The sequence below is a fragment of the Salvia hispanica genome, chromosome 5, assembly GCF_029641045.1.
Source record: "Salvia hispanica isolate PSC_SH4W2 chromosome 5, Shi_PSC_v1, whole genome shotgun sequence".
NCBI classification, from domain to species: Eukaryota; Viridiplantae; Streptophyta; class Magnoliopsida; order Lamiales; family Lamiaceae; genus Salvia; species Salvia hispanica.
The window spans coordinates 30028706-30172884 of record NC_142696.1 but is presented as its reverse complement, the minus strand read 5'-3'; the positions used below and the strand labels follow the sequence as shown (position 1 = coordinate 30172884).

At 36.4% G+C, this 144179-nt stretch overlaps 10 protein-coding genes, 1 long non-coding RNA gene and 2 pseudogenes across 18 annotated transcripts; 4 read left to right on the top strand and 9 right to left on the bottom strand.

Annotated features, from left to right (window-relative positions):
• Positions 1-17977: 17977 nt before the first annotated feature.
• Positions 17978-19834, top strand: PLA-I{BETA]2 (alpha/beta-Hydrolases superfamily protein). Its single transcript, XM_048088924.2, has one exon. It carries the CDS (start codon positions 18039-18041, stop codon positions 19632-19634), a length of 1596 nt encoding a protein of 531 aa, XP_047944881.1. The 5' UTR covers positions 17978-18038; the 3' UTR covers positions 19635-19834.
• Positions 19835-22088: 2254 nt separating this feature from the next.
• Positions 22089-25958, bottom strand: RAB1C (RAB GTPase homolog 1C). The gene is made up of 8 exons (XM_048088843.2): positions 25762-25958; positions 25042-25114; positions 23287-23334; positions 23151-23198; positions 22964-23035; positions 22706-22861; positions 22485-22588; positions 22089-22375 (listed from the first exon to the last, which is right to left on the bottom strand). The coding sequence occupies exons 1-8, from the start codon at positions 25773-25775 to the stop codon at positions 22279-22281; spliced, it is 612 nt and encodes a 203-aa protein (XP_047944800.1). The 5' UTR covers positions 25776-25958; the 3' UTR covers positions 22089-22278.
• Positions 25959-36184: 10226 nt separating this feature from the next.
• On the top strand, positions 36185-37959 carry LOC148926622 (uncharacterized). Its single transcript, XM_089059469.1, has 2 exons — positions 36185-36537; positions 37739-37959. Exons 1-2 carry the CDS (start codon positions 36303-36305, stop codon positions 37786-37788), a joined length of 285 nt encoding a protein of 94 aa, XP_088915595.1. The 5' UTR covers positions 36185-36302; the 3' UTR covers positions 37789-37959.
• On the bottom strand, positions 37886-39850 carry CTF2A (FAD/NAD(P)-binding oxidoreductase family protein). Of its 2 annotated transcripts, none has more exons than XM_048088097.2 (6): positions 39564-39850; positions 39349-39464; positions 39212-39277; positions 38979-39141; positions 38677-38905; positions 37886-38566 (listed from the first exon to the last, which is right to left on the bottom strand). In XM_048088097.2, the coding sequence occupies exons 1-6, from the start codon at positions 39696-39698 to the stop codon at positions 38055-38057; spliced, it is 1221 nt and encodes a 406-aa protein (XP_047944054.1). In that variant the 5' UTR covers positions 39699-39850; the 3' UTR covers positions 37886-38054. The 2 variants fall into 2 exon arrangements, with proteins under 2 accessions (XP_047944054.1, XP_047953181.1); XM_048097224.1 differs by having other exon boundaries at positions 39349-39495; positions 39564-39849.
• A 15996-nt stretch (positions 39851-55846) lies between these two features.
• On the top strand, positions 55847-57004 carry LOC125189539 (uncharacterized). 2 transcript variants are annotated; one of them, XR_016130520.1, is made up of 2 exons: positions 55847-56593; positions 56703-57004. It is a non-coding gene; the product is annotated as an uncharacterized LOC125189539 (long non-coding RNA). The 2 variants fall into 2 exon arrangements; XR_016130519.1 differs by having other exon boundaries at positions 55847-56621.
• Positions 57005-69865: 12861 nt separating this feature from the next.
• On the top strand, positions 69866-73888 carry LOC125186840 (dynamin). The gene is made up of 7 exons (XM_048083306.2): positions 69866-70131; positions 70762-70850; positions 70944-71019; positions 71472-71521; positions 71595-71912; positions 72316-72354; positions 73284-73888. The coding sequence occupies exons 1-7, from the start codon at positions 69960-69962 to the stop codon at positions 73458-73460; spliced, it is 921 nt and encodes a 306-aa protein (XP_047939263.1). The 5' UTR covers positions 69866-69959; the 3' UTR covers positions 73461-73888.
• A 1112-nt stretch (positions 73889-75000) lies between these two features.
• Positions 75001-79555, bottom strand: G3PP4 (Major facilitator superfamily protein). Of its 2 annotated transcripts, XM_048086363.2 has the most exons (4): positions 78437-79555; positions 77102-77243; positions 76704-76948; positions 75001-75460 (listed from the first exon to the last, which is right to left on the bottom strand). In XM_048086363.2, the coding sequence occupies exons 1-4, from the start codon at positions 79443-79445 to the stop codon at positions 75420-75422; spliced, it is 1437 nt and encodes a 478-aa protein (XP_047942320.1). In that variant the 5' UTR covers positions 79446-79555; the 3' UTR covers positions 75001-75419. The 2 variants fall into 2 exon arrangements, with proteins under 2 accessions (XP_047942320.1, XP_047942321.1); XM_048086364.2 differs by having other exon boundaries at positions 76704-77243; positions 78437-79553.
• A 2853-nt stretch (positions 79556-82408) lies between these two features.
• GATA26 (GATA transcription factor 26) lies at positions 82409-88179 on the bottom strand. Its single transcript, XM_048088938.2, has 8 exons — positions 87647-88179; positions 86270-86638; positions 85435-85858; positions 84874-84946; positions 84439-84542; positions 83909-84095; positions 83707-83824; positions 82409-83008 (listed from the first exon to the last, which is right to left on the bottom strand). Exons 1-8 carry the CDS (start codon positions 87684-87686, stop codon positions 82704-82706), a joined length of 1620 nt encoding a protein of 539 aa, XP_047944895.1. The 5' UTR covers positions 87687-88179; the 3' UTR covers positions 82409-82703.
• A 6934-nt stretch (positions 88180-95113) lies between these two features.
• On the bottom strand, positions 95114-98327 carry LOC125187780 (uncharacterized; annotated as a pseudogene). Its single transcript, XR_007170664.2, has 4 exons — positions 98149-98327; positions 96523-96686; positions 95865-96452; positions 95114-95796 (listed from the first exon to the last, which is right to left on the bottom strand). The product of XR_007170664.2 is annotated as an uncharacterized LOC125187780 (transcript).
• Positions 98328-104793: 6466 nt separating this feature from the next.
• On the bottom strand, positions 104794-123481 carry LOC125188681 (MraZ). Of its 3 annotated transcripts, none has more exons than XM_048085680.2 (23): positions 123109-123481; positions 121674-122742; positions 120890-121005; positions 118067-118275; positions 117027-117146; positions 115562-115690; positions 115340-115465; positions 114613-114668; positions 114419-114518; positions 113551-113668; positions 113165-113374; positions 112642-112966; positions 111569-111662; positions 110521-110629; positions 110165-110433; positions 109947-110071; positions 109368-109602; positions 108827-109015; positions 108176-108459; positions 107181-107394; positions 106871-107110; positions 105777-105859; positions 104794-105150 (listed from the first exon to the last, which is right to left on the bottom strand). In XM_048085680.2, exons 2-23 carry the CDS (start codon positions 122528-122530, stop codon positions 104991-104993), a joined length of 4368 nt encoding a protein of 1455 aa, XP_047941637.1. In that variant the 5' UTR covers positions 122531-122742; positions 123109-123481; the 3' UTR covers positions 104794-104990. The 3 variants fall into 3 exon arrangements, with proteins under 3 accessions (XP_047941637.1, XP_047941636.1, XP_047941639.1); XM_048085679.2 differs by having other exon boundaries at positions 123207-123481; XM_048085682.2 differs by having other exon boundaries at positions 115586-115690; positions 123207-123481.
• Positions 123482-127112: 3631 nt separating this feature from the next.
• Positions 127113-128495, bottom strand: LOC148926621 (uncharacterized). Its single transcript, XM_089059192.1, has one exon. It carries the CDS (start codon positions 128493-128495, stop codon positions 127113-127115), a length of 1383 nt encoding a protein of 460 aa, XP_088915318.1.
• Positions 128496-128893: 398 nt separating this feature from the next.
• LOC148926620 (uncharacterized) lies at positions 128894-130714 on the bottom strand (annotated as a pseudogene).
• A 6176-nt stretch (positions 130715-136890) lies between these two features.
• Positions 136891-140214, bottom strand: GTL1 (GT-2-like 1). Of its 2 annotated transcripts, none has more exons than XM_048088110.2 (4): positions 139946-140213; positions 139595-139846; positions 137598-138627; positions 136891-137479 (listed from the first exon to the last, which is right to left on the bottom strand). In XM_048088110.2, exons 2-4 carry the CDS (start codon positions 139828-139830, stop codon positions 137291-137293), a joined length of 1455 nt encoding a protein of 484 aa, XP_047944067.2. In that variant the 5' UTR covers positions 139831-139846; positions 139946-140213; the 3' UTR covers positions 136891-137290. The 2 variants fall into 2 exon arrangements, with proteins under 2 accessions (XP_047944067.2, XP_047944068.2); XM_048088111.2 differs by having other exon boundaries at positions 137210-137475; positions 139946-140214.
• Between the last annotated feature and the right edge of the window lie 3965 nt (positions 140215-144179).

Sequence of the window (144179 nt, the reverse complement as noted above, 5' to 3'; positions counted from 1 at the left end):
AATAATGTACTCCATAGGCATACACTATGTGAAAATATTCACTTTCATCCCATTAAAACGAATTCCTGTTTTTATGTCCCAATTTAAATTTATGTGAGATGCTTCCTTTTCTGATACAGTAACAATTAACTTACTTAGCTCTTTTATTTAGTTCATTTATCTCAACTTTATTCTCTTTTATCTTATTTGTTTTATCTTATAATTTCTTACTTTATTTTATTTTTATCTTTCTTACTTTTTTTCTATCTCTTAGTACTTTACAATTTATACGTATGACACATAATTTCAGGAGATTTTATTTTGCATGTTAAGTAAAGAAAGAAAATATAATATTTATAATAATTTGAGAAATAATTTTTTTCAAAAATAGAAATGTGATATATATAGTGAGACAAACTAAAAAAAAAATGAAACATTTTTTTATGTGATGGAGGATGTCATGCTCAAATCCTCTTTATTTCCTTCCTAAGAGTAACCACAATAGAGCCGCCTCGGCGGCCGCTGAGTAGCGCGGCTGCGCCGCAACGCCGGGTGGGAGGCTGGCAGTCGTGCCTCGGCAGCCTATTGCACGCCGCGAGACCGCCGCGGCAGTGCTATTCCGACTTTTTTTTTTTTTAATTCTTTAATATTTATCTATAAAATACATATTCCCAATTCAATTTTTCATTTCATTCTAATCTTAAATCTCAAATTTTGATTATTAAATCCACTCTCCGAAAATGGATTCTGACGATGAGTATCAATGCATATGACACATTGGTTGAAGAGGTTGAACAGGAAGTACAGGAGGAGTATTGCTTGACGGCGGGAGGATCGGACTGGCTACGATACAAAAGTTCACCACTGCAATTAGGCAGCTGGCCTAATGGCAGACCGACTGACATGTTCGACGAATACCTACACATAGGCGAGACGACTAGCCTACAGGTGTTGAGGTAGTTCTGTAGGGGGTCAGGGCGGTATTTGGTGGAGATTATTTTTTAGCCGACCGTCCTCAACTACAAGATACTGCTTGCTATGCACAGGAGGGTGCACAGTTTTCCAGGGATGATGGGCAGCATAGATTGCATGCTCTAGGAATGGATGAACTGCCCGGTGGCTTGGAAAGGGCAGTACAGTACCGGGTTCAAATGCAAACACCCGAAGATGATCATGGAAGCTTTTGCTGACTACCGGCTGTGGATTTGGCATGTGTATTTTAGGGTTGCAGGGTCTAACAACGACATCAGCGTTCTGCAATCGTCGCCTCTCTTCAAAGAGCAGTGCCGAAGTGAGGGTGTGGAAATCAGCTTCATAGCCAACAGCAGGCAGTACAATAGGGTTACGATTTGGTAGATGGGATATACCCTCGGTGACCCATATTATTGAAGACGATCAGACATTCCGTTCGTCGGAAGAAATATTGGTTCACACAAAGGCAAGAGGGTGCGAGGAAGGATGTTGAGCGAGCATTTGGTATGCTCCAAGCGCGATGGGGCATTGTACGGTGTCCTGCACAATTTTGGCATGCAAACGACGTCGTTGATATCATGTATGCATGTATCAAACTGCCTAATATGATAGTAGATAATGAAGGTATATCTGTGGAGCGTTGGACCGCGGACGATGGTGCTGGACTAAGTCACGATGTTGCCACCGCCCCCTGCAGATGGGTGTACCGCGATCTGATGAAGACTTGCTTCGAGTTTTCCTTAATATACGCAAGGAAAGAGAATATCTCCATCTCCTTAATATTACTTTTGTTTTTTATTCTCGCTGACTAATTATTTATGAATAAATTATGTTTATTATCTCTAAATATTTTTATTCAATTAATTTTGTTCTAATTCAATTATAATATATCAATAATTGATAAAATAATGTGATTTGTGGTTGTGGCTTGGTTGGACAATTGCTAAGCATGACCATGATAATTAGGTGGACAACTTTTTTTCGTAGATGAGGCGTGATTGTTCTACTATGGTAGACACCTAGTGATTTTTGAAATCACCTAGTATTAGGAGGAGGAATTAGTTTGTGGATTTAATTAATGCTTTATGCATATTCTTTTCTAAATTAGAAACAAAACAAATCTTGTCTTATCTTATCAAATCTTATATTCTATTTAAATTAGAATTTGAATTTCTTTGTTGAATATTCTCAAATTTTCGCCTCCTTCGTTCGTGGGAGTATTTTATTATTTTGTTACCTATTTAGTCGGTATCTTCTCCTGCATATAAATCCAAATTAAATTATATCCCTATTAAATAACCCTAAATATCACATAATCTCTTTCTCCCAATCTCTATTTTTTTTCTCTTTATTCCACAATATTTTATCATCTAATTTTCCTATTTAATTGTAGAATTGATTCTTGAAATATCTCTAATTCTCTATAAATATGAGATAACCAAGGTACCAAACCCTAACTCTCATCCTCTCTCTTACAAACTCGTCGTTTCTATCTCCCTCCTTACCCTCTTTCTCAATTTAGTCTTCTACTATTATTTTGAGAGAATTCTTCATCTTTTGCGTTCCTTTGGAGTTAAAGAATCGTGAATCATTGAAAAGTCTTATTATTCTTTTGTTTCACCGTCCGAGTTCGAGAAAAGAAGCTGCTTCTACTTTATTCATCTTCTTCATTTTTGATCATTTAATCGGTATTCTTGAGTCGCATATCAAGTGGAAAAGGATTTGATTTGAGAAGCATGAGACTACAGTCTACATGTGTGCGTGTGTGCGCGTGCGTGAGAGAATGTATATGCATGATAGTGAATATATGCTTATAGATCTAATAAGTTTTGAAGTACACATTTGTATGTTAAGGTGAATTGTGGTTTTTCAAGTACGCTTTGATGGTATGAGTGGATAGTTCGAGTAAGTTTCTTAAGAGGAGCAATTAGGACATGCATGGTCGATTGAGTAGTTTTCGAGAAACTAATTCGTGTTGTGTGAATATATGAATTTTTAAAATGATGTTGTGCATACATGATTACGGTGGAAGCAAGAAGTTGTGAACTGTGCCTATAAGCTTGACAAGTGGGCTTTTCTGAACTAAAACACATTTACGCTTTCAAAAGTATGATTATCACATATAAGGGTGGTTTATATGTTTTGTCATGCCGATATTTGTTTTTGATGGTGAGATATGATTATGTGAAACGAATTTGGCCCTGATCAGGCTACAAACCTTATTAGGCTTGTGCACAAAGGGGATTAGCCGTCATTGCTAGTCGGTCCTCTTATTTTGAAAGAGGATGCGATTGATGATCGATGAGAATAAAAGAAGTTCGGTTGTTTTGAAAGTAAAACATGAGTTCACTATGGTATAGGTGATATAACCGTTATTAAAATGTTTTGGCAATGATAATTAAGATTTTCGTTTAAGTCCTTTTAGCTAAGAATTATCTTGAATTTGGCCACCCTCGATTTCTAAGTGAATAGTCAATCGTTTTCTACTCCCTTATTTTTTTATCCCCACCCTTAGAGCATCTGCATTACACGCCCCAACCGGCGCCCTAGCCACCGGCGTGCGGCTAGGCGCTTGGCTAGCGAGGTATTGCTATTGGCCCTCCGAGAGCAGGAGAGAGAAATGCCGAGCTATCTGCGAGCGCAATTTTTTTTAATTAATTTATTATTTCATCTTTAGCTATATATTCGGATAGTTACACTTCATTTTCTTCACTTGTTTTAATCCTCTCATTCTCTCTATAGTCTCGGTTTCTAAACCTTGCTATCCTTTAGCAAAGTACTATTAACTTTCCGAATGACTTGATCATCATTACTTTATCTATAAATTGAGTTCGGTCTATAACTTAATCTATCCTATAAAGTGTCACACTCACTTGAGCAGGAGAAAACACGTTTCAAATAATCCAAATAACTTAAATAAGATAAAATCAAATATATTTATTTGCTTGAAACTAATGAAAATTGATATTTATAGAGTTCAGGAATGATCACTATTGTCTTTGTATAATTTAGAAACGCGGTATATATCTAGAGAGTTCTTGACTGATTAATATTGTCTTAGTACACAACAAGTGACATGCCTAATTTAAAGAGTTATTCATTTATTTTATTTTTACTAAGTGAATCTCACACTCTATCATACCAAATCTCGTAGAAGTATTATAAAAAAGTCCACTCATATCGTTTAAATTTCCCTAGTTTATAAATAAAACTCGTTAGGTCAAATGAAAGGAGCTGAAAATGCTTCTTAATTGAGCCATTAATACCACAGATTTTTATTATTAGTTTTTTTAATCGGCTTATGGTTAATTAAACGAAGTAGATACGTAATCTTATTAACTAATTGTTGCCAGATCACTAAGTTGACAATACTGACAAAACAAGCATGTGATGCAAAGAGATACTGCCAAAGTGTTAAGTTATTCCATTAATTTGTAGTACAAAGTATGCTATGCACTTTGTTTTATGCAAATAGCATTAGACCACATGCAAAGCAAGGCCATTAATTTAATTAGATCAGATGGATAAGAATAGCATCACAAGAAATACACACGTTCCATACTCGGTTCCTTTTTTTCCCATTCAACACGTCGGCCATCCTATGCAAGATAAAAATATTACTCCCTCTAGCGCCCATAATTTATCACCATTTGATTTGCATCGGGTTTTAAGAAATACTCCCTTTGTCCCATAGAAATACATTCTTTAGGGTTGACACGGATTTTAATGCTTAATTGGTAAAGTAAGAGAGAAGGTAAAAAAGTAGATGAAACTGTGTAGTGGATGATGGAGTTTATAAATGATAAAGTAAAACAGAGGAAAAAAAGAATGTCATAAATGGTTATGGACTATTTCTATGAGACGGACGAAAAAAAAGATATGGTCTATTTCTATGGGACGGATGGAGTATAATAGAAAGTGGATTGAAAAAGTTAGTAACATGTGATTCCTAATTTTATATCTATTAATTTTATAATAAATGTGAGTGGAAATGAGTTATTGGAAACAAATTTTTAGGTATGGATAAAAATGGAAATAAATGACAAATATTCAAGGACGAAAGAAGTATATTGTGGTGGTTAATTATTTTTTCTATATTTAAGTGGAAAATTAGTTTGATTTTAAAAATATTTAATATATTAATTTGAACTTTGATCTAATATAATATTATTCATAGCTTAAGATAAAATTCCCAGCGATGAAAAAAATCTCATCCTTAAGAATAGCTAAGATCATCTCCAACCATACCCCAAAAATAGGTTTTGGGATATAAATATTCTCCAAAAATACATCAAAGCCATTTTTGGTGTTTTTTGTGAAACAACACAAAATATGGTGTTACTGCAAAAATTTCGTGAGACAAAAACTCATAAATGATGTAAATTTTGAATTTGGTGTAAATGGTTGGAGTAAAACTACTTTTTGGTGTAACATATACTCAAAAATAGGTTTAGATTTGATATAAATGATTGGAGACGACGTAAGCCTCTAACTTACCCTGTTCAAACACATTTGTTATCATTTATTAAATCTTCACTTCTAATAAAACAAATATAATTTCAAGAAATTCTTGGCATAAAATTTTATCATCGGATCAATTTTCGGGCCACTGAGTACAATTAATTTTATATGTAACTTATAAGTTTTATTGCGTCAAAATCCACCAAAAATTGTCTATTAATTGGACCACCAAAGGAAATTGTTCATTCAACTTTTGTAACTTTTAAAATTCAAGCTAAATAAAGTAGCTACGAGTTTATACGTCATCGTACTGTAAAATGCAACTACTCCTATCTTAAGTTCAATTGCTCAAATATTCTTATAGGCTGTATAAATTTTGATAGTAAGTGTTCTAATAAACAAATAAGTAAAATCATACTTCACTTTAACTATTTATTGTCATGTAGAGATTATTCTCTCTCTTACTTTACCATTTCTCCACTTTAATTATTTATTATCATTTTTATAAAGAGTGTACAGAAACAGAAGTGTGACTCCTAATGGGAGACAGATGAAATAATAGTCTTTTATTTTATTTTTTGCAGCTGACTTGTTTATATAAATTAATGCCACGAGGTTGGCAGGTCGAGTAAAGGGTCCGTATTGATCCTAGAAAGTGACAATAAAAACAGGCACCGACCTTCATACGGTCATTACCTCCACATCCCAATACAATTATTTAGTTGAGTTACACAATTAATTTGGACGCAAAATTAATTTATTTTAATAAAATTTTGACTATAGTTATAATTATAAATTTGATTAAGAATTACTACATATATATAGATTTACAATGTTTAACTAATGCAAGCGCACAAGACGTCCTCCAGTCCGTTATCAAGACTATCTTCCTCGTTAAATATGTAGTATTATATATTATAATTAGTTGTTGTCGTTAATGTAATAGGAATAGAGAGTCGAGGATTACTATAAGCTCCATGTCGGGTTTCTTTGTTTGGTTCTTTTCTGATATGCAAAAGAGAGTTAAATCAACCCTAAAGTCCTTAATATATAGGGATCTTATTATCTTAATTCAATTTAAGCAATAATAAACATACTTTTATTTCATCTTTCTCTTGGTCAGTTATAGAACTTTCTTTCGTCTTGTTCGACGGGAAATTCCGCGATTCGACCATTGATCATCGATAAGGACAGATCCTTATCAATCTCCCAAAACAACATATAGTTATCATCCCATTTTTGTCGATTTATCAGGAATATGCCCAATTCATTTTTTACCCACTCTTCCACAAATATCTCCAGCATTATCCTCACTAATAAAATAATTATGAAAATATTATTATTTGCGGTTTGTCCACCACTAATACCTTAAAATATGTGGGACCCAGTATCCTCTATTTCAAATATAAAAACAATGTGACACTCCTAAACACCTACTCTGTCTGTTACTACTCCCTCCGTTCCGCTTAAGATGATACGCTTTCCTTTTTAGTTTATCCCAACTAAGATGACACATTTCCTTTTTTGTAACCTTCTCTCTCCAATTAATACATTCAACCACTTTTTCTCACTCATATTAAAATATTCATCTATCTTCATCTCTCTACTTTAATACCTACACCCACCTTCTCTCTCTTCAATTAAACACTTTAACCAATAACTCCTAAAATCCTCACCTTCTCTCTCTCCAATTAAATATTTTAACCAATAACTCCTAAAATCTCGTGCCGACTAAGCAATGTGTCATCTTAGCCGGGACGGAGGGAATATAATTTATAAAGAAGCCTATTTCTTTCCATCACAAATGCGAAAAGTTAGATAAAAAAGAATTAACGAAATATGGATCATACTTATATACTTGTATATATAGTACTCCCTCTGTCCCATTAAAAATGCAACGTTTTCCTTTTTTGGTTGTCCCATTAAAAATGAAACGTTTCCTTAAATGGAAACAACTCTATCTCTACTTTTTCATCTCTCTTACTTTACTCTCTCTTCATTAACTCACAAAATAACACTACATAAAATCTCGTGCTGATTCTCAAATGTTGCATTTTAAGTGGGACGGAGGGAGTATTAGTTTTAACTTAAATATAAGTAAAATGTGCTGACTTATCAAGTAGTAAAACTTAATCAAGATTCTTGTTCCCGAACGGATTAAAATAGAAAATGGAACTCCTATTTGCAAAAAGAGGGATAGTACATTACTGCTATTTACAAAAGACTTCTAGATTTCAGTTTTATAAAATAAAATTTAAATTTTGTATTGGTAAATTATTTTAAAATACTAATATTCTCAAGTAGTAGTATGAGAATAAGAGCATTCACAATGGAAGGGCCCTTCCATTCCATATCAGCATTTTATCAAAGTACCTATCCCTTCCCATTTCATTTTCACGTCATAACTATTTGTTTTAATTTTTTAGCACTTCTATATTTAATACGTTATCAACTTAATTAAATTAAATCATCTCACTTCTATAATCCATTTATTTAATAAATTTATTGGCCCATTAATAAGCCCAATAAAATTTGTTTAAATACAAATTAGGGTTACATTTGCTTTCTTCCTCAATCAGCCGCTTCTTTCTTCCTTCTCGTACGTATTTCTTCTTCCTCTCTCTATTTCTCTCTCTTTCTCTCTTAGCAAAATCTAAAAAAAATTATTATAGGGTCGATCGATTGCCCTATGGGATCGGCCAAGGCCGCTGATAAGGCCAATTTGATGCATCAGTTATGGGATAAATTCAGTGATTTCCAGGGGTCTAACACATGTTTTAAGTCAGGTGTGTAGAGAAATTCGGCAGGTCAAGGAAATGAAGGAGAAAATCTACCAGGAGGAGGAATCAAGAAGAAAGGAGAGCAAAAGAGCATCAATTTGTCAGACGGAGGAAACTACAGGGAGAAGGGCAAAATGGAGAATCCAGGAAGAGTCTAGAAGGCCAACTCCCCGTCTATAAATACTGGAGCATACATCAAAGAGGATATACATCATCTGCACCATTTTCACGCTCCAGCTCTTAGCTTACTTTTCATACACTTTTCTCTACACACTGCACGTAATGGGGTAATTCCAAGGAGGGTTTCGTCTTGTTGTCGTCTGATTACTGTGTAACACCGTCCTCAAGGAGGGGTAAGAAACAATTGTTCTTTTAATTTCTGTTTCTGTTTGTTTGTGCCGAGATTTCGACGTTTGAAGCTCGGTATCTGTTGAATTGTTGTTGAATCACCGAATATTTCAGTTATGGCAGTTTATGTTTCATTTTGGTTTCCGATTTATGTTGATCTCTGTTGTTTACTTACCTTGGATGCTTTTCGCACTTGATCTGTTGGTTTGAAGTTGAATCGTGGTTTAATTGTTATTGATCGGAGTGAATCTGCTGAATCGGAGTTGACGGAGATGGATTTTGTCGTTGTTGTATTCAGGTTGCCTGGATTTTGTCGTTGTTGTATTCAGAATGCATTCGACGTTTGGATCTGAAACAGTGTGATAGAATTCTGCATGGTTATGATGTTTAGTTTTTATTCTTTTGTTTACTTCGTCTAGTAGTTGTAGATCTGCTTTATTTTTCGATTAATAACAATTTCTGACGTCCGATTAGGCATGCTCTATTCCGATCTGGTTTATTGCTCTGTTTCTACATGTTTGTGCTTAGATTGTTGGAAGAGATGAAGATCATTGTTAGTTAGTGTCAGATTTTCGTTGCTGCAGCTTTTCATCCGTACTATTTCTATTTTGGGAAAATGGTCCCCACTACAGGTTTCTGTTTGCTTAGTTGCTTTTAGGAAATCCATTCACTATGTCTAGTAAGTTCCAATTATTTAGTTTTACTATTTGTTTGATCTCTGTTTCATTATGAATGCTTGCATCGTATTTTCCGTTTCCTAGGTCTAGTTGTTAGGTTAGTTAATTCAACATTTTCCCAAGTCTAGTAGTTAAAGTTCTCAATCCAAAATTGTGTGGCAGCAGCCAACCCCAATCCTAAATCCTCTGAACTCTTATTTTCGTCACATTCCTCTTTGTGGGATCGACCATTTACTTCTCTATACTAATTAAAGTGTAGTGGGTTGAGGTTTTCTTTGACAGTTAGCTGAGAGTGAGTCCGACGACCATAATCTTCTCGGTTAAGATCTCCTAGGTCCTGTAATCTAGTGAATTCCCTTGACTCGAAGGTTGTGAATTACTTGATATGTAATGTGCTCTCAGTCTGACCATCAGCCGCTCAAATGGGGGAGGAAGAATGGGGTGATGATCGGCCCCTCCGCTGTAATGGTTGGATGATCGGGAAGGCCTCTCCATCGGCCAACCGTTGTGAATGCTCTATACATCGAGCAACCATTTTTTCTCATATTTTTTAACACAAAGATATATTAACAGAAAAAGTACTATGATAAAAAAAATTGTATTTTCTTATCCATCATTTCCGTATAATAATTTTAGAGAACACAAATGAAAATCGTGCCACTCAATTTATCTTCCAATATTGTTATAGTTATAGAGTTAGCAGTTAAAGAGACATGCATGCATTAACTAATATTTCCTTTGTCCTATTAAATATGAAAACATTTGATTTCGGCACGTGATTTTATATAGTGTTGTTTTATGAGTTAATGAAAAGAGAGTAAAGTAAGAGAGAGGAAAATGTAGAGATGGTGTTGTTTCCATTTGTAGAAACATTTTATTTTTAATGAGACAACCTAAAAAGAAAACGTTTCATTTTTAATAGGACAGAGAAAATACTATAATTTGAGATTTAAATAACCTTTCCATGTTTGTTTGCAAGGAAAGTAAAGTTGTAAAGGAAAAAGATTATTAGGATTTTGATTTTTAGGATTGTGATTTCTAGGATTATGATCTCTGTGATTTATGATTCCGCAGAAAAATGATTATATGGAATATGGTTGATAAAAAATATGATTACTGTGTTTGGAAACATGTCAGGATTTTGAAATATAATTTCAGTTATTAAAATAATTTGATAAATAAAAAAATGTAAAATATATAATAAAATACTCTCATTAACTGAATTATTATTTTACATTAAATTTAAAATATAAATTATAAAAATAAAAATTAATAATCTATATAATCGGCTACGAAAAACTAAAATACTAGCAAACTTAATCAAAAGAATCTTCAAATATTTGACGGAGGCATGATTGATTATTTTATATATAAAATATTCATCTCTACATAATTAAATCCGCAATGTAGATTATCAGAATTAATTAAATTTAGTGGAAATAAATTAGTTATGGGCGAGAGAAATGAGGCGTATTTGATAAGTAGCGGAAGAAACTGCCTTTTCAAATTACGAGAAAAAGAATACCTAGGTTTAGAAGAAGAAAAAGAATCCTTAAATTTCTACATAACTTTCCCAGATTTTAGGAATTAGTTTTCTTTTCTTATTTTCTTATAATTTTACCAAACATAAGAATTTAATAATTAAGAATCATTTACTTTCCCCATTTTCAACAAACACTAGAATGTTACAATTGGAAATTTGATTACTTTCCTAACACACAAAACATGACCTTTATACATTCCTCCTATTAAAAGTACGTGATATTTTCCCTATTGCCATGCAAGTTGAATTATTTTAAGTGTCGAAAACTTAATAAATGAAAATACTTGGGGGAAAGCTAAATTAATTTTATGATTAAGTACTATTTCCCAACGGTTGGCATGTAAATTCAAATATATTGACAAAACTTACCCTGTAAATAATATTGACTTGTTAGCAATTACTGATACAATAATCGAAAAGGGTTGTTGCATTATGAACGGCACTGGGAAGACTTATGGCCATCTATCCACTTTCTTTGTTGGTGTTTAACATGTCGACTTAAAAAAGTACCACGAAACACGTACGATTAATTCATTCATTATACATTTCGTTGACAAAATGATATCTAGGTAGACTGTGAATCCAACAAAACAAACTTTCCATTTCATATACCCTTTATCCGAGTTTCTCAATCCACTTTTCAAACTAATTTAAAGACTTCCAAACTAAAAAATAGAAAAAATAAAATAAAACAAAATTAAAACCACGTATATTACGTGTTGATATGTATCTTTGAAGAGGTATTTGGCAGACACGAATTATGATCTCGAAAAGTTAATTTGATTAAAATCATTAAATTTATGTGTTTATTGATTTTTTAATCATTTAAGATTTTAAATATTTGTAATGAGAACAATAAAAATAAGGAAAATAGAATGCATAAATTTAGTACTAACTCCATCTTTTAAATATAAATTTTTTTAAATATCATAGGTTTTAAAGCTAAATGTTAGTAAAGTAAGAGAGGCATAGAAAGAAAAAATTGATTGAAATACTGTTAATGAAAAAAAATTGAGTACACCTTGTTAGAGAAAAAAATTCCTAAAATAAAAAATTTCTAATTTTAAGAAACGACTCAAAATGGATATAATTTTAATTTTACCAGACAAATTGTGTTTAGCATTCTTGTTTAGAGTACTAATTTCATTAAAATGAAATTAATTTTATTGTCGAGTCCGTGATCACGTAATTGAATGCACCAATTATCTCTTTGACTAGAATTTCAATTTGTTGAATCGTCGTACAAATACACAATTCAAACTTTTTTTTTTGAGAAATTGCTGAAAATTTTCGTTAAATAAAAAAGGGCAGCTTTTACAAAAGTTGAATTTCTGCAGACCAAATATTCTCCAAAAAATATCTTAATGTCCATCAAAGAAAGAAGCAACACGATATCCTAAAGCAACATACGTAAACACATTTTACGGTTATTAAAATGTATAATTGCCAATAAATCTTGTAACTTTTTTATAAGTTCAAATAATTATGAAATTTTATTTACTTTATTTTTCCTACGCCGAAAATTTATGGTGAAATTAAATTGGAGGTAGCTCTAATGTAAATTAATTTTGTTATTTAGATTTATACCGTGATATAATTTTAATCATATTATAACACGTTCTAATTGTGTAAGAGCATTCCCAATGGAGGTGGCGAATTCTCGGCGATAAATCGCCGGTTATCGCCGAATTATCGCCGGCCATTGTGGCGAAGTCGGCGATAATTCGGCGATAATGTTGCCGTTGCTTCGCCGAGTGGCGTTCTAACGCCGGATTATCGCCGAGCGATCGCCGGCCACTGTGGCGACGCTCGGCGATAATCGGCGATAATTAAAATTTTTTTTTTTTTTTTTTGAACCCAACGGCTATTTTACATTCCACCCCTATAAATATTTCCTCCACTTCCTCCATTCATCACCCACAATCTTCATTCTCTCCATTTTCAATCTCTTCTCCCAATCTTCAATTTTCATCAAAATTATGAGCTTTTGGAAGAAAAGTTCCCGATCGGGTAAGGATAAGGGTAAGGGGAAAGAGTCGAGTTCACAAATTCCCAACACGGATGAAGCAAACGAGCAGTGGATGCAGTCGTTGTTGGCGATGGGTTCTCCTCCCGGCCAACTTCCATACGGGGGTCCGTCTCCTTTGCAGACTCCTCCGGCGCGGAGACTTTCTCCGTACTTCAACTCTGCCGGCAGAATGCCCTTTCCAGCCGACGATGTGTATCGGCCCCAGTTCGACACCCCCGGATCAACCCCAGGCGACCAAGAATCTCAGGCCGCGACACTGAGCGCGGAGGACTTCGAGGTGGAAGAAACGCCCACCGAGCCGCCTTCTAGGAGCGGGAGGGGGAAGGCGCCGGCGTCGTCGGCTGCGACTGATACGGGTTCCGATGAGAGGCCGAAGCGGGTAAGGACTACTTACACTCTGCAAGAGTCCGAGCTGATAGCCGACTGCTGGGCGGACACGTCACAGGACGCGGAGCGCAGCAACTACCAGACTGAGATCATATTCTGGGAGCGGATTGCCGCGAAGTACAGGAGCCACAAGACTGCCTCAATGAAGGACCATGGCAGCGAGGCGATCCGTCGGCATTGGGAGCGCCTCATGAGGGACTGCGGGCACTTCAACGGTATTTATTCTAACTTGATGACTCACATGACGAGTGGCCAGAACGAGCACATGGTCCGAGATGAGGCCATCCGGATGTATAGTAGCCAGTACTTGTCGACGAAGGGCTTCAAGTATTGGAACATCTACGATAAGCTGAAGGATCTCCCCAAATTCCGGACGGGAATGCACGACGCGCTGCACGGGAAATCGGTGCGCTCGCGACTTAGCGTTTCGGAGAGCGAGGGGAGCGCGGCCCACATCGACTTGAGTGGGGATGGTCCGCACGAGCGCCCGGAGGGAGTGAAGAAGGCGAAGGGGAGGCGGAAGGGGAAGGGCGCAACGTCGGAAGTCGCGTCGGAATCCGTCATCGACTTAGAAAAAGCCACTTATTCGAGCAATGTCGCCAATCTGACCCAGATGTACACGCTGTACTTCACCGGCGGCGGGACCCCTGAAGAAAAGGCGGCCCTCTGGAAATGCATCCAACACCTGCAGAGTACGCTGGGGCTCGATCCCGACGCCCCTCCGGCCCCTCCGTCTTAGATTTTTTTTTTTTAAATCTTTGTTTATTTGCGTTTTTTATTTGTAGTTTTTTTTTTCTCGTTGTATTATATTTTCCAATGATTAATACAACGATGAATTGTTCATTATTAGTCTATTTATTAAATACATTTGTAGGGAAAATTAAATAATATAAAAAATAATGATGTAAAAATGAAATGTTGAGTTAGGGAGAAATAAGGGAGAAATAAGGGAGAAACCAATGTAGCACTTGGCTAAAAACTGGGGATAAATTTTGGTGCTGATGTGGCGCTGATGTGGCAGGAGTTAGGGAGAAATAAGGGAGTTTTTAGGGAACTCCATTGGGAGTGCTCTAATACTTCATTCGTCCTATGTAGCTGAGTCATTTTTTTTTTGGATTGTCCTACTGTAGCTAAGTCATTTTTAAGAAAAAGTCAACATATTTCATCTCTTTTCTTTACTCTCTTTTACTTTATTTTATCTTTATCTTTCTACCTTTTTGATTTTATACTTTATTCTTCTTTAACTTAATTTACTTAACATAATTTTTTTAAATTATCACTTTTTTAGTTTTCTGTTTCATGATTATAATTAAAATTCAATTAGTTAGGCGAACATTGCTATATTCACCACAGCCCATAAATAGCTAGGTATAGTATGTCTTTAATTTTTCCTAGTTCGATGTACACTTCCATTCATTCGGCAAAAGAAATACCAATTCAATCATCTTATAAATCTACACAATCGAATAACTGTTTACAATAAAAACAGATTTATGATACTATAAAGTATCATGATTCAAAATTAAGACTAAATCTACACTCTTAGATTTTAAAATGAATGGATGAGATAAACCTCAGAAATTTCAATAAATAGTAAATAAAATATCAACAAATGAATAAGATCGTCATTTTGTTAACATATTATAATTTTCATGATTTTTTTATATCAATATAGTGCATTACAAATATCTACACAATTTTATTAATAGTGTACATGCATTATATTGATATTGTACATATATTATATTAAGATATTATTTGATGCATTTATTGATAAAAATCTGTTTATTAACACATACAAAAACTAAAATAAAAATTGTCAAATTTCATCATTCGAACGTCGTCGGAACATATGCAATTGAGATCTCGTTAGAATCCTCATAAAATTATCTTTAATATGATACTCCTTCCGTCCCAAGATAAGTGACCATAAACTTTTCGGCACGGGATTTAAGGAAAATGAGATTTTGTTAGTAAAGTGGAAAGTGAATAAAGTAAGAGAGTTAATAAAGTAGAGAGAAAAAGTAAGAGGGAGAGTACCAAAAAAGGAAATGAGTTTATCTTGGGACGTCCCAAAAATGAATATGAGTCACTTATCTTGGGACAGAGAGAGTATATTTTCGCGAAAAAATAATTTAAATCGAAAGAGTTATGTAAATTTAAAGTTTTGAGATATTTTGAAGAGAGAGAAAGAAGTTAGTTTTAACTACTATATTTATAAATTAACATTAATACACTTTGAATTTATTTAATTATTATTTAAATTTATATTATAATCCACTTGACATTATTTTAACAACTAGATCTTTCATCCAACGATTAGGAACTGGTCTCAATTTTGGATTACTAATTAGTTAGCAATTAATCATCACCCTACCATGTTATTTATATATAAGTACGTACTCCCTCCATCTCATAATAGATGGCACACTTGGGGATTGACACGGGAGTTTAGGTGATGTTGTTTTGTATGTTGGGTGGAGAGAGAAAATAATATATTTATATGAATGTGAGAGGGAGCTTTTTCTAAAAAATGAAAAGTGCGACATCTATTATGGGACGGAGTCCGTACTATATAAAGGTGTGATTAATTGCTAACTTTTTAAGCTGCTAACTCTACTAACTCAGTAATATAGTCTATTAAAAATGTCAAAACATAACTTTGTTGACATTTCAATATACTATGTTGATATTATATTATTATGTTAACATTTTAATATCACTACATTGATGAGTTAACAGAGTTAGCAACTTAAATAGTTAGCAATATAACACGCCTCGTACAATATGTTACCCCAATATGAACAAAAATGTGTATTCACGATAAGCAACATCCACATATCTTCCTAAGTGTGAAATATCTCTGTCCAACCACTTTAATCATAATGTTTAACTCGTACTACATCGCAAGTTTGACGTTTGACTAAATTCCGTACAAAACGAGTAGTAAATACCCACTCATAGCATATATCGTCCATCATTCCTTATGCCTCACTAAAGAGCACAAATTTCATCCGAGTAAAGTTGATTTTCATGATATTAATATACTACCAAATGTATATAGAAAGGAAATTGATATAAAATAATAATAGTAATGGTCCAAATATATACCTTAATGCCTAGAAGAAAATAAATAGTGAATGATATAACATGCCCAATAGGTTGAAATGGTGGGACTAAATTTAACAAACAATGTACAATAATGTTAGTCGAATATTAAGTTTATTCAATATTTAAAATTATTGGGAATTTATATGACATATGTGCATCACCTTTTAATGTGAAGTTTCATTTCACTACCCTTTGACTACACCAAATGATGACGGTATCATATCCTAATTATAGATTTTGAATGTAGTTACTACTATAATTCAATTCATACTTCCTAACAAGGAATTGAAATTTATTTATAATGGCGGAGTCAAAATTTATCGAATTTGACAATATTATTTAATTCCAACAATTTGGTATTATGTTTCTCCCTAGAAGGAGTCAATTCAAATTTCAAAATAAGGTGTTTAAGCAATTGAATAATATTAGGTTTAATTCAGATTTATTGTGCTGCATTTAGCTGTTGTTTGTAGGCTCTTTATTGGATTTTTATATTCTTGTTTCATTATGATCATGAATTCTTATTCAACGTATTTTCGGCTAGCTATGAGTATTTCTTTTTGTAAAAAAGAGTTTTATGTTAAAAGGTCAATATTAACCGATAATATTGTAACTATAATGGCTAGTTTGCTTAAAATTAAAGTTTGAAACTTTGAATTGTCACCAATGTTTAATTTAGTCGAAAATAATACCATAATGTATCGACAATTACAATAAAACACCTAATCAATTAATTTTTAATCGAAATCTACCTTACGCAATACATTAGATGGCACGAATTTTTATTCAATAAGTTAGAAAATCACGTCGATTTTGATGAGTGAAATTCATAAAAAAAATTATAGGAATAAAGATAAAATAAGTTAAGAGCCTCAAACTAAAAACTATTCCGTACCCATTGATCGTCCCATTTACTACCATTTTCATTCCATCCAATTAGTTGTCCATTTTATTGTACTATTTTTAATAAATAAATCACACTACTATTCCATTACATTTCATTAGACTAGAGTCAATATATGCCCAACCTCAATTTTCCATATATATACATATGAGATATGGAGTAGTTTTCCATTCTCTATAACTAGAGCCATGCTCCCTCCGTTCCATTTCATGTTTGACAAAAACTTTTGGGCACATATTTTTAAGAGTGAAAAAAATAGAAAAAGTAGAAGAGAGAATGATAAGAGAGAGATAGAGTATTGCTTTTGCCATAAAAGAAAATGTCCCACTTATAGAAGAACGATTTAAAAAATAATATATTTCATTTATAATGGACAAAGAATCGGAAAAAACTCCTAATACATTTTGTAATACGTTTCCAAATACACCACCATAAACTTAAAACTTAACATGTGTATTTCCACATGTCAAGATGCATGGATTGAGTATGGATTTGGTTGATTAAATGATGGATCCCATTTATATTTTAGAAATAGATCAATGACGATTTTCTCATATATCTTCGTCATTAATTTGATAGAATAAAAATGTTTCATAATCGATAGAGATCCCATCATTATTTAATTTTAGATTCAATTTCTCTTTCTTACGGATACAGGCTGACCAACCACCAAACAAACCTGAATTTAAAAGTCCAAATAAATTTAACATATGGTCCACATTGTAATTTTTGAAAACAAGAAGGGCATTAACTAAACATTCACATCTATATAAACCTTCATTCATTATTCACACACCACTTGATCCCAATTGCATCTCTCTTTTCGTTTCACCTTTGAATCTTCACCATGATGCAAATCGGAGCAACGCTTCCTGCACATAATCTACAAGTTTTTCAGGTGAGACGGGCCGTGTTCGAATGCTCGGGCTCACCTCTGAACCCCTTCAAACGGGTCTCGGCCCGAAAACAGCCGGAGAATTTATCAACTGAGATGACAAAGAAGCATCTTTCCAACTTAGAAAGGCTCCTCCAAAAGCAATCATTATCTCACCCCAATCCGAATCCGCCGCCCGACCCGGAGCCGGACGCGGAAGCCCCGGCTTCCAGAGGCATCCTGGAAGGCCTCACCCTGGCCAGCGTCTGGCCAGAGATGAAGGCCGCGGAGGAGATGTCTCCGCGCCACCTCAACCGCCTCCAGCGGCTGCTGTCCAAGTCCGCGGAGTACTCCCCGCGCAACAGCCTCGGCAGCCGCTGGCGCGAGTACCACGGCAGCAACGACTGGGCCGGCATGCTCGACCCGCTCGACGAGAATCTCCGCCGGGAGGTCGTCCGGTGCGGCGAGTTCATCCAGGCCGCCTACCACGGCTTCCACTCGAAGCCCGCCACGTCACCCGAGGAGACCCAGTGGCCCCGCCACGTGGCGCTCCCCGACCGGTCCTACCGGATGACCCGGAGCCTCTACGCCACCGCCTCGGTCGGCCTGCCCAAGTGGGTCGATGACGTGGCGCCCGACCTCGGCTGGATGACGCAGCGCTCCAGCTGGGTCGGGTACGTGGCGGTGTGCGACGACCGCAGGGAGATCCAGCGGATGGGCAGGAGGGACATCGTGATCGCCCTGCGCGGCACCGCCACGTGTCTGGAGTGGGCCGAGAACGTGCGCGACGTCCTCGTCCCGCTTCCCGACGAAACAGAAGATAGTGGAGCAGTTCCGCCAACCAAAGTGGAATGCGGATTTCTAAGTTTGCTGACAACACGTGGGGAGCACGTGCCCAGCCTGGCTGAGTCAGTCGTTGAAGAGATCAAGAGCCTAATGGAGAAATACAAAGGGGAGAGCCTAAGCATAACCATAACGGGGCACAGCCTCGGCGCGGCCCTAGCGCTGCTCGTCGGCAACGAGCTCAGCACGTGCGCCCCCGACGTCCCGCCCATCGCGGTCTTCTCTTTCGGCGGCCCACGGGTAGGCAACCGCGGCTTCGCCAACCGCCTCCAAGCCAACAACGTCAAAGTCCTGCGCGTCGTCAATTCGCAAGATCTTGTCACTCGGGTGCCCGGGATGCTCGTCAACGAGGATCTCGACAAGAAACTTCGCGCAACGGGCGCCGGAGGGAAGCTCCTCGACGCCCTCGACGCTAGCCTCCCGTGGTCGTACACGCACGTCGGGACGGAATTAAGAGTGGACACCAAAATGTCTCCGTTTCTTAGACCCGATGCCGATGTCGCGTGCTGCCATGACTTGGAGGCGTATCTGCATTTAGTCGATGGATTTTTGGCGTCCAATTGCCCGTTTCGGTCCAATGCTAAGAGAAGTTTGTGGAGACTATTGAATGAGCAAAGATCCAATGTGAAGAGATTGTACACGAGCAAGGCCAAGGCTTTGAGGTTGAACAATGTGCACGCAACAAGTGGAATGGCTATGTCTAATGTTTTGCCAAGTCCATCTTGATCAACAATTAGCTATGATTATGGTGGAATTAATTAATGGCGCTCATTGTAAATTTGAAATAATTTAACTAGTTTTTTAAATGGGTGCTTAATTTTGAAATTGCTCGCATATGTTACCAAACTAAGAGTAGTGCCTACCTTGAATGTGGCGGACAATTGTGATAACTTTTCACGATCTTAACATATTGCTTGTTCCACCAATATTTATAAGCGTCACTTGTTGATATATTTATGAAATAAATGATTAAAGTTTTGAAATAAATGGTTAAAGTTACATCCCATTTATATTTATGATGCTCTAAAATTGTATGTTGACCTAAATGCGGATAGGGTCATTGTGAGTTGTGATATAGACGCACCAAGTTGGTTCATTTATTTTTATGAAAACTTTTGTTTATTGGCTAATATCCATTCACTCAAGAATTTAGGGATGTTAATCGGGCTAATCCGTTCAGGTTCGGTCCAATCCACTCGGGTTGTCGAGCTATTTGGGTGCGGATTATTCGAGTTATGAATTTTTTGGATTATAAATTTTCAACTCTAATCCTAATCCAACGGGTTATTCGGTCCAAAAAGCTTTCAAAAACAAACTCGTGTACTCAAAATTTTCCTCTGTAAATTAATTCTAAATTTTATATACTTGTTTTTCTATGTATATTTCATTTTACTGATTGTTTTACTACCTCCATTCTCTTACATACTCCATCCGTTCCATATTACTTGAGTTACTATTTATCTATTTTGTGAAGTTCTAAGATAATTGAGTCACTTTTATTCTTGGCAAAAAAGTGACTCTCTCTTACTTTATTCCTTATCATTTAACACACTACTCCATAAATTCTTATCCGAAAAATGCCTAACAAAGAACGGAGAAAGTATTTGTTTTCCATTTTCATTTTTCGGCACCGTTAGTTCTTTCGATGCTGACGTTGCTTCTCTCAACAACCACCATTGTATCTATCTCTATTTTTTATTACAAATTCTTTAATTCATTTTCTCTAAATACCTCCGATCTCATGCAAAACCTATTGACGATGCTACAATTATTTTCACCAAATGCCTCCAACAAAAAGTACTCATAATTATTAACTGAAATTTGGGCCCCCATTTGTAAATTCCTGGCTTCACCTCTTGCAGTGAACATTTTGTAGAATACTACTGAACAATATTTTAAATCTTTTTTAGTGTTTTCTCTCCTTTGGAAGGAAGCATATCTTTGGTGGTTACTTGAGTGCTCTTGTGTAGCTTATGCTTACTAGCTATGTGTTGCTAATGGTGGAATGAACCATTGTAGGTGAGTTGTTTTGGTGAAAATACCCGACTACCTGATGGTTATCTTCATCTTCTTTTAAAGGTCCAAGATCCTAATGGGCATGGGCGGAGGTACATGTTTCCAAAGTGGGGCAATTGCCCCACCTCTTATTTTCCATCCTATGTATGTATGTATGTATATGCATATTTTAAATTAAATTTTTTTAATTTTCTACTAAATGCCCCTCCTCAAAATTTTTAAAATTCCTCCATATGTAAAAATTCCTAGCTACGCCCTTGCTAATGGGGTTCTTTTATTCATGACACATTCTTCATTTTCCTTGTCTTTTAATCCATGATTTATCTCAACTTTTTGCAGATTGAGTAATTGGTCTATACTTTAGCTATAAGAACAAGTATTGAGAAACAATTGTATGGTCTATGTGCAAGGATTCACATTATTCTTCTTGATCCTCTATGCTAACTATGAGATCTTCCAAAACCATTATGTGCATGTTCCACACAGTGTATTCAGCCAAATCCATGGGATATTATTTATAGCTTTTAATAATCATGACAAATGCAGTAAACTTTACAAGAAAGAAAAAGAAAATGGCATCGTATAAGCCTGTGGGTAGTAGGGATGCGAGATGCTTGGTTTATTATTACCGGATCGGAACCGTCTTATCGATTCTATTGATCTGATTCATATTTCAATATATTTAAACCAAATACCAACAGTTAATCGAGAAATCGAGAAAAAATCATCCTAAAATCGGCAATTCTTGATCTTGTGCAATGTGCACCACGATCTTCTAAATCCCTTACGAGCATGTCTCACACTCACACTATGTATTCAAACAAATGCGCCGAATAGTATTTCTTGTCTTCAATAACTGAAATGCTAGCTGTAGTCAAATTTAAGGGAAAAAAGCATAAGAAAGAGATATGAACATCTTACCCTTTAGGGACCTGGGTTATGTCACAAAATAAACAAGAATGATTTGGCATGTCCATTAACTTTTACTCCTTTTTTCCCTTTTATCTTGAAAGACTATAAAGCAAACAAAGATGACACAAACACGCATGTTTCTAGCAATTAAAGACTTGGATTATTTGCCAAATTATTCAGTTTCATCATAATTATCAGGTGAATTCCGACGAGAACGAAGACCAGTAACCAAGTTCTGAACAATAACGTTACTTTGTACAACGTTCCTTTTCAACTGATGAAATAAATTCAAAAAGAATGGATATTCGAGCATAGAAGTCTGTCAAGATAAAAGAGACAATGAATTATGAAATCGTCCTCTTAAACCCCTAGCTAGATAGAGCTCCGATTTTACATGCCCTGATTGACAAATTGATGTCAGCCAAACGCACGGCTTTTGGTTTCAGTTGGAGCAGCAGCCAGTTTTCTGGTTAACAGGCTGTCCTCTAATCTGCACGCTTGGAGGTCGGACATTATTCATCGCTGGTTGGCTTGCCATCCTTGAATGATAATAAGGGTTTCAGTAGATTATAACGATATAGAAGTATTTCTATGAATTCGAGATCAGTTGGAAAAGGAAAATGTTACATCGATGATGAAAATTTGTACCTGTTCTTGATAGAAGCAGACATAGCCATGAAAGCCTGTTCTACATTAGTAGCATTCTTAGCACTTGTTTCCATGAAAGGTATCCCAATTTCGTCAGCAAATGCCTGAAATTGAACAAAGGTATTCAATAATTGTGGTCTCTCATGGTTCATATCGACACATGCAATTGGAGCTACCATCAGGTTCAGATAAATGAGTGTGATGCAAATAAAACATTTTACCTGGGCTGTCTCAGTAGAGACAACTTTCTGGGAAGTGAGATCACTCTTGTTTCCAACAAGAAGCTTATTAACATTGTCACTTGCATATCGATCAATTTCATTCAACCATTGCTTCACATTGTTGAAACTCTCTTGATCAGTTACATCATAAACTACCTGGTAAGCGTGACCATTATGACAATGATTAGTTTACTCCATAATGACACTGATTAATTAATCACGTCAATCAAAACTGCGTTAAAATTACCCAGCACTTACAATGATACCATGAGCACCGCGATAGTAACTGCTAGTAATTGTCCTAAACCGCTCCTGTCCAGCGGTATCCCACTGCCCGAAGGAGTAAATGGTTAGTCCTTTGAAACTGTTTACTCCATTGTCTTGGATAATTAAAGACCTTACACGCATCCAATGCACGTTAGTAGTTAGAGGTCCAGATACTTACTATTTGCAGCTTAATCGTTTTGCCATCCTGCTCCACTGTACGGATTTTCTACATCATAGAATAATATATGTACATTATTGTGGAAATTATAAGACCATACTGTAATAAGGTGTAGTGAATCAAAACAATCACTTACAAAGTCTACACCAATGGTACTAATGTAACTCTCAAGATATGAGTCATCCTGCATGCAATCCAAAGAAAATGAACAGAGAAAGTTAACATAATCTCCTCTATCCTTAGAGAGATTGTGGTGCAACTAGCTAGATGCGGAAGTAACAGAAAGAATAATTATAAATTAATTTCAGTGGTTGCAGTTAAAAAAGGATTCACATTGCACAAGAACAAGCACTAAATTTCCCCTTGATATATTTGATTAATTATTTTTACGTAATTTTGTGAAATTGTCCCTACAAAGAAAACTAATCATAACTTTGAAAATTTAAAATACTCCCGCCGTCACACTAAGAGTGACTCATTTTTATTCTTGCAACGTCCTATTCAAAGTGACGTTTCCTAAAATAGAAACATCACTATCTCTACTTTATTCTCTTTCCACTCAACTTTTAAGATCCATCACCATCACTGTTATTGCAATAATTCCATACCAAAGTTGAGTTTGATTGTGCAATAAATAAACAAGAGATGAAACATTAATGGACATTCGCAGAACAATTTGGGGGGGGGGGGGGGTTTAACTTTTGGTGATAGCTTACATAAATTGCAATAATTAAAGATACATTTTGATGGGTTAAATAATTTTGTACTTTTTGATATTCTAATCCTTTAAATACTCAAAATCATACGTATAATCAATCCAATCTACCCGAGTATGGTATCTAAATATGAACTACCTAACTTTGTGATTGTTTATAAATACGCCAAGAAGTTGGAAACAAAATAATCAAGCACTACTCCGTTGAATTAAATATGCCAAGATAACAAGTTCTAAGTGGCCAGATTGATATGGAAGTTTGCCTTGTTTTTTTCCTTCTGATGATTGAAGACATCTTGGACAAGTGATTCCATAAAACAAGATAAGAATCAGTATCACACATCAGTTTTAGCAGTTTCAGATCTTCTAGCCACCAAAATATAGCTTCTTTTATTTCTTCTATTTTCTAGGGTATTATTTGAGAGGATGGGGGATTAAGAGTTTGTGTTAAATTCAGTCAGTTATACCGACGAAAACTACCAAATAGAAATAACCATATTGCCTAAGAAACCGAATGAACCTAACTGAACATATTTTTAATATTGGATTTTCAAATTTGTCTTTCTTAAATTTTATTTATAAAATCCATAACTATTGAACTGTATATATTTATTCATTTGTGTTAATATGCTATACATATATATATTAATTCTAATCTGATATCTCATTTTGGTCAAACTTGCCGAAAATCAACTTTTTCTGTTAAAATTTAACCAATCTATAATGAAACATTATAAACTGAACCGTACAAACTACAGTGTGTTGTGTTAAAGTGTTCAAATTTTTTTAATATTTAGCAGGATTCTGGTAACAGCTACTTGGGGATATTAGGACAAACCTTAGCTGCAATATAATTCTTCTATTCAGGGCCTTTTAAACGATTACATTCTAAGCTAATAATCAAATCTAACAAAGTTCTAACTTTTAAGAAAAAAATTTACCTTACGTTTTGAATAAAGAATGAAAAGCATTCTATCCCAATAGATACAATAGAACATTGTTCAAATCAGATAGTAATAGAGAGAAATATATCAACCTCCCCCAATAGGCTACAGACACAACAAAACAGAGCAAGTGATACAGTAACATTTTTTTAGCACACAACATTCAACTCACTAGTGGAAAAAAATGGACAGTAGGTTTAATAAGTCAGTTCAGTATCATAGAAGAACTTACAGCAAACCTAAGAAGAAGACATGATTTCCCAACACCGGAATCTCCAATGAGCAAAAGCTTAAATAGGTAGTCGCTGAGAAAAAATCGCAAAAACGAAATATAAGAGTTGCACATTGCAAGAGCATAAAGATCTTCCCATGATCTAACAAAAGAAATCCAACTCCATTTCTGCATGATTTAGGAATGGGAGCCAACCAAGAAAGTATAATTTGCTACACATATTTAAAATCACATAAGCATATAACACAACATCAGTCGAATAATACCGCTCCATCACATATTCACATCATGATCCACCACAGTTGACAATAAACTCAATTTAGAAAGGAAGAAAACAAAAACAACAGTATAAGCAATTTGTTTATCCCGAACATTTGAAAGTGGAAAAGAAATCTGACTGAGACGAATTACATAAAATTTCAAAAGATTTAGTCATCAGAATCCAATTCATAACAACATTACTCATCCCAAACCCTTAATCACAATCAGATCAGCTGAATCGTTTAGTTGATTTCGGTTATTAGAAACATTATAGTTAGCACGTTCCAAAATCATAGCAATTCGATGACAAATGATCAGCATAAAAACCCAGCCACAACGGATCTCGACTCATATCATGATATAACAGATCCAAGTGATCAGACAATTAATTCTATATAAAAATGGTAAAAGGGTGAACTAAAACTGTGAAATCGAGAGACAGAAAGAGAGAAGGCTTACTATTCTGGATTCATGGCCGGCAATAGTGATGCGAAGAAGATGATCGGAGAGTGAGAATTAATGGAAAATTTCAATTTTCGCGGCAACGGTTCTATAAAGAGGGAAATTGAGAGAGAAGGTAGAGAATGAGGAACAAGGAAATCCTAAAATGTCGCAACTGCAGGTTGAGGGAGCCATGACGTGGCAACCATACAAGTGCCATTAATTCATGAATCAAATTATACTATTCGCCAAATCTGATGTGTATTAATTGAATGGTGAAAATTCTACACGCGTATTCACTTTTGTGTTTCTTTTCAAATTGCTATATTTTATATTGTGAAAACATATATCCAATTAGTCAATATTAAAAATATATCCATCCCCTTTTACTATTTTTTATTTATTAAAAACAAATCATTTTTATTCTTTTCAAAAATTAAAAAATATTATGAAAACCAGTATCAATTATGCTTGAATATATCCTCAATTTGGATGGGACCGGTGGAATATAAGAATAACTATTAATATACACCAACAATTATAATGGTAAATGTTTAGACAAATAGTAATTTATACAAAAATATGAAAAAAAATGAAATTTTGTTACAAAAATCTGCAACTGTACCGACAAAATACTATTTCACCTTTGCAAAATGAGATTCTAGATCTTGTAGACATATTATTTCATCGTTTGTCTTATACAGAAACACAAAAATATCATTTTAGAAATTTTCTTAATAATGTCAATATTTCGTCGTGGTATTCAAATACTTCCTCCGTTCCACATTAGGAGTGTCATTTAGTTATGGTATGAATTTTCAAATACTTCCTCCGTTCCACATTAGGAGTGTCATTTAGTTATGGTATGAATTTTAAGAAATAAGTGGAATGTTTAATTAATAAAATGAGACGGAGGGACGGAGGGAGTACTTATCATAATCCTAGTGGATATGATAATCTTGTTTACTGCTTGCTACAATAGCCCAGCCCATACATTTGTGAGTATTGCTCCAAAAAAAATGAATAAATTGAGTTAACTATATATTGAGATAACTTTGTGTTCATCTATATAATAAATAAACATTTTAAATATTTATGAATCTAAATATTAATTATCCTACTTATATCACTTTTGTATAATATTTATAATGATTTAATATTTACAATGGTTTTATATTTTTAGATAAATAATACATATATGCAAGCTAAGAGGATCCACAATAGGGGCAGATATCCCGGCGGGCAAGACCAAGGACATCCCAAAAATACTTATATCACTTTGTGTTTCATTTGTTATGGACCTGTTTTTCATAAAGTGAATGTTTTGGACCAAATTCGTATTTTGGTCATATGTTTAGAACCAAATTAACATTTACTTTTTTGAGTAAAATATATCTATCTTTAGATTTACACTAAAAATAAACTGAGATCATTTTTTCAAATTTTGTGAGTAAAAAAGGTAGTGTATAGAGAATATACTTTTAAGTTTGAGTTTGATGTAAATAGTTGGAGTAAAATCACTATTTAATGTGATATTTACGCTCAAATGAGTTTGAGTTTAGTATAAATGATTTAAAATGCTATGGACATGCTTGATATGATGGAATAAAATAAAGATGGAATGGAATGGAGAGCCTTCTCTACATTATTATCTATCTACATTTTAACTACTTTGCTATCATTTTTCCAAAATAAGTGCTCAAAACGAAATACATCTACTAAAATAGACCAGAGGGAGTAGCATTCACTAACCAGTTTAGTATGGGATAGATTCACTGGCAAAAATAAAATTTTGTTGATAAACATTAAGTTCATAGGCAAGCATGGGCAGGTGAACCAAAACATCAAAAACTATTCAAACTTCGCCATTTAATATACTCTAATCAACTGCTCCTTGTTTTCTTCCTCCATGGTAAATAATACATCGATCAGGATTGCTTGCAATATGACACACAGACTTGATAACTGAGATTCGAGATCTTCTTTATCTCCGAATTAATCTTCATTTTCTTTCAGATATTTAAGCATCGAACACCAATAACTTTATTGAAAAGTTCACTAGCTTAGGCAATTTCAGTTGCAATAACTGATGCAATTTCTTTGATATCTATTGGCATGGACTCATCAACTCTTCTTTTCTTCTTTTGATGGAGAGCTCATTCATTTCTTGGGGATTGCAAAGAAGAAATTATGCATCTGAATCTTCAGCTATATTCATACTATTCTCTTCATTGGTGTTACATTGTTTTCTATGTACCTCTTTCAAAATATCAACTTGATTCTCAGCACTACTCCTTGTTGATCTTTTCCAAAAACAATGACTAAATCCTCATAAAAAGTGACATCTTATTTCACCAGTATCGTGCTAAAATATACCAAAAAAAAAGTATATAGCCCGTATCGTGCTAAAATATACCAAAAATTACCAAATTTTCGGTTCTGTGCGATACAATACTATTAAGTTTTCGATACAGTAACAGTATGAATTTTCTTATACTGCGGTATATCATAGTATAACAAAAATACGGTATATAGCAATTTCCTTATGCCGAAAGTCTGAAATATATCGAAGTCGATACGTATCGAATTAACGGTATATACCTTACATACCGATTAAAATAATAATATAATTTAATATTATGGATTTATATCCATTAATTTATAAATCATTTATAAATTTATTTATATATTTTTGGTAGAAAGTTATATGTAATGGTACGGTGTAGCGGTACAATGTACCGACGTTCGGTATACAATACAGTTGATATTATCCATACTGAAAGTTCGGTATACCGTAAATCAGTATACCGAATTGTTTGATACAGTATACCGATATTTTTGGGACGGTATAACATTTTTGGTAATGTGTACCATACTGACCCAGCCCTAATCACATTCAAAACCACTCATATTATAGCCTTGCACAATGTCGTATACAATGTGAAAATATATCATCATTGTCTTGATTCTCGACTTAATGTGTGGTTTGGCCTTTAAACCCGAATTAGGCAATGAAACATGTAACTTTTCCTCAACAAAAGTTAAATAAACAATCTTTTTTTTATTTGAAGCATACGAAACAACCAAATTAAACCAATAAGAAAAGCCTAAATAAAATGAGAGTCCATCAGCTTGAATTATCTGAAATGACCTAATTAAATAGTGTGCTAAAGTTCGAAAACCCAAATAACACAATTAAACCGAACCCAAAACAACCTATATATATAAGAGACCAACCCGAATTCTATTTAATGTCCCCCACTTATATTACACGAATTACAGTTAATCAGCCTAATAAATGAACATTACAAACTAAGTACTATAATACAGTAGCATATTATACAGGAAAATATAAAAGGGATTTTCTCCCCATTTCTTCCACCGCCTCAGCCAAACCCTAGCCCAAAATCGCGCCGCTCCACCATCTCCGCCAACAAAACTTCACCACCGACGGCGATGCTGACCACACCGCACAACAAATCAGCGACAACTTCGTCTACTCACCGGTAGTTTATACTCCATGTAAACTAATTCCTGTTCAACACCACCTGACAGACGAAACCTTAAATCGCCATAAATCTCCCCCTCACCAACGAAATCGGTGAGCTTCATCGGCACCGACGTATTTACCCAAACCCAGGCCAAAATCGGCGACGACTTCACATATTCCAAATAATCAGGACAAAACCACCGACCCAGAGACGACACCGAAGGTAGCCCTAGATCTCGACACCTCCACCGAGGAAAACGGAGAAAAAACCACCATCTACGCCGGACAACATTTCTTCCACCCCAGAGAAAGGTAAAAGCTACAAACCTAAACCCTAATATTTTTTTCCAAATTGCATGTTTAGATTTCAAATGATTAGCTTAAAATCAATTTAATTAGCGAACTGATCTAAAAAAATTTCTCTAATTAAATTGATTTGAAACTAATCATTTGAAATCTAAACAAGTAATTTGGAAAAAATTAAGGTTTGGGTTTGTAGCTTTTACCTTTCTCTGGTGATGGAAGAAATGTCATCCGGCGTAGATGGTGGTTTTTTTTCCGTTTTCCTCGGTGGAGGTGTCGAGATCTAAGGCTACCTTCAGTGTCGTCTCTAGGTTGGTGGTTTTGTCCTGATTGTTTGGAATATGTGAAGTCGTCACCGATTTTGGCCTGGGTTTGAGTAAATACGTCATTGTCGATGAAGCTCATCGATTTCGTCAGTGTGGGGGAGATTTACGGCGATTTATGGTTTCGTCTGTCGAGTGGTGTTGAACAGTCAGCCTTATATGCTCCAACATTCACCATATCAAGAAGATCCTCAATAAGTTTGGATCTTGAAAATAATTTCATTTTTCTTTTGTTTCTACTAGGACCTCTTGCTTTATGAATCCATTCTTTTCAAGATGATCATATAAAAAAGGGTTTTTGGCTTTTAAAACCAAAACCTTTCCCCGAATTCTGGTTTTTCCCATGAACTATGAGATTTGTTTTTAAAACCATGAACTTACATTTCGTTAGGATTTTACCAACCCGACCCGAATAGCATAATTCAAAATGTTAAAGTTGTGTTTTGTTTATTCAAAAGTTGTCATTTGTTATGTAATACTTGTGATTGTATGTATTATTGTGCCAAATAGGATCCAAGTAATCAATTTAGTAACAAATAGGATTAAAATTGACATGTAGACAACCTGAGTTTCGTCATTGACCCGCCGGGGGAAAATCCTAACAAAATGAAAGTTCGTGGTTTTAAAAACAAATCTCGTAGTTCATGGGAAAAACCGGAATTCGGGGAAAGGTTTTGGTTTAAAAAGCCAAAAACCCTATAAAAAACAAAAATATGCAGTCAGTAAATAATAATTGCGCAGTCAATTACAAATAAAATAAGCAGTCAATTACAAGAAAATAAGATATGCAGTCAGTACAATTAACCAAAATATGCAGTCAGTTGAACAAAAAAATAATCAACCTTCTACTGAATATATCACCTCCAAGTACTGAACATGTTATTAGCAAGACTATTTCTAAAATTTGTCCAGTCATTAGAAGGTTCGATTGAAACAAAAAATTCTCTATCTTCTCCATCATCATCTTCTTTTCCTTCAAATAAGACATCATCTTTATTATCCATTTGATATACACAAATTTCTTTCTTTATGAAATTATGAAGTAAGCAACATGCTCAGATGATCCGATTAAAAAACTTTGCTGGATAGAAGGAAAGACTTCTAAGGATATTTCTATAAGAGGAGTACCTCATATTAACTAATTTAGGTTGATGTCTTTCATTCCAATTATTTACATGATATCTTTGACATTGAAATGGTGCAAGAAATCCTTCACCATTTGTGTATCCATCATCCACCAAATAATATGAACATTACCAATTATGTCACGTGTTAGTTTTCGATTAAAATTTTGCAATTCTTCTAATTTTAAAAATGGGATTACAATCTTACCACGAGGAACGACCAATCCATTTTCCATTGTGATTGCATCCCTTAAAACTCTTCCATCACCAGCTGATCCTTCCTATCCTGATAAAATATAGATAAATTGCATATCTTGTGAGCACACTCCTAATACATGAAGGGGTTTTGGTCCTCCTTGCATAGCAGAAGACTTGCATAAACAAATAAATTAGACATATGATCGATTTTGACATATTATGAGATTAATTGATTCACATGCTAAACAGTTAATTGCATACAAGAACACATATAGTTCATGCTCAAGGAATTAATATCATAAAAATGAATTTTTTATGGTTTAGAATTACCGATTTGATTCTCCAAAGAATACACGATTAGTTGCACCTTCTTCATGCGATGAGGTATTACTCGACCACGAATCACCTAATCTATTCTCGAACTGAGATTATGACCTTTTGGTGGGTAAAGCTTGTCAGAACCAAAAGGACTTGACTAGAAAGAAGACATAATTTTTGCTTCGGAGAGAACTGATTTTTCGTCCACCGGTGAAAGTAGGGCATAAAACTTTTGTGATCATTTGGTCCCAAATATTTTCTATAATCTCCTTTATATATAGTTATAATGAACCAAATTAGAGATCCATGGAGGTAGGACTAAAGCCAAACCTGTTGGACTATAACTAATTAAATTGAGCCCCAATTTAATTTAAATTCAAACAAAATATTGATGGGGTTGGTAACCAAAGAACAAATAAATCAGAGAATTAGATCTATTTAGCAGATTATTTAGACAAAATCTATTCGGCATAATTATCACATGTATCAGGATCAAAACTTGAATTAAAATATGCCTTTGATTAATAGAAACCTAAAACATGCTTTTCTACGGAGAGGATTAAATAACTTCTTGATTCTTCAAAGAATAATAGATTGATCGCTACTTCTCCATGTGATGATCTTCAATACTAGACCACAAATCTTCTTACTGGTTCCCGAACTATATTTCGATATCATGATAGGCTGTTATTATCAAAATGTATAGGACTTTAATAAAGAAGACGGAACTCCCACATAAAGTACGAGACCAAAAAAATCGGCGCCTCACAAAGAGAGAGAGGCGGACAAAAATTGTGTATTAAGTTGTACCTTGTCTCTCCTTTATTCTCCCATTTATATTAAGTTACATATTGGGCCAAGTCAGAGATCTATGGAGGTTTAGATGCAGGCCACCCCCAATTGGCTCTTATCTAATTAAATTGAACCCAAAATATAATTCAAGCTCATATTGGAATATCATTACCAACCACTACAGTAATAATATTGTATCACCTATCCAAATACGAGGTTTCCACTTTTAAAAATTATTTCTCGCGCTAAAGATATAATGTCCATTAATTAATGTTTGCTATGGACTTAATTAATTAATACATTGTTAATTCCAAGAGTGGACTCAACAAGAAATGCTTATGTATTATTCATGGAATAAAAAAAAATCCAACTAGCTAGGTTCCGAAAAAATATTGTTTCGAGCTCCTCTTTAGGACATTATCAAACAAGACTCATTAGCGCGCGTTCCAATATAATAGCAATCCTAGCATCGCTAGATATTGTGAGACTAATGGACCGAATTGGTATTGGGCTTGAGAATTAATTCAATGGGATGAATTAATTGAGAGGCCCGTATCATTTGTGGTGGCCTAACAAGCTTGAGGCACGTTACTTACCTGGGGACTCCAGATTGTTGCACGAGGATCATGAGCTGTGACTGTTGGATTTTATCTGTGCTTCTTCGCTGAGTGTTAAGTCTTATGACTCACACTCATTCTCTCATTCAACATTGCACACTCTTTCTCTCTCTGATATTTTCTCTCCGTCTTTTCTCAAGAAACTTCTCTCTCTCTTATCTGATCTTTGCTGACCATCTTCTCCGACAACTCCTTCTCATCTTTTCGTGAGTTCTAAGTAAGGATCCGTCAACTTTTGTGTTGATCGGTCAGTTTTGTTCGAGATTGAATGGTTGAGTTTCGATCTGTTCTGACGGGGGGAGATCTTTGGGCAATTCGTTGATATATGAGAGATTCGTGACTTTTTGAGCCATAGGCTATGTTTGTGAGGAGATTTGTCGGTTCCGTGTAGTAGAAGGCTGGTGAAGTAGCAATCGGTGGATCCCTAGGATTTGGGGTTCGATTGGTCTCATTGTGCTCCCTTATGACTTGTTGGTGAAGATAGAGAAGGCCTTTGACATTGTGAAGTTGCGTGTGCAACCTATGCCACATTCTATATCTTCTTGACGGTCTCTTTTAGTAACTTGTTCAGATCCCTTTGGATCTAGTTGCTGGTGTTACTTACGTGTGTGCTTAGTATAATTACTAGTGGTGCTTGGCTTAGAGTCAGACCAGTGGAGGATCTGACTAGTGCTAGGATTTTGACTTGTAATAGATATTCCCTTTGACCATGCATAAACGTCCCATATTTGACTGGCTCGAAGTATTATATATTTGTTTTATAATAAAATGTGAATGAAAATGAGTTAGTGGAATGCGGGATCCACTTATCAAATATAGTAAAAGTGAAATGAGACATTTATTGGTGGTCGGACCAATAAGGAAAAATGAACATGGCGGACAGAGGGAGTATCTTGTATCTTGTTTCTTTTCTTTGATGTATTTGGTCTGTGTGTTCTAGGGAGATTGACCATCTCCGACTTGCGGTGTAATCAAAGAGATCTCGGTTATTAGTAAATCACGAATGATTTGATCTCTACAATATTAATCACCACTACCCAAGATATCAGGATTATTGCGTTTCGAAAAACCCACACCATTTGATAAGTCAAAGTAATGCATAATCAGTAAGGTATGCTCAATGCTAAATATATTGATTAAGAAATGATTGTTTATCAAGACCTCGTCTTTCAGTAGATAGCATAAAGACATGTCTCGTTATTAGATCTATTAAGTGCTATATCATACCAATGTCATCTTATTTCAGTAAGGCTTTGAAATATACGGGCTGACATTGCAACCTTTCACGATAGGTAATCAAGGCGTATCTGGGTTGTGATATTCAGTTTTTCCTTTGTTCAGAACTGACCGTGTTACCTTAAAGTGGACGACGCCTAGAACCGGTCTAATAAAATAAAGACTTAGACTTTATATGTTTCTTATACATTTAAACATGTAAAACAACCATTAAATATAAACATAACACTATTATGACAAATAATCTGTTTTATTCCTTGGAAAATAAAATAAGAGTTTTTACAATATCCAATCACTCGAATGGTGATTTCTAGTATACAAAACTCTAACAAATATTATTACCAGCCACTATTGTATAATAATATTGACTGTCCGTCCAATCCTAAATTATGAGTAATCCAATTTTACCACTTTAATTTATTATTTTCAATGTTTAAGATATAAATATCTACTACTTATTTTAAGTTTGCTATTTGACTTTAATAATTAATATCTTTTTCCAAGAGTAGTCTAGTTTGAAACCTTTATTTATTATTCGAGAGAATAAATTTCAACTAGTTGGGTTTCTGAATAATAGAGCATTTTTTGAACGCCTTCTGAGGATATTATCAAATTGGACTCTTTTAGAGTTTAGTATACTGAAAGTATCTTTCGAATGCTTGTATATGTAACACTCTACCCTCCCAAGGAAGACGACACCTTCCTTGGGCGGCACAGAATTTTGTGCAACTTTATTTTGTATGTTTAGTGGAGAGAATAAAATAAGAGAGAGAATAAAGTAGAAATATATGTGTTTATATTTTTAGTATTAGGTCATCTTGGGACAAACTAAAAAGAAAAATTGGTCATCTTAGGTGGGACAGAGGGAATAATTCTTTATCCATATATCCATTTTTACCATTTTATGAGAATGAATATTTTGTTATAATGTGTTTTGCTGTTGTATTTATGAGATGTTTTAATTTATATTTAAATACATAAGAAGCAGACAACTCTAAGTACTCGCATAGTAGACCAATTATGATTTTTGAACGACTTCCATAGTACTCCCTCCGTTCCATGTTAATAGAGTCATTTTTTTATTTTGGGAAGTTCCAAGTTAATTCTGTCATTTCTATTTTTGGCAAAAAAGTAATTCTCCGTTCTACTCCCTCCGTCCCACTTTAGGAGTCTCAGTTGAATTCGGCACGAGTTTTAAGAAATATAAAGGAAAGTTGGTGAAAAAAGGTAGTGGAAAATGAGTCATATTTTTATATATTAGTTTTATAATAAAATGTGAGTGGAAAAATGTGAGTGGAATGTGGGGCCTATTACCAGTTATAGAATATTCCAACCGGGACTCCTAAAGTGGAACATCCAAAAGTAGTAATCCGGGACTCCTAAAGTGGGACGGAGGGAGTATTTTATTCTCTCTTCATCTCTCTTATTTTAATCCCTCTTACTTTTTTCACTAACCATTTAACACACTATTCTAAACTCCCTATCGAAAAGAAATGTCTCTATTAATAAAGAACGGAGGGAATAGATCATTAATTCCCGTGCAATAATTCTCGTGTTATATTTTTAAGATGGAGGAGTATCACAAAATCAAACACATTCTGGTCATTTTCAGATTCCATATATTTTTAGTTCGATTTTAGTTTATTTAACAAGAATAACCTAAAATGATTAAACAACAACATCCGTATTTTTAATATTAAAAATTTTAAACTAACTTAGAATGAACTAATAATGATATTCAAATTATCTAAAAATGATAGTCATGTGTTTTGCAACAAGATGTATACATGTTTTGCATTCAATTACCTTCCCCCATCAAATAAACAATCTCATTTTGCTACTGTGAGTTTTGTAACAAGATGCATATTTTATCTATTCTTTTCTTCTTCCTCTCTAATTTTACTAATTTCTCGTTAAAATTTATCTGATCAATAACACAAATAAGACTATTTTTTTTTTAATGGACGGAGGATAGAGTAAGAGTATAACATAGTAGAAAAGTAGAGAATATTAAAAGGAGAAGAGAAGAAGAAAATAAAAAGGAAAAGTGACGAATAAAACGAGGCAAGTGAGTGATTTTAGCGCGGGACGGCGGCGGTTGCAATCTTAAATAGAATAGTCGTCGAGTTGACCAAAATCCAACCCCAATTTTTGTAACATGTATCGCTCCGGGAGCTCCACTCGTGTCTCCGACGAGTTTTTCTCCTCCTCCCCTTCTCCACCAGATGCCGACCAACAGCAACAGCAGCAACAACTTCTTCCCACTTACAATCCCGAATCACACCTCGCCAAGAAGGACCGTCTTCGCCTCAGATCCGCCGAGGCCGCCGTCCACCTCATCCCTATTATGCTCCTCATCTGTGCCGTCATCTTGTGGTTCTTCTCTGCTCCAGGTTTGCTTTCTTTGCTCCTGTTTTATTGATCGCTATCCATTTTTAGGTTGATTGATAGGATCTGAAATTACTTCGGCATGAAATTGGATTTCGGATCTTTTAAGATTAACTGAGGCCATCGAGATCCATTATTGGGGATTTCAAATCATCTATAGTCCTGATTTTGACTTGAGATTTTTTTTGTTTTATATGACGATTCACTTTGAAGAGATGGATATTTATGTATACAACAAGAATTAAGCCATGGATCTTCACCACTTTTAACTCTAGGCTATTTTGATCTTCGGTTGTGGATTTTGGGGTATTGAGGTGGACTAATTCATCTGCTTATTGATGAGGAATTTTACTAGGGGTTTTCTTCTGTTGACTTTATCTGTTACAACATCGTAAGGGGGCTTTTGCAATACCCTTGATACTTTCTATCATCTTCTCTGATTTTGCTTGATTTATCAGATTTAGATACTCAATCATAAAGAGTAAATGTCACCCCTCCACAAGAGGATATACAACAATTGGGTGTTGATTAGTTGGTTTATAGGCTTGGATTATAGAATTGCATACTGTTTGAGATTCAAATATCAACAATGGGATATCGAATAGGTTGTCAACATAATGTACTTGAAGCAACCGAAGTAACTGATGATTGTTGTTTGCAAGGTTTGCCGTTGTGAGTTTCTTTGTAAGTGATGAATCATTGTCGAGACTGGAAGTTACTAGTTCTGACTTATTCCTGATGAATAAATAACCACATATGTTTGGGAGAAAGTTTGAATTGATCTTTCCTGGTTTCATGAAATGAAGATTCAGTATGTGATCCTACAATGCGTTTTAAATGTAGATAAAGTTTATTGTGACTAATTAGTAGACAAATTAAGTTGACTGTATCAACATAATTTTATTTGATTTGGGGGGAACATGCCAACTTTCTGAATTCCCTTTCTGAATGTAACTTGTAGCACCATAAACTATACCTGAATTCGTCAGTAACTCGTTTAAGCCTGAGTAGTCTGTGGAATAAGTTTGCTGTAGTCACTAACAAATCTTATATGGTTATGCTTCCTGGCATATCCTCATTAACTGTTTCTTATTTTCAAGTAGCTTTTATGTGTAAGATGCTGTGTTTAATGGACTTCGCTTGCATATTCTTGTTCGTTAATTCCATCAGCTTCTGAGACTGACATTATTCTCTTAAATATGGCAGTAGATTTGGCAAATAAAGGTGACTCCATTGCTGTCAAAGTAAGGATTTAGATGCTCGTCATCAACATCGAAGAAGGTGTTGCTGACGCTCCAAAATATCGAGATACAGTGATCTAAGATCGATAACATAGCTTTGTATAACGCCACATTGAAAATCTGTCGTATGCCTTGGATTAATTAATTCTTCACACTTATTTATACAACTGTTTTCGATTTTTTTTCCGTCTAAATCGTGTAATTTACAATAATGCCGATTAGTTCGTTTGCAAACAAACTACCATTTCCAACAGCTAATCTTGTTTGAGTTATGTCCAAGACTATAGCTGCAGAGGTTCAAAATCGAAATTGGTATGCTCCAACATTGGCCCCAACCTAACTAGTTTGGGCAAAATTAAATTGTCCCGAAGAGAGCACACCGCAGGGTTGTCAAGCTGCAGCACAGCACCCACAAGATTGGCGCGGAGAGTCAAGGGAAAGATCCGCGGCCACCTCTCGGCTCCATAGGACCTAAACGCTTCTTCCACTGTCATGGTTCCGAGCTTCATTGCCTCTCCCAACTTATTGGCCAAGACCACTGCGTCCTCGAGCGCGCAGCAAGCGCCTTGCCCAAGATTTGGGGTCATTGGATGCCAAGCGTCGCCAACAAGAACGACCTTTCCTGATGAAGCAGGCGGTGTGATGCCCGGCCACAGCCAACGATCCACCAGAGGGGTTCTTATGATTGTATCGTCAGGTGTAGATTTGACGATGCTTAAGAGCTCCGATGGCCAGTCTCTGAGCAGATTCTCAGTTTCCTGCCTCAATATGGATGGATCAGTAATTTTGGGACCTGAAATGTGCACAAAGTGTTGGAAGATCTATACAAGATTCAATATTTACTATTGATCTTCCATGCCATTCAAGTATAGTTAGGTTATAAAAAGTGGAAGGGAAGCATACCCGGGGACGGGCTGTTGAAGCAGACGAACCAATAGACCTTAGTGGATGAAACTGGAACGTATCCAGCACGAATGCCTCTCCCATAGACATAAGTCACTCGTGGCTTGAATGGCTGGCCGTCAGGGTAGACTCCAAGGCCGCGGAAAGCACAATAGCCGACGTATCTGGGATCAGGAAAGCCCATCCACTTGGCTACTGGCGACCGTATCCCATCACAGGCGATAACAACCTAAGTGGCAGCGATTAAAGTTGAAGAAGAAAGCCATTTGTCAATGTGGTGATCCAAGCTAGATGGAAACTACCTTGGCAGATATGACAGAATCATCATCGAATGTGAGCAGGGTGTCGTCGTTGTGGCCTGTCTCGATGCTCTTAAGCTTAGAGGAGAAGGAAATGGCAGCCGGGGGTAGCCGGTTTGCCAGAGCCGCCAACAGAGTTCCCCTTTCTACCGCACGCACTTCTTGACTGCTTCCATTCACAACTTCCATTCAAATTATCTTACATCAACAAGAGGGTTCAGTTCGGTTCGGTTTACCTTTGGTCCTCATCTTTGAATCTGAAGGAACGCAGCTCCCTCCCACCCTCCGCTTTTACAACCATCCTGCACACAAATATATATAGGGATGTAATCAAATGCAAATTCTTACTAAGAAGGTAAGTCAAAACACTCACTCTTCAATTTCGAGGAACTGTGGGCGTAGCTCATCAGCCACTCCAATGGCATCAAACACTTTCCATCCGTTCTTGAAAAATGTGAGCGAAGTGCCACCGCTCCTCAGCGACGCAGCCTGCTCAACCACCACAGACTCAATTCCGACTCTGTTCAAAACAATTCTTTTTAAAACCATCTCCGAATCAAATGACAGGTGAAGGTCGTGGTGAGAAACCTTTGAAGTGCAACGGCGGTTGCCAGCCCGGATATTCCGGCTCCCACAATCACTATGTCTTCCTTCCGGACACCACTCGCTGCCGCCACCACCGGTGTCACCCTCCTCCGCCGTGAAGGATGCCTGAGTGGCCATTTTGAAGGCGGTAGTAGGATTGCCATCTTGATACCAACTTGGAATGAATGTGCGCTTTTTTTTAGATTTCTCTTACAAGTGAGTGGCCGTCCTTCATCCGCTTGCGTTCATCTTACACCACACAACAACTACTCCACTTCCATTCGATACTCAACAATAACATAACATAGACTTCTACAAATCGAGTATATTACTTTCTATGATGGAAGAGAATTTGCATTGTTTATTAGTAGGAGTAACATTTTTATTTATTCATTATGACCCCTTGAAAAAAAATACCTCAATTCCACTTTAGGAGTCTCAATTTCGTCCCGCGCGGGTTTTAAAAATTATTAAAGAAAGTTAGTAAAAAATAGGTAGTGCAATTTAAGTTCCATTTTTACATACTACTCCATCAGTCTCACTTTAGTAGTCCCAGTTTTTTATTTTAGTTTGTCTCACATTAAGAGTCTTAGTTAGAATCTTCCATAAATGGTAATAGTTCTCACATTCCACTAACTTCATTCACCTGACATTTTATTATAGAGTGAACTGCGTCAAAAGTCCCTAACTTTTCGGGTTGTGACACCACAAACCCCTAACAAAAAAAATAGCGCCAGAAGACCCATACGTTTAATATAATCACGAATGTAGTGTTTTTAGCTACTTTTTGGACAAAAGTGTCCAAATAGCTTGAAGGGCATCTTTGGCAATCCCTAAATTTGCTAACATATGAATTCTGTCACATTCTATCAGCAACTTCTTATGTGATTTTCAAATAAGTTCTGATACTTCATATGTGATTAAAGTTTTGTTATTATTTGCACAGAAAAAAAACTTCTTATACCCCGATTTCTAGTTATTGGTAACAATATACTAGTTACATGATGCTAGAAATTCAATGAGAAACAATTAAAATTATGGAAATTTGAAGTTATTTAAGCAATAAAATCTGAATTAATAATACATAGAATAAAATGTATTCCACATTTAATTTAATGACACATTAATTATATTTTCTTGAAACACTGACATTTAAAATATTATTTCATTATATATCATCGAACTAATTTGTTACACTAAGCCTAACTTTAAGACGATTTTTATTATTGGTAATTTTAATTTAGATCAAATTGAAATTTTTAACATCATATGAACATTCAATCTTATAAATTTGTCAAGAGCCTTTGTCCTAGCGGCAAAGAGCTTAGACCTCAATGTATGAGGTGGCTGAGTTCAAGCCCTCTTGACATCAGTTGTAATTTCCTCCTTCATATAGGAGTTAATTTTATTTATTTTTTTTAAAAAAAAATCTTTAGATATAAATTTGCATAGTTTCTTCCCATTCATGATATAATTGAAACATGAGTAATATTTTGAAAATATTCAAGCATGTGATATTAGCTATTTAGTCCTTGGAGAATTGTTTTTATTAATAATAGTATTTGAAATTAAGAGAATCTAAATTTATAAATTATCACTGCAAAATAAGGATATTTTCATAATAGATAAAATTGATCCGTAAATCAAGGTAAAAAACAGAGAAAAATTAGAGGAAATAGAAACATGGAAAAACACTAGAAATTGAGTTTTATAAGGAAGAAAGAGGCTCATTTTATAACTCTCTTTGTCCCATTCAAGATGTCCATAAATCCTTTTTAGTTTGTTCCACTTAAGATGTCCACTTTCTTCTATATTGTGGAATAAATCTCTCTCTTTTTTCACCTCAATGAAATATTCAACTACCTTTTTTTCTCTCTACTTATAAAATCTCGTGACACTCAAGAATGTGAACATTTTGAGTGGAACAGTACTACATATGTATACAAATACACTCAAATAGATTTCTAGCTTAGCTGGTTTCTAGGTCCGTCTACCTTATGAATTATCCCGACATCGAAACTCCTGAGGTGCGCAGATTTTATTTTTATATTTCTCTTTTATTTTTCTTTTATGTTTAATTCGCTTTTATATTAAAAATTATGTTCATATACTCCTTCTGTCTCAAAAGAAAGACATTTGGGATGACACAGAAATTAATGCACAATAGGTAAGTAAGAAAGATGAGAATAAGGGTAGTTAAAATCAGTGTTTTAAAAATTAGATCGGACCGGCCGGTTCGACCGGTTGGGCCGTGAACTGGTACCGTGTCCAGTTTGGTTACACCCAAAAACCGCTCACACATTGGATTGTTTTGAACCATTCAAACCGCTCGGTCTGACCAAAAACCGGTAACCGGTCAAACCGGTTTAAAATATTCAACTTTAATTTGAACGGGCAATTATGCATGATTTAAAGCATCTCCATCCATGCTCTTACTAAAGATCATGGATGTGGGCCCAGACCCACATTTATTCATTTTTTACTATCTGCTCTTCCGCAAGAGCATGCTCAAGGGTCCCACCCTTCTATTATTCAATTTAAATACTTCAATTACTGAAAATATTTTCACAATATTAAAATGCATTAAAAATACCCGAACTACTATTACAAATTACTAAAAAATTACATAATTAAATTCATAATAAAAAAAAATTGATGTATGAATGAGAGATAATTTGATGTAAAGAATGGATGATGAATGTGGATATTTATAGATAATTGTGGTATAAAAAAAATTTAAAAAATTGAAAAAAAGGGTAAAAAAACGGCTATATTTTTGGGAATCAGAAAATATTTTCTTTTTCCTTTTTTCTGGATTATTTTCGATTTTTTATTATTTAAAAAAAAATTAACAGAATAAAAACGAGCCAATCAGGAGGCACCACATAGGCGTGCTCTTCGGCACATCAGTGCTCTTGCCGTGCCGTCAGCAAGAGCACAACAACGAGCAGGGTATGCGCCGCGCCAATGGTACGACAGTTGCGCTTAGCTAAGACCTTCGCCGCTGATGCTCTTATATTTGATTGAGGTCCTCCTTTTAAAATTACTTTTAAGCTATGAATCTAGTCTTAACTCACGTGACACTAGGGGTGGTTCGGTATGGTATACCGTACTGTGAGTGTCATACCGTATACCGATACCATACCAAATTTTTCGGTATACTGGAGTTTGGTATACCGCAAATTCGGTAAGGTAGTTTTTAATACCATTACCATACCGTATTTTCGGTATACCGTACTTTTGTGGTATACCAAAATGCGGTACAACATACCGTAATCCCTGTGCCACCGGAAAAAAAATCAATTATACCCAAAATATTTTAAAAAACAATTCTAGTGTCCAACTACTTTAAAAAGTCCAAAACAATTAAACTTCACCACAATCAAATCTTGTTCATGCAGTCGTTCTTTTTAAATTTTAGTACAAATATAAAATAAATATATATGGTGAACGTTAAGGTCCTACCACCTCCTTAGTGTTAAGCATCAAACAGATCACAGCCCAATCATTGGATTGGATGGTTGTAATATGCTACATATTAGACTAAAATTCTACATTATTAGTCATGATACATTATTACACTAAAATACTACTCCCTTCGTTCCATAGTAATGAAGGCGTTTCTTTTCGACACGGAAATTAAGAATAATTGTGTTAGGTGAGTTAAGTAAAGAGAGAATAAAGTGGAAAATGAAAAAAATAGAGAGATGAAGAGAGAAAAAAATAAGAGAGAGTAAAGTAGGTGTGGAAAAATGTGTTGACTTTTACTAAAAAGGGAAATGACTCTATTATTATGGAATGTACCAAAATGACAAAATGACTCTATTACTATGGAACGGATGGAGTACTACATTATTTTACTAAAATAGTACTCCCTCCGTCCCTATAAATTTGTCACTTATTTCCTTTTCCGTCCGTCCCTAAAAATTTGTCACCTTTCATTTTTACTATTTTTAGTAGTAGACCTCACATTCCACTAACTCATTCCCAATCACATTTTATTTTAAAACTAATATATAAAAGTAGGACCCACATGACATTAACTTTTTCAACTCACTTTCTATTACATTTCTTAAAACACGTGCCGATCAAAGAGCGCCAAATTTTAAGGGACGGAGGGAGTACATTATTAGTTAAGTTACATTATTAGACTAATAATCTACATTATTAGATGACACGTGACATTAATCTAACCGTTAGATGATCCAATGGATAACAAGTGTTTTGATTTTGAACAATATTTGCATGTTGAAAATGAACACACCACCCCTATACATATATGTTTATACATATAATAATCAATCGGTATACCGATATACCGTGTAGTATCGGTATATATCGACGATTCGGTATGCCGGTAGATACCGGTATACCGAATATTCAGTATGGCAATATATACCGTGGTATAGGAAATCTAATACCATTATCGTACCGAATCTTTCGATATGGTATGATACCGCACTAAAAACTACAATTTACCGAAAATCCGATATTTTCAATATTTTTTCGATACGATAAATCTGGTATTATGATATTTCGGTATAATTCCCCTCCCCTACGTGGGACACACCGATACACATGCTAATTTTGCTCTCATTTAGTTAAGATTTGTGTTTTACTCTTTATTCTTTTTAAATTGAAACTTGCCTTACGTTTGCTCTCATTTAGTTAAGATTTGTTAATTACTCTTTATTCTTTTTAAATTGAAGCCTGCCTTACGTTTACTCAGAATGTTTTATACTCCTTACTTTTATATTGTGTAAGTAGTAAGTTATGGAAAGGTTTAGATAACAATTTATATTTAGAAAAAATATGCTCAAAATTAGAAAATAAAAAAAAAATCTTCTTACACTTTTCTTTAGTAAAGTGTTAGGTACTTAGTATTAAAATAAACCCAATTTTATTCGTATTTAATAATATAATTGTTATAAATCAATCTATTATTTTTAATACTTAATGTATACAAATAGATTTAATTATATTTATTATTCACTAGTAATATGTCACGATCACATTCTCCCTAGTGGTAGTGACTGCATCTATACGTGACTAAATAACACTTTAGAAACAATATAATGGGATAAACATAACTGATAAGTCGAACATAGGACATTAGCCTCATAGGCGAATGTGAATCAAGGCCAAAATAAAGTCAGAGTGCGGTCTAGGTTCATAAATTCCTAGTACAAAATCCAAAAGCAGCGGAAGAGTCCAAGACAAAGTAGTATGTATGGAGACATACTACCTTGGGCTACCTATCTACTTATTTAAGGATCGTTCCCAACACCTTCGCCTGCTCGTCCACGTTCAACCTGCACATTTGAAAATAACATGCAGGGCTGAGTATTTGATATACTCAGTAGGCACATTGCCAAAAACAGTTCTATTTTAAATTGTCAATGCCATAGTTGAGTGATCACGGGGTTTTACTTAAAAGACCCGAGTCACTAAATACTTTTCCTTTAGTAAAGATTTTGATTGCGCAATCACATAACATGGATATACCATATCTGAAACTGATGTGAACCGGGAATGTGGCCACATTCCACGACGGTCACTGGACCGGCCAACTCCTTTGTTAGCTCACGGTCCCCTTATGTGTACTCTAGTCCGAGTAGGGTTTGCGGCCCTATTGGGACCCGAATTCGATTTAACTTAAATTGGCATAGCCAAGCAGATAGGTAATCATAAAACAAAACATGGCATGACAACATACTTGAGCAAAGATTCACATTTTCATACTGAAATCACGTTTTGAAAGAAATGCCCACCTCAAAGCAAAATCTCTATCCGTAAGTTCTTTAACTTGGCCTTAGATGACGTGTGAAGACGTCCCTTTAGGAAATAAAATAATACTTAATTAGATTTTGAGATATCCATTAAGCTTAAACATGAATGCATTCTATGTGCGTGCTCTTATTCTTTTTCTTATTTTTCTAGAAAAAGTTCTAGAATTCTTGAATATTAATTAAATCAGTAGATTTAATTTACTTGGAACGCTTAACTAGAGGGTGTTACCTCCTATGCCATTTATTCAAGAACTAAAAAACTCGAGGTGGGCTCATGATTTAATTTATCATCGTGGAATTAATTAGCGGATCATTACTTAACCTCAATTATTTGATTGAGCAACATAGGTGGGCTCATGATTTAATTAGGCTAAGGCCCAATCTCCTACTTTATTTTAATTATTAGCCCAACTTCTTAGATCATCAAAAGAATTATAGCCCATTCTCTATTTAAAACCTTAGCCCATGATTTTAGTTAATAGAGGCCCGAAACAAAAACTAATAGTGGCCCAAGCACTAATGGCCCAAACTTCCTCTTCCCATCTCCATCGGTCCCTACTCTCTCTCTCTTCTTTCTCAAAATCCCCAAATCCTAAATCCCTAATTGAGAGAAAATCCGCTCGGAGGAGAAGCAGCGGCGCGACGCCTCATCCCTCGCCGTTCGCCGCTCCAGTCGGCGCCTCCTTGCGCCGCCGAAATTCGATCCCCTTCCCCTCTTCTATCTAAGTCGCGAGGATCGAGAAGCAGCGCCTCTCATCTTCCCTCGCGGTCTCCGGCGAATTCGCCATCGCCGCTCGTCGCCATTCGCCGCTGCCTCCTTCGCGAGGCAGCTACGACACTCACCGAAGACTCACGTCTGTTGCCTCCGTCTCATGCTCCCGTCCTCGGCGAGTCTAGCAGCAGAGAGGAGGCATCGCCTCCTTGACTCCCCCTCTCGACTGCTACACAACGGTGCAGCACCTCAAGCCAGCCGCCAGCTCTGGAACGACGACGAGCTGGTGCCGTCACTGCCACGCGGCTGAGGCCTCACCGCTTCTCCGCGGCAGCATCCGTCATCGCCGTCCAAGGCTCGGGGAGCGACAGCTGCTGCTCCGCGGTGATCCTCGGGGCTCCGTCGCCTGCCGGGCAGCCCTTCTAAGCTAAGTCTCGTATTTAAGTCCTTAGTTTACATTTTATTCTAGATTTCCAGTTTTGAGCATGTCCTTTGTGATGTTGGAGATCTTGGCTAATGTGTTTTAAAGTTGATTTTGGAGGGACATTAGCTCCCTGGAATGAGCTTGATCTTGTTTATCTTGATATGTTAAGTGTTGCTTCTATGATTCCAAGAGTTGAAGTTTTACTAGCCTGAAATTACCCTATGTGTTTGGCTAAGAAAGTCGATCTCTTGATTATTGGAGCTTGCTACTTGTGTGAGGCTGAACTAAATGTAGTTACACTTGTGCCACTAAGTTCTTGCACTATGTTGCCATTGTTCTAGACATGATGCAAGATAATGTGTTGAGGTGTGGGGGGGTTTACCTCTCGGTCTTACGGCTGTTTCGAGAAAGTTCTTCTTCCTCTCACACTTGCTACCGCTTGCTCTTGGTTTTCCTTAGAGTTTTTGCTGAATTTTGTGATGTGTAAAAGGGAGTTGAATGTGGTGTGGAGGGGATTTTATAGGCTGATTGTGGTGTACTCGTGAGGCATTAATTTTGGATGTTGTACTACCTTGTTCCCTTTTTGCAGGGGATCCCCCTTTTGACTATGATTCTGCAGCAAGATATACTTGAGAATTGGCTCTATTAGAGTACTTAGTACTTGGCTATTAACTCCCATTGTTTGCTTGTGGCTGGTGAGAAACAGGTGCTGCATTAGGGTGGAGGATTTGCAGGCTGGACTTGCCCCCTTTTGGGTAAGTCTTTGGTCTCTCCACTAAAGAGGTGTTGTCCATTCTCTTCAATTAGTAGCCCCCCTTATTTCCTTTTGTTTCTTAGCAATTTAAGCTGGTCCCTACATTGCAGGTTGGGAGGGGACTTGGGCTGCCAAGTTGCTGTCTGAGACGGCTTGATGCCTCGGCCCAACGGGCTGATCGGAGAGGGCTGCGACTTCCGGCCCGGAAGAAGAGACCCGATGCCATTTGTTCCATGCATATTTCATCTTTTTTTTTTGTTTCTTAGTTGTCATTAATTAAGCCTTGTTCTAAGTATTGTAGTATTTGAACATTAGTTGCTCGTTAATTGCATAAGAAATTTCTATTCGAAAATTCGTGATATATTACAATGTAAATTCCAATTGTTTAGTTCATTTGATTACTTTAGCTTTTACTTGCAACTAAAAGAATTAAATCTCATAACAAGGGCTCGAGTTCCAATAACTCTTGACCATGATGCTTCCATAAAACTTTCACTGTTACAATAGATTTATTCCTCAATTCCTTGACCTTCCTATCCAAGATTGTCTCTGGCTTCTCTTCATAGCTTAAGTCTGGTTCCAAAACCATCTCCTCTTGGTGGACTATGTGTTTTGGGTCGAACACATATTTCCTCAATTGTGACACATGAAAAACATTGTGCACATTCCCGAAACTCGGTGGGAGTGCCAATCTGTACGCCACAGGGCCGACTTCTTCTAGAATCTCGTAGGGTCCGATGAAACGTGGTCTTAGCTTGTCCGTGACACCAAATCTCGAAATTCCTTTAGACGGGGATACTTTCAGGAACACTTTCTCTCCCGCCTTGAACTGCAGATCAGTTCGGCGAGCATCTGCGTAAGACTTTTGCCTATCTTGAGCTTCCTTGATCCTCTCACGGATCTGGCGGACGATCTCTATCATTTCCTCCACAGAATCCGGTCCAAGCGTCTTTCTCTCACCGACTTCATCCCAGTAAAGCGGTGACCTACATTTCTTTCCATACAGTGCTTCATACGGGGCCATATTTATAGTTGCTTGATAACTATTGTTGTAAGCAAACTCTATGAGTGGTAACACTGGCTCCCACTTCCCTCCACGATCGAGCACCACGGCTCTCAGCATATCTTCCAAGGTCTGGATCGTTCTTTCAGACTGCCCATCTGTCTGTGGATGGAATGCAGTACTGAAATTCAATCTAGTGCCCAGCTCTTGCTGCAGGCTTATCCAAAATCTGGAAGTAAATTTTGGATCACGGTCTGATGTGATTGTTATCGGTATTCCATGTAAGCGTATGATCTCTTGCACATAGATCTGAGCTAACTTGTCCGATCCGTAAGTGATACGAACTGGTACGAAGTGAGCGCTTTTGGTGAGGCGATCTATAATCACCCAAATAGCAGTGTTTCCTCGTTGCGACTTTGGCAGTCCTGTCACGAAATTCATCGCAATGTGCTCCCATTTCCACTCTGGGATCTCAAGGGATTGCAACTTTCCATAGGGTCGTTGATGTAGAGCCTTCACCTGTTGACATGCTAGGCATCTTTCTACAAACAACGCTATGCTCCTCTTCATGCCATCCCACCAAAAATGCTTCTTCATATCTTGATACATTTTTGTACCTCCTGGGTGGGCGGTGTAGGGTGTCTCATGTGCTTCACTCATGATCTCATTTCTGAGAGCCTCGTCATTGGGCACACATAATCTTCCTTCAAAAGTGAGTGCGTTATCCGCTTCTTCGCGGTAACTCACCTCTTTTCCCATCCTCACTTTAAGACGAATTTTCTCTAATGCTTCATCACTCCTTTGAGCCTCAACAATTCTGGCCCTTAAGTCTGGTTCAATCACTAAAGTGGCGATCCTACTTTCCACCGTCTCTGGTGCTCTCACTACATCTAGTCGCATCTTAGCAAATTCGCGTATAAGCTTCTCATTCTGTGTGAGGAAGGTGGCCACTTGGGGTGTAGCCTTCCTGCTCAAGGCATCTGCCACTATATTCGCTTTGCCTGGGTGGTAATTTATACCACAGTCATAATCCTTGACTAATTCGAGCCATCTGCGTTGTCGCATGTTCAAATCCTTCTGCTCGAAGAAGTACTTAAGGCTCTTGTGGTCCGTGAAGATCTCACATCGAACTCCGTAGAGGTGATGTCTCCAAATCTTCAAGGCATGTACCACTGCTGCCAGTTCCAGATCATGAGTGGGGTATTTTAACTCGTGCGGCCTGAGTTGGCATGACGCGTACGCAATCACCTTGCCATTCTGCATCAGTACGCATCCGAGTCTGGTCTTTGATGCATCGGTGTACACCACATAGTCTGCTCCTAGTGCTGGCACGGCTAGGACTGGTGCGGTGGTCAACTTTTCTTTTAACAGCTGGAAGCTTGCTTCACATTCCTGCGTCCAATTGACCTTAGCTCCTTTCTTGAGCTGTTGAGTCATTGGTCTGGCTATTTTCGAAAATCCTTCAATAAACCTTCGATAATATCCAGCCAATCCTAAGAAACTTCGAATCTCATTAGGTGTTGTTGGTGACTGCCAACGTTGTACTGCTTCCACCTATGTAGGGTCCACTCGGATCCCTTCTGTCGTCACTATGTGTCCAAGGAAGTTCACCTCGTTAAGCTAGAACTTACATTTGCTAAACTTAGCATAGATCTTCTCGGCTCTTAACGTTTCCAAGGTGGTCCTCAGATGTTCCTCGTGTTCCTTCTCTTTCTTCGAGTAGATAAGCACATCATCTATAAAGACTAGGATGAACTTGTCCAGGTACGGGTGGAACACGCGGTTCATTAGTTTCATGAACACAGCTGGGGCATTTGTAAGCCCAAAAGTCATTACAGTGAACTCGTAATGGCCATGTCTGGTGCGGAACGTACTCTTTCGTACATTGTCCTGTCGAACCTTCGGTGGTGATAATCTGGCCTCAAGTCCATTTTCGAGAACACACCGGCTCCTCAAAGTTGGTCAAAATAGGTCATCAATCCTCGGTAGAGGGTACTTGTTCTTGAGCGTCAACTTGTTCAACTCTCGGTAGCCGATACACATTTTCAGTGTTCCGTCTTTCTTCTTCACGAAGAGTACTGGTGCGCCCCATGGTGACAGACTGGGTCGGATGAAACCCAGGTCTAGCAGTTCCTATAACTGTATCTTTAGTTCTTCTAACTCTTTAGGCACCATTCTATATGGTGACTTAGACCTTGTGGCTAATTCAAGCCCTTCATTGATTAATTTATTTCGTCGGAACTGGTGAAGACATTCATCCTCTTAGATTTCGTCGTCAGTTTCTCCAATGCTTGCATCGATCGTAATTGTAGCCATTGAGATAACGGATTGACCTCGTAACCTCCCACTTAGCTGGTGTAGTCTACCTTGCTATACATGTTTTGTCATGAGTTAGCACAGACTTCGTATCTTTGAATACTGGAGTAGTGCGTGTGGGGGTGTAGGCTTCTTTCTTCAGACATTACTAACTCCATACTTTTCGCATTTCGTGGCTAACGTTCGTCCTTACTCTATATTATAGGACTCCAATTCCTTTCTCTTGTGATATCTCTTTAAAATATTCGATTTTCCCTTCCGTAGTAGGGATGGTAAGTAGCGATGACATCACGCGTTCTTCTTCTAAATGTCTCTCCAGTTTTGGCTTTTGCTGGCTATCTTTCAGATGAGTCTCTTTTGTTGATGGAGTTCGTTTCGTCGAACGTAAACTATGAATGTACTCGCATTTTCTCCATGATTTTTATTACATAACCATGATTGAGTCTTCATTCTTGTGGCTCGCTTATCTTACTCGCAATAACCATTTCTATCGATTAAACGTTTATATATATAAAGGTCTGGTACATCATCGAAAGTCATTTGATCCATGTATATTCCTTAACATTTCTCTTCTTGATGGCTAGTTATCTATGTACATAGCATGATATTCGATTTTTTTTTACCAGCCTATTATAAGCGGTACGTAGTGTAATATTTAACGTTTCGTATTGTCGGTTATGCGACACTTCTGGTTGGTCTATCATTTTCATCACGTGTGTCAAAAGAGACCTATTCATCATACGTATCTGAAAGGAATTAAGGCTATGCATTTCTCGAGAGTCTTATATCAAGAACTCGAAGATTACTCTAACAGTCTTAACTTGGATAGGAAACATAGAAGGAGCATGACTGAAAATTTGAAGGTCTCCATAATATCAAAGGGGACAAGAATATCATCTCTTGTTCGACTCTTATGAATTTTCATCATCAAATTTCAACAATTTATTTTGAAGGAAAATACTAAGTTCAATGGAATTTATCGTGTCAATTCAAGGAACTAGGTGGTCCAAATGGTTTCAGATAAACCCATAGAATTTGAAAACTCACTTCTGATGGGAGCTTGAAAGAACATGAGGTAGGTCATGAGAATGAGATGACATTGTATTAACTCTCAATTTCCATAGTAGGCTGTCAACTAAGATAGTGCAATTGTCCGCTCAAATTGACTAGATCCGGACATCAAGGATGATGGTTTCAACATGTCAAGACCTCAGATGATTAGTCGCAGGAGGGTTTAGAAATGTAAACAATTGCCATGAATTAACGTTGATCATGGTTTACCAACATCATAATGTGGAAATCATGGAAATACATCAATGGATTCACAGTAGTGGCCAAAGTGAAAGAAATATTTTTGGGGAAGTCAACTACCATCAAGGAAAATGCAATACATTAGCCTTAACTTAGTGTTTCAGAAAGAAATCATGAGCTTGAAACAATACATGTAGTGGAACTGAGCTAAAAAGAGTTTTTACCCCTATAAGAATGACATAGTCACAAATATGGTTGCCGAATAAGGAGGTGAACAAAAGTCCCACTTAATGTGCCATTCTCAGAGGAGAAATTTCTGAACAATAGATGAAGTTATATCATGAGAGTTAAAGAAACCAGGATATTGATCTTGCAAATGGGGGCATCATAGGAGACAACCACCAATAAAGGTGTTTGAGAACATATGAGTCTTCTGAATCTAAGATTTGAAAGTAAGTCACCACTTTCGTTGAAAAAAATGATAGTGACTTATTACTTGCCAAAATGCGAGTCAATCAAAAGTCTTAAATAGACGGCAAGACACCCTTGTTAAGGATGTTCAAAATGAGATTATTTCGAAGGGCATGGTTGTAAGCAACTTTAGAATCGAAGGTTTATGACCGGAGCTTAAGAAGTCATCACTTTACATTTTTTGAATAACGAGCTCAACTACTATAGCCAATAACTGAAAGAGAGCCACAACTTTCATAGGAAAGGAAAAAGTGAGGCATTACTTGCATAAATGCAAGTCAATCTAGAGTCTAAAGTAGACGAGGGCATTTTCATTAAAGAGGTTCATAGAAAGAAATCGATGGGAATCCATGTAAGTACTGTTGATCATAATCATCTGTCCCAGTTATGTGACACTTCCTTGGTTGTTCTTTCGGAGCTCGAACATGATCAGAGCGTTCAAGGAAACCATACATTCCAAGCTAGGATTCTTGGTGTTACTGCTAATAACTGTCGTTGAAGGTCATATTTTCATAATGTTCCCGATAAGTCAGGACGGTCATTCTCGTAAAACATTGCACTCTCCATCGTGCTTCACAACGTGCTATAAGCATTGTTTCTAGATCGCGTAGCCTCCTTGACTTGCTACGCAAGACTGGATCACTTAATTAGATTGTATGTACGATATCTTTTGGTGTAAGGATACACCTCCTTTACTGGATCGAGGGTACGCTCATTTCGGTTATGATTGAGTTCATGAAGGCAAAAGGAACTTCATGTTGTTCTCATCATTTAAAACGTTCAACCGACGCCCATGTGCCGTAGGTAGTTTCTCGTATCTCGTGTGATCGTTACCATCTAAGAATAGATGGGTTATTTATAAATTGTTAAGTTCATTATTGTACATTTGGAATTGTTCCAATTACAACATTATGGATCGCGGCCTCGTCAAGACATAGGGTAGAGGAAAAGGTGTGGGTTTCCCTTTTTAGACCCATTCACCTATATTTCCTCATTTTGAAAACAAAACTAGGGTTTTGCCCTGACTTGCATATACTTGTTCGTTTTATCGCTTAGGAAAGCGGAAAGGAAGTCATCAACTTATATCACTGTTCAAGAGCGTTCAGCCTAATGTACTTCTTAGGCATACTATGTTCGCATGCATTAGTCATTTCGTAACTTTCTAAAAGTTCTTAATCTATCATCATACTTCACATAATCGAGCATGCGTAATTAATAATACTTTAGCATTTGTCTCAAGACATCCTTATGCCTAACATTTTAAACTTGAAATTCCATAGTTCATAGGAAAAATTGGAATTTACAAGCTTTTCCTTGAAAACGTTGAATGTTTCCATAATATCTTCAGATAGAAATCATTTTTCCTCTTATCAAGTTCTTTCATGAATAACTGAAAATTTTCTGGTAAGAACTTCTTTCTTACCTCATTGCTGCAGTTGAACGTGACGAGTCGAGGTGTTGGGTCCCTTTAAGCTTTCCATTTTAGTACTATTCTAGTCTAGTACTATCATTCTAGACTAAGTCTTGAAAAGAAGGTTCTTGGGTCCAGAGCGAAAGAACGTTGCTCTGATACCACTCTGTCACGACCACATTCTCCCTAGTGGTAGTGACTGCATCTATACGTGACTAAATAACACTTTAGAAACAATATAATGGGATAAACATAACTGATAAGTCGAACATAGGACATTAGCCTCATAGGCGAATGTGAATCAAGGCCAAAATAAAGTCAGAGTGCGGTCTAGGTTCATAAATTCCTAGTACAAAATCCAAAAGCAGCGGAAGAGTCCAAGACAAAGTAGTATGTATGGAGACATACTACCTTGGGCTACCTATCTACTTATTTAAGGATCGTTCCCAACACCTTCGCCTGCTCGTCCACGTTCAACCTGCACATTTGAAAATAACATGCAGGGCTGAGTATTTGATATACTCAGTGGGCACATTGCCAAAAACAGTTCTATTTTAAATTGTCAATGCCACAGTTGAGTGATCACGGGGTTTTACTTAAAAGACCCGAGTCACTAAATACTTTTCCTTTAGTAAAGATTTTGATTGCGCAATCACATAATATGGATATACCATATCTGAAACTGATGTGAACCGGGAATGTGGCCACATTCCACGACGGTCACTGGACCGGCCAACTCCTTTGTTAGCTCACGGTCCCCTTATGTGTACACTAGTCCGAGTAGGGTTTGCGGCCCTACTGGGACCCGAATTTGATTTAACTTAAATTGGCATAGCCAAGCAGATAGGTAATCATAAAACAAAACATGGCATGACAACATACTTGAGCAAAGATTCACATTTTCATACTGAAATCACGTTTTGAAAGAAATGCCCACCTCAAAGCAAAATCTCTATCCGTAAGTTCTTTAACTTGGCCTTAGACGACGTGTGAAGACGTCCCTTTAGGAAATAAAATAATACTTAATTAGATTTTGAGATATCCATTAAGCTTAAACATGAATGCATTCTATGTGCGTGCTCTTATTCTTTTTCTTATTTTTCTAGAAAAAGTTCTAGAATTCTTGAATATTAATTAAATCAGTAGATTTAATTTACTTGGAACGCTTAACTAGAGGGTGTTACCTCCTATGCCATTTATTCAAGAACTAAAAAACTCGAGGTCTATTCATCGTTAGCGTATAAATTCTTAAAATTAATTATTCGAGCACTTAAGCTAAGGTCCGGAAATTAAATTTATCGTCGTGGAATTAATTAGCGGATCATTACTTAACCTCAATTATTTGATTGAGCAACATAGGTGGGCTCATGATTTAATTAGGCTAAGGCCCAATCTCCTACTTTATTTTAATTATTAGCCCAACTTCTTAGATCATCAAAAGAATTATAGCCCATTCTCTATTTAAAACCTTAGCCCATGATTTTAGTTAATAGAGGCCCGAAACAAAAACTAATAGTGGCCCAAGCACTAATGGCCCAAACTTCCTCTTCCCATCTCCATCGGTCCCTACTCTCTCTCTCTTCTTTCTCAAAATCCCCAAATCCTAAATCCCTAATTGAGAGAAAATCCGCTCGGAGGAGAAGCAGCGGCGCGACGCCTCATCCCTCGCCGTTCGCCGCTCCAGTCGGCGCCTCCTTGCGCCGCCGAAATTCGATCCCCTTCCCCTCTTCTATCTAAGTCGCGAGGATCGAGAAGCAGCGCCTCTCATCTTCCCTCGCGGTCTCCGGCGAATTCGCCATCGCCGCTCGTCGCCATTCGCCGCTGCCTCCTTCGCGAGGCAGCTACGACACTCACCGAAGACTCACGTCTGTTGCCTCCGTCTCATGCTCCCGTCCTCGGCGAGTCTAGCAGCAGAGAGGAGGCATCGCCTCCTTGACTCCCCCTCTCGACTGCTACACAACGGTGCAGCACCTCCAGCCAGCCGCCAGCTCTGGAACGACGACGAGCTGGTGCCGTCACTGCCACGCGGCTGAGGCCTCACCGCTTCTCCGCGGCAGCATCCGTCATCGCCGTCCAAGGCTCGGGGAGCGACAGCTGCTGCTCCGCGGTGATCCTCGGGGCTCCGTCGCCTGCCGGGCAGCTCTTCTAAGCTAAGTCTCGTATTTAAGTCCTTAGTTTACATTTTATTCTAGATTTCCAGTTTTGAGCATGTCCTTTGTGATGTTGGAGATCTTGGCTAATGTGTTTTAAAGTTGATTTTGGAGGGACATTAGCTCCCTGGAATGAGCTTGATCTTGTTTATCTTGATATGTTAAGTGTTGCTTCTATGATTCCAAGAGTTGAAGTTTTACTAGCCTGAAATTACCCTATGTGTTTGGCTAAGAAAGTCGATCTCTTGATTATTGGAGCTTGCTACTTGTGTGAGGCTGAACTAAATGTAGTTACACTTGTGCCACTAAGTTCTTGCACTATGTTGCCATTGTTCTAGACATGATGCAAGATAATGTGTTGAGGTGTGGGGGGGTTTACCTCTCGGTCTTACGGCTGTTTCGAGAAAGTTCTTCTTCCTCTCACACTTGCTACCGCTTGCTCTTGGTTTTCCTTAGAGTTTATGCTGAATTTTGTGATGTGTAAAAGGGAGTTGAATGTGGTGTGGAGGGGATTTTAAAGGCTGATTGTGGTGTACTCGTGAGGCATTAATTTTGGATGCTGTACTACCTTGTTCCCTTTTTGCAGGGGATCCCCCTTTTGACTATGATTCTGCAGCAAGATATACTTGAGAATTGGCTCTATTAGAGTACTTAGTACTTGGCTATTAACTCCCATTGTTTGCTTGTGGCTGGTGAGAAACAGGTGCTGCATTAGGGTGGAGGATTTGCAGGCTGGACTTGCCCCCTTTTGGGTAAGTCTTTGGTCTCTCCACTAAAGAGGTGTTGTCCATTCTCTTCAATTAGTAGCCCCCCTTATTTCCTTTTGTTTCTTAGCAATTTAAGTTGGTCCCTACATTGCAGGTTGGGAGGGGACTTGGGCTGCCAAGTTGCTGTCTGAGACGGTTTGATGCCTCGGCCCAACAGGCTGATCGGAGAGGGCTGCGACTTCCGGCCCGGAAGAAGAGACATCGATGCCATTTGTTCCATGCATATTTCATCTTTTTTTTTTTTTTTGTTTCTTAGTTGTCATTAATTAAGCTTTGTTCTAAGTATTGTAGTATTTGAACATTAGTTGCTCGTTAATTGCATAAGAAATTTCTATTCGAAAATTCGTGATATATTACAATGTAAATTCCAATTGTTTAGTTCATTTGATTACTTTAGCTTTTACTTGCAACTAAAAGAATTAAATCTCATAACAAGGGCTCGAGTTCCAATAACTCTTCGTGAAAAGAGAACTTGCATCATTAGTTCGACAATAACAAAACGAAAGAAAGGAAATAAGGGTGCGGGTATTACATAATAATTTTTTACAATTTTATTTATCATTCACTTAATGTTATTACTTCCCCCGTCCCTGAAAGTTTGCCCCAAAGTGAGACAATATTTGGGGGACGGATGGAGTATAATACCCAAAATTTATGCATTATAATGTTATTTTTGTTTATTATTGATATGATTTTAATTGTTTTTATAATATATATATCATTAAATATATATTACCGGTTGGACCAGTTGAACCATGAACCAATAGTTACGCCGGTTTGTCTACCGGTCCGATTTTTAAAACATTGGTTAAAATAGTGTTAGTGGATAGTAGAACCTATATTATTATTATTATTATTATTATTATTATTATTATTATTATTATTATTATTATTATTATTATTGTTGTTGTTGTTGTTGTTGTTGTTGTTGTTGTTGTTGTTGTTGTTGAGGTCTAATTAGGGGTGGTTCGGTACGGTATACCGTACCGGGAGTGTCATACCGTATACCGTACCGAAAGTTACGGTATGACAAAAACCATACCGATACCGTACCGTAAGTTTCGGTATACCGGAGTTCGGTATACCGGAAATTCGGTATGGCAGTTTTCCATACCGTTACCATACCGTGTTATCGGTATACCGTACCGCATTTCGGTATACCGTACTTTTACGGTATACCGAACTGCGATAAAGCATTCCGATATACCGTTATACTGTGTTTTGCGGCACGGCATACCGTTATACCATTATATCGTGAAAAAATCTATTATATCCAAAATATTAAAAAAATATATCTTGTTTTCAACTAATTCAAAAAATAGGATTCCCAATTTTGATTCTTTTATTTTTGTATAATAAAAATTCTTATTTTTTAAAACTTAGTTTAAATATAACATATATAAATATATATTTATATATTATATATATATCAATCAGTATACCGGTATACCACGGTATACCGAAGCATCGGTATATACCGAATCTTCGGTATACCGCGGTATACCACGGTATGGGAAATCTAATACCGATACCGTACCGATCTCTATCGGTACAGTATCATACCGTACCGAAAACTACGGTATACCGAAAAAACGGTATTTTCGGTACGGTAAGTCCGGTATTCCGGTATTTTGGTATAATTCCCCAGCCCTAGGTCTAATGGTATAAGTTGGAAATAAATTCACTAGTCAAGACTACCAAAGGGGTGACATGGTATGTTTATTTGACATGTGGAAATAAATTTACATCTAAACTAATTTCACTCAATGGGGCATTAACTTTTTCGGGAAAAGGCTAAACTATGGGGAGTAACATTTTTGGACTTCCTATATATACAATATAATTTGCATCCATATATATATATATATATATATATAGGGATGCATTAAGGTCCTTACACCCCCTTAGTCTTAAACACAACACTAATATCTGCCCTTGGATTATAGATTTTGATGGTGGTGATTTAAAACATGCGACCTACATTAATACATTTTTTCGTTACATTACGAGGGTAGAATTGGAATGACGATAATTGAATCATTAGTTTTAAACTGCATCTCCATGATTTTCTCCATTTAATTAAAACCGATGATACGTATCCTACTCTCTCACCATCATTTCACAATTGAGTCTCCCCAAATTCTCTCTCGACAGAAACCCTTCAATCCCCAATCTTCCATCCCCATTGGCTCTCCTCAAAACCCCCAATCTCGTTGAACCCTAATCCTAAATAGTTGAAGCGCCGCCGAACCAATTACTACAAATCGAAGCCGTGAAGTTTTTTTGCTCGAGTCGGTGTGTCAATTGAAGGTTACGGTTTGCTGATTTGAAGACGAACGTGAACTAGGTGAGTCGATTTCTCCGAGTTTCAGTCATTATTTCGCGAAATCAACCATAGACGTTGGGTTTGGGTTGTGATTGAAGTTTATGTTGTTTGGTATTCAGTTTGGATTATGTGAATCTATGATTTTCAGTGTTTTTTACTCAATGATTAGAATGATTTTAGTCTGGGTTTCGTTTTTTTGGTTGTTTTTCGAAATATAACCGATTATTTGGTGGTATTGGTTTGCATCACTTGTTTTTTCTGTCTGTAATGTTCACTATGTTTACCTTTATTGGTTTACATCATTTCACTAGTAAACTACATTATTTGAATTTTAAGTTTTCTATGGATTAGGTACATTATCTTTAAAATAGGCATCTAAAGTGGTTAGTTGCAAACTATTTGACTTCGGATGTATTTGTATCGTCTACATTACTTAACTGATTCTCTTACATTATTTGTGTATTTATGTGAAATTGTGAATCAACTGAATACATTATTTATTTTATCATGTTACATCATTTAGTCGGATGTGTACATTAATCGTTCAATTTTGATACATCATATTATGTTACATCATTTAGCCAGTTATGTACATTAAATGATTCTATTTTGATAAATCATATGATGTTACATCATTTAAGTAGATATGTACATTACTTATTTCTGGCTCGATACATCATTTAGCCTGATGTGTACATTAAGTGTACTAAGTAATGAGTAATGTACGAAGATAGTATTTTAATGTATCTTTTTATTATTCTGTTTGTGATCAGATGGGCCACCATGATTCGAGAAACTCTCCAATGCTAAAAGATATACAGAATGACAAGGAGAAGCATACGAGCAAGAGGAAATATTGACATTTTTTTAGTTTGTTTTCTAGATATATTGTTTTTTTATACTTGCTTTAAGACGTATATTATTTAGGAGTAGTTAAGTATTACATTGTTTTGGAGTTATCCCACTTTATAATTTTATCCCTACTATTATTATTTTTATAAGGGGATGTATTCAGGTCAGAACGCTAAGTATAAGTAAAACTCAAAACACTTGCAGTCCATTGGATCTTATGATCTAACGGTTAGATTAATGCCACGTGTCATCTAATGATGTAGAATTTTAGACTAATAATGTAGCTCGGATAATAATGTAGCATTTTAGTTTAATAATGTACAGTTTTAGTCTTACAATGTACATTTCTAGTCTAATAATGTACCTCGGCTAATAATGTAGATTTTTAGTATGATAATGTAACTAATCACAACCATCCAATCTAATGATCCAAGGGCTGTGATTAGTGCTGTGTTTTACACTAAGATGCTGTAAGGACCCTAACACACCCCTTTTTATAAGTTTACATCTATATACTTTTGACCCATGGATTGGTATACCCAAAGGACATATTCAAGTTCCCTTCAACATTATTTTCTACAATCTATGCATTATTCACTGTGACGAATGCACATTATTAGATACTATTTGTACATTATTTACTTTACCAAATCTAAAACACAAACAAAAAAATAAAATTTAATTCTTATGGTGGTACTATACCCTAGCCCATGGATTGATAAATCTTAGGGGAATGAATCAAACTTCCTACCCTTGGTGATGATTTCGTTTGTGAGTGGGTACTACAACCTAGCCCAATGGATTGTTAAACCCAAAGGGCATGAATTCAAGTTCCTTTCAACATTATTCTCTTCAATCTGTACATTATTCATTGATACAAATGTACATTACTAGATACTATTTGTACATTGTTTACCGTACCAAATCTAAAACACACATTAAAAAATAAAATTTAATTCATGTGATGGTACTATACTCTAGTCCCATGGGTTGCTAAACCCAAGGGGAATAATTCAAACTCCCTTCCCTTGGTGATGGTTTCGTTTGTGAGTGGGTATTACAACCTAGCCCATGGATTGCTAAACCCAAATGGTTATGGATTCAACTCTCGGCAAACATTAAATAGTTACACAAGTACATCATTTAGTAGTACGCATGTACATTAAAGGCCACTTGGCGTACATTATTTAGTTTTACTTAACCTAAACATTATTCTCTGAAACACGTACATTATTTAAATTCGGACCGTACATTATTAGAGATTACGTACATTATTTCCTGTACATTAAAAATTGTCAATCATGTACCTCATAACATTATATTCCGTCATTAATTTCACACTTCTCGCAGCAACTTTGTAAATTAACATGAAATATCATGGTATGGAAGTAAGGTAAATTATACTAATAAAGTAATTATTAAAAATTTGAGAATGAACATCTCAAATTTATGAACAGTGAATTAAGGAGTTTGTAGATTAATTTGATATAATTGGCGTGTATTTATTACTGCAATACTATACTTTCCAATATTTTATGTGTATATAAAGCATGTAGAATATTTTTGACTAATTAAGAAAAAGAAATTTTGTAAATATTCTGTGTATGGTATAGTGTGCGTTAATTTAGGGCTATAGTTAAAGTAATATTGAGCATGATTTAAAATAATAGGCGTGAATAATCAAATAATACAATCATAATACACGTCTACATTGATGGAGATAATCAAGGGAAGTGCATAACCGATGCAATTGGCATCTCCCTAAACTACCCTTTTCGAATTTTTTTAATAATTTTATTAATTACACATGGCATAATAATCAGCCATTAGATAGATAAAATCAATGGTTGGGATTAGTTTTCTGTTTTATAAATATTTAGTGCAATGACCTGAATACATCCATATATGGGGTGCACTATGGTCCTAATGGCCTCTTAGTGTTAAGCTCAAAATTAATAATAACCTTTAGATCAAGATTATGGACGGATGAGATGTATTCTACAGATGATACTTCGTGTTACATTATTAAGAGGCTCTGGCTACATTATGAGGGTAAAATTGGAACATCATAATCATAATTCAGTTTAATAACGGAAGGAGCGACATTTCCGCCATTTAATTTACACGGTCATGTCAAAAAACCTTTCACATAACACTCTCACTCCCGATTTCTGTATCCCATTTTCCACAATCTAAGAAAACCTAATTTCAACATTCTCTCTCGATTTTCTACCCTAGTTCCGTCGACTCTCCGGCATTCGGTCATTGAAATCGGAAAAAAAAAACTTTCGACGACCGGTAAAGTGCAGCAATCCTCTGAACACGGCGGCAGAAATATAAATTGACTTCTGCGACTATCGCTGGCCAGAAATCTACATTTCGGGCTTTCACTGTACAACGATTTTAAGGTAATATACACAGTTGATTCTATCAACCAACTCCCGTATACAATACTAAATAAATTGCACGAATTGAAGGGTTCAATTTTATATTTAAACTATTGATACGAATTCTAGAATTTTCGTGAAAATTAACAATTTTGTAGTTAAAGCTTTAGTTTTTGTCGGGAATAAGGTAATTTACATTATTCGGTATAACTTTGGGTAGTTTTTGATTGTTTGTTTGCTTTTGGTTGTTTGTTTGAACTAGTCCCTAGTTTTGATGTTGTGAAGTGATGGTGGGGCATGAGTTGTGGTGTTTTATTTCATTGTGTATTGTCTGTTTGATGAGAGTTATGTATATAGAGCAAAATCAATGTCATGTGTTACATTATCAACAGGAACGAGGTACATTATCAACTAGTAAGCATGAAATAATGTATTGTATCGTTGTTAGTAATGTAGCATGCCCTTTGTTTCATTATTAACCACTGTCTGATACATTATCCAAAAGACAACCGATAATAATGTATTACATGTTTGTTAACATTGTAGTCATGTGTATGAGTTGTGTCATGTGAATTGTTTGCGTTGCACGTTACATTATTAACCTCAATTAGTACATTACAACAGTTTTTATACACAATGTATGCTATTAATAGCAATAATGATAAAAATGCGTGCATTATTTACTGTATGAATAGTATATTAATTGATAAAAATGCGTACATTATTTATTAAGTATGTTGGTAATGTACACATAAGGAACAATAATGTAACGCCTCATGACATAGTAATATACCATTGTCATAGAATTACTGGAAGAGGTACACACAAGTCATAACTAATATAGTTATTCACTTGTAAGTAATGAAGGAAAACTCTTTAATAATGTAGTCATTCAATTGTAAATGATGTAGTCATTCACTACCTAAACGAATGATGTACATAATACACATAACTAATGTAGTCTTTCACTAGTGAATAATGTACGAAAAATCATTAATAATGTTAGACATGTACATTATATGAATAACAATGTTTACATTTCTGGAAGTTTATGACTACATTATATCCACAAATCAAATATTAATTGTTGCTACCTTTTCAATAGTTCACGCAAGAACATAGAATGCAACAAAAACACAAATACCAACATCTTAATTCTCCTCAAAATCTGGTGATCACTCACTCTCATTCAATTGCATCAATTGAATGCATCATTGAACAATGAATTTTTTAATAGACAATTATACCTTCTAGCATAACACTCCGTCATCGCAAGTCACTGTAAATGCATAAAATTATCATCGAAATAACTAAAACTTGATAAATCTAAATCGAAATTTACATTCTCCCATCGTTGATAAGAGCAGAGAATTGACAGTAATACAAATTAAGCTATTCATTATTCTTTCTGTTGATCTGGAATTTACAAAATTGCAACAATTTGTAGAACATAAATTCACTACAAAAATCGTACGCATAAACATTATTTACATCCTTTCATCGTTGATAACCGTGAAATGCACTTGAGATGGTGAAGGAAGGCGCAGAGGTTGTGTCTAAGTTCACGAAAAATAAATCTCCAGAAAGAGTATTCCGTGATTTTGATTTTATTTCATTTACGAAAGGAAATAAATCTTTCTAAAAAAAGCGTGAATCATGGAAACTAATTAACTGCATAATATATCTCATTCCATCCGTACCATTTTATCATTTTTATAAATATTTAAAAAAAGGATAAAATGGAGCCATATAAACGGTCAGATCCATAAATTGAAGGGATGAGATTGACTTGGATATTTGACATAAAATGATTTATGGACCTGATCACTCCCCTAGGGATGTATTCATATCCTTTTTCTATCTTTTGTTCTTTTTCCTTCTCAATCTTCACCATCAATTTTCAAGATCTAAGGGACCTAAATAGCGCCACCTGTATTTAATTTAATGATTAAATAAAACCAAAAAGGGTGTTGTTGGTATTAACAAATCTTTTAGTTATGGTAAGTTCCTTGATTATCTCTAGCAAATATTATGTTTGTTTTCTCTACAGATTACACGATTCCTCTCTCTAATTATTCATTCTTTTTTATGCGCTGAAGAAGTTCTTCTTGAAGACAAGCGCTGCTGAAATCATTCTTCTCCGTTGAATATATTCTCCGATTACTCTTGTTGAAGATTGGCGTCGTGAATACGTCGTTAATTTGGAGCAGTCGTGAATGGTGGAGAGAAGAAATCACGACGCCGATTCCAATTCCTCCACAATTTCATTTCTGATCTCTTCCGCAGCGGTTGAGATCGGATATGGAGATGTTGAAATTGAAGGAATCGAACAATATTTCTTCTCTCCCTCATCGTTTTTTCTCCATTGAAGACCTTCTCAAGAAATTGTTGTCGTCTTTTTTACATTGAAAACGTTTTTTTTTTTTTTTTTTTTTTTTTTTTTTTTTTATTGATAAATTTTGGTAGAAAGTTATTGTATTAGTTGTGCAATTGACATCTATGGTTTTATATATTTGTTTGTGATTAGTTCGTTCTTGTATTTAGTTTTATTTTGCATCAATTGTCATTTTTTTTTCATGAAATCAGCCATTGTTTACAGATTTTCGTGTTTTCTAATCGTAGGTTACAGCTTGTAAACATAATGTACATATATTACTGTGTAATAATTTTTATCAACTCTGTAATGACGATATCTGATCTGTAATGTATATATTCACTGATTGATTGTTTGGGGCACGTTTCATTTATTCACCAAGGGTTTAGCAATCCTTGGGGCTAGGGTGTAGTATGTAGTAAGTACCACAACTGTTGCCAAAGTGAACGAGTTTTTGTCATTCCTCTAGGGTTTAGATATCGTCTCGGCTAGGGAGTAGTTTTAACTGATAAACATAATGTACATATAGTACTGTGTAATGGTTATTGTTGACTCATTAATGGACGATTATGTTGTATGCAATAGGGAAGACAACAAGAAATTGTATAATGGATGAAATTAGATGAATAATGTACAGAATGTGCTTATTAATGAACTGCCCCGGAAATGTAATGTACACCAAGTTATGTCATTGCGTACAATAATGTACATCTTCATGAATAATAATGTATGTTAACAGTTTAATAATGGAATGATATTATGTGCAATGTACAAAATGTGTCTATAATGAACTCTACTTCAATAACTACGTACAGAAAGTTAAGTGCTTGTAGACAATAATGTACAAATTCGTTACTAATAATGTACATTAACAAACTAAAAATGTTAAATTATTATGCATAAATTGTTGACAGTGGTAGGATTAATAACATTCGAAACGAAATGATAACTAAGACTAAACCGAAAACTAGAACTAATAATGTTTTTAGGTACAAGATACATCAAGATTTCCTCTTGCCCTTATGAAGCTCTTTCTCCTTCGCCATCTCTTTAAACATTGGACAGTTTCTAGAGTCGTGATGTCCCATCTCATTGCAAGCCTTGCACCGTCTAAGAGGCCTAATAGCCTCCTTTATAGCCTTTTCCCTCTTGGAAATCAGACGGGAGGCAATAGGACCTTTGCTGCTCAACCAACCTCTCCCTGAACTTTTGCGCAATCGCAAGTGGAAGAACATCATCCACCGCTTCGTCAATATCTAACCTAGGCTGCTTCGCCGCTGCCCAAAAATTAATAACGTATCGCATTAATGTACAATACTAACTGTATAATGTACAAAAGTAAGCAAATAATGCACCAATGAATATTACATTCTATCAACCATTGACCTTTTATAAAACCGATGCATTTAAAGTAAAACAAAAAAACATAATGTACACCACTCCATACAATAATTTACACCACTCCCTACAATAATGTACAAATGGCAACAAATAATGCAAATATGAATACAAATTTCACTCAATTTTCAGGCATTTTATCAACCACTACCTACAATAATGTACACATTGCATCAAATAATGCACGAATGAATATAAAGGCAAATGCAAGACAAACCAAAAATCAACCCAGATACGATTTCATCTACCAAATCGCCCAATACACAATTGGAAACCAGTCATTCACTACAAACTTCAATAATGGACAGAACCCTATCAAAAATGAACACGATTTTACGATTTACGAAAATCTCGACCAAAATAAGAAAAACGTGATATTGTTTAGGAGAAAACATTGAATCGACAATTAGGTGGTGTGTCGGCGGTGAAAATAGGCGATTAACAGTGGGTATTACGAAAAATTGAATCATTAACTGTGTCGACCAAATGTGTGACAAAATCGTCACTGTTTCAATGACGAAAATTGACGATTAGAAGTGTCTCTTACCAAAAATCGGAACTTTTGAAACCCGCCTTGTTGTCGACTGTAAATCTATCATCGCGCGGCGAAGGAATCACATTAGAACTATGAATCGTCGACCGGCGGTGCTTTTCACGGCGAAAAATCAGCGGGAGTGGTGGTGTCTCTTCAATTTGAGTAGCGGCTAGGGTTTTTCCTAGTTTGAAATGGGGGAGACGATTTGAGAATCGTGGGCTGATGGGAAGAGACGTTTGGAGTAAGAGAGAGAGTGAGCATATGGAAGGATTGCTTAAATCTCGCTCCTGCCGTTTTAATTCATGGCTGTTTTACAATTTTACCCATATAATGCACAGAATGAACCTAATAATGCAACACGGGATGATTTTGTGAGGCTTCATCTAGTCCGTCGATCATACTAATCTAATGGTTGATATTAAGAAGGATATAGACACTAAGAGGGCAATAGGACCTTAATGCTCCCCTACATCCCTATATATATATATATATGCCTATTTCAGTTGAAAAAAAATGAGAAGGGAATTATTGAGGGTTAGTTGTAAGAAAAAAACATAAGAAGAAATGGTAAATTATTCAAGGATGGAGGGCCATGGATTGGAAATCAGAATCAGAAGCTTAGTTTATTTGTCATAGTCAGGTGTGTATAAATCACACTTTTAATTTTACATGTGTTATGTGGTTGATTGCTATGTGTTGAATTTGAATGAGTAATTGAATTATATGGTTTGAAATTAGTATGGATATGTTTTATATATTATGTTGGAATTATTTAGTGGAATATTATATGGATATCTGATTGGTGCAATAGATATGTGAGTGGTGCACTCGATATATTTTTATATGTCATTAGAATTACTTGAATCAATGGATTAAAGAGGATATGTGACAGTCTTGCCCTGAGTCTGATGTCAATGATAATGAAAATAGACCTACGGGTCATATACAATGATAATGGACCTACGGGTCAACGAAATATATGCAAAGAGGGACCTTCGTGGAAAGGTCAAATCAAAGAGGGGCCTTCGTGGAAATGTCAAAAAGCAAAGAGGGGCCTTCGTGGAAAGGTCAAATAATTAAAAGGGACCTTCGGGTCGTATACAATGGAAATCCCGGACAGATACCAGACTTGATTTGTCACAGAATAATAAAAAGAACGGAGAGGCATATGCATATGAATATTAAATTGTTTATGATATTTATTATTTCTGGTGATATATGTTGGTGAAAGAATGTGTTTAATATTTGTGTGTGAAATTAAAGGTAAGATTTATATACACTGAGTTGTGGCTCATATAAACCACTAATATTTTTCAGGAAAAGATATCAGTGATGTTCCAGTAAATGTGAGTTATACAAACTCCACTTGTTATCAGGGTCGCCTGACGCGTTTTGGCAACTTTCTCCTCCTCATCATTTCTGCATATAGATAAATGTATAGTATATAGAGTGGTGAGAGGGTATCACTGCTGTTTAGAATGTTTTGGAATATGTAATTGATAAATGTTGTTTTTTTTGAAATTATATAATATGTGTGTTTTATGTACTTGAAGCGTGGATTAATTTATTTAATATTTTGAATTTATTTATAATAAGTGCATAAGTCAAAAGGATTGGGGTGTGATACATCTAAACTCAAACTAAGTCTCCAAACTAACATATGTATTTTTCACACTAGATTAGAATGATAAAATTCAGACAATTACATCTATGCATTTAATTTAATACTATCATTTTAGCCTGGCTAAGGCAGCAGTAAAAAGTACGCATTCCATCCCAAAGAAGATAATCCATTTAGTATGGAATTTTATGCAGTTTTATTTTATATATTAGGTGGAGAGAATAAAGTAAGAGAGATGGAATAAGATAGAGATAAAGGGATGCGTCATCTTAGTGTGTCCACAATAGGTGCGTCGCGGCGCCCTATTGCAAGCCGTCGGAGTGCCACGGCGGGGGTGGAAGAGCCGGATACCCGGCAGAGGTGTATGGCACCCGACGGTCCTCGCAGCTGCGCTGCGGCGGCCTATTGCGCGCCGCGGCGCATTTACGGGATATTTTTTTTATTATTTTCTTAATTTATATTTAAAAATACAACCTCTATTTTACGTAATTTTTGTCGTATAATTTTTCAAAATTTATAATCGGACGTAGATTTGGTTCAAAATTTGTTTCAATGAATTATGTTTTCTTATTTATTTATTTTTATTCAATTAATTTTATTCTAGTCCAATTAAAATATACTACTCCCTCCGTCCCGCTTAAGATGGCACGTTTTTCTTTTTAGTTTGTCCCAACTAAGATTACACATTTCCTTTTTTTTTAACTTTCTCTCTCCAATTAATACACTCAACCACTTTTTCTCACTCCTATTAAAATATCCATCTATCTTCATCTCTCTACTTTAATACCTACACCCACATTCTCTCTCTCCAATTAAACACTTTAACCAATAACTCATAAAATCTCGTGCCGGCTAAGCAATGTGTCATCTTAGCCGGGACGGAGGGAGTAACAATTAATAAATAATGTGATTTGTGAATGGCAAACAAGTATTTTTTTTAGAGCATCTCCAATGCCGGCTAGCCGATTCGCGTCGCTAGCCGAACCATTGCAGCAGGCCAGCCCGAAATCGGCGAGAAAAGCAGCGTGGGCTAGCCGATTGCCTGGCGCTGGCCGATGCGCTGGCCGCCATTGTGGCGTGCCGATCGGCCAGCGATCGGCCAACGCTATTTTTTTTTTTTTTAAAAAAATAAATTTTTGAAAAACTATATAATGTATTTTTTTAATGTTTTTTTTATCAATTTTTTTTAATTATGTAATTTTTAAATAGGCACACAGACGACTGGCTAGACCCAATACAAAATTAAGACCTAAAACATAAACATGTCAGCAAGACCCCCGTTCGGCTAGCGGCAAACTATAACGGATTCAAGGCATACTAACATATTTTAATGTATTTTTTTAATAAATTAGTGAGGAGTAGAGTGAGGCGGTGGCTCGTGCGTGGAAGCCCGGATTTTTTTTTTATTATGTAATTTTTTTGATTTTTAGTTAATGTATTTTTTTTTATTTAAATAAAATTAACGAATTTTTCTCGTATATGTGTCGTAAATTTAGTTTCGTAATTTAATCGTAATTTTAATTCCATAAATGTAGTATTTTTTGAATTATTTTTATTACGGCTGGCCTATGCTGACCTAAATCTGACGTGGCAGGGGAATTTTTAGTGCTGCTGACGTAGCAGGAAGAGAGAGTGACTATGGTTGACCTATTTGTACTGTGGATGCTCATACGGTTGTAATTTGGTTGTGCCACTATTACGAACAATCTTTCATGTATGTGATAAACTAAAAAAATGGAATAAAATAGAGAAAAAGGGACTAATATATTATGGGCGATAAACTAAAATGGAAGGTAGGTACGCAGTAAAACATAGTTGGGGATGCTAATTTAGCTGGACGGAACTAAATTAAGAAATAATGGCGACCAACGGAGGCAGCGGCAGCGGCCGAGTCGTTTACGCGGAAAATAAAATGGAAAGGAGACCGATGAAGTTTGAGAATCCTTTTACTTTAAAAGTGGGTCAAGTATTCACCGGTTTTGGAGTCGGTTGTGGTGTTGGCATTGGCGTCGGTCGCCCTATTCATTTAGGTATGCTTTGCGCCAACTACTCAAATTTGAATCCAGTTTATAGTAATAAACATGCCTCAAATTTGCTTATTTTGTTCAAGTATTTGAATTAGGTTTTGTGTTATTTGAATTTGGCAGCTTAGCTCTTGTTTCATCGGCCTTGTCTATTTAATTTGTGACGCTCACATTTTGGTACTTCTCTTAGATGTTGGAATTGATGTTCAAAATTGGGGGAATTGAGAGAGTTTGATTGTCAACTCGTTTGATTTGATTTACCAGCGCAAAAGTAGTAAGGAAATGTGATATCTACTGCGCCTAAAAATCACTCAAAAAGATAAATGCTTACTTGATAAATAGTAGTATGCGTGTTCTGTAGAGAAGCATATCATTATAGGTAGGATAAAAAGAGTTTGCAAAATAATGAGATGGGAAATTTCTTCTAAATGAATAATCACCAGAAATTTGTGAAACTTGGGAATAATGACCCTTCTTCTTACGATTGATATACTAATTCAAATACTATTTCCATGACTGAGAACCAACATTGAGTTCAATTGGAGTCCAGAATGATATGATACTATCTGACAATGTTATTTTTAAACTTGGCTTATTGGCGTCTCCGTTAATTGTGAAATCTCAATATATCATTAGGTGCAATACCAGTCTTGGGCCAAGTCATGAGTGCCACGAGAGGCGCAACTGATGCATTTTCTGGTGTTCAAAGACATGTCAATAATGCTGTATGTATTTCTGGTATGTGTTCCATTCTTTTTTACTTTCTATGATATATCTTAATCTTAATCTTCTTTTCCCTGTCTTTTTCATGAATGTAGCTAAAGAAAGTAGGTGCGAAGAACATTGAAGCTGGTATTGGCTGTGGAGTGGGTTTTGGCCATGGCTTTGGAGTTGGTATGTACCTGGAAGTATATAAATCGCCTGAGTTAGTTAAACATAGGGAGGCTTGCGTATTCTAATATCTGCAAGTCCCTGATGCAAGAATAGATACTGAATGATTCTGAGAGTTTTTTTTGGCTACCAAGGGGGTTCCCTTTTCATTGTTTCAGTTCCACTGTTAGATTTTAGATTACGAGATTGTTAGCATGATATCATACTATCTCTTTCAGATGTCTTGGTTAGATCTGCAAATATTTTTGTTATGTATTAATCTGTTTATCATGTTCTCTTCTGCAAGGCTATCCTTTTGTAGGCTTTTGAATCATAAAATTCTTTCAACAGTTTTAAAATTATGCGGGCGTATAAAGAATTGTTTTCTTGAATTGGGGGCACGCTGTTAAATGGAAATGGGCATCAGCATATTCCTGACTTGCATTAGATAGCTAATATACTTCAAAATATGACAGGCCTTGCTGTGAAGCCTAGTGTGCTGCATCAGATACAGTCACAATTTTTAGTATGTGTTGATGCTGTCTTCTCTTTTCAGTGCTTATCCTTTATTTTTCCTTACCTTAAACTCCAATTTTCAGCAAATGGCAACAGGTGTGATGGAAAGACTTGGAATAAATTCCAGTTCTACCCTGTCTGCTAGCCAAGGGATTATTTCCCCTCCATCTTTACAAATTGGCAAGAGCACGGTTGACGAATCTTTATATGAAAATCGAAGCAGGGCCAAGTTAGCAAATTCATCATCCAGCAAAAGGAGTGGAAATGCACTATTTTCTCCAGAGGGGACTTTAGCTCCGACAAGTGCTGCAACAGATACAGAATATACCAGTCAAACAGAGAAAGTCCTCAACAACTTTTTGAAAAATCTCAAAGAGGATGGCAGCTCCTCTCAGGAACAAGTATGAATGCATGAACCTCAAAACTCAGTTACTAGAGCAATTTCACTGCAATATGTATTAGAATAGTAGCACTCTAAACTCTGTTTTTCGTAGTGCTAGAATTTATTGACTGACAGTCTGACACAAGTCTTTAGTGCTAGAAATAAGATGATGTGGAATTCTGAAACTAGAAATAACTGGTGTGTTTCTGCTGAGGCCTCTGATGTTAAAACCCACACTAGGAAAATCTAGAGCCTCATGTTACAAAAACAGAGAGGTCGCATTATTGCATAATAGCAATGCATTTTATCCTCATATAATTGTTGACAGTATTCTGTATATGTTGCCATTGCCATAATCATGGATTTCTTAACCTCTTGTTGCCTGTGTATATAAAGGTTACTGATTCTAGTTCACATTGCAGGGTAGGGTAACTCAACTGGAGAATAGCGTGCTTCAAATGGTAAATATACACAGAACTAAGTTCTTATATTCTTCTATTTTTTCCTCATGTAGTCATATAACATTAGTTTCTCTGTTAAATGTCGATCTGTCTGCTACTTTTTTAGTAACTTTAGTTTCATTGTTAATGATATTGAATAAACCAAAGATAAAGTTCAAGCCTTCAATGGATTTGCATATCCCAAAAACAGAATATACTACTTCAGCGCATGTGAATAAGAGAAGTTTAAGAATCTATTCCACCTGGTATATATTTTCTAACTGACATAAATGATTTTAACTCCGTTTGGATGGTGCCCTGAAAGTATATCTTTGTATTACTAAGATCTTTGGGTGGCTCTACTGAGGAAGCTAACCTCAATGAACTCTTTCCACAAGTTATTGAATTTTGACACTTGCTCAAATTCTCTTACTTAATACATGATGTGTCCTTTCATATTAGTTGCTTAGTGTCATTACACAAGGCCAATGGTAGTATGGTACCGAACTGTCAGTGATTAGCTTGGAACCTCCAGGTGGAGCCTAAACCAAACCATGATATGGACAATATTCAGTTCTTGATTAGAAAGTTATTCCTATTCTTTCACGAATTTATACATGATTGTAATAAATTAAAATGCAGATTTTGAGACTTTCAAGCTAAAAGTAAATGAAAGAACGTACCTAATCTTATGCTTTGACATAAAATTAGAATGTAGATGTTGGTTTGATCCTTGCCATTCATCTACATATAACAACCAAAGAATCTCAAACATTAATTCTAATTTAAAAATTAAAATATATTAGAAACCATGGAAGTCCAAAAGTTTCTAAATCGTTGGAAATAGAATTATGCCTTCTTAATACAGTGTTTGAAATGTTGACCACAATTCAGTTCCACGGTTTCTGGATCTGCTGGCTGCATCTAACCTAGCTTTCTTATGCATTCAGGTGTTGAAACACCAGGTACTCATTGAAGAACTAATGCAAGAAAACGATAAGCTTCGCCAAATATTAGTTGATGAGTTGAAAGTCCAATCCAGCAGGCTCCAATCTAGTGTCACAAGCCGGAGTAAGTCCTCATGTACTGAATGTTTTGAATGCCGTAGAAGACAAAGGAAAAGGTGAAAGGGACAAACGTATTACCAATTTTGTTCACCAGTTAGTTTGAAAAAATATAAGTTTGTCCATCGACTCCATCCCAGCTGCAATTGGAAACTGGCATGTTGGATCAAATTTTGCTTGACCACTAAGCACACCGTGAAACAGTGTCAACTACTTCAAGGCGAGCTTTCCTTGTAAGGAAGGAATTAATGCGTGCGGAATCCACCATGGCACATGCTCATCAAGTTAGGCCACTTTGAATAGAGCATTCCGCTATTTTAGTTGAATCTCTGAAGAAAGTACAATCCCAGTATGGAGACGTTCATTGAACTTATACATGTGATTGTTTCATACTTTGTCATTTGGGCGTGATTATAACGTAAGATGTATTGTGATTCTTGGAAATGAACACATTTGGATGTTTAGTTGTGAAGATGAAATATTGAAAATTATTTCCTTGCTTCAGTTTGCTTGTTTATGTTCGTCTGTTGTGGTTAGTAGACGAGAAAAGATATTTGTTCTTGAGATTATTATAGGGTTTTAGTGTTAGGAGGGCAGATTGCCTACCCAGAGAATGATCGATTGAGTGTTAATGGATAGTGGCACCTACATAATTAAATTGATAGGAGTATAACTTTCTCAAAATGGAATGCACATATTTTTGTGGGACGGACGAAAATAGAAAGTGCACATTTTTATGAAACGTAGAGAGTATAATGGAATGACATAAAACAACTAATGCATATATCAATCGGCGAAAAATGGTACGAATCAAGGACCATCGGAAACTGAACGGCGGTCGAGAATAGTACCTGGCTTGCCGGAGTAACTAAATTGCGGGTGAGAGATAAGAGAGAAGTTATTTTATTTCATAATCCATAGACATCGTTAGTTACACTTTTATAGTTGATGTCACCTCAGCATTCCATTAAGCAGTCCAAACAACTACTCCCTTCGTTCCGCGGTAGTGGAGACGTATTTTTACACGCACAACTACTCCCTTCGTTTTGCGGTAGTGGAGACGTATTTTTACACGCGATTTAAGAAAAATTGTGTTAAGTGAATTAAGTAAAAAAGGTATGAAATAAATAAAAAGTTAAAGAGATGAAGAGAATAAAATAAGTGAGAAGAAATGTATTGACTTTTATTAAAAATGAAAATAACTCTACTACTATGGAACGTACTAAAATAGTAAAATGACTTTACTTCTATAGAACGGAGGGAGTATATTTTTGTTTTATTTTTGGAAATTCACAATTAGCATATAGCCATTATAATTTTATACGTATTTTTTATTTCTTAATGATTTAAAATTCAGTTTATTATTGAATATATATTTGTTTACTTAAAATTCGGTATATAGCTGTTGAAAAATATTTTTAACTTCTGTAGGAATAAAAGATTGAATTGGTTATCATATTTTTATTTTAACTAAGTAAATTAGATAATAAACTATGTTATTTCGAATTTAATTTAGAATTAGAATTTTATTGTCTGTGATTTACTTTAACTAAGAAATTTTGATTAAACTGGAAGCACATATCTAAATAATTGTGAGACATAATAACACATAACTGTAAGTTGAATTATGAAGGATACTTTCTAATAAAACAAATGGAAGTTTGTAACATTCTAAACTAAACATTCAAACAAATCTATCGTCTATAGTCAGAATTTGAGGCAGAAACATGGACCAGAAACTACATGGACAAGAATTTGAGGCAAAAACATGTCTTCTATCAGCCATGAAATGGGATGGAAGAATATCATCAGCAGTCCAAGCTGGTGAGGTCTTCTCGTGGCACAGCACAAAAACATATATATAGAATAAATATATACATATATATAACAGCCTACAGAACTATTTCACAAGTTTTTATAGCATCGCATTATCGAACTTATTGTTTCATGCAACCTACCCGGGTCTAACAACTCTGTTTCTCATGCTCTACTCTTATCAAGATGTTGATGGTGATGCTAAGCTCAACGCCTTTGATCGTGCAAAAGGGGCCGAGAGGCTTCACCTGCAATACCACAAACCTATATTATAACATAGCAGATGCATCAAGCAGGAACAAAAATATTTTAAAAGGTCATCATAACTCTTATTCAATAGTGAGAAAGCCAAACAACTGAATTTTCCAATGTCAGCCTAGTCACATACAGACGTGCCAAATGAGAAACTATGAGCAAGCAGATGGTAAAGAAATCCAAGATCACCGTTCAGTCTCATCCAAATTCCAACAAGATTTAACATATGTATTTAATTGTTTTTCCTAGCAGTAACTATGGACGTCTTCATTATAAGATATCTTGCATCATCTTGAGGTTCACACTACTTCAGAGTATTACTAACATAGAGCATCAAGCAACTGAGATCAACATGCGGGCATCCAATGAAACTATAGAATACCATAAAGCTCACCCAACATGGTTAATCTGCAAAGTATTTGAGACATTATTCTTCAACTGCAATGCTCCTCCGATTATGCATACGGAGAATAATTAAAGAATTTCATGTTTCATCAACGACTGAAGTTGACTTTTTTATAAAAATTGATCAAAATGGAACCCGGTTAGAACAACTTCTTTAAATGGAGTGAATACTTATGAAAATGGCTTGCCTACAATATTGAGAATTCTAGAAATTTATCAGCAAAGTTGACTGAAGTTAAAGAAGTGCAAGAGTTTTAGACACATATATAGGGATAGTTTGATTTTCCAGAGAACAAAAAATGTTGTCAGTATATTGCACGGATGCCTACAAAAACAGATTAAGGGGCCAATTCTCTAGTGTCAACTCCACATTACAATACATAGTAAACACTCTCAACTTAACTTCGTAGGAAAGTGGCAAACATTTTAGCAAGTAGTATATAATATAACAGAGAAAAGAGTACTCAAACCATAACCAATAGTTTGTGATTCAATTTAGATATCTTCATTAGCTTTTATAAATAGGGTTTTGTATTCTACAGTGTACCAAAAGAATGTTTTCATTTTAACTTTTAAGTAAATGAAAGATTGAATATAGAGATTTGAGATGCAACAGTAAAAAAAAAAAAAGCAACAGTAGGAATTCAGTTTCCAATTCCTAAAGACAATTCTAGATGTTAGTGTATGTATTGTGATTATTTATAATATATGTATCACCGTAATTTGACTTTCAAATTGTACACTTACATAAAAAATACTGCATTTTGTTTGCTTTTTTTTCTTCAAATGTCAGATGCCATAGGAACAAATTTAGCTAGAGGAAAGGATTACCTGAAATATCATTTTGTTCAGGTGACAACTGTTTGGAGAATTTTTCTTTAATTTCAGCAATAACCAAGTGAGTTAGAAGAAGACCAGCAGCAAAAGCACCAAGTATAAGCATGTAGAAAACTGCATCCCAACTCTCTGAAGAAAGAAATCCAGTGAGAAGAGGACCTAGAGCAGCACCAATAGATCCAGTACCATCAATTATTGCTGTAACTGTTGCCAATGCCCGTGAATCGCCTTTTAAAGAACTGTGAGTGCCAAGATCAGCAGAAACAGCAGTTGTGATAAGTGCATAAGGCCCATTCACAAGTAAACCAGCTATCATCATAAGAACAACATTGCTGACTTTTGAGATACTTCCATATCTACGGTAAAAGATCATAGCAGGTATTGCAGCATACATGAAGCTAGCAGCAGTAGTAGCTCGAGCTTTAAGCTTGTCAGATACATAACCAGCTAAAATTCCACCAATTATTCCCCCAACATCAAACAATGTAGAAAGATTTCCTGCAGACTTCACCGACATATACTGCCCCTCAATAGCTGTAACAATGTAACCAAATGAGCATGGTGAAATGAATTCAACCTAAGGCTACTGCCAGAATACAAAATGAACTAATCACAGATCCACAATAATCGGTTGTGCAGACTAAAAGATTCTTGGAGACAGTTTAAGAAGAGCTATAAAATCACATCTACTGAATCCATGCATTAATAGAAGGCTAAAAGGCATCTCCTGATGGTCTAATTGCACCGTAAAGAAGTTATAAATTGTTCAAAATGTGTAGCTCTGTCAACCATTACTTCAGTGAACTGATCTACCACACAAATTTTAATTCTCTTTGCATCCATATGTTCTAACTCCTAAATAATTTCAGTTGCTAGGTCATTAGTATTTAAATGTTTCAGTTTTTATGACAAGTTAACCTTCTGACCCACTCGCTAAAGGATCTTAGTAGGTAGTCACCTTTACTTGTACCTATCCTACATGCGTCTTTTCTTAAAAGATTCACTTCAACACATAATAAAAGTATTTAAAGAAAAAAGAATAGGATAGTGCTGGAGATATCATTACACAACACAACCAAAACACTCTACACCTTATATCCATGCAACTTTACTTGTTTCCAGTGATAACTATTAAGTGACCGGTAAGAATACACAGAGAATAAAAACAAATACTCCCCCCCTCCCCCCCGCGTCCACAAAAAGTATACTAGTTTTACCATTTTGGGGTGTCCATCAAAATTAGACTAAGTCTAAAAATGGAATGTTTTCAACCATTACTAACCATACACATCATTCTAAATGTGGACCCACAATCCACTAATACACATTCCACTATGTTTCCCTCCCTCTCTCTTACTTTTTCCTATCTCTCTTTCTTACTTTATCAATTATACATTAAAACCCGTGCCATTCATAAACTTGTCTATTTTTGGTGGACGGAGGGAGTAGTATATTTGATCAAAGTATAAATGAACATGGCTCCTAACAGAGATAGAGAAACAAGTAAATATTGTTCCATTAGTTTCCCATGCAAGCTACACATGCCTATGGGTCGGATGGGCATTGCCTACATATAGCCATCAAATTTTAATCTTTCTTCAACCACGTTTTTCTCTCTAGCCTACCGAGACATTACATTTTATAAGATCTTGAAACACCCTGTATTCGAATAAGATAAACAGTTCCAGTGCACACTAATAATAACAAGGCGAAGACTAGAAAATTACCAGTCTGACTAAGGTAGTAAGGCAACCAATAGAGAAACGTATACGCAACCAGCTTGGCAAAGAAGAGACAGAGTGCAAACGGAATAACTCCCGGTATCAAACAAGCTTGAACTAGTCCAATACTCTTCCTATCTCCCGAACTCGAGTTTCCAGCCAAACTCTCCTTCAATCTCTGCGACTCCTCATCCCGAGGCGACGCCAGCGCCTTCCCATGAGACTCGTGGGGGTTCGAGAATCCAATATCTTCCGGGTAAGCAGGCAAGAAGAGATACACTAATATCCCACTAACAAATATAAAAGCCCCAGGCAGAATAAAGCTCCATCCCCACCCATACTGCAACACACCAGCAGCAAGCAAGGATCCAGCAATGTTCCCGGTCGAAGTGTGAGCATTCCACACCCCCATAATCAATCCCCTCTTCCTCTTCCCAAACCAATTCCCAATCACAGCAACAACAGAAGGCCATCCCGTGGCCTGGAAGAGGCCTGCAACCATCTGCATCGCTAAATAGAAGGAGAAAATGTGAATATCCCAAAAGTAACCCATCCCAAAAAGGCCTACAAAGATGCCGCTCCCAACCATTCCGGTGGTGAGGAACATCCGAAGGTCTAATTTATCCCCCAAATGGCCAGCGCCGTACATCCCCATGGCGTAACTGCCGAGGAAGGCCACATCAATCGCCCCCAATCTCCACGTCCCGTCCTTGCCGTTGAACGGCGCCCATCCCTTATTCTTCGCCGCAATCGCAATCGCAATCGGCGCCGCGTCGCTCTGGATGAACAATTGGCCGAAGGGCCAGGGGCGGAATCCGATTGAATTGGCCCGGTTTTGGCCTGGATCTAGGACGCTCTTGACTATGCTGCTGGGCTTTCTGGAAGCATGATAGGAGGTGTAGGCGATGAATGTGACCAACAAAACGACGTAGCGGTAGGTTTTGAGAGTCCAGTCCTTGCCGCGGAGGCTCCGAATTAGGATGATGCCGGGGGGGTTTCGGCGATGGTTGGACATGGTTGTTGTCAAGGACGCAAGGAAAGCGGCATTATTGGTGTGAATTTGAAATGGAAATAGTGAGAAGAAGGCATAGATAGAATTAGAAAGCGAGGTTGATGGAGATGGAGGGAAGGGAAGGACAGGACTACGGAAACGTGGACGGACACGTGGCGTATCTGCATGTTCGGTTAACACCTTTTATTCCTCTCATTTCTTTCCCAAACTTTCCCAAACTCATTAATAGACTCTAATTAATTTTATTTCATACAATCTTTCCATTAAAAAATATGGGCATTTTTCATTTTCGTCGGTCGAAAAAAATTATGTGCATTCCATTTTCAGAAGTTATCCTGATTTATTACGCGTATACATCAACTTATTATAATTTATACCACTATTAAACATTACTAATAATGTGGGTCTCACTATCCACAAATACTGTTTTAATTACTATTTTTCTTCTCTTTCTTACTTTACCATATTATTCTCCCTCTTCTTTCTTTACTTTATTCATTTTATCTTAGTTTCTATATTATATTACCCATATTTTTATAGAACGGAGAAAATAATAGTATTCAATATTAAAAAAAAGTCCAAGAAATAGCTCATAAGAGAAAACTGGGCAATTATATGAATATATTTATCTCTCTAAGAATGAGCAGATTCAGTAATTCCATGGATGACTACTATAGTTACACGGTTTCCAATTAAATTCCCAAAAGATGTTAGTATGAGTTATCCCAAACTCCTATGCAACCTTACTTGCAGTTACAGAGTGCTATTTTAACAAATTAGGCCCTTGTAAAATAGACAATACAAGTAAATAACAAAATACACCCAAATAAAACCGATGAAAACACTAGAAACATCGCAGGTAATATTAAATACAATATCATAACTAAAAGAAATATCAATAAATATCACAACAAAATTTAGTCATTTCATTTTTTAGATAAAAAATAAAACATCACTTACTTTATTTCATTACCTATTTTTTTCTCTCTTTTATTTTACTTTATTTTCATTTCATCCATCAAACACTAATTTTCAATCATTATATCAAAACATTTTGACCCAACTTAATTAAGACAAATGAGTACGAAATAAAATACATTTGAAACTATGGTAGCTATACTAGCGAAGTTAGAGTGTCCACTATAGGGGAGCTCGCGGCTCCCTACAGTGACTGGGGTGGGCAGCCGGGGGGGGGGGGGGGGGGGGGGGTTGGACGTGGGCGCGCCGCGATCGTGGCCCGGCCGCGGCTCTTGGGCGGGAGCCGTGGCCCTCCTATTGTATTGGCCACGAGCCGCGGCTCTCCATATTTTTTGATTTTTTTTTTTTTTTAATTCTATAAGTATACACATTTTTTTACCTCTTTCCTACACAAATTCTATAAATATACCCGTTTTTAATTAAAATATAAACAAAATGGAAAAAATAAAAATTTTTGTGGCTTGGCCATGTCCACTATAGTGGGAAACATAGGCATTGGTGGCCCGGCCACGATTTTGTAGCCTGGCCCGGTCATATATAGTGGACACCCTTAAGCTAATAGCGTGCACATCTCTAAGTACTTTTCCATAATTATGCTTCACTTTTTATACTTCCTTAGTTCTTAGAAATAGTTCATACTATATATTTATGAAACATTCTCCCATTATAATTTATAATTCATAGCCCCCACCATTCCTTATATTAATTCAACTATTTTTTTCTTCTATCTTATTTTATTAATTACATATTAAAATTTGTATCATTCTTAATGACCTATTCCTAGAAGATTGATGGAGTATAAAGAAAATATTATAATTTGAGATGTATTATAAAAATGAGTAGACTTCTTTAATTATTCGTTCCACAAGAGTATGCACTTTTAATTGGGCACGAATTTTAATGCACAACTAATAAAGTAAGAGAGAGAGAGAAATAGAGAAAAAACAATTAAAGTATTGTTAGTGGATAATGAGTCTCATCTCAATAAAGAGAAAAATATTTCCAAAATTAGAAAATGCATACTCTTATAAAACAGACTAAAAGAAAAAGAGTCCATACTCTTGCGAGATGGAGGGAGTATGCATCAATTTTTGCATACCAAAAAATATTTTAATTTTAATTCATTTCAATTCTACTCACTCCGTTCCTTGCTAATTGAGTTTTTTGAAATATTCTAAAATAATTGAGTTATTTTTGTTTTTGACAAAATGTATATTATCTGTATTACTATGGTCTACATTCATTTCAAACTATACATCTCTTTTTGAATCTCCATCCAAAAAAAAAAATCAACTCAATTAAAGAAAAAGATAATTATTCAAAGCGAATATTTGAAATTCTAAATAATTATACTTTACTAATAAGCATATACATATTGCACATGTAATACATACTGCACATGCATACACACAAAATAAATAAAAACACATAACCCACACACAAAGCTACATGGCACTAATATACAGTGCACACATGGCACTCAAACACTCGCACAAAGACACACTATATACAGACTACAGTGTACACACAAATTCATTAAAAACACATAACCCACACACAAATCTACATGGCACATTATACAGTGCACATATGGCACTCATACACTCGCACAAAGAACCACTCCAAATATTTAGAAAAATAATGTATAAATACATATGTTAGTATATAAATACATTTTTAAAAAATATTCAATTGAAAAGTACTACAGTACCAAGTTATATTCAATTTTTCGTCTTACCGAATAATTAATTTTGATTTGGTATACAATTTTATACTAATTAGTATTTAATTGCATCAAAATAAAGATTAAAAATTGAATTAGAATACCAAAAACACCCTAAAAGAATAATCATAGGAACGTATAGCAATAAAATTTCCTTAGCTACACGAGCATTAATCACATCATCATATTGCAATAAAAGTAGTGGTACGTGTCTTGTATTCTATTCCTAAAGTATACTAGTTGTATATTTTATCAAAGATGAAAATAAAGATATGAATAATACATTCTCCATTCTTCCTTTTCCTTTTTTGTGCTACATAACACAATCTTTTGTTAGTCTGTACATAATCCAAAATGCAAATAAACCCATCCCCTTTTCGATTCCAACACCATGTTTCATGTGGGGAACAAGGTATCCATCCAACCTCAAATTGAACAGAAACTCCTATTTCTTTGCAAAGAAATGAAGAACACAACCACAAAGGTTGAAACCAAAGTCTAGAAACACCTCCCTCCCCCCTCGTATACGAAATAAGTAGCACATAGGTATGCAAGTAGCATCACGGGTGGATAAGTTTTGGGTACGCTGAGCTGCTACTAGTACTAGCCATGGCGCCAAAACTCGAACTTGGGAGTAGTTCTGCCTGTGGAAAGGAGCCATTGGATGGTACATCAAGCAGCAAATCCTGGTCAGAGTTCTCCCCTTCGAAGTGGGATGTGTCCAGCACCGAGGAACCATTGTCGTTTTGGATTGAAAATAAACTCTTAGCACTCACGAAAGACTCATCTCTATCTAGGATTTCTTTTTTACCATAGCCTGACTTCATCAGAATTCTCCGGGGACTCTTCATGGTAACTTTCGATCCTGGGGGAAGAAAACCAGTTAGAGCTTAGCTGATCTTGATGATTCAACCAGTTAGAGCTTAGCTAATCTTGATGATTCAATTTGAACAATGAGATCAAGATATTTTTTGGGTAACAAATAAATGCATTATCTTTTTTCTCCACTAATAGTGAGACCGCCTAAAAAGGAATACATGCCACTTATAATGAGACAGATGGACTAAATAACATAGGAAAGGAAAAGACAAACAATACGTAGCAGAAAATTCTGGCATACCTGATTAGGACATGAGGTTAGCAAAGATAAGTAGAAATCACATAAATGATCTTGTAGTATTAAGCAAAGAATGAAAAGATAGAAAAGCTTTGAAACCTAACACTCATAGCAGCCGCATGTCACTTGGTTTTACTGGCAGTTGTTGAATTATAAAATGGAATATTTGGCAGTAGATCCAGATGAAATAAAATATATTGCAAGTAAAAAATCAATTATCGGCTCCAAGTCTTAATGCATGTATAAAATGGTCATATGCAGACATCTCCAAGCATTGAAAAATATAAACTTAAAAAGGACTGAGTTAACAAGCCTAGCTGCGTTATTGAAACATTTTCAACCCACATGACAGTATATGCTCTAGAGAATTGTAGATTCACTTTGCTTGAGTGTCACAGTTATTGAACATTGTAATACTTAACAGTTGTCAAATTTCCACAATTTACCTGTAGTTTTTTTGTGCTGTCCCTCTCGTGATAGTTCAAAGTTAGCTCCATTGACAATTTCAAAGCCATTGTATCGTCCTGTCACTTCTGACTTGATGGTATTTTTGCACTTCAGATCCTAAATAGAACAGTATTTCGAGTGTAAATTAAACTATGAGAGACACAATTGAAAAAGACTTGACAAGTTGTTGAAACTACAAACCTTAAAAGCTGTATGTTGTTCCACCCACTTTGATTTAGTTAAATCGCACAAGACAAGTTTCTTCAAAATTCTGCAATCATCCGTATTGAACCCACCATACGAGTTATCAAAAACTCCCTCAGCAATAAGTTTTTGGAAGGATGATAGATTCAGCTTGAACTCAGCGCTATCGAACATGCTTTTAAGGCTAAAAAAAACAGAGCCCACAATAAGCAAACAAATATGCATTACCTTCAGTCAGCTTAATTTTCTGTACTATAAAGTACTACTACCTTTTTCTGACTAATATTCAGCTTAAATGAAAAAAGTTATCACAACATCTAATCAATCTTTGAGAAGCATCCAAAACTATGCATGAACAAAGCAACATTTCTATTTTGTGATGTAATATTGAAACAAACAAGAGGGGCGTAGTTCGTTCTTCAGTATTAGAAAATTTGTCAAATGTGGATAACTATTTAAACCAATTATGAAGACATGTGATCATGCTGGACTTCCATTAGCTAGAGAAGAAAAGTTACAGCACACACCTGTATGGAGCATCCGAAGCATCGACAGAAGGTAATAAGCTCATCAACTGTTGTTGTTCGGCAATTGTCAAATTACTTGTAAACAATTCAAAATTAACAATGTCCTGCATCAATATGGCATATCATATGACAGCTTAAGGAGAATGAGCAGGAAAATAAGCTGAATCAGATCATGACAGGAGTACTTCATAACCTCAATTACAATGGAAAAATTAATATGACTAACTGAAAATATGCATAGCAAGAAGACATGATATCGGCAGCCTATTGCTACAAAACTATGACGTATATAAGAACAGTTCACAAAAATAATGACATATGTTGGATTTTTTTCTATGGCATGGCTGAATAGGGAACCGAGTAAACATGCATTATCACTAGACATAAATGTGAAACTGCTTATTAGTATCAACTAAACATTTTCTTTCAACTTACTTGTAGATCTATGTAACATAGTGGAGAATTATGATGTGCAAGAATCGGTAATTTTACAACTTGATCCTTGTCTCTGAAATTAAATAAGAAAAAGATGCATTAGCAGCATATTCAGAGAAGAAAGGAAATTACTATGTCTAAAGATCTAACAGTCTCCAATAGCAGCTGATGAATTAGTATAAGAAAGGAGTTCATTAATCACAATAGGTTGAAACAAAAGACATGTTTGTTTCGAAATTCATAAATTTGGATGAAAGTATATGCAGCTAAGGAATTAACATCAGTAATAGAAATCCATGAAGCTTGTGAAAAAAGGTTTGTTTCATAACGGATTTGAAATCTAGTTTGAACTATACTTAAGTGGATTGAAATCCATATATAGACTCATTTGAAATAGTGTAGCCAAAATGCAAACATTTCAATCAAAATGTAACCAACCAAAATATCTACTCTTTGAACATATAAAATCGCATGATTTCCATTCAAGGTATCTGTAGCTGAAAAATAATACTTCCGATGATTCCTAGTGAACTCATAAGAATCAGAGATTGATAAAAATACCTTCTCATATGCTCCTGTACAACCCCAGGATAAGCATTCTTCTTAAGTTTCTCATTAACTTTACTCGATGAGTAGGCACCTGTGTCTTCAATGCGACCACGAAAACTCATATCCCGTGATGTTAGGGTATACTGCTTGTTATCAACTGAAAGGGAGCTAGCTTCTGACTCTTCTTCTCTAATAAATGAACTTGGGTGCCGAATAAGTACACTTCCATGTCCAATCTCAACAGATACCATTGGTTTGTCGCTCTCAAGAAGCAAGTCTTCTTCTGATGATCCAGACAAGCATGATGACTGTTGTTCATACCATAATGTATACAGATCTTTGGTAAGAACCTCAACTGGAGAAGGTTTTGGCCTTGCAACACAGGTTCTCTTCCTGGAAGGCACAATTGAATCCCATGCAGTGGGTTGGGGGGGACCTGTGGTGGTAAACGAGTGAGAACTTGACCATATTACAATATAACATGTATATTAATAGCTAATCCTGACTAATTAGCTCTAAAATGTTAAAACTATAGCAATTCAAACTAGAGAAAATGCCATGTATGTAGATATTGTTCGTAGTCATTGAGCTTGAGATAACACCTAAATGAAAACTTGAAAAAGCCATGAAAACCAGAAACAGAAAGATAAGTTATCGCCTTGTAAAAAGATGCACATGATTAGTTTGCTCATAAAGAGTTAGAAAATCATCATTTTACTTTTATAATCCATACCTTTTACCCTGAGTGCCCTACCATTCCCAAAGAAAACATATAGATAATAGTCAAAGAAGACATGGGTAGAAGATCATGATGCTAGAATACTATCATGCATACGGATCTACTAACTTGTCAAATCACTTGTATCAGCAATGCCATATTGAGCGTATTTCTCTGAGTTGGATATGGCAGAACCAGAACTTGATCTATTGCTTGTATCTTCATCATAGACTTTTTGCAAACCCTGGTAATGGTCAGGAGGAACCTCTACAAATTCAGCTACCTCAATACTGTGTTTCCGCTTCAGTACCTTTGGCTCTTTATTCTTAATAGAAATAGTTTTCACCCTAGGAAACCTCAAATCCTCTAACTCATCAGGTTCAGCCCTAGCATGTAGAGGTGTATAGTTTGCCAGTGTTCCCTTTGTCCTCCACCGCGAACCACATGCATTGCAGAGTACTGGCTTCTCGGGAGGCCCATTACGCCAAAGAGGGGTGCCTGTTGCATGATTACGAGAAGTCAAATAAACCTATTGCCCGTCATGACAAAAGAATGATAGAGATCAAAGAGTTCCACTACATGTGTTTAAGCATAAAATTTTGTCGATCAAACATTGCCCATGATGAGATATGAATTCCCAAAAGAGATTATGAACTCTCCCCAAGAAAACTAAAAGCAAACAAAAAATTGACTCTATAAAAGTTTTATGACAGATGGAGTTTCAAAAGCATTTCAAGAGAGTCAATATCATCTCCTTCTCTAGTTTTAGTTCCAAGAATGCATGATTTTAAAACCACTTTGGCATTAGCACAAGCTCACTCTCTTATCACATAACAAGCTTCACAAAAACTAATCCACAGCTCGAAATTCTGTTCCTCTTTCCCCATTAGAAGCAGGACCACTCACAAAAAAACACTTACAGAAGTGCAACAACCAGTACACAGAAAATAATCGTGATAAATTTTAGATGGTTCAAATGGGAATTTCCATTCAGTGATATTAAATCTTCAATGCAATTGGTGGAAGAATGACGTATCCAATCGTGGTTAAGCATTGATCAAATTTGATCGAAAACAATGGTGATTAAGCATTGATCAAAGTTGATCGAAAACAATGGTGATCAAGCATTGATCAAATTTGATCGAAAATATTGGTGGTTAAGCATTGATCAAATTTGATCGAAAACACGTGTAACTGCATTCGAATGTGCTGAGTATCAGCTTAATTCCTTCTTCTAACACAATGGCTTAAGAGTTTTGGAGGTAGCAATGAACTGAAAAGCAATAGGAAATGACTATGATTGTATCAGCATATCAGCATATTGCTCATTGTTCACTGATTGTATTCTCTACCCAAACATCAAAGGAGACTAATTCATTGATTGAATGACAATTCATTTTATGCAAAAAAACATTTGAATAAACTAACTCAATCAAAGACCCCAATAATCTCTCATATCAATTTACAAAGTTACACAATTCCTAGTCAAAAAATCACAAAACTCACTTGTAACACCACAGTGATAGCAAGGTCCATGCTTTCCCATGTCTTTGGATTTCTTGAGTCTCCCCCAATTAAAAAAACAGGATGGGAATTAAATGAAAATTCACTCCACACAAAAACCAGCGACAAAAAAAAAAACTAAAGCTTTAAAGCTTCAACAAAAAAATCTACTGTAAATATTTATATAATTCTCAGTTTCGATGAATTCGTGTAGCCCTATTTAGAGCGTATATGCTTCGGGCTTGAAGCTTTTCCTGCTGTAAACCCAACAAACTCTGCAGAAATTACAACACAAAATGGAAACCAATTTTTTATATTTTCCTTTTCTTTTCTAGTCTGAGAAAAACCCAGTAAATTCAGAGGAGTGAAGGAGAAAAAGAAGATGTGGGTATTAAGCTGAGAATGAATGGAAGTCAATCAAATTGAGAGATACAAACACCATTTGGAATAAATCAATGGGGAAAAAGTAGGATGAAAATTTGGCAAAGGGATTAGGGGTATGTTTATTATTCTTGTATTCAATTTTTTATTGTATGTGAAGTAAATGTTTCAGCTTTCTTCACTAGCAATAATATTAAAGTGTATTTCCATCTGTTTCATTTGTTTAGCATCTTTTTCAATCTCTCTTTCTTATTTCACTTTTTGCATAATTCAATTACTTGAATTTGCTGGAATTACTTGGATCGATCAATTCCAAATAATAGGATATGTTGGTAATTCAATTATATGATTATGTTCTGTGCCATTATGTATATTATCATCAAAGTTTCTTCAATTTCCTTTTTAATTCAAAATCATTATTGACTCAAGATTTCACAATATTATTCCATCTTGTTGACTACAAACATTTATATGTATAAAGTTATTATTTTTCCTACCCCCACCTCTACACACAAACAGAATAGTCGTATTGAATGTATGATGTCAATTCTTCAGTGCTAATATTTAAAATTGAACAAGATAGGAAAAGACATGTCCACAGGCAACATAGAAGAACCCCAATATATAATTATAATATATAAATATAATAAAGAGGGAGAAAGAAACAAGGGTTGATCCTTGGATTTTCTGTCATTTATCCATCCAAATTTGTTATTTATACTATTTCCTCGTCCCATAAAAATATAATATAATATTTATACGAGAATTAATATAAAATTAATAAAATAAGAGAGATGAGAGAAAGGTAGGTAAAATAGTGTTAATGAATAATGAGACACATATTATTATTAGTGTTTTAATGGTGATACAAGTTGTAAATAACTTGATATATATGAGTAATAAATTGAGATAACTTTCCATAGATAGAAATACTCACATTTTAATAGGACGGACGAAAATAGAAAGTTGATCTATTTTTATGAGACGGAGGGGATAGTACATTATTAGGTGATATTTCGTAATTGTCACATTATATTTTGTGAAAGTAGTAAAATAATGTTTATTCAAGGGGTAGTAAAATAGTTCTATATTCACTGTTCAATATTCCAAAATCCAATTAAGCAATTTACACTTTTTCAATATTGGAACAAGCCATCAATAAATTTTGAGATATTGGTATTGACGTGCTGTGTTGCTATTGGACTACACATCCTCTTTTTCTTACATTTGATTAGGTTCAACTTATTTATTGAGTTTCTCCAGCCGACATGTCATACACTCACATTATTTTATAAACATATTTGACTAATTTATTTATACACGATCTGACACAATTCCTAAAACTATGGTGTAAAAGTCTTAATTTTACAAATGAAATATATTAGTCATTTCACCCGTGAAACACATATCTTTCCATATATGTTCATTTCATTACCACTTGGTAATAATCAACACTGAATATTTGTTATTGAATATGAAATTTAGATGGTTATATTTGCTATATAGAATGAGAGTATGGAATTGGAATGGAATACATCAATTCCAAATCCTGTGTTGGCATGAACCTTTAAATCTTAAACCTCAAATCCTGATGTGTACATATTCTCAATCCTCTTAGCTTTATTCATTGATGACGCTAAGATATTGTATCCCCAAATAGTTTTTGATCAAGGTCTTCCATACCATCGAATAATGCAATAATGTCATTGTTGTCGCTCTGAGCTCATTGAAATCAACGAAAGCATAATAAGTGTAATTTGATTACTACATCACATTTATGATCAACTTGGGAATCTGCATAGTACACAATGTCATTTGTATAGCAAGAATATCGTAGCTAATAAGGTGGAACATATGTTGACATTGAATCAGTAAAATATCAACGAAGTATGATAATGTGTATATCTCGTTATTATTCTCCACATCGAAGTAGGTCATTCTGCACCTTCTATGTGCCTCAACGATCTCGTCATGTACTTGCTGGAACATTCGATCAATATACATAGATGTTGCATGTTTCTCAATTAATAACTCGGTTGAAAAGGTTGGGATGTTGGTGGCATCAAAAAAATTGATTGTCTATGTTATGTTCCGTTAGACATCCAATGCATTGTTATAATGCATTACAAAGTCAGCAAGATTATAAGCGAGATTTGGTGTACTTTTTGAAGAAGTTGTTCCTAGACTCAAAGAATGATGTTGTCTTCAACAATGGACCCGTTGGAAAATCTCTAGAAAAGGCTCGTATCCAGTATTTTATGTGCGCAAACATGGTTTGATCCAAGATTCATCTTGTACACCATATTGGTCCGTAATGGTCAGCCATATTTCTTTGAATTCCTCCGGCTCCAACAATTCCAACCATACACAAATGTCCAAATCATTCTTCAAGTCTTCGTTAGCTAGTATTTTTTTTGGTAACTTGGTACGCTCGAATTTTATATTGTTTTAAGGTCTTTATTTAGTCCATTTTGAGTGTCAAAGGTTACAATATATCTTTATTATTTATACATTTTGTCTATTTTGATATTTTGACGTGTTTTGTGAGAATTTGTAAAATAGAGCCTAAAAAAATAGCAAAAAGTCAAGGTCTGAAGTCTGGAGCATTCGAGCCAGCCAGCGGTCCGTTGAACTTAGCCAAATGGCCGCTGGGGCCCATCGAGCGTTGAAGCTGCAGCGGTCCGTCTAGAAATCATGGATGAAAAGAGGAACACGTACAACGACCGTCGAAAGTTGTACCAAAAGAGTTAGAAGATTCCTAGCGGCCCGCTGGATATTTTGCAGAGGTCCACTAGGATTGGGCGACGTATTATTTTACCTAATTTCTCTCCAAGACTCACCTTATTTGGATATAAGATTTACCATATGATACATGACTTGAAGGCTATAAATATTCCCCCAAGCTTCATCAAGGAACCTTTTGCTTCATTCTACACCAGAGATAAAATATTTAGAGCTCATGTCAATTGTTCATCATCTTTCCACCAAACTTGGAGTTTATGTATGAGTAGCTTAATAAGTAGTACTATAATTCTAAGGATGTTTCAGTAACAATTTTGGTTTATACAGTTTCTATTTATATAATACTCCCTCCGTCCATGAAAAATAGGAAACATTGTGAATGACACGGGTTTTAATGAGGAATTAGTAAAGTAAGAGAGAAGAAAAAAAAAGTAAGAGAAAAGTATTGTAAGTAGAATGTGGGGTCCCTATTATTAGTAAGAGAGAAGGAAAAAGTAAGAGAGAATGAAAAAAAGTAAGAGAGAAGTAGTGTTATTGGAATGTGGGGTCCATATTATTAGTAAGAGAAGGAAAAAAAGTACTAAGAGAGGAGTTGAAAACTTTCCTTTTTTAAGTGCTCTATTTTTTGTGGACAACCAAAAATGACAAATGTGCTCTATTTTTCGTGGACGGAGGGAGTATTTGTTTTGTTTATGCTTGCTTTATTCTAAGTTGGGCGGTAATGCTTTATGTTTGAATGACACATTCTGTGATGATTTCTTCACTTCCAAAGTACTCCCTCTGTTCCATAATAATAGAGTCATTTTTTTTTATTTTGGTACGTTCCATAGTAATAGAGTCATTTCCCTTTTTAGTAAAAGTCAACACATTTTTCCACACCAACTTTACTCTCTCTTACCTTTTTCTCTCTTCATCTCTCTACCTTTTTCATTTTCCACTTTATTCTCCTTTTACTTAACTCACCTACAATTTTTCTTAATCTCTGTGCCGAAATGAAACGACTCCATTATTATGGAACAGAGAGAGTAATTGTGAGAGGATTTGCATGTTAGAATGACTTGTTAACACTACAATTAATTCTCCCTAAAAAGGTACTACTTTTAATTGAGAGTGAGGACCTCTCGAGAGTCTAATCAAACCTTTTGCGGTTTTATCTACGATTGACGACCTTAGTGTGTAATCTAATTTGTGCCGCATGGGAAATACTTACGAGACTTGTTGATGCACTATTTTTTAGCACTATAACTACTTGCAAGTATACAGGGTAGAAATAGTATAGCTAAAGGTCAGTATAGGATATCGAACTCAAGGAATAGAATTGCAGCTCGCTATCATGTACTAAGCATCAAATACTATCTAGAGAAACATGGTTTTTGGTTTGAAATTTATAAAACTAGACATTAATAAATAGAGTAAAATAATAAAAGCAAAGAAGAAAGAATCAGACAAATAGAAGAATTCTGAGGATAAAGATTTCACTAACTCTTTAGTTATTCTAATTAGTCCTACATTCATCCAACTCAAGTTTTACAGCGATTTCTTCCTATCATGCATCAATACGCATGTCACAATTGTTGTATGAACACATAAGATAAACCAATCAAATCTATCACCGATCAGAGATTGACAATAATCAAGGTAACGGCCAATTAGTCGAACAAAAGCTCAGGAAAAACCAAGTGCAACGAGTTCTTAACATTAAACATAAAAAGAACTACATAAAAATCAATTACTGTCAATCCTCAAAATTCTATTATTTGATAATCCATAGACAGATGAACTAGAACAATAATTAAAGTACGAGACATGAAATAAACAAACAAATCCCAAGGTTAAATCTTGAAGTCTTCATGCTCCTCTTGTGTTGCTTCAATCTTCAAGAATGATGGAAGAAATAAAATATAGAGTAGAGAAGGAGGAGCCTTGGAGGCTCCTCAAATGGGGTTATGAATTGTGTGTCAAGAATGGTGAATATTATGAATTAGGTTATGGGGTATATATAGGCTTAAAAAGGACTTAAACTTGATAAAAAGTTTCCTCCAAGTAATAGTAAACATGGAATTTTCGTGCACCATAAAAGATTTGGCTTCACAAGGTAATGTCTTCTTTCCTTTCTTGAATTTCGCCTAAATTCTGCACTAGACAGCTTTGCGCGACCTTCGTAGAATGCCCAAAACTTTCCCCAAAGAACTCCGATTGAGATGATCAAGGAACTAATGTGAAACTCTTTCGAAGACGAAGAGAATGGCATGTAAAACGCCCTGATTGGACTTCAAAATCGCCAGAAAAATGAGTTTGAACAGAGGCAGTAGTGCGCAACTGGGCCCAGCGGGCCGCTGGAGAGTGTCAGAACGTCCTGGATTCATTTTAGTGACCGCTGGCGTTGGTCCAGCGGGCCGCTGGGTTGTGCTTCTTCTATTTTGCACAATAATCAAAAAATACTTTAAAATACTAAAATGGAAAAAATATGCAAATAATGGACATGTAATGCAACTTTGACACTCAAAACGGATCAAATAATGGCCTTAAAACAGTGCAAAATCCGAGCGTATCACTAGTACTAGTTAAGCATGAACTGTGGCTGAGTGTGGTACTTAGAATTTGTATAAATCATAACTGTGAAAGCACATCCCTATAATTCATTTGTCTCTATCTGTTTTACTCTCGTGTTTAATCCACAATTGATTTACTTGCTTTCTTTAATTTTTTTGTTTATTATTTTTGCTTAGTTTAAACCAATCACAAACCATGTCTCACTAATAATAGAATGTGTTCGATATCCTGTGTTTATTCTTAGTTATACTGCTTCTATCTTGTATACTTGCAAGTAGTTCTAGTGCTAAAAAATAAGAGAAAAATGGATGCAGGGGCAGTCTACTAATACAATCTGAAATATGTACCCACTTTGTTATTTGTTCCATTTATGAGAAAAAACGTCATTCGTGTCGGTGTGTTATTAAGTAAAACGCCAAACGTGATGGCGTTTTTTAATTAATTTGTGATTTTTTAAAAATACAGTCATTATAGTAAAACACCATTAAAATTGGCGTCTTTGATTTAAAATCACCGTCCAAGTTGGCGTGTTTAAAAGTAAAAAAGCCATCAAGTTGGCGTTTTATGAAAATTCTTATATCTAATAAATAAAATCATAGTTGTAAAATGCCACTTACAATGGCGTGTTTCTCCGTAAAACGCCTACGGAGTTGGCGTGTTTCACTGGACACATATATCAGTCCAGTTTCTCCCCAAAATCGCGAACCATATTGCTTTACACTCCCAAATGCGAAAAACCTTCAACTTGCGAGAAACACTTGCCCGGGTCGACCCAATCGGCGATTTGAGACAGAAGATTTCAATTTTTGCCCATTCTTTCCACACATTAGTCCTCCTATTCGGTTAGTATACATAACTTTCGACCAATATTTGATGGATTTTTATGATAGTAAATATTGTAGTGTAATTGATGAAAAAAATATTGATGCTATATAAAGTTTCCCCTACATAATGATGAATTTAGTCCGCAAAAGTTATACATATTTATTTGTGTGTTACATTATTGCAGATAGTACGACGTGGTGTGTCAATTTATATTGGGGTGGAATGATAATTCCCGTAGTAGTTATTTCATATGATCCTCCTTTCTCAAAAGGATTCGTTAAGTTGGATGAAAGTGTTTCCTACGATAAGCTTGTGGGTACAATTTGTGAAATGATGGGTATAAACATATCTGAACACAAAGTTTAAATAATATGGAAACGTACTATATGTGTTGGATATGGAGTCACGTTTATAGGTACTCTACTAAAAGAAGTATGCATGCCACTAATGTTCAGTGCGAGTATGGCTACAGGTCAAATTGAATTATTTGTTGAGTATTCGGCGATTACTCAACAAAATAGTCATCATGTCATAAGTTATGATGTTGGTATGTCTACGAGAGCCTAAGAACCAAGTTTCGCTGGAACATATTGACATGCAACACAAGAGTTTGATGTTGGAGGCGTGCATTTAGGGGACAATGACAATAGTCATGTGGTTGATATAGGTCCTGATAAAACCGAATTTCTTGATCCACAATCACCATATGATTGATGTAAACATTAATAGTACAAACTTAGATGGTGATCCGTCTGATGATGAACAATTTGTTTATTCAAGGCCATCCATTCTAGTTGGAGAAACAGTGGTTGGAGGAAGAGCAGTTGGAGGAAGAGTAGATCCACAGTACTCACAGCGTGGAATGGTTGCATGAAGAAGATTAAGCTGCGGTACGAACAAGATATTCAAGTACGTATTTTGGGCTTTTGGACCAGCTGTGGAGGCTTTTCAACTATGCAAACCCGTTTTAACAGTTGATGTAACTCATCTACATGGACGATGTCAAGGTAAAATTCTTATTGCCGTTGGATTTGATGCTAATAAGAAATGTTTGCCTGTTGCATATGCCATTGTTGATGAGGAAACCAAATAAAGTTGGAAACCAAATTAAAAATATATCTAGTTTAGTTCAATCTTCTCGCCTTCTCCGCATAAACAGGCCCCGGATCGCCTTGTCAATTCCGAAGAAGGGAGTCTACAGGGAGGAGTATCTTGCACAACAACATTCTCTAAATCCACACCGAAAAAGTCATCTCGCCCAGAAGACCGAGGAAGAGAATGGTAGTCATCACTAGGGCAAATATCTTTACCTGTACCACCAGTGTGACTGACAGATTGACGACCTCGAACTGCAGATCTAGGTGGAGGTGGACACACAAAGTCTTCATCAGAATCACTTGCCAATGAACATCCATCCTTGAAGATGACGAATCTCTACAACTAGTTTTCTTCTTTCCACGTTGTTTTCCTTTTTGTCTCACGAGCATGACAATGTCCAGTCCAGATCGCTGGGAAGGACGACAGTCCATCATCCTAACCTCTCCATATACTTGCAAATTGTCTTCAACCATCTTCGAAATTGTAACCAAATCCGGTTGATATGTCATATCTCGCCCACTTAGAAAGTGACGTATTTGTTGAAGCGTTTACCCCTACAATTTTGAAAGTTAATTACATTTCAATATATGAATTTAAATAATTAATATTTGTTTCAATTTACCTCGAAGCTACGAGAAGATACCGTTTCATGGAAGCCCTCTTGAGCATGCATGCCAGGTTGAGCTATGTACATCACGGTTATTCTACGAAACCAATTCATATATTGATTTGTTGCAACTGGGTTATTGATCCAAATCAGTCCATACCAAGTTGTGCCTATTGTCCCACTCATGTATATAATTGTGGTAGTAAGCAACCCAATTTCGTTCAGATTTACTACGACGATCCTGTTTCACAAACTCTTCTGGGTGGAATCGGTTAAGGATTGAGATATACGGTTGGACGATCCCAAATTGTTGTAATACTCGTTGTGGCATATGTGGCTCAACCAAATTCAAGCAAATAAGGGATGTTATCGACATCCATATTGGACGACCCTTAACACAAATATCCGACAAGTTTCGCATAAGATAAGGCCTCCAAATAAACTACATATGAAACAAATTTAGTCAAAACAAATTCAGTCAAAACAAAAATCAATTTAAGTTACATAAACTACTTGGTTGGCGTGTATTCTGGAGAACTGATCTCTCTGAACTGTTCAATGCAATGCTGAGGTGCTTTTACATGTGACGCTGGACCACCCCATCTAAAAAAATTAAATTATGAGTGAATAACATGAAAATTATGCTTAAAAAATTAATGAGTGAACAACTTACGTGACTGCAAGAGCTGCATCTTTGGTCTAATATTTGGGATTCTCTCCCAAACCCACAATTGTAACAAAGTACAAGCTCCCCCGACATCGGTCCTCCTACCATTTGCAGCTTCACATAAATTGTAACACCCCCTACTCGACCAGCGACCGACCAAATAGGTGATGCTACATTTTTGGTTTTGTATCATTAAACATCGAATTATACAATAAGTACCATCATCATTTACAATCATAACAAAAGTCATACTCCCTCCATCCACAAACAATAGATCTATTGTTGTTCGGCACGGGTTTTAATGTAGAATTGGTAAAGTAAGAGAGATGAGGAGAAAAAGTAGGTAAAGTAAGAGAGATAAGGAGAAAAAGTAGCTAAAGTAAGAGAGATAGGGAGAAAAAGTGAGTAAAGTATGAGAGAGAGAAGAAAAAGTGGGAAAAGTATGAGAGATAAACTTTCCATTTTTAGAAAGTGATCTATTTTTTGTGGACGTCCCAAAATGGCAAAAGTGATCTATTTTTTGTGGACGGAGGGAGTATATTGTAAGTTTCACTCCTAGCATCCGATATTTACAAAAACAAAAATATATTTATTTATATGTATAAAAAAGTGGTGATTAACTAGTAAACAAGGATGTGTTGGTGAGGAAGGAACAAAAAGGAATATACACCATGATCTTTAGTCACCTTACCTGGAAGCACATTAAACAATTTAGCTAAACTCTTTAACAATAATAAATATGTAATATTAACATTATATGAACTCATAGTCTTTTACTAATATTTACTAGTAATTCATATTAACCCGACTCGACCATATTCATACTAATTTCACATCAACGTACATATATACATATAACATAATTTGCTCATATAAATTAGCAGTAATTTATCATACTAGGTATCAATTTTAAACATCACAATGATAGTAAGATTCTGCATTCGGCCATTCACATCTCCTTTAATGTGTCTAATATTATCACAGGGTACATGGACAATCTATCAATCACCATATCCATTACATCATGGTCAATAGCCCCTGACAGAGTGTGAATCGCTGCCTAGGCAGTGTGGCACACCTCATTATCAAGCCAATAGCCCCTGATAGAGCATATTGCTCTATCTAAGCCGTGTGGCATACCTCATCATCAAGCCAATAGCCCCTGATAGAGCATATTGTTATATCTAAGCAGTGTGACATACCTCATCATCAAGCCAATAGCCTCTGATAGAGCATATCGCTATATCTAGGCAGTGTGGCATTCCTCATTATTATGTCAATAGCCCCTGATAGAGTATATCGCTCTGTCTAGGCAGTGTGGCACATCGCATATCCCAACTGCCAATTGCCCCTGATAGAGTGTATAACCCTATCTAGGCAACGTGGCACAAACCAAATCATCCCTACCAACATAATTCTTTATAGGCAATGTAACATATCATGTATCACTAACATCCAATAATGGTATCCAAGTACGGAATATGAGAAGATGCATACAATCAAGTACTAACAATGCATAAAATTTCCTCATTTCACTCCACAATCCATAATCCACATATTAGTTGTTAATTTAGCATTTACTAATTTAATAATTGCGTAAAGCACCTACTAATCCGTACGAAATTCATGTACCTGGAACGGAGCTTAACAAGGCTTGAAAATTATTTAATCTTCTCTTTGCCTTCATCCGACTGGCCCGAACTACCTGTTCCTTTAGTTGTACGATAGCAAAGATGGGAAAGAAGACCATGAAGGAAAATTGATAGTGAGGGTGATGTCGGAGGGTCAATAGCGGTGACAAACTGAGTGAGAGAGAAAGATTTTATGTGTACTTTCCCCTCCTATGTAAATTAAATATAAAAGGGAAAAGAGGGTTCCAGAATTCTCCCGTAAAAGTAGTGAAAATACATATTATTATATAATAGAAAGATTTTTTTTGGAATGGATAAATTCGGATTAATTTTGTTTAGTATCACTATTTTCATTTCTCTTAATTATTGATCTTCTATATAATTCTACTAACAAAATTCACAATTTACAAAAAATAAACACGAGCCCGTTGAACATATATATAGTTGTCGTGTTCATCACTCAACTCAATCCTTAATTGATTTGATAAGGTTGTCTACTTCCAAACCAATTCTTTCAACTCAATTGTAGCTAGTGTAAATCCAAGATAATCTAAAGAAAGCTGCATCCAATAGTTGACACCCTTAGTGGGGATGTAACCTGTCAAAGCATCACCATCAACTTTGAGGCCCCATAAAATCTCCACGTCTTCCAATGTAACTGTTGCTACACCGACTGGGAAGTGAATCGTGTGAGTCTCTGGCCTCCAACATTCAATCAACGCGGTGATCAGATGGTGGTCAATGTCCTTTTGACCCCACCTTAATATGCCGCCAAAGCTCATCTCGTCTATTATCGCCAAAACACGGGAATGCATAGAAATATCCCAATAATTCCTTCATATCTTCTACATCGTACTTCTTCTGATTCAACTCGTGCCCATATATTTTGAGGGATGTGTTGTCTTTGAAGATCCAATACAGAAGGGTCCTCGGGACCACATAAAAGTCTTCGACGAGAAGTAGATGATGTTGACATAATTCACCTACACAACATTCACAATTCAAATTAAATAATACACAAACCTAAACAGTTTCAATAATTGGATACCATTCAACCCAATATCACAAAATGTAACCCCAATATCACAAAATGTAACCCCAATATCAAATAATGCACAATTAATACATAAAATTTGAACTCAATTCGACATACCCAACATTCACAATTCAAACTAAACAATATACATAAACCTAAACAATTTCAATAATTTGTCACTATTGAACCCAATATCAAATAATGTAACATCTAAACTCAAATAATGCAACACCAATTTATAAGCCATTTAAACCCAATCAAGTTGCACAATTTTTAAGCTAGAACAACACTACCTAGTTTAAACCCAATTTTAATCAAATTTATACTCTAACTAAACACCAATATCTCAACTACTAATAAAAAATAATGCATTCAAACAAGTCACTACACAAAATAATAATGCAACACAAAATTTCAACTCAATTTACAACCCATTACTAACCCTAAATAATGAAGAGGTGTCAGATGTACTCGATGTATGCACTTGAAATAATGGTCAGATTTCTCAGATCCAGAGAATCCGCTAGATCACAGGGTCTAGGAAGAGAACTTTTAAAACCGTCGGTCGTTGGGCACACAATCTTATCTGCCTTTCAAAACCCATAACCAACAATACTAAAAACTAGTATAAGGAAGTAGGGATCAAATCCCACAGAGATGGAAGCATAAGAAAGCATTCAAGAGACTTTGGACAAGGGTTTTGGCTGCTGCCACGCAATTTTGGGTTGAGAACGTAACTACTAGACTCGGGAAATATAAATAATCTACTCTAACAGCTAGACCTAGGAAATGCATGACGGAAACAAAGATGCAAACAGGACAACAATCCAGTGGTGAAAATTTACCAGACCTAGTGAATTACTTTTCCTAAAATGCCTAGACAGATGAAAAACAGACCGTGGGGACCATTTCCCAAAATAGCAAAAGTACGAATGAAAAGTTGCAAACAACTAACTAAGGATTTAACTAACATCTAGCTTCATCTTCACCAACGATTCTCGATCACAAAATGCAAAAAACAGAGTAAACAATAGATCAAAAACAGAGCATGTCGAATTAAACTATCAGATTACGATCAACTAAAGAAATAAAACAGATCTACTACTACTAGACGAAGCAAATAAGAAAACAGGAATTAAACTTCAAAACCATGCATGAATCAAACAGATCTAAGCCTCGAACACTTCATCAGGTCTGAATCCAAGCCATCCACGACAAAACACAACAATCCCCATCTCCGATTACACTGATACAAACCAAATCGATCGATTAACTTCAGTTCAACACCATTCAACTCAAACAACTTAGATCAATTGCGAAAAACATCCAAGGTAAAACAACAAGCAACATAAACATGAAACGAAAACGTAGCATTAACTTCCATAGCTAAATTAGTACGACTTCAACAGAGATTCAACAAAATAAGGCCGAGCTTCAAACAGCGAAGGCTCGGGAATTCACGACAGAAATTAAAAATAGAAAGCGATAATTTGTTTCTTCGCCTCTCGTAGAGACGATGGTACACAACGATGATGCCAACTCCGAACCCGAACCCCCTGAATTTGGTACCCTAATGTGTGTGTAGAGTGTGAGAAGTGAGCTAAGAGCTAAAATGTGGATGATGGATGCCCTCAGGCATGTCGCGTGCTCTTATTTATAAGTGCGGAGTTGAGCTTCTAGATTCTTCTTTGAATTCTCCTTTTTGCCCTCCGTCTGGAATCTCCTCCGTCTGCTGACTTTTTCTTTCCTTTTTGCTCAATTTCCCTGTCAGACTCCTTCTCCAGGTAACTTCCTTCCTTCTTCCCGGATCTGGAATTTTCCTCTACAGACCTGGCTTACAAACTGTGTTAGACCTAGGAAATTGTTGAATTTAACCTCATAACCAATGCATGAAATTAGCCTTATCAAATACCTACCAAACAATTACTCCAATATTGTAAAAAAAAATAAGCATACTAACCGAAGAATATATCAAATATGCGGAAGAATCACCGATTCACTCCTTGTTGATGCAATTAATTGCAAGAGGGAGGGCGAAATCGCGGTTCAAAGCTGTTGTGTGTGGGTTGAAGATAAGTTTTGGCGATTTGGGGAGGAGAATCTGATATATTATACATTCTGGGAAGAAACGTCACCCGAATCGGCGTTTCTGAATTGACTTATATTTTTTTTTCAGAAAATTATTTAAACACGCCAACTGAATCGGCGTGTATAAATTAAGAATTTAGATTTTCTTTTTCGGTAATTGATTAAATACGCCAACGGAATTGGCGTTTTTAAATCAAAGACGCCAATTTTAATGGCGTTTTGCTTAAAGACTGTATTTGTAAAAAATCACTAATTAATTAAAAAAACGCCATCACGGATGACGTTTTTCCCACAAATGGAACAAATAACAAAATGGGTACATATTTCGGATTGTAGTAGTAGACTCCCCTCCCCCTCCCCCTCCTGCGGTTTTCTATAAAAATAAATGCATCAGCACCTTGTCAGGAAGTTTCAACATAATATGCCACATACACCAACGATGCCTAGTACCACCTAGCACACGTTATATACATTGCACTTAGGGCATTATATACATTTCACTAGGTTCATTACACCACTACAATATACTCCCTTCGTCCTAAAAAAATAGACAGATTTGTAAATGATAAATGACACAGGTTTAATGTACAATTGACAAAGTAAGAGGGTGATGTGAAAAAGTAAGAGAGGGAGGGAAAATGTAGTGGGAGTAGTATTAGTGATCGTGGGATCCATATTATTAGTGGTGTGTAATTAGATAAAAAAAACTATATTTAGACTAGGTCTAATTTGGGGGGACGGATGGAGTACTTCATAAAACCGTACTTGCTTGCAAATTTGAAAATACGCTTAAACATTACTCTCTCTGTTTTCTAAAAATAGGAACTTTGGAAATGACACATGTTATAATGTAAAATTGGTAAAGTAAGAGAGATGAAGAGAAAAAGTAGTGGATTTAGTATTGGTGGCTTGTTGGGTTTATTTCCTAAATTGAAAAGTTTCTATATTTAGAAAACATGCCAAAAAAGAAAGAGTTTATATTTTTGGGAAACAGATGGAGTACACTTCTTTCGACATTATGTATACTGAACTTAGGGATATGTACATTGACATATGGAATCATAACTATGCAATTAAGATCATTATATTATAATCACCTGTCCGCGAATAGGAGTCTCATTTTTTTTATTTTGATATGTCCGCGAATGAGAGTCCCTGTTCATAATTACCATAATTAGTAAAAAGACCTCATATTCCACCAACGCATTCCACTCACATATCATTTAAAACTAATATATACAAGTGAGACCCGTATTCCACTAAATTTTTGTTACATACTTTCGTTAACATCTCTTAAAACCCGTACCGAAAAGATGAGACTCCTATTTGCGGACGAACGGAGTATGCCACTATAGATATATGTAATACATTTTTCATGCAAATTTATTCACCGAACATATGCAACTGAGATTTTGTTAAATCAAAAAATAATTTAAAAATCGAGAGAGTTTTTTGAGATTCTTTCAGGATTGGCAAATGTCATTGGAAGTGACATGAGACATTATAAATTTGAAAAATCGACAACATTATAACAAAGCGTTGAGTGCATTATCTACATTGCACTAGGACATTATCAATTTAATCTACATTATCATCTATTATTCCAAAATTACCGAAAGATTGATTCTCTCATTTACCCTTACTGCATAAAATCAATAATAAATCTATAATATATCGTTATTTAGGCAGTTGATAATCATATCTAATGGCTCTAGTTTAGCATTAATTCTAATATAGGAATGAGTTTTGATTTAATGCATACATGTCAAATGAGTGTCACTTCTTACCATGAGTCCGTGATTCCCATTTTTATTATTGCATCCAACTATAAAATTATTGAACTCATTATACTCCCGATGTTCCATAAAAATAGGAATACTTGAGATGATAAGAGAATTAATGCACTCTCTTTGTGTATCATTACGAGGTCAATTTGAGTTCAACACGACTTTTAATAAATGCAAAGGAAAGCGAGTGGAAATAAAGACTAAAGTTCCTTTTTGGTCCTTAACATATGACGATTTTTTGATTTTGGTCAAGAACATTATCTTTTGAATTATTCGGTCCCTTACAAATAAAAATGGGACACATTTAGTCTGAATTGGACGGAACTGTTAAAATTTAACCGTCAACGAATTTTAATTCGATTTTGACCGGATTAAATTAATAATTATATTTTATTAATTTCTAATGTCTAATTAACCCAAATCTAAAATAAAAAAAGAACTCCCTTCTTTCTGATTCTTCTTCTTTCTCGGTACATCGTTTTTCAAGAACCCAAGTAGATTTGGGAGAAACCGGCTCCGGGAAGATGACGCAGATACCACAATTTCTTGACGAGGAGGGATACACGCAGCCAAGGCGAGTGGCGGCCGTGAGCGTCGCCGCTTGAGAGAAGGGGGTGAAATTAGGGCATGAAGTCGGCTACTTGATTTGATTTGAATGCCCGCACATCAAAGAATACAGTTCTGAAACACATGACAGTTACTCCATGAATTTCGTAAACTGCTTCGCAAAGAGCCGATTCTCGCCAGCTACAGTGTGATAATGGTGGATGAGGCATATGACCAAACCGTCAATGCAGACATTCTTTTCAGTTTGCTCAAGGATGTTGCTCGAGCTCGTCCATATCAAATTGCTAATCTCCAGCGCAACTTTTGATGCAGTCAAGTTCAGTGATTACTATGATTGTGCCCCAATTTTCAACATTCCGGGAAAGAAATTTACGATTGAAATACTTTGCACCAGCGCACCAGTCACCAGAGCCAGATTTCTTGGCTGCTGCTGTTGCGACAGCTCTTCAAAATTCGTTGACTATTAAATTTTAACAGTTCCGTCCAATTCAGACTAAATGTGACCCTTTTTTATTTGTGAGGGACCGAATAATTCAAAAGATAATGTTCTGGACCAAAATCAAAAAATCATCATATGTTAAAGACCAAAAAGGGACTTTAGTCGAAGATAAATAGTGAAATGTGAGGCCAATTTTATATATTAGTTTTATGATTGAATATGAGTGGAATAAGCTAATGGAAAGTGTAGTCTATCTACTATTTATAGTAAAAGTAAACCAGAATTCCTAATGACTAACAAACTAAAATGGTAAACCGAGAATCCTAATGGCTGACAAACTAAAATGGTAAACCGGGACTCCTAATAGCGGACGAATGGAGTAATAGGTAAGTAAGAGAGAGGAGGAAAAATAGTTAAAGAAATGTTAGTCGATAGTAAAACACACATTATTTATTATTATCAGTGTTTAATGTCATACCTAATGATATAAGTTGTAAATAAATTGATACTCCATGAATAATTAGTTGGGAAGAACTTTCCATAAGTGAAAATGAACTATTTTTATGAGATGGATGGAAAGGAAAATGTTTCTATTTTTACAGGACGGAGTAAGTATAATTTATTAAACTTAAAAATGAAATTTACCTTGAGATGATAAATTCAGACGCTAGATTTTTTAGGAAGCAAAGCGCAGACTGCTTTGCCTAATGATACATAAGAATCATGACATACGTGTAAAAATTTAATTAATCAAATGAGAGTTGCATACTGTCGTCTCACTAGCTCTTTCTATCATGCCTAACAATCAACTGCAAAAGTCAATATGTACACAACAAGTATTATAAACAAAATGACCTCACTCTCTATTATGCAAGAATATATCTGTACAGTGAAAGTTTGGTGCTGTGGTGTTATGCATGGATGAATCAAGAACCTGATTCATATGCCCAAAAAGTATCAGGATCAGGACTGAAGAGGGACAGGTCCTTAACTTCCAGGTTTGCAATGTTCCAATCTACGAGTCGGGCTTGCACTACTTTAATCAACATAAGTATGCTTGGCAAAAGCCACCACGTATCGTCTTCCCTGCCATTAAAATGTTACATGGTCAAACTAACTATGACAAAACCGCAGGTTCTGACTCTTCATTTACGCAACAGCTAGTCTGCTGTGCAGATTTTCCATCAAAGGAATAATAATAAAGACCTACTTGTGCTTTGTTATTTCCCCCAAAAAAACGAAGCTATGCAATTAATACTACCACCTCATAAAATCTTGAGGCAGTCACATATATGTTCTGATTACAGTGAGCTTCTCTCTGTCTATTTATATCATAATGTCGATATCAAGGAATGTATTTGCATCATATTATATAACTGCATATATCTATATTTGCACTATTAAACAACATTCATGTAATACACATGGATACCATTACAAATCTTATCAATATATGAAGATCTGTCCACAGCTTTGGGGTGAGAAAGCCCAGTATGTTTGCAAACTGCCCCTTGAGAGTTTAGTTTTCATACAAGTATAACCCATTTGTGCAATTCGTAGAAAAGAGAAAATGTCAAGGGAGACATTTTTTTCTAATTAGAAATTATTAGGTCTGTTTTTGAAACTTAGTGTGGTGAATTAAAGTAACTACATAAATAAAATCCCATCCAACATGTTCAAATAATATTCTCATGTTGTCAAAAAAAAGTTACCTTGAACGCCAAGCATTTGTCTCTTCCTGGGACTTCACTATAGTGATGATGTAATGAATCAGGCCACAGATGAATGCCACAACCTGAAAAAAAACACAAAATGGTATAATTAAACAACTGAAAGCAGCCATCATAAGTTAAAACTAAGAACCATGTCACTTTTTACGAATAAATTTCTTTTTGAACCATAATTAGGTTTCCCAGAGTGATGCTTTAAATCCCAGCCCAAACAAAACAAGGTTATTTAGGAAAATACTAATCAATGCGATTCTCTATTGTCTCTCCCTTTAAAGAAAAATAAGTTACAAAATGCATAGAGGTGACATATTAACATTCTGGCAGCCCCAAACGGCATAGGACATTGACGAGTTTCTCCAATCAAAACAAGAGGAAGGCTTGGTAGAACACATGTCACATAATTAGACAATATTCATTGGGCCCCTGCAAGCAAGCTATGGCTAACTTAAGAAGTAATTATAGACAATTTCCTTTAAATACTTAATTGGATCCACTGCATTTCTTGGTTGCAGCTCAGTTGCGGCTAAACCCTAAAGCAACAATCTATATTGCTTTAGATGATTTATCTTCTTTCAATCAATGGGAGGATTTTCAGAGCAGATATAAATAAGGCTTTCATATCGAGATACAAAAACAACCATGTCAAGATAATCCATACTATCCACAAACAGCCAGAAATGCTCTCAAAATAGGTTAGTTTATCAAAGCAGTCAAAACCAATAAAAAAGTGTATTCAACTAAAGTAAACTAGTTGTAAAGGGTATCTTTCAAGCATCAAGACAGGCCACTGTCTAACTGATTTTTTTTTTTATCAAGATTAATCTAAAATACGTTGGCACTTGGTTCAAATAAGTGCAGCATTTCCCTGTTTTTTCTTTGCTTTCCACTACATTATTTGTTAATTTTTCAGTTGGTGTTCATATAGCAGACAGCATCTACCCTTACAATCTAAATCAGGAGTCTGAAGCATATAGTCAATGCCACATCCCCTCTTAGCTTTTCTTCCCTTATTGTACTATTATTTGGAGTGTTCTTTCTTAGGTGAAAGTAAAAATGTTAATGTTTGTAATACTCACAATATTTGAGATTGAGCTAGCATTCCACAAGGCATAGACACGAGCAAGTGAAACTCTCCTAGGCCCATTAGTAAATAAGGCATTCAAGCCTGCTGGAAAGGGCGAGAGCAATGACAGAGGAAGGATTAAAAGCACAGCAAGGAAAGCCCCTAGAGCTATCCAGTAGAACAGAAAGAGCATTAGGAGAGTGACAAAAAGGTCAGCCAAGAGCATGACGGTAATCAAAAGCTGTACAGTATCCTGAAACAGAAGTAAGCAAATGTCAAAGTGTGAACATTGTACTCACAAACATACCACATACTTGCAATACCTGTCTGCCAACAGGCCGGGTGTTGAGCAACAATAGAGAAAATGGGAAGAAAAGGTCCCGTTTATAGCTTAGTGATTTCAAGGTAGCTTCATTTATAATACCCTCATTGAAGCCCTTAATAATCTTTTTACGGAGGAGCAAACTACTTGTATAGGCCTGGCTCTCTTCTGAATGCTTGGCACTCTTTTGTGCTCCTGCAGTGAAGTTCCTAAAACTGCAGAAGGAAATAATGAGATCGGCCAGGAACTTTAAGGCTAAACATTTTCACTTCAAGGAGCAAATATTTAGCGCTGATGTAATTCGACGACACTCGGCAAGTATATACAAATAGGAGAAAAGAAAACAGAATGACTAGTTTCATTACTATTTGTTTCAAGTGAGTGGCAGGTCAACATCACACAGATGAAAAAGGTGCTTCAAAAATACAGATGCCAAATGTGTGTAGAGATTCAGTAACATTTCTACTAGGGAACAGAAACGAGATAGATGAGCTGCATACAGCTTCAAAAGTATGCACATTATTGCATTTCTCTGGTTGTTTTGAGATAGCACATGGACAGTTTTGATTTATCTACAAAAATTGATAGTGAAGCGAATTACTGTGAAGTACATAATTGAGCCATTTTCCATTTCGGGAAGTTCAAAGATAATTGAGTCATTTCTAATTTTGGGAAAAAAGGTAATACTCTCTCCTACTTTATTCTCTCTTCATCTCTATTATTTTATTCTCTCTCCTACTTTATTCTCCTTCCACTTAACATACTAAACATTTCTTTCTTAATCTACGTGGGGAAAATATGTGACTCCATTAGCAAGGAACAGAGGAGTACTAAAAAGGCTAATAGAAATTTTCCATCACTGATGCAGTATTGCAGTTCTCAGTTGGAGAAAAATTTATCATGTTAGCTAAAGAGACAAAAAAAGAACAATTTATAAAACACGTGTTATTCAATTAAGCAAACATGATTAATTGATATCATATTAAACTTTACTACCTCGATGATGCATCACAGTTATCCATATAGTCGGAGTGATGAAGATCTTGCAGAGAACAACCACCAGCCAGTACTAAAATTCCCAATTGATAATACCCACTAGATGTAGCTTGGAACCACCCCAGCTCGATTTTAGAACCATGAAAGTCAAGTTGGGGGTTAGCGTGAGTAGTCATCCAATTGATAACGGGAGCCAGAGCCGTCCGTATAGATCCATGTCTCACAGTTCTCAATTGGGCATTTAAGCCATCAACAAAGCGCTTCCAGACAGATGGAGGTACATGCTGAAATTGGAATATCTTGTATGAGAATAAACGACAAATAAATCACTTTATTGTTATGAAGTATCAGAAATCATATACATATATAATTTTTCATTATCATCATCATCATCATCATCATATCAAGCTATAATAGTTGGGCTGTTTTGAAATAGAAATTTTCTCTAGATCTCCTGGTCTTTCTTTTACTGTATTATGGAGAAGATTGTTCTGAATTTTTGAGAAAACTTTTTTAATAGAATTGACAAGTGTTGAGAAGAATTTCACGTGGAAAAATGGAGAAAAGGAATTTATTAGCAGTTCCCGCCTGTGTTTACCTATCACAAATTCCTATTAATTCTGAAACAGCGGATTGAAACATTAAAGTTACCTGAGCAATAAGGTTTGTCAATAATGTATCATTGTACAGATTATAAGGAGACATATAACTTCCATCCCCTCCAAAAATAATTCCCATTGGAAATCTTTTCTGCACACTGGATACCATGTCTATTCGTTTTTCATCACCACCAAGGAAAAAGTCAATGTAACAAACCATCAAGTCAGGAGTTGCTCCGACCTGCCAAAAGGGAATTTCACATGTAAAAAGATCAAAATTCACAAGCATTCCATGCACATATGCAATCATCCTCTTCTGCTCAATCAACTTTTGCAAACAGAGATTTATGGTATTGGGTGTTGGACAAGCATTGGGTAAGAGAGCTTTATCATGAAAAACTAAAAGTAAGTGTTTTGTTTTGTAAATATCTGGAAACACCACATTCTTGGTGGATGGACAAAAATGACAATAAGACCCACACTCTTCGTAGACGGAGGAAGTATAATTTTTAATATTTGGACAAGTATAAGATCATACATAAGTGCATTAATCAATTAAATATGTAAATAAGCATGAAGAATATCCAAAAGACCTTCATTCCTTTATATAGAGCACGAGATCTGCAAGAGCGTAGACAAGAGTGGTCATATTTTGACTTAACAAACTCCTGAAGCTGATGAATCTTTTTTCTTCTACGCCATTGTTTCCAGGACCAGGCACAAGGATATGCAAGGACTGAAAGTATGCTATGAACTGACCCTTCCCACCATTCATATGCAGCAACAGAGTTTATCTTGTCAATGAATCTGTTAAAGGCATCTTCATACCTGCATTGGCAAATAAATATGGCTGGTGACTACAGAAATTGTTGGCCTGAACATGAAAGATATCAAGTCCATATACATTGTATGAATGAATCAAGTAAATATGGCATACCCTGAACATCAAACAAAACTAAAATCCAGCACAGTATAGAAAGAATTTTTGATACAAATGCGGCTTTCAGACAAATAATAAGAGAATATTAAAAATGTTATAACTGGACCATAGATGTCACATTAAAATCTGGTCAAACAGGAAACCACCAATCTGGAAATGTGAAAATATCTCTCGGCATTTAGCGAAAATTAATATGCACTAGAGTGAAAAAAATAAAAGCAAACATTCTTACACAATCTCAAATATTGCAGTGGGAGGTGAGTAAGGAAGATGCCAGGGTTCTCTAAATGTATTGGGCCCCATAAAATACATTCTATGTACGTGACCCTGAGTTTCTTCTGCCTTGGCACCACGAACCTGGAAAATAAATTAACACAAGTTACACAACTCAGACCATAAATTGACCATGCCATAGCCGTAGTTACACTGTGGGAAGTAGGATATGCACACCTCAGATAATGAAAGAAGATAAGGAGAACGTTGATCATCATTATGCACAATCAAGTTTGCCCCATCATAAGAGCATCCTGATCCAATAAGTTTGATTCTGAGAGAATTCAATGCTAGAGATAGGACCATGACAACACAGAACAATAGAAAAGCAAAGGGCCATGGTCCCCCAAATGTATATATAAGCTCCTCAAAAGGTGTGTAGCACTTCAGTGTCCTATATTTGTCAGATATGCATTTATAAGGACAACTTGACTGGGTTACCCCCCCTGCAGAAGACAGGGCATGTTAAAGAAGTAGATGTAAACTTATGAAGACATATTCAACGAACAAATGCATCCTATTAATTACAATACCTCTTACATATACAAACATAGCACGAGTAGGAAGTTGTTCAAGAGAACAAGTCTTGCAAAGACTGGGATCTGATCCTTCAAGATCTTTGTATGTTCCAACAGGGCATTCCTATAATAGAGACAAAGTAGTGAAGTAGGTGAGCTATAATCAGGATAGATATACCATGCATGGTTCTATAGGTTAGGATGAAGAATTATTTCTTGCATTATAGTAGTTAACTAGTTATGAAAAGACGATCTTCTAAACCCTTTAGTAACGCAATCAGTTGGCATTTATTCTAGACAACTAACCTAGGTACCAACAATCCCAATCAAACATGATCAAAAGTTACATATACCATCTATAAAGCCTATCAGGACAACTACGAAGGAGAAGTCACACATCTCTAATCAATGGTGCCACCATCAATTGGATCACGAGGAGTATGTCCACTTTCTAAGTTGTAAAGATGAACTCACAATAAAGTGAAAAGGAAGATAGCCGCGTCACAATGGAGAATTACAAAAGAATTGGTGATCTACATTACTAAAAAACAAGGGTAAAGGGTCGATTTTGTACCATCATATGGGGCGTTTTCGTCCGAAAATGTCCCACTGTTTAGATAATTACCATTTAAGACTTATCATATTATATTTGGGAATAAAATGTCCTGTAAAATAAATAAGGCGATCGGAATATTGATGTGATAGCCGAAATTACACGTTAATTACCCAAATTACACATTGATTATCTAAAAGTACACATCGATTAATTAATAAAAATGAAACAATGGATACTTAATGGTAATTACCTGAACGGTGGGACATTTACGTGTAAACGTTCCAAACGATGGGACAAAATCGACCTTTTACCCTTAAAAAACAAAGATGTGCTATGCTCCTAGTAGTATTACAATTCATAAATACATAATGCGATATTCATGAAAGGAAGACTAAAATGAAATGTTCGCCACATTAAAAAGAGTGCTTTTATGTTGCATAATGTTTGTCCTTGCATACTTCTACCCAGCCCAAAGCCATAGAAGAAAAGGGAGAACATGGAACATACTGTACAGAATGTACCATACAAGCCTTTAGGGCACTTCTTTCCAGTAATTGTGCCCTTCTCCCCATAACGACCAGCTCCACTTCCAGCACCTCCACTGGAACAAAATGGACACGTTTGTTATCTGGTACATATGCAAAATTTTCATTTGAATGCTTGCACTATATGTTTACTATGGTTATCAGTTCACTTACATATTATTAAAGTAGGAAATAGCAGGAATATTGAAATTCTAGATGTTCAGCCAGAAAGAATAAAATAAGTACATTAAGGAGCACATATGGAATTACCCAGCTAAAAAACCTAAGACCACATAAAAGCCACATCATGTTTGACGTGAAGATAAGATTTCAACATAGTACATTAAAAGAACCTACCTACATAAGATTCCGTTTAACAAATAGCTGGCACAAAAATGGATCAGTATTTCATACAAGTGCAGCTAGATTACACTCTGCTATTTATTTCGTAGGAATTCCCATGAAATCAATATAGCTATAGATGATAAAAGGTAATGAACGTAATGGTATCCAAGTGAATATTGATGTCGACACACCAATTAAGAAGTGAACAACAATTTCAGTGGAGATACTAGCAAGTTGTATATCAAGGTTATTTTCTACTTTGGGGCGGTTCCACAATTGAATAGGACATGCATGATGATGATAAGGATGAAGAGGATATTCCATGTGGTGGGGTGTGTTGGGGGGGGGGGGGTGCTGTCATCAGAATGGAGAGAGAAGGAGAAGAGCGCGTTTAAGTCGAGGGTGTATGCATTATTGAAAACATACTAGGTGTGTGCATTATTGAAAACATACTTCCCAAGTGTGTTTTCGAAGCGGCATACACCATACTAGGTGTATGCATTATTGAAAACATACTTCCCAAGTGTGTTTTCGAAGCAGCATATGCCATATGCGCTTCTAAAGCTGCGAAATTTTTAAAAATGCAAGCCTGGTATGCATTTTTGCCAAAACTGCAATCTAAAAAATGGTTCCCATTTTGGGAACCTTTATTGTAGAACCACCCCAAATTACAATAAAACATGTATATTATGTATCATGAAATTTGCATACCTGTAGTTGATTGCACCATTGACCAATGCAAGCGGTACATATTCCTCTCCAGCTGCTATCTTAGACCAGTGAAAATGGATTCTTCCACCACCACCACCCCCACCCCCTAAAGCACCACCATAGCCTCCGACAGCTGATAAAGAAGAGTTTTCTACAAGTGAAATTGCTTGAAGGAAAAGAAGGATGGTTCCACCAGAACCTCCACCAAGTCCACCTATTAGAGTGCCATTACTATTATGGGTTGACTTATGACAACTTTGCCCATCAGCACTGATAAACCCATAATTATCCAGCCTGAGAAGCGGCCACTGAGTGGACCCAATAACTACAATAAAGCATAAACAGGAACACGGGTCACATACACCATTTATAAGAGAAAAGACGATAGAGCCATTTAAGATTTTCTCATGCATATCCATGTCTCATTAGTTCAACTATTTGATTATCGACACATAAATTAATTACCACAAGGAAACCACGCATTTCTAAGACTAAAAATATAACAGCTATTTAAAATACTAACCTATTAATCCACCACCAGCCACATATCCATCAGATTGATTACGACCCTCGGTTCCGCTACCTAATTCACAAGGAAGATCAGCACTGCCATATCTCTGACCGCCTTCACTGTGGATTCCATTGAAAAATCCAGATCCCCCTCTCCCACCATGTCCAGCACCACCACCAGCACCATTCGAGTAATTTCCCTTACCAATACCAGTCTTACAACCTGGAAAGCATGCCACAAGAAAAACCCAATCATATATATATACTGCTTAGCTGAAACACATAAGCAGCACCATACAAAACAATTAAAATGCATTAAACTGGAAGGCAGCATTCAGAATCCAATGAGCAAGTAGCATGCCACCAGATTGTAGAATATATATATATACACATATATACCTAACTCTGATGCAGTTATCATGCCAACACTGTCCACAATAACAGTTCTTGCCCTGTGAATGTGAACAATACTTCCCTTAACAACCCCACTCACCAGAATATCCTCCACTCGACAAACCTGTAAATATAAAACAGTCAGAACTAGTCATAAATTTGCATGAAGAATAAATATAATAGACATGGTTTACATGTGGGTGCAAAGCTAATGCTATTTTTTGTTCTTTTCATTGTAATATTGTATAATCAATAAGTTGTTGTTTGATTTTTAGGATTTGGCTGCAAGCTGTATCTAGGCTTTGCGTGGCTCTGTTGAATAAAAGATGTGTTTCTCCTTAAAAGGGAGAACTGTCACAGATAACACAGACAGCGCCCTTGGGAAGGAGAGACTTTCTCTCATAATTGGTCCATGTTTCCTTCCCACTCAGTGATGTTATTTTAAGAGTTTTTTTTAATGACTAGTTGCTTCCTTTACCTTAACAATTACATCCACAAGAATCCACTGATCTAGTCATTGTGCTATACAAGAAAGAAAACGGAAGTAACATGAAATTACTAACTTTTCAAGAGACATGTGGATTCTCAAGCCTCTAAATAAATTCTTTGAAACTATAGTTATATCATGCTAGTATATGGAAGCAAGAATTACTTGGTTGAATCTGGACACTTTCAACAATGTCCATGACACCAAAACAGAAAAAAAATTCAGACACCCCCCTCCCCCACACACATTGCTTATAACCTCAAATAAATTAAACAGTTTCCCAAAAAATAAATAAACACCACATATGTAAAGTTATTTTTAATTTCCATGATGGCGAGATAAACTCTCAAAGAGATGCAGAGGGTAGTTACAAGTTATCTGACTTACTTGCAAGGAGAAGGACACTGTGTAATTAACATGACAATCATCTGGTGGAGTTATCAGATCCATAGGACATGTTGGACTCTCACAGAGAGATTTTGTCACCCTGTTTCAGGTAAACATAAGATGATTTCATTTATCCATATAGAAATATAAAAAGAAATCATTATGCATATGGTATTACTGTTCGATCCACTCACAAGCGTGTACTATCATCATTATCCAAGGGAGCTTGAAGTAAAGAACCTGGTCCAACCTACCACGTGAAAGTTTTGTGATATAAAAAAGATGTTTGAAGGTCATCAAGAAAAGCAAAATGATAATCAAGAAAACTGAGAAGCAGCCAAAAATGGAGAATGCTGTCAATTTCTCAATCAATGAACATCTCAAAGGCTATCTTTATATCCTTTTCTGATGCAAGGATATTTGTTTGTCCTACGAAGAGAAAAAGCATATGCCAACTCCAGTGGAAAGAACTTAAGACTTCAGCTTCATATATATGTCAATTCTGGTGAAAATAAATTAACCTCACTATGGCAATATTTTATGCCTTTCTGATGCAGGGAGATTTTTTTGTTCTACAAAGAGATAAGGTACATCACAACTCACGTAGAAAGATCTCAATACTTTGGCATCATATAAATTTCAATTTTAGCAAATAAAAGCTTATACTCTGGTATCTCTAAGGGAACAGTTTAGCCAATGTCAGAAAACATATACACATAGTGAGTAGGCATTGAAGTTGTATTCAAAGCATTCTAAACTAAATCACAGAGATGTTTTAGTTGTGAGCGAACATAAAAATAATTCATACAGCAACAATATAATAAACAAAATGTACTGCCTGATTTTAGGGATCACCGTTTATGGAACATAACTTGGAGAAGGAATAAAGAAGACAAGTTTTTTCTTTGACTGATATCTTACAGTAATATTATAGAATAGCGACAATGATAGTCTCTGGCCTTTTATTGCATCACCTTCACCTGTCAGTTTTAAAAGTCCTTGTCCATATAGAGCCAAGTTTGCATTCGAACATATCACAGAGTAGTCCTGCCGCCAAAAGGATTAAGTAGGGGTTTAAAGCCAAAATAAAATCTATCTTCTAATCAAGATAGCATTTGCAGATTTTTTTAAAGTAGAAATTACCTTAAGAACAACAAGATTTCTGACCTCGAGGATGGATGTAGCAACATCAGCATTTCCTCCACCATCAACTTGGATTTGTGAGTTCAACATGAGTAACATTTTGACTGATACTCTAAGAGCTCCATAAACCTAGTAGCGACAGAAATACACAGAAATAGTGAATATTGGTTTGAAGACTAACTGAGTTCTGTTTTATTCTGGTCAGGAAACAATGGTCTTAGCTCTTATAGAATAGGTCATTAAAACACTGTAGTCAATAGCATTTGGTTTTCCTCAATATCTTTTAAAGAATGAGTTGTTAGTCCAGTTGAAGACAAGAAATAAGAAAATTTTCAATGGGTGACAGCCCCATACTTCTGCTTCCCCTGTCAAGCAAGGTACAGCTCAACTAAAATTTCATCAGAAAAAAAAAATCAAGCAGAAGAATTGGAGAAGCATTTTCTGTATCCTTTACATTGCACATCCTAAAGTACACATGTATAGACTTCTATGGAACTCATGAGTATAATTACTATCCTTATAATTGCACATCCAATAAGACATTGAACTAATCAGTTACAAAATTTCGTCATCATAGTCTTGAGTTTGAGCCATGTCGATAGGGCACTTATTTGTTTGATATCCTTCTTATAAAATTAAAATCTGACCAAGGCTTTGGGACTTGGTCACTTGGGTCCATTAATTGGCAACCAATAGCCTAGCATTCCTATGAGAGGTGATGCATTTCTCTTGGCTCATTTCATCTGATGCTTCAAGTCAGCGAATTTAACAGCATAATTATTTCCATTCATATTATGATTTGTGTACGAACTTCCTACTATACTATATAATGAACATTCATAAAATAATTATTATATTAATACAAATGGAGATGGATGAAAAGAATATCCTAAAGTTGAAGATGGATGAAAAGAACATATTTTTACGTAGTTTCTAATATGTTCATTATACTTCACAAGAATCATGTTTGCTAATGTCACCTCTCAATTTGACTACTCCAGTAACTGTGCACTAAAATGGTACAAGTATTCAATTTCTAAGATACTAGAGAAGTGTGTGGTTCATCCAACTTGACATCCAAAAATAAAGTACCTCACCAAACTTCAAACAGAATCTTGAACAAAAATCTATTAACCCAAGCATGTTGCACCTTATGGTGTGAATTAATATAAAACAATGGGATTTGTAAATTTTGATTACCCCCAATATTACCAGATATGAGGATCAAGATAGAGATATGAGGATCAAAATATCACTAAATAGATTTTAAAACCACCCACTTTATACCAACAAATAATTTCCCTGTCACAAAACAGTATGTACTCGAACATGTTGCACTTTAAGATTGAGGTAAATCTGAATATAATAAGCACAGAGCTTATATTTCCAAAAACCACGTTTATTAGTACTATAAAACTATAGACGCTGAGAGATAGATACATAGCATAAGTAAAAAGGATTGTACCTTTATAATGGAATCACTAATTAGAAGTTCTTCTGCAACAAGTTCAAACTCCGAGACAGGATAGTCAGACAACCCAAAAATAATGCTGCTTTTACTATACAAGCTTATCTGCCCTCTCACCTTCAAAAGGAAAGTAACAAGAAATCATCATGGGTTATTCCCAGCAAAGAAAAGTTCAGTTCAAATGTTATTTGTAGCATCCTGAGCAGCAACCACAACATTTGGTGCAAAGAAAAAAAAAACTATTGATCAGTCAAAACTAGGAAATCTCACTAAACAGAATAAAATGAACAGTATTGAAGATTTTGCAACAGGGATTCAGTAATTGTAATTAAACTGATTGATTACTACTATGATTTAACAAACACGACAGATTTCTACACTTGCAATTTGCAAATGCCATTTTTGGCAACAATATGCATTTGCAATCTCCAGAAACAGCAGACTTTAATGCTTTTGAACAGAAACCTTAGGAACCAGCTGCCTGTCATAGATATACCTGAATGCTTTCGGTGCATAGGTGGATATTTTGCAGAATATGTTCTGACTATTGGAACTGCAACTACATTATTGTTGAATAGTACACAAGTATCAATTAATCAGCAGCTACTCACATATACACTATAAATACCACAAAGCGATTCACACATACATTAGAAATACAACCAAGATTCCTATGACCATTACAATTCATAGTCCACATAATTGAATTGAGCACAATAATCAAATTATGCATATATGCAGAGGCAAACCTTGATGTAGGAAAAGGAATTTATTGTACTTATAGTTTTCGGTTGTGATGGTATAACCATTGTCTATATTCCAATAAGAAAGGTCCCTTCACCAGATGGATGAACATTAACCTGTTACTTTAGTGTCAAAGGTCTAGGTTTCTAAACATTCGTTATTAACTGCATTAGTTGAAAAGGTCTCTAAACATGTATTTTGTCTGCACCATTTTGTCAAGGAAATACTTCCTATATGTGTCAGAGATAAACACAAGTCAAACTTTTATATCGGAAAAGGAGATGATGGTAGACCTGAACTCTTGTCCAGAGGAGAGGCACTAAAACTTTTGCATTGTTCTCAACATAAACATTTGTCCACAGTGGGCTTGTAGAAAAATCCAACAAGGGAGTTTCAGTTTCTGTTGTCAAGTTGTCATTGCCAACTCGTAAACTCAATACAGATGCATCGAAGTAAGTGCCAGCTGCACCACAATTCCCATCACAACCAACACTAAATCCACCTGCCACAGAGAAGACAGACCATACACAAGGTTAACCCTAGAAACCCTATGAAGATGAAAATTATATGAATACAGAAAAAAATTGTGGCAAGATTTTCACATCATTTCCGCTAATTATGAATACAAAATTACAAACATAGGTTGGTTTTGTATAACCTCCATAATGTGGAAGGGCACTGAACTCTAAATGTCAAAAACGATGTCTATGAAACACAGAGGCATCATATAGTACATTGCTCCATGATTTGAGCTTTAAAAGCATAATACATTAATATAAACAAAAAGAAATATGGATGATAAAACTATATTTTATACCCAATACAATAGCATGAAATTAAGTGGTGCCTTTGTACTGTAGAATAAGTATCCCACATCGGTTATGTGTCCTAGTCAGGCTTAGTCTCTCTTGCTTTATATATATGCTTTGTTAAGTAATGAAATACACCTACTGTTTTTCTCTATTACGTCTCTATAAGTTTTCACATAACTCTATATTTTATTATTCTACATGATACCAGACGCAGATTTGAATCCGTAACTAGTTTAGTACTTTAGCCCCAAGTAAATGAAAATTTAGGGTTTCTGTTCTGCTTCTACATTGCTGCTCTGTTTTGTTCTTTTGTTCTGCTGCTCACTCTGCCTTTGTTCTCCAACTAATTAGCTTAGGGGTTGCTCTTTGCTCTATTTTTATGGACTCCGGTTTATCTTCTTAGGGTTTGTTCTCTACTCTATTTTTTTATCATGTTTGATTATAGACCTTCTATCTGGACCACCATTAAGATAAATGGTTCCAACTATATGCTTTGGTCCCGTGCTTTTCTCCTATTTTTGGGATCACAGAAGAAACAAAGCCATGTTTGCCTCGTTTGATTTTAAACCTTCTATCTGGACCACCATCAAGATAAATGGTTCCAACTAACTGCTTTGGTCCCATGCTTTTCTCCTATTTTTGGGATCACAGAAGAAACAAACCCATGTTTGCCTCGTCTGCAGCTACGGATGCCAACTATGAAACTTGGTCCATAGCTGACTGCCCCGTCATGACTTAGCATCTGTGATTCAGAACATCATGTTCATGGGCAGTGTCAAAGCTATGTGGGATTCTCACCAGGAGATGTGCAGATCCAACCAAACTTCTGATATCTTCACAAAACCTTTGGCCGCGAAACATTTTTCCGAATTTTGTACCAAGCTAGACATGATTGGGAGTGTTATAGAATACGTATCACACAACGGTTATGTATCCTAGTTAGGCTTAGTCACTTGCAGTATACTCCCTCCGTCCGCCACTAGAAGTCCCGATCACTTTTGCGCACCCGTTTTGTAAAAATGATAATAAATAGTTAAAGTGGAGAAATAGTTAAGTAAGAGATAGAATAATGTTGACAAGGGTCTTCTTATCATTATTCTCTCTCCTACTTTACCATTTCTCCACTTTAACTATTTATTATCATTTTTACAAAACATGTGCGCAAAAGTGACCGGGACTCCTAATGGCGGACGGAGGGAGTATATATATGTGTGTGTGTGTGTGTGCGTGTGTGTGTGTGTGTTTGTAAAGTAATAAAATACACCCACTACTTTTCTCTACTATGTCTCTAATTTTCCACATGTCTCTATATTTTGTTGTTCTACAATTAGGTTGTGTTGCAAGTATCCAAAGTCAACTTACATTTAGTCTTCATTACCACTACCATTCATTTCCAATGATTGCGTGTGATATTTAATCTCTAGTCATCAATAGGTGGTGCAATGTTCAAGCATAACTTCCAATTTGGCCCAATGTAAAAGGCTCAATGGGTGATTCTAAGCACGAATCCAACAATTAGGAGATTAAGCCAACATTATATAAAGCAACGATGAAAATGTATTACTAATGATACATCTAATGGAAGATACATTATTTACATGGTCAAGTCAATACAAGTATCAAATCGATACCAGTCTGCAAGGTTTTTTATGCATCGTGAGATTACAGTTGTTCTAGATTTATTTTATTTGCATGTTTATAAGCTGTCAAAGTATACACGTCCTTGCAATTATTATTGCCTTCTAAAGGTCAAAGCGAGAAAAGTGTCTCGATTGAGAGTAATTTGTCATTGTCATGGATGTTCAAATTCTATTCATCAATTTTAATAAGCAAAAACAAAAATACAAAAGGGAACTTGTGATCAATAATTTCAATCAATCAGTGACGTACAGTGGAAGAATTTTTATAAGACCGCATAAGTAAATTATTTTGATCTAATTCATATTTAATGGAGAATGAAACTTAAACAGATGAGCTGAAAATGCAAGGCATGCATGGCACCGGCCTATACATAATAACATAATTCCCGAATATGATAGGGCTGTCTATGCTAAAGAAATGAAAATAAATAAGTTCAAAGTAACTAGGAGCTTGGAGGATGTAAGACAGTAAAAAAAAAGTAATACGTACAACAGTAATTGCAATAGTTAGTAGTTTCAAAAGTCAAACTTAATATTGAAAACATTACCATGCAAATGTGGGATGGAAGTAAGAAATTACTCATGAAGAAGAGTAAGCATTAGCAAAGGATCTTCCTTAGGGGTCTATTACTAAAATTACAATGTGAGCAAGATTAGCACTAACCATGCACTGTAATTTTGACATCTTCTTGCTTGCTGTAGCAGTTAAGAGATATCCGTCCACCTCCACCTCCACCCCATCCCTTCCCACCAGCTGCGCTGATGACACCAAAGCCCCTCCTGTTCAGTAATATCACATTATTTAAATTAAACTATACTAAGTAATTCGATGTTAAAGACTAACCCAAACGAGGACCATGGGAGAGACTTATCAACCACTAATCTTTCGAGATGTAAAAAAATCATAAGAGTATATTTTACCCAGCCTAGTTTTGGGCTTTTAGCAGATCAGATTAGAAGAAATAGGTCTATCAGATTATTCAAGGTTTTGGCCCTGAAAGTCAATGCTTCAACTCAAAAGGCCACATTAACTTAACTCTCACAGGAAATGTTATCTGGTAGAACATATACATATTCACACTAAATTGTGATCTTGTACAATATCATCTTTACAAATTAGTGAATTACAAAATCAGAAGTAGCATAGATGGTAAAGGTAGTGGCTTTCAGTTCTGACGAGTTTCTTCTTTTCTCTAATGGCCCATAACAAAAACCAGCCAAAAGTTTTCCCAAAGAGCAGTTAATCAGATTGTACAAGTCCAGGACAATTATTTTGAATTCATCTTGTATGGAAAAAATCAATCATTATGTCAATTCTAATTGACATTAAGGTACCATTTCAGATATCAACTCACCAAGGATCCAGGGTATCTTTTTATTAGTGTTAGGGTTAAGCTCTTTTGCGCGTATGGCATTGCACTAAACAATTCAAGTAGGAGGTTACTCACAGCTTCATAGCTCGTATTATGATACTCCCACCAGATCCTCCACCACCAAGTGGTCCTCCTTCCCCACCTTCAGCAGTTACTGATCCATTCATGTAGAGAGTATCAGTTATTTCAAGCCATACACGTCCACCACCACTCCCCCCAAACTTGTGGTTTTCAGATGTACCACCACCCTTGCTACCATAAGCCCATGGCTGAGACAAGGTAGTCCATGCATAAACATCACCACCCCAGAAGTTCGAGAAGTTGGTTTTTAAACAAGATGCACCACGTCCACCATGCCCTCCGCCAGCACCATCATAGCCGACAGGTGTTCCACTCGTTTGAGGAGGTGGTGACCCACCCAATGATGATGTGTTTAGAGAAGAATTAGGCTCCACGGTCAGATTGGCAGCAGAAAAAATCACAGTACCAGCAACTACAGATGCATTGTGACCAACTTTTACAGTGCCAGATAAATTGAAACTTATCGTACAACCTTCAACTGGACAAACAATTTCTACATGAGGAAGTATCTCTAGGTTTCCATCACCAACTACATATATGTCTGAACTCCTATTCAGGCTTGAATTGAGAACACATGTATTATTAATATCAAATGACCCAACACCCTTCAAGTCCTCACAAGAAACAAAATCATCTTCTTCAATTGAAGATCCTGATTTTTGTAATCTGGTAATATAATGGGTTCGGTTTGCACCACTTAAAATTGAGAGACCATGATCTGACACTCTGTCCAGCTTGAGGGCTTGTTCTTCAGCACACGCCAAGCTGTGAGAAAGAACATGTACCCAAAAGTATCCACAAAATACACACCAGCAGATATAATACCAACATTTCAGTAGAAGCATGACCATCCAATGAAAAAATGTGCCAATATCAATTAACACATTAATGAGCCAAGATTTCTACAAGGATCAATCGTTATCACTGCTACTTTGAATCAGTCAAGTCAAAGCTGAATCATAAAACTTGCTATATCCACAATCCCCCACTTCAAGTAATCTTGTGCACTGGCTCATCAGTTCATGTGAAACATTTCCAGCAGTTACTGCATCTCAAGTATTACCTATACGAAAATAGTATAAATCAAGTATTAGACTTGCCAAGCACAAATTTTCTCCACCATTTTCTTCGTTTATCACCTGAGGATGGCAAGTAACTTAGGCACACTGTTCAATACTCCCCAAGATATACTAACATAACTCAATTTCTTCACATAATCTCGAAACAACAACTCATAGCAACTAAACAGAACATCCGTAACATCATAACAAAAGTAATTCAAATTAAAAGCACATAAGAAAGCCTACTAAAAACACACATGCATACGCTCACGCAAGCACATTGCAGTCCAAAGTTGAAACAAACTTAACTATAGTCGATACTACACACTCTAATTTAACAACATGTAAATTTCAATTTCGCATAATACCGCCACATGTAACCATACACACGCACGAAACATTGAATGCTGAGAGCAGAGAGAACGGAATTGGCCAGAAAAAAAAGTGAATCTCCGAGCAAAATTACCAACTCCGATACACGCCTCAATATTTTTTCCCCGGCGGAGAAACTAACGATGGAAATTAAAAAAGTTTATCAGCTTCGGGAAGTCAGCGTCGCGCCTTTCCTTCTCAGAGAAGATTGATTGAATTGAAGATGTAGTGATGTAATTCTAGGGTAATGGTGGTGGTGGGGAAGGGTGTGATGATGGCGACAGTGATGGCGAAAGGGGAAGGGAGTTGTTTTAGTTGAGAGTGGGAGTGTGATGAGAGAGAAAATATTGATTAGCTGGATTCCGGTGTGAGATCTATCAGCTGAGCTGTACTCGCCTCATACTCATATACTCTATTAATTAAGATTATTTTACAAAATCATTAGTATAATTAGGAAGAGTCTGTCTTTTTGCCTCCATCTCCGTAACGGATAAAGACTTTTCCTAATTCTAATACATGCCCGAACAAATATTGAAAATGATATAATTACTTTGCATAAAAGCAGTTGGGGTTTATGTATGAGTTCAATGTGCCCCATTCTTTTGTTATGTAACGACGTAGACTATTATTCTTTGAGACAAATTTATACCTATATATATGGAGAGCTTTGGAGAAATTAATAAAAATATATTACTCCCTCCGTCCCATTTTAGGAGTCACGGTTTACCATTTTTTGATGTCCCACTCTAGGAGTCCCGATTGAAATATTCAATAAATGGTATTAGGCCCCACGTTCCACTAACCTTTTCTCACTCACATTTTATTGTAATACTAATATAAAAAAGTAGGACTCACATTCCATTATCTTTTTTCACCTACATTCATTTGTATTTCTTAAAATCCGTGCCGAACTCAACCGGGACTCCTAAAGTGAGACGGAGGGAGTATATCTTTTTAATAAAATAAGATAGATAAAAAGATTTTATTGATTTTTGTAATAATAATGAGAATTGGAAGTGAAGAGGTTTTTGAAAATGATGAGAGTATCATTTATGAATTTTTTTTAATAAAACTAGAAGAGTGAAAAGATTTTACACTAGAAATTTTTTAAGAAATAATATGAAATGAATGTCTTTGTAACAATACAAAAAAATGTTTATGTAATCCAAAATCTTTATTTGGAAGAAAAAATGTTTAGTCACTTGGCTCAACATTCTAGCTTCACCATTCATCAGTTACAACGCCTTCACAATCAGCAGACCAAGCAGGAAACTGGTACAGAATTGGAGTCCCCGGTGATCGGAACGGCGACCGGAATCCTACCAATACGAACTAAGTTACTCGGTGAAGATAAGAGAGGAGGAGAAAGCTGATTTTGCATTAATTCATAAATTTGAAATTACAATAAAGGAAATACAGCTCTTATATATGAGCAACAATTCGATCTAACAGAATTCTCATAACTAACTAAAGCAATTCCATGCGTTGCCATGCGCCATATGTGTGTGATTTAATCCCCTAAAATCCATGTGTGCATGCACTCATGCACCACTTATTTAATTAGCCACCTCAGCTGCGCTTATTCACGTACCAAATCTCCCCCCTCGAAATAAACCTTGTCCTCAAGGTTTGAATGCCGGAAAACGGTCGAGAAAATCATGCAAGTACTCCCACGTGGCATCCTCCGGGAAGGAGTTAGCCCAATGAACCAAAACTTGCGTAGCCGGCTGATTTCCCCTCTTCACCAAGCGTCGGTCCATAACTTTAACCGGCTCCAGAAAAGTGGAATTGACCACAAAGGGAAGCGTCCCATGCAGCTGATCCAAAGGTCCCATTTTTTTCTTGAGTTGAGATACATGAAAAACAGGGTGAATCTTGCAGCCAGAAGGGAGCTGCAGTTTGTACGCCACCGTGCCGAATTTGTCGATCACCTTGAAGGGTCCGAAGTACCACGGGCTAAGCTTCTGAAACTGCCGATCGCGTAAGGTATTCTGCCGATAAGGCTGAAGTTTCAGATAAACCCAATCTCCCAACGCAAACTGCCGGTCCGAACGATGGCGGTCGTGTTGTTGCTTCATCCGCTTTTGAGCACGGCCTAAGTGATGTTTAAGCACATCCATCATAGCCCCTTGTGCCAGCAGGCTCTCGTTCACATCGTGGACTGAAGAGTCTCCCCGAAAGTAAGGAATATGCATCGGCGGTGGGTAGCCATAGAGAGCCTCGAATGGGGTAGTTTGAATAGCCGAACGGAACGATGTGTTGTACCAAAACTCAGCCAAGCTCAACCACTTACTCCACTCTGTTGGTTGATCCCCACACATACATCGTAAATAGGTCTCTAAACACCTATTAACAACCTCCGTTTGCCCGTCCGATTGCGGGTGGTAAGCTGTGGAAAGATGAAGCTCGACCCCCTGCAACTTGAAAAAATCAGACCAGAAAGCGCTCAAGAATACTCTATCCCGATCACTGATGAGGACCGCTGGCAACCCATGAAGCTTGAAAACTGTATCCAAAAAAGCTTGGGCAACCGTCAAAGCCGTGCAAGGGTGAGCTAAGGATATGAAGTGGGCGTACTTAGTGAGGCGATCAACGACCACCAAGATTGTGGACTTTCCAGATGAAACTGGAAGGCCCTCGATGAAATCCAAACTCACATGAGACCAAGCGTCTTCAGGCATAGGAAGAAGCTGCAATAGACCGGGAGAGGCATTGTGATCGTATTTGAAACGTTGACAAACATCACACTCACGGATATATTGACGGATTAGTTTCTCCATATTAGGCCAATAAAACAGAGAAGAAAGCCTCTTGTAGGTGGCTAAGATGCTAGAATGGCCACCTGAACTCGAGTCATGCAATAAGCTCACAATCTTCAAGCGAAGGGTTGCATCATCCCCAACCACCAGCCTGTCCTTCCGACGCAATTGACCCCTTATCCACGAAAACTTGGAATCCTTCGTAAGATTCTGTTGGAGCTCCAAAATCAGAGAGCGTAAGCTCGAATCAGAGGACCAAGTAGCTTCAATCAATGGATAAATATCGGTGGAAACCGTGATGATGGCCATGCAGAATATATCTGAAGAATGGACCCTCGAGAGAGCGTCAGCCACAACATTCTCGGTCCCTTTCTTGTATGTTATCACAAAATCGTAAGCCATCAGCTTAGAAAGCCAATTCAATTGCCCTGGTGTGGAGAGCTTTTGTTTCAACAAGTGAGCTAACGTTTTGTGGTCTGTACGAACCTCAAATGGCTTGTTCCCCACGTAATGACTCCAATGTGTGACCGCGAACACAATCGCCAACAGCTCTTTGTCATAAACTGAGAGTAACTTATGTTGAGGGGATAAGGACTTACTGATAAAGGCAAGAGGGTGGCCTTGCTGCATCAAGACCGCTCCTATCCCATAGCTTGACGCGTCCGTTTCTATGACAAACGGAAGAGAAAAATCCGGGAGAGCCAGAACTGGTGGGGTTATCATCGCTCTTTTAAGCCCCTGAAAAGCGAGCTCGGCTTCATCATTCCAAAGAAAAGCATCCTTGCGAAGCAGATCAGTTAGGGGCTTGTAAATAACGCCGTAATTCCTTATAAACCGCCTATAATATCCCGTGAGACCCAAGAAGGCCCGAAGCTTAGAGACATCGGATGGAGAAGGCCAATCCTGCATTGCCCGAATCTTCTTAGGGTCAATGGCCACTCCATCCTTGGAGATAATATGGCCCAAGTACTCAATCTGATCTCTAGCAAACTCGCATTTGGATCTCTTAGCAAACAACGAATGGTCTCGAAGCTTACTAAAAACCTGTTCCAAATGAGAGAGATGAGCCGAGGAGTCCTTGCTATACACCAAAATGTAGTCAAAAAAGACCAACACAAAACGTCGCAAAAACGGGCGAAAAATATCATTCATAAGACTTTGGAACGTCGCAGGGGCGTTCGTAAGACCAAAATGCATCACGGCGAACTCATAATGACCATCATGTGTCTTGAAAGCGGTCTTTAGAATGTCCTCCGGCTGCATATCTGGTGGTACCCCACACGCAAGTCGATTTTAGAAAAAATAGCCGTTCCATGTAATTCTCCCAACAACTCCTCGATCAAGGGAATCGGATACTTATCCTTTACCGTGAGCTTGTTAAAGCGTCGATAGTCCACACACATACGCCACGTCCCATCCTTTTTCTTAACGAGGACAACCGGTGAAGAGAAAGGACTAGAGCTCGGGCGTACGAAGCCCTGTTGTAGGAGCTCCTTTACTTGGCGTTCAATGATATCCTTCTGTAAGGCAGTGTGATGATATGGCCGAGAATTGACCGGAGAAGCCCCATGAGTCAGAGTAATCTGATGGTTGCGGGAACGGAGGGGGGGAAGGCTGTTGGGCTCTGCAAAGACGCTGCTCTGTTCAGCCAAAAAATTCTGAATAGGAGCAGGTATCCCCTGTTCTGCTTGATCAGAGCAGTTCAAAGCCAAGAGGTTAGAGTGACCCTCTACATTGAGCTGAATACAACACAACTGAATTACATCGCTACGTGTGAGGAGCTTATTCATCTCACGCTCCGACGCAGCAGCAATATGAGGTGTAGGCCGACCACCCCTTAGGGAAAATTTCTTCCCATCCAACAAGAAATCCATCGTCAGTTGCTTGAAATCCCAATGGATAACACCAAGAGTCTCCAACCATTGGACTCCCAACACCATATCGCAATTACATAACGGGAGGAGCAGAACCTCTGTAGAGAGTGTGGTGTCACGTAAAGACCAACGTAAATCCTTACACATGGAAGCGCACTCAATGCGATTGCCATCAGCGACGTCCACAAATACCGGCTTAATCGGGGTGAGTTTGAGACCAAGCCGTTGAGCCAGTTGCAAATCTAAGAAGGTATGGGTGCTCCCTGAATCAATAAGGATGTGGAGAGCACGTTTACCAACCCTGCCGGTGATCCTCATAGTCTGAAAACCCCGAGAAGTCGAACCACAAATCGCATTGATAGAGATAAGAGGGTTATCATCTTCTCCAACCTCCTCATCCTCCTGAGGCTCCGAGTCAGATTCAATGCCCCTAACACCATCATCAATCTCCAGAATATACAATTGTTTCCGAGCACAACGATGATTCCTATCAAACTTCTCATCACACCCAAAGCAAAGGTTCCTAGCCCAACGATCAGCCAACTCCTCAGGGGTCAAGACACGCTTATTCTTAAAATTAGGCATTGTGAGAGTAGGTAACAACGACGAAGAGGGAGAGATCTGGGAATTACCAGCGGGGCTCAAAGAGTTGAATCGACGAGGAGGAGGTGCAGAGAATCCATTCTTCGCCGGAGCAGAGAGGTCCTGCAGACGTGCTAACGCATAAGCGTGCACCAGAGTCTGCGGCATGAACATTCGGACCGCCTTCTGCACATAGGGACGGAGTGTTGGGGATAATCGCAGCGGAAATTGCAAATTAAATAAATCCACAAAAAGAATCTATTTAGGTGATTATGTGGATCGATTCAATTTCATGCTAGAACATGTAGAGACATATTATTGCGCAATTAATCACATAATTTAAGTTAAATTATGATGTTGAATACTTACAACAATGATTCTCCAAAGAATCGAAGTGGCTCGCTACTTCTCCACGTGTAGATCTTGAAGCTTTGATTGTGAGTGCAAGACCAAAGATCTTTTAACCTATGACCCTTAACTCTATAGATCTAAATTCCTTGTGGGAGGAATCTCTTAGAAATTATAAGGATCTTGAAGGAGAAGACAAGAAAAATCAATTGCACACACTATGCAAATTTCGAAATCTCCTATTAGTGAGGAGCTCGAAAATTGCAAGCTTGGAGGCTAGGTTTAGGTTTTGTGTACTGTATTTGTCTCCTCTCCTTACATCCTTATTTATATAGTTTATGATGGGCTAGGTTAGGGATCTATGGGGCTTGGATTGGGCCTCCCCAATTGGACCTTCTTTACTAATTAAATTATAACCCATAATTCAATATAAGGCCAATGGAATATTTCTTGTGCCACTATCGAAGAAATACTGACCGCCCATCCAATCCGTGATTACAAGCAATCCGGGTTAACCTCTTTAATATATTATTTCCCATGTCTAAGACTTTCTATATCCATTAATTAATTTGTAGTCTGCTATAGACTTTAAATTAATTAATATCTTTTTATTTTCAAGAGTTTGTCTAGTACGAGATGTATATCAAAATATACTTTTCCTTTTCTATTTATTCTTGGATTAAATCCAAACCGGCCGGGTTTCCGAATAATAGAACTTCTCTCGAACACCTCTTGGGGATATATTCAAACCACGCAGGCACACGATTCAATGTAACAATAAAACTGACACCATACTAGTTATTAATTACTACTACCCAAGATATCAGGAATATTGGGTTACGAAAAACCCGCACCTATTGATAAGTCAAAGCAGCGTATGATTAAATAACGTGTGTCCTATATTATTACAAAGATTAGGAAATATTAAATCTCCAAGACATCGTCTTACAGTAGATAGCAACAAAGACGTGTCTATACTTTAGATCCATTCAATGCTATACCACACCAGTGTCACTAGTCATTCTCAAGGTAAAGACGACTTTCGGATGGACACTGCAACCTTTCACGATAGGTAACCAAAGTCTATCTAGGTTGTGAAAAAGTTTTACTTCTACAAGGTACCGGTTGGGCCACCTACTGTGATGACCTGTTCCACGACCCAACCTTCAATGTAGAAGACTTAGACTGATTTTACTTTCCGGCGCTTTAATTATATAATTTAATATATAATTAAATACGGTCAATACCCATTAAAGTAAAATACACAGTATGAAGAAAACATTTATTATTCTCGTTAAATGAAGAGTGTTTACAATATACAAGCAATTTATCAAATTCAAAATAAACTCGAAAAATGCTTTTTAGTATATATGTTCCAACACGGAGACCATTGATGAAGTGGCTGATGGCATACGATTCAGAAATAGCAACACGACCCAGTAGCAATTCAAACCGATCGTGATAATCGGCGAATGATCCGGTCTGCTTCAAGGAAAGTAACTCCGACATCGGGTCGCCTAGAAGATGATCGCCAAATCAGCTCTCCAAAGCTTGGAGAAACAACGGCCATGGTGTAGCCATTGGAAGCTCTTGGTACGTTGACCAATTCTTATACCATTGTAAGGCACGACCCTCAAGGTTAATGATGGCCAATCGAACCTTCGAATCCTCCGGAGTGAGGTCGACGGTGAAGAAGTGATCACACCGCATGATCCAGCCTTGTAGATCCTCACCAGAGAAGATTGGAAAACCCACCTTACACTGGCGTGTCGCAAAGTATTGTTGTTGTCTCCCCTGAAATCCAACGCCACCTCCAGCCGGCGGAACAACTCCACCACCAGGGGCCACAAAAAACGAGACATAATTTCATTTTGCTGGACTTGAAGTGCCAGAATTTCCTCCCTCAGCTCGCGCAGCATTAGATCGCGAGTGCTTTCCGTCTGATCTCGCAGTTTGTCGAGATTTTCCCGACGATGATCGGCGTCGGCCATTCGAGCGGTCAGATCCGCCACTGCCGCCGTGATCATCTTCTCCAGACGGCGAATCGTATCATCGGAGCGTGTGTCCACCATAGGATCGGTGAGACTGATACCACTTGGTATAGAATTGGGGTCCCCGGTGATAGGAACGGCGACCGGAATCCTACCAATACGAACTAAGTTACTTGGTGAAGATAAGAGAGAAGGGGAAAGCTGATTTTGCATTAATTCATAAATCTGAAATTACAATAAAGGAAATACAGCTCTTATATATGAGCAACAGATCGATCTAACAGAATTCTCATAACTAACTAAAGTTATTCCATGCGTTGCCATGCGCCATATGTGTGTGATTTAATCCCCTAAAATCCATGTGTGCATGCACCCATGCACCACTTATTTAATTAGCCACCTCAGCTGCGCTTATTCACCTACCAGAAACCTAGAAGAGGTAGTTGTCGACAATAAAGAAGAGGGGTTGGAGTGGAAGGAGACGATGATGTGACAGGAAGGTTGAGCAGAAAAGATGAGGAGAAGATTTTGCATTACTGGATGTGTTGTTGAATTGTTGTAGACTTAGACATTGTAACTCTGGGTTATTTGTAATGAATAAGCATAGCAATTGACGATAAAAAATATATTGAGATGTGGATAATCAACTTCAAATATTCCCTCCGTCCACGAAAAATAGGGCATGCTCAAATGATATGGACCCCACATTCCACTAACACTACTTCCCTCTTACTTTTTTCCCTTTTCTCTTACTAATAATATGATTCTACATTCCACTAGCACTACTTCTCTCTTACTTTTTTCACTTCTCTTATTTTTTTTCCTTCTCTCTTGCTTTACCATTTCTACATTAAAACCCGTGTCATTCACAAAAATGCCATATTTTTCATGGATGGAGGGAGTATTAAATTTGGATCATTTAAAAAATATACTCTCACCATCTTATTTTAAGTGACATGCTCTCTACTTTTTTTTCTCTCTCTATCTCTCATACTATATTTTTACCAATTTACTCCATAAAATTTCTTGACGAATAAGAAATGTTCTACTTGGAATGGAACGGAGGAACTCAAGATTTTGTTTATAGAAAATTCATACTATTATATACACGTGGCTTACTTTTTAAAAATGAAACAAAATCAAAATATGACTTATGTTTATTATATTAATTTAATTTACATAATTTAGTTATAATTTCCAAAATAAAATTTATACTATGCTTTTATGTATTACCAATTTCATTGCATTTTAGATCCAATAGTGTTCTAATCAACGTAAGTGTTTATTTTATTTTATTTCAAAACTTATTTAAATTATTAAATTAACAATTTAGCATTAGTGCAAATAAAATAAAGTGGACGTTCATGGGTGTGATACTAGTTGCTATAAAAATAAACAAATGTCATCAATTTTTAATCAATCCAGTAACTTTTAAAAATATCTAATTATTTTTTTAATTGTTTCATTGCTCAGATTTAGAGAAAATTATAAATGATGATTTTTCCTTATCTTCTTCATTCTTCATTTATTATTCTTCTTCATTGCATTTCTTTAGAGCATTCAATCGAAAGTTCACCATAAATATCTTCATCATCGATTGAGAGAAAACGCTTCAGTCTCCATTTTTGTGCAAGCATCAAATACCAAATTCTGTGAAGACATCACACAATAATAAAAATCAATAGAGAAGATACTATCAATGTCGTGTGGAGCAGGAAGAGTTCCGTCGAATTTAATTGGAACTTGTCGATTTAGGTTTTTGGAATTTGAGTGCAATTCATTGCATTGTTTCGAGTTAGTGAAATTTGGTTTTATCATTGTTTGTGATTATTTTGGGATCCGTTGAATTTGATTAGAATGAGAGTGTAATCCATTTAATTTTAATGGAATTAGTATGGAATTCGTCGATTTATTTTTGTGGAATTGAAATCATTGAACATTTGTATCTCCTTGGATTTTATTTGTTTTAGATAAACAATGAGTTAGAATATTAGGAATTGACTCGCCTAAATATTCCGCGAGTGTACGGAGCTATCGCAGTAAAGGTAAGCTATAGAGTATCGTATCTACGGAGACTAATTAGCACTTGAATACCTTGATTATAATTATTCACAATCTAGACAAAAGAAAAGGGTTTTTCTAATTCTAAAGTAATTAACTAAAGCAGTAAAACTAAACCAACAAAAGACTTTTTGGGTTGATAAAATATGTAGAAAAGCAGAGCTTTTGGATCTAACGTACAAGTCTTTGAATTAGATTAACTATTACCTATTTTTCGTCTCTACGGGTTTATAGGAAAGTCGTGACCCTAGGATTTACCTTCTCTGGAGTGTACCTACCCAGTAGATTATATTCTAACTATCAAAGTCTCCCTCTAAAATATTACACTCTAACTTCTTTAGCTCCTAAGACCCTAGCCCTCACAAAGGGTCTCCTCTCTCGAGTCAGATAAACCTTTGTATTCTAATCGTTCCCTTAACCACTTAAAATTAGCTATCTCTTGATTAATCTAGTTAAACAGGCATAGTAAAAGGACAAGAACAATCAAAACAACCACAGGAGCTAGATAAAACGGCTTCATTGCATAAATCAAAACATAAGCCTTGTAGTCTTCACCAAAAAACTCTATGAAAATATTCTAGCAAATACTTCAGTAGAAAATAATAAAAACATGATCAACAAGAGAAGGAATGTCACGGAGAAGACCTAAACTTAAGGAAGTCTTCAAACCATTGATTAACATCTTATGGATGCCTTCCTCTTGCTCTATGATGGATTTTGGGTGTTCTAGGCGTGAATGAGTGTGTTTGGAGTCGCGTTTGAGGTCATAGGTTGAAATATGAAACTGAGTCGAATTTTTCCGTGTAGGTTCTGGCGGGTCGCTAACTCAGTTCTGGAAAAACTGCACTTTTCAGTGAGTCGAGTCGCCGGAATTGCGCAGCTCTTATGCATTCTTTGTAAAACGGTCATAACTTCCTCTACCGGACACCAATTGACACGTGCAAGGTACCCACGCGCTTATGGTGAGACGGATGAAGTAAGAGCATCTCCAATGGTAGGCTAGCCACCGGCTAGCCGATTGACGTGGCTAGCCGGTCGGCTAGCCGAACCATTGGAGTAGGCTAGCCGAATTTCGGCGAAAAAACCGGCCAAGGCTAGCCGATTGCGTGTGGCTGGCCGATGCGCTAGCCGATGCCCGATCGGCCAGCGCCGATTTTTTTTTTTTTTTATAAACTTATATAAACGCAATTTTAGTTTCATTTTCATTTGCACCGCTTGTTTTAACGAGTTTTCTCTCTCTCTAACTTTCTGTACAAGGGCATCATCGAGCGATGAGTAACGCGGGTGGTAGCAGTGGTGGTAGTGGTGGGGATGCTGAGGAGTACGAACGGATGATGAACGAGGCTATGGAGGCCTACATGAACCGCGAGATGGAGCGATACATGCGTAGGGTGGAACACCAGGCGATACCTCGCCCTCCACGGGTTATCCACCACCGAGCAGTGATTGATCGAGATCACGCCGCTGCACATCAGCGGCTATACGACAACTACTTTTCGGAGAACCCGCGGTTTCCCGCACACATGTTCCGGCGGCGTTTTAGAATGCGCAGGGAGTTATTTATGCGTATCGTTGGGGCATTAGAGCGTCGATATCTGTGTTTCCGCAGGCACGATGCGGTTGGCAGACCCGGCCACACCCCTATTCAAAAGTGCACGGCGGCAATCAGGCAGTTGGCCTACGGAGGCGCGGCAGACATGTGGGATGAGTACCTCCACATCGGTGAGTCGACAACCCTGGAATGTCTGAAGTATTTCTGTGAGGGCGTGATGAACGTTTTCGGTGAGCAGTACCTTCGAAGCCCTACTCCCGAAGATTGTCAGAATTTGATGCAGATGCACGGGGAGAAGCATGGGTTCTCCGGGATGTTAGGCAGCATAGACTGTATGCATTGGGAGTGGAAGAACTGCCCGACTGCCTGGAAGGGGGCCTACACACCGGCTACAAGTCAAAGAATCCCACGATGATCCTCGAGGCCGTAGCTGATTACCTGTGGATCTGGCACGCGTATTTTGGGGTAGCCGGGTCGAACAACGACCTCAACGTCCTGAACTCGTCTCCCCTCTTCAACGAGAAGTGCCAGGGCATCGGTCCAGCCGTCTCGTTTGTGGCCAACGGCAACCGGCATGATATGGGCTACTACTTGGCGGATGGGATATACCCTAGGTGGCCTGTCTTTGTGAAGACGATCAGGCACGCAAGTGATGAAAGGAAGCCCTAATTTGCGGAACGATAGGAGTCGGCGCGCAAGGACGTGGAGCGCGCATTTGGTGTGCTCCAGTCTCGATGGGCGGCAATTAAGGGTCCAACGCGTTTGTGGGATGTCACATGCGTATCCCAAATAATGTACGCCTGCATTATCCTGCACAACATGATCGTCGAAGACGAAGGCGTACAACTGACTAGTTGGGCCAATGACGATGAAGCCGGTCCAAGCCACGGAACGACCACCCCTAACGTACGGCGTGGGGTACCTCTCGATGAAGCCGACCGCCTCAAGGAATTTGCCGACATGCGCCAAGTGGATGCTCATATTCAACTCCAAAAGGATATAATTGAAGAGTTGTGGGCACGGAGGACTGCACGGCGATAGTTTTTTTTCTTTATTATGTACCTTTTTAAATGTAATTTTTTTTTATCTATGTACCTTTTTTAATGCAATTAATGAATTTTCCCGTATATGTCTCGTAAATTTAATTCTGTAATTTAATCGTAATTTTAATTCTGTAAATGTAGTATATTTTGAATTATTTTTTTTTTCGGCTGGCCTATGGCTGGCCTAAATCTGATGTGGCAGGTAGATTTTTTAGTGCTGCTGACGTGGCAGGGGAGAGAATGACTAGCCTATTGCTGGCCTATTGCTGACCTATGTAGCATTGGAGATGCTCTAATATATATGGTTGAACTCTAAAGTATGAGGCCCATCTAAATATCATTGGATCTCTAGTCAATCACATTAGTACTCTAGAAATAGTGGATGGAGAATCAAATCACATGACGTGCATCAAGAAGCTTGACAATGAAGTTCAACTCAGTTGGTAAGACACTTCCCATCTAACCAATAGATCAAAGGTTCAATTCATCACGGGGGTAGAGAGTTGAATATTTAACTCGAGAGAAAAAATGGTTGAGTATATTACTTGGAGAGAAAAGTTTCAAAAATATAATGTGTTATCTTACTAGGACAAACTAAAAACAAAGGTGTGTCATCTTAGTTGGGACGAGAGGAAAAAAATTGCATCAAGAAGCTGAATTTTCGAAATCTACACTTGGATTTTCGAAAATTGCTCTATAGCTCTTCATGTACTAATATTTTCTATATCCTATATATAGGGTTTGAGAGAATATTTCCCACGCAATATTTAAACCTTGTGTAAGGGTAATTGGCTAGAAGATTTAAGGTTCATATTAACTGGTGGAGTGACGGAAGTAGCAAATCTTCATCTACAAAAAGAAGATTTGCAAAAAGGGAGAGGGGAGCCCTCTATTGTTTTTGTAGGAGTATGCTAATGATCCTTTATTCATGTATACAATCTGTCTAAATGCACTCTAATCTAGATAATTTCGTGAATTACTTATGTAATTTTCAAATTTCATCATATGAGATCTTCAATATATCCTAATTCCTAAGCATATATTTCATGGTTAATTACTACATAACCCTAGAATTTTTTTAATCTAGCTATCCATAAATAAGAAAATAAAAACAAAAACTATAATTGAAATGTTAAGTAATCTAACCAAAACTAGATTAAACCCAATAAGAGCAATCTTCTCTATATGTCCAACTTGCAACGTCAGTTATGTAAAATATATATGTTGAGAATATATTATTCATGAGTCCTAAGTTCCTTGTAGGTGAGGAGATTGGCAAACCCTTTCCTATGAAAACTTCTTGCCTGAATTAACTCATTTTTTCATTATCTGTATCCTCTAAAGATCAGCTTTACATATTGACCAGAAGTTTTGAGCAAGTAAAGCATTAGTGACCACGTTACTTAATTTGAGAAGGCTATGTTGAAATTACAGTAAGAAATAAGCAATTACTAACTTGGAAAGAAATCAAGAAGATCTTACTAGAAATAGGCCAGATCAATATTTGTATTTTAAACAACTTTTCATTTCTTGTGTAGCTACAGTCACACCCTATTGAAGGGGATGCATTAGTAACACTTGATATTTATTGAAATTGAAGTAAGATATAATGAAATATTTTTGGTCTGGACAATGCAAAGGAAAAGGAAATAATGGGGAAAAAAGAACAATACTACACAGCGCTCCTCGATATGAATTTGGTAGGTTCTTCCTCCGACTGAATCCTTGCGCATGGCTTGAAACCAACCGTTCCTTTATTACCCAATCAAATGAATAAATCACTAAATTATTGCATCCTATACATCCTCAACACAACACAGACCCTTTGTCCAGATGTGTTGAGGCTGAGAAAGGCTTAATTTGAATGAAATAAAGAAAACTGCAAAATGATAAATGAGAGTATAGTGAAGAAAGAAAAATATTGAATCTGTGGTCTCAGTTTGAGCCTCAAATATTGTATGGACGGGATTACTGAACCATGGCGACGAACGAGGATGCTGCTGAAGCTCCAGCATTGGAGGAGGAGCCTACGAACTGTATTTTGTAAACCATTTTGTCGTCGTACTCCTCAACTTCATCTTCATCACTATTAGAGCAGTAGTTTCCGGTTGTATCTCCGTTTCCTTGTCGATGTCCCTTATCTATAATGTCTTCTGGCTTCAATACAAATTTTAAGCATCAGCACTCTTTATATTTTACAACACCAAAATGAAAACATGATTGTAATTCATTAGTTATGTCTAAGTGTGGAAGTGGAAGTATAGTGCTTTTATACCTGATTTTCTCCATCAAGGTTTGGCTGAGGATTTTCGGAAAAAGGGTTGGAAGGGAGGTCGGGTTGGTGAGACAAACTAGTAGAAGGAGCAGCGTTAAGTATCTTATTCCGGTACAATGCATCCAATTCATCGAAGTAAGGACAGGTTTTGGCGTCTTGGGGGCGTTTCTTGTTGCTCTCTTTCACTTTCTTGAAGTACTTATTGATATTCTCCCACTTCTCCTTGCATCTCTTTGCACTTCTGTTGTATCCTGTGCTTTGCATTCCCGCAGATATATCTTCCCAGAGCGGGCCCTTGGGCCCCGCCTCTTGAAATCTTGGCTCCATGCTACTCCTTAGCTTTATCAGTGCCAGCACTTCAGGTTTTGGCCACCTGGAGCTGGTCTCCGAGGTGGCCAAATCCTGCACTGGCATCTCGGCCGTAGCTGGCTGAGGTGGCGGCGGTGGCACTGGTGCAGCTGGCAGCTGTATAGTTTGTCCTGTGATCTTCTCAAGGAAGTCAACAATGGCAGCGTCTCGGGAGGCTGAGATGGCGCGTTCTTGAGCGGCTATCTCGTGCTCCCGTGCCACCCTCGCCATGTCCTGCCTCTTCCACGCCTCGTCTCTGATCATTCTGTCTTGCTCCCTCTTCTCTATCGCTTCTAGAAACCGCTGCTGCATCGCTTCCTGCTTCTGCATCACTTGCCTCAACATGCCCTCGAAGAAATCCATCATTTTCTCGTCGCTATCCCCGCTCCTCTTCCTCTTCCCCGTCTCCATCTCTTCGTCTTCGGATGAGCTGTCGGACGAGAAGGTGATGCCGAATAAGGCCGGAGGCGGAGGGGGTAGAGAGACGGCCGTGGCCGCGGCCGCAGTCGTTGGATTCGAGGTGGTTTGATCGAGCGCTTCGAGCTGGGAGAAGAATTTGTAGGTCTTTCCGTCTTGGCGACCGCCGCGGCCTTCTTTAGTCCGTTTATAATATTTGTGGACGTTTTCGAATTTCTCCTTGCACTTTTTGGCGCTTCTTTTGTATCCCACCTCGCCTAATTTCCTGCCAATCATAACATTCTATTGATTAGTATGGAAATGAACCAAGTGATTTTTCATTTCATTTTATTTTTTGAAAAAAAAAGAGAGAGAGAATTGGATCTGATCTGTCGATTGATTAATAAAGTAGCGCAGCAAAGCAAAAGGGATCTGTGAATTCTTTTTATAAAGAACGGTAATCAAAGGTCTCGGGATTTGTGATTTCTGAAATTGGAGCAATTGGAATGAATATGAGGCCATGTGCAAATACCGCAGCACTCCGTCGCGAAAAGGAGTTTCGATTTTTCTATTTCGGTTTGTTGTACATAGGGGTTTCAGTTCGTAATTACTATAAATAGTAAAGAGGTCCCCCATTTCATTAACTTTCTTCCATCCGCTTTTTTAACGTTATTTCCGTCTCATTAAATATGTAACATTTGATTTTCGGCACGAGATTTTATGTAGTGTTGTTTTGTGAGTTAATGAAGATAGAGTAAAATAATATAGATGAAAAAATGGAAAGAATGTATTTTTATTTTTAAAAATATTTTTATTTTTAGTGAGACCGGCGGAATATTTCTTAAGAAATGAGACTCTTATACGTGAACAAATATTACTAGGCAAAGAGAAGAATTTAAGAAAGTGTGGTGTAAATGAAAATGATTATGATTGGCTAGAATTTCATGCAAACGGGACTGGGGTCACTATGGAATTCACAAAAGATGAAATTTTAAAATGATAAGCCATCTTGTGAATCGTGATGCCAACGCATTGACACAAGCCCATGTGCGAGTGAGAGAGAGAGAGACAGGAGGTAGAAGCATCATCACATGGAGAATCATGTATTTCAAAAAAGAACCCATTTTTGGCCTCGCTAAACAACACCAAATTCCTCAACTACAAATTTCATCAAATCCCTCCCTTTGTAAAAACAAAGAAATGAATTCTAACAATTTGAATGAAGATTGATATAATCATATAAATTCACATACCTGGAAACTTGTTCCCAAAGAGGAGCCTTAAGAGTTGCATCACGAAATGCAGCATCCATTTGAGACCTAATCTGCAGAAGAGCCAAAGTCTCCTGCCGCGGCCACCGGTTGCTGGAGGAGCCGCCTTCAAAATTAGCAGCCGGCGGCCGGCTGCTAATCGGCGAGGCGGCTTCCGCAATTCCCAGATCTCCCAATTTCTCATCACTCACCACCACCTGCTCCTCCTCCTGCAGCATATCCACAATTCTCTACCTATAAACAAACATCAATCAATCAAATTAATTGGTTTTCGATCAATAAAACAACCAATCTATTTCTCTATCGAAATTCAAATAATCAATGTCACCTGACCTTGATATTTGAATTTGGAGATTGTAAAATGGAATTTTCTGATTCATGTGTATTTGAAGCACTTGTCTCAGAAGAGAAAAAGGTAACATAGGATGAATGCCATAATCATGCTATTAACTGTAAACAGAGAGACGGAGAGAGATGGAGAGAGAGTGTTGACAGAATATAGGGGTAAGGATTTATGAAGGTGACGATGATTGAGAGAGAGAGTGTGTGTGTGTGTGAGCACACAAATGCTAAGTTGTCAGCTGCTGCACTTTGAGCTAATAATTGCTCTTACCATCTCCCAATATATTAAAATTCAAGCAATAAAGGAAAATAAATGATGCTTTGATTTATTGTTTCCTTATGATTAAAACATTTTCAAATTTCTCCCTTTTTAAGTAATTTAGCTTAACTGTTTCTATTAGACACTCTTTTTTTACCATAGTTATTTTTCTATATGCAAGGTTTTGATAACCAATTATTGTGTATAATTTGTCTTTCTTGTTTTAGTTATTAACTCAAAGTGTTCATTTTAAAATGTTAATTAACCACTTGATTACTACTTTCTCAGTTCCGATTAAGATGACAATTTCTTAGTCGTAACGAGATTTTAGGAGTTGTTGGTCAATATAGTTAATCGAAGAGAGAAAAAGTGGATGTAACTATTAAATGAAGAGAGAAAGAGAATTGAATATTTAGCAAAGAGAAAAAAAATAGATGAGTGTATTAATTGAAGAGAAAGTTACAAAAATTAGAATTGCACCATTTTGATTGAGACAAACTAAAAAGGAAGTAGTTAGCTTGGTAATCAAATACTTAACTTAACTTATGAACGAGATTACAATTTTTTTACTTCTTTTATCCTTCATTACTTGCACTAATTTCCTTTTCGATTCGTCCATCAATACTTGTCACATTTATATTTTACCACTTTTGACAATAGACCTTACATCCACTAACTCATTTCACTCATATTATAAAATCAATATGATAAAATAGGACTCACATTCTACCATTGTCAAAATTAATGGCAGGCTGAGGATGTAGTCAACTTCTATTTTTGGTACAACGTTTTTCTCTCTTATAAACTCGTGTTGTCCCCACTAATAATACTTCAATTTTCTTTGATCTTTTCTACTGCATCAATTTCACATTAAAACTTGTGTTGTCCCTGAATCTCTATATTTATGGGATGGAGAATTATTTTTTAAATTAATTTAAATATCCTCTCTAAATACCCACATATTACACTCTTTTTCTCGCACTTCACTATCTTTTTTTATCTTTCTACTATTTTTTTGAAAATAGGTCCAAGTGCTCAAGCAGCGTTCATGACCTATGTGGCAGCATTTGGGTGGGATCCAACCGATTCGAATGTTGGAGTTATGGTGAACCATACCCAGCGAAGGACTTGCATAAACAAATAAATCAGAATATGATTTATTTGAACGATTATGAAATCAATCAATTCATATGTTAAACAGATAATTGCATGCTAGAACACAAATAATTCACGTATAAAGATTATAAATCCAAAATCACGAATTCTACGGTTTAGAATTACGGAATTGAGTCTCCAAATAATCAAAGATTGCTAGCGCCTTCTCCATATAATGATCTTCAGAACTTATTCATGGATCTTCTGACTGTTCCTCAAACTTTAATTTCGATCTTAGTGTGAGCTAAGCTTATTAAAATAGTCTAAATCTTAAATAAGGAAGAAACAAAATTCTTACACAAAGTAGGGGGAAAAATCGTCCAAGCTCAAAAGAGAGGCGTGGAATTTTATGTGAGACTTATGTCTTTGTCTAATGGTCTATTACTAATTAAATTGAACCCAATTTAATTCAAGTCCAAACAGAATATTATAATCAACCAATACAATAGAATAATGTTAACTGCTAGTTCAATCCGAAATTATGAGTATTTTAGGCTTTCCTCTTTAATTTATTATTTCTCGTGTCTACAATAGAAATATCGATTGATTAATTTAAGTCCGCTATTGACTTTAATTAATTAATATTTGTATTAAGAGTGGTCTAGTTCAAAAATTGTACTTCATCCGTCCACAAAAAATAGTCTCACTTTGTCATTTTAGGGTATCCACGAAAAATAGTCTCATTTCAAAAATGAAATTTTTTCTCACCTATCATCCTCTCTCTTACATTTTCTCTTTCTATCTCCTACTTCATCTACTTTTTCCCCCTCCTCTTACTTTACCAATTTCTCATTAAAACTCGTGTTGTTCACAAATGAGACTACTTTTCGTGGACGGAAAGAGTATTTATTATTCGTGGAATAAATCTAATCGGCCGAGTTTCTAAATAATAGTAAAACTTTATTCTGAACACCTCTTGGGATCTTATCAAACCGGACTCTGATGAACTCGTGGTTTGTATGTTTAGTGGTTGTTTAAGATAGGTTTTATTGTACTCCCTCCGTTCCAAGGAAGATGACCCGTTCTTGGGACGACATGAGATTTTATGCATGCTGATTTTAAAGTGTTTAAAAGTAGGAGAGATAAATAAAGTATAAGGGATAAAAGGTTGTTGATTTTTAAAAGTAGGAGAGATCCAAAAAGTAAGAGAGAGAAAAGATTGTTGGGTGTTTAAAAGTAGGAGAGATGAATAAAGTAAAAAATTAAGGGAAAAGATAATTGAGTATTTTAAATAGAGTGATGCTAAATGGCCACATTATGGCTGGCCATAATATTAAAAAATTATTAAAATTTTGTGTATTTAATGCTAAATTGATGAAATTTATGGATCTAGAGAGTAGCAATTTTTTAAAGACTAATGTACCCTCATATTAAATATAGTATGTAATATGTAGTACTCCCCAATTCACATTTTGACTTATACTGATACTGATCACTTGCGCTTATATATTTTTTTTATTTCTGCACTCATATTTTATTTACTTTTTTTGTTTCTTTTAGTCATGTAGAGTAGTATTTATTTGTACTGCCATTTTCTTTCCTAGATATTAGATTATATTATAAGTTTTTTTTCTCGTATTATGCTACTCCCTCCGTCCCAACATAAGCGACCTACTTCTTTTGGGCACAGGAATTTAGGTAGTGTTGTTTAGTGGTGTAAAAGAGGTTGCTAATAAAGTAGATTAAGTGATGTGAAGTTTTTTTATTTTTGAATTTAAAATGGATAGAATAATTGATTGTTTTTAACATTATTTATTTAGCTCTACTTATTTTAAGTTGTGCATATTTCTTATTAGCTGTACTGATGTTAAAATAATCGAACTAAATGTAAATTAAAAATTGATATTGTTTGTACATTAAAATAATCAAACCAAATGTAAATTAAAAATTAAAATTGTTTATACATTAAATTAAAAATTGAAATTGTTTATACATTAAAATATTCAAACCAAAAGTAAATTAAAAACTGAAATGGTTGATTCACATCAAACGTTGGCCATACAAAAACATAGCTTTGCAAATTCACTAAAAATCTGCCATTAAAATAATCAGAAAAAAGGTAAATGGAAATTTGAAATTTTTGATTCACAATAGAGGCGGGAGGGGGAGGGGGGAAAATTCTTGCTTTTCTTTTTCCTTGTACCACCGTGAGAGATTCTTTACCACCACCGCCACCGTCACCGCCACCGGCAGTGGATTTATAGCATCCAGGGACATATGACAAGATAGGGCGAGTGAGGGGGCGTCGAGGGTTAACCCACCCGTCGTCGGATGGGTTAGGTTCGTCACTACCAGCAGATTCGTCGGAAGCCATTGATTGAGTGAGAATTTGAAAGAGAAATGCTAGATCTAGGGTTTTTTTTCCGAAGAGACGGCTACAGAGAAAAGAGAGATTGAGTGGAAAGAGAGAGAGGCGTAAAAAGAAAGTGATTTTGGATTTGGAGTGTTGGGTACAGAAAATTTTGGAATACATTATTTTAATGCTAATTGTAATAAGGGCATTAATTAAACTTAATCTAAATCATGTTTAAAATCCCTAATTTTTACTATAAATAGAAAGGAGTCCTGTATGTTGGGACACCCCAAAAAGGAATACGAGTCGCTTATCTTGGAACGGAGGGAGTACTATTTATTTTAATTGCTTTGATTTTTTATATTATACCCTATTACTATATTTTATCATTTATGTTATATTATTTGTAGTAAAACTCATACTTCAAATAAAAATATTCTTACTTTTTTTAATTGCTTTTTATTTTTTATATTATATTCTGTTATTTTTATTATTTTATATAATATTATTTTTAATAA

Bases quoted from the DNA above. Each gene is read 5' to 3' on its own strand.
- GATA26 (XM_048088938.2), bottom strand. From the start codon at position 87,686: ATGGGAAAGCATGGACCTTGCTATCACTGTGGTGTTACAA. The intron at 84,543-84,873 runs GTAAGTTGAAAG...ATATTGATGCAG, and splicing joins TATGTTACATAGATCTACAA to GACATTGTTAATTTTGAATT. The intron at 83,825-83,908 runs GTTTGTAGTTTC...TGTTCTATTTAG, and splicing joins AACAACATACAGCTTTTAAG to GATCTGAAGTGCAAAAATAC.
- RAB1C (XM_048088843.2), bottom strand. The intron at 22,589-22,705 runs GTAAAATGTTTT...GTTCAATTTCAG, and splicing joins TCTCTACTGAGACAGCCCAG to GCATTTGCTGACGAAATTGG. The intron at 22,376-22,484 runs GTACAAATTTTC...TTATCATTCAAG, and splicing joins TCTGCTTCTATCAAGAACAG to GATGGCAAGCCAACCAGCGA.
- LOC125188681 (XM_048085680.2), bottom strand. From the start codon at position 122,530: ATGGTCATGCTTCTACTGAAATGTTGGTATTATATCTGCTGGTGTGTA. The intron at 113,669-114,418 runs GTAAGTCAGATA...TTATATTTACAG, and splicing joins CAGTGTCCTTCTCCTTGCAA to GTTTGTCGAGTGGAGGATAT. The intron at 112,967-113,164 runs GTTAGTATTTTA...GCTTTATTGTAG, and splicing joins GGCTGGTGGTGGATTAATAG to TTATTGGGTCCACTCAGTGG.
- GTL1 (XM_048088110.2), bottom strand. From the start codon at position 139,830: ATGCTGCAGGAGGAGGAGCAGGTGGTGGTGAGTGATGAGAAATTGGGA. The intron at 138,628-139,594 runs GTATGTGAATTT...TATGATTGGCAG, and splicing joins CTTTGGGAACAAGTTTCCAG to GAAATTAGGCGAGGTGGGAT. The intron at 137,480-137,597 runs GTATAAAAGCAC...TTTGTATTGAAG, and splicing joins ACCTTGATGGAGAAAATCAG to CCAGAAGACATTATAGATAA.
- LOC148926622 (XM_089059469.1), top strand. From the start codon at position 36,303: ATGTATCGCTCCGGGAGCTCCACTCGTGTCTCCGACGAGTTTTTCTCC. The intron at 36,538-37,738 runs GTTTGCTTTCTT...TAAATATGGCAG, and splicing joins GTGGTTCTTCTCTGCTCCAG to TAGATTTGGCAAATAAAGGT.
- LOC148926621 (XM_089059192.1), bottom strand. From the start codon at position 128,495: ATGCCGCAGACTCTGGTGCACGCTTATGCGTTAGCACGTCTGCAGGAC.
- LOC125186840 (XM_048083306.2), top strand. From the start codon at position 69,960: ATGGCGACCAACGGAGGCAGCGGCAGCGGCCGAGTCGTTTACGCGGAA. The intron at 70,132-70,761 runs GTATGCTTTGCG...ATATATCATTAG, and splicing joins CGGTCGCCCTATTCATTTAG to GTGCAATACCAGTCTTGGGC. The intron at 70,851-70,943 runs GTATGTATTTCT...TCATGAATGTAG, and splicing joins AAAGACATGTCAATAATGCT to CTAAAGAAAGTAGGTGCGAA.
- G3PP4 (XM_048086364.2), bottom strand. From the start codon at position 79,445: ATGTCCAACCATCGCCGAAACCCCCCCGGCATCATCCTAATTCGGAGC. The intron at 77,244-78,436 runs GTAATTTTCTAG...ACATTGTTACAG, and splicing joins TTACTACCTTAGTCAGACTG to CTATTGAGGGGCAGTATATG. The intron at 75,461-76,703 runs GTAATCCTTTCC...GTGGTATTGCAG, and splicing joins TGAACAAAATGATATTTCAG to GTGAAGCCTCTCGGCCCCTT.
- CTF2A (XM_048097224.1), bottom strand. From the start codon at position 39,724: ATGGCAATCCTACTACCGCCTTCAAAATGGCCACTCAGGCATCCTTCA. The intron at 38,906-38,978 runs GTAGTTTCCATC...GCTGCCACTTAG, and splicing joins ATTCTGTCATATCTGCCAAG to GTTGTTATCGCCTGTGATGG. The intron at 38,567-38,676 runs GTATGCTTCCCT...TGCACATTTCAG, and splicing joins CTTCAACAGCCCGTCCCCGG to GTCCCAAAATTACTGATCCA.